Source organism: Colossoma macropomum, unplaced genomic scaffold (assembly GCF_904425465.1).
Source record: "Colossoma macropomum unplaced genomic scaffold, Colossoma_macropomum, whole genome shotgun sequence".
Lineage (NCBI taxonomy): Eukaryota > Metazoa > Chordata > Actinopteri > Characiformes > Serrasalmidae > Colossoma > Colossoma macropomum.
The window spans coordinates 1,647,953-1,775,587 of NW_023494790.1; the positions used below are offsets into that span (position 1 = coordinate 1,647,953).

The window sequence follows — 127,635 nt, forward strand, 5'->3', positions numbered from 1 at the left end:
GACTGTATTGAGTGTATGGAATGTATGGACTGTATGGAGTGTATGGACTGTATGGAGTGTATGGAATGTATGGAATGTATGGACTGTATTGAGTGTATGGAATGTATGGACTGTATGGAGTGTATGGACTGTATGGAATGTATGGATTGTATTGAGCGTATGGAATGTATGGACTGTATGGAGTGTATGGAATGTATGGACTGTATTGAGTGTATGGAATGTATGGACTGTATGGAGTGTATGGAATGTATGGACTGTATGGAGCGTATGGAATGTATGGACTGTATTGAGTGTATGGATGTATGGAATGTATGGAGTGTATGGAATGTATGGACTGTATGGAGCGTATGGAATGTATGGACTGTATTGAGTGTATGGAATGTATGGAGTGTATGGAATGTATGGACTGTATTGAGTGTATGGAATGTATGGACTGTATTGAGTGGGGAGTGAATGGAAGGTTTTTGCAACTTTAACAGTGTCTACATCAAACTCTTTTATAAAAGTGATCAAACTGAAAGGTTTTCCATGAGTTGAGCCTTTAAAATGTGGCTTTATTCATTCAGTAGACAAGCCAATAGTACAATACTGTGCCCGAGTGAATCTGCGGTCAGGGCTGGGCGTTTAATCGAATTTTATTTTCAGATACAATTTTGGCTTCCAACGATTATGAAAACAAGATTACCGAGATAAAACGATTATTGCACCATATTCCACGTCACAATGATAGTCTGGATTTGTCCTGTTTTAAATCCAGCGAATTCCTTTCCTTTATATTTTCATTTGTTGAAGAAAATCTACTGTTAGAAAGACACGTTTTCTTAAACGTTCAATAAATGCGTAATGTTTCCAAAGTCAATGAGTGATCTTGTTAAATAATCGTGATGTAAATACTGACCAAAATAATCATGATTATGATTTTTGCAATAATCGAGCAGCCCTGTCTACAGTACAAAGTCTCTTATAGTCCATGTGGTAAATAAAGTGAATGAATGAACAGATAAAGCAGACCGATTTGTGTGAACATGTCCACGCTGTGCTCATCCTGCGCTACTGAAACAGATGATTCAGACTCACATTATCTCAGGAACAGATTATCAGTGTGGTTCCCTTTTTCACAGCAAAACTTCCTCTTCTGTGACACGTTATTGTTTACACTGATACTCTTACTGTTAGTTAGTTAGTTTGTGTTTTTGGTAAGTGGCTTAACAATGCAAATATCTAGCATAATAGTCAGCATTGTTTAGTGAAAACCTATGAAAGACATGAATTAATAATATCAGAAGAAGCAAAGGAGGGGCGAAAGAAAGAAACATAACAATAATAATAATAATAATAATAATAATAATAATAATTTATTGTAGGTTATGTTCTGCAAGTAGGTATTTAAGTCAGTCTTTCTCAGTGCCGTTCTCATTAAACTGTAGCAAGCAGCCACTTAAATTTGTGTCCCCTGCCACAGAGACGACTGTCCCCAGATGAGATTTTGAGTGCTGTGTCAAAATCTTACTCGGTTAAAAGTGAAAATCAAGAAGTTTTGATAAGTAAGTAAATAATTAAAAACATAAATTTGAATAGTTGTGTGCAGTTTCATTTTACAGCAATGTAAATGTGAAAAAATTAAGTGTATATAAAATCAACTGGAAAAGGAGAAAGCTGGAGACAGATAGAGAGAGAGAGAGAGAGAGAGATTAGACCTTTGAAGGTCTAATTGAAAATGTGAGGAATATAAACTATGTTTAAATATGTTAAAATATGTTTTGTAATTAGTGAGTAAAAGTACAAGAATTCAGTTTCAACAATACCATCATATCCAATTTTAATAATTTTGGATTTCAAAAGACAACTTCATCAAGTTGTTATTTCTTTAAAAAGTTGTTATTTCTTTAAAAAAAGGTGCAATTGTGAGAGGTTCACTGCCGATAACATATAAAATAAATAATAAAAAAAAAGATTATTCAAGAAAATGTTTTGAATTTCATCAAATATTCCAAAACAGTACTAAAGTATAGTAGTAACTAGGGGTGGGCAATATGATGATACTTTATCATTATCGTGAAAGTGTGCTACATCACAATACTCTTTTCTGCGCGTATTGTGGACATCATTACTTAAAGAAACTGACCAACATCATCTTTCATTACATACATACATACATCATCTAAACCGCTTATCCTTCTGGGTCACGGTGGGGTGCTGGAGCCTATCCCAGCTGTCATGGGGTTTTCATTACAAAGAGAAAATAATTAGGCCTGTTTAAGTGAATTCAGTGCAGTTTGTAAAATACGAAATAAAAATCATTATAGTAAGTTAATAATAATAATAATAATAATAATAATAATAATAATAATGATAATAATAATAATAATAATAATAATAATAATAATAATAATAATAGCATGTGGCTCTGTAGGTTCTATTTTGTATGTTCCAACTTCCAACAAGATGAAATCTAAGAAAAACAAAATATATTAATGAATCTCATGTATCGTAAAAATGTCTTTAATCTTTTCAACTCCTTGAGACCACCGGTGGTTCCAAAACGCACTTTGTCATGTTCTTCATAACGTTCATATTTCATAAGCTACATTCTAAAGGTGGGGGTCGTATGAGAGCTGTAACTGTCTTCTTTCCAGTCAAATAGATGGGTGATGTAATTTTAAACCCTTATAATAAAAGAAGCTGAACTCAGTTGTGTTTTTCTACTGAAAGTCGACCCATTTTTCACAAATCTGGGCTATAAATTATAAACAGATGGCGTCTCTTCAGTGATCTGCTCTGTAAAAATTATTTTATAAAATAATACAATTTCTCAGATTTTTGGCTTTCAGCAGTAAATTGTAAGCATATAGCAATATGTGTGATCATAAAACACATGTTCTGTTAATTTGAGGGGAACTTTTACAAAAAAATAAATAAATAAAATAAAAATTTACATTTATTTCATGCAGTTACTGAATAATTTGCCTTACGATTTGGTCAGTTAAATTCAGATGGACAAACCAAAATATACCCTGGAGAATAAGAGGTTAAGTATTGAAATATATTAAAATATAATATTATTAATATTATTATAATATATTTTCCATATTACGTAAAAATACTGTACACCCCTACTGTACTGGCTTTTATTGTGACACGCCAAGGCCGGATGTGATGTCGGCAGGCGGTGTGTGTAGCTGTGTGTGTCCGCCATGCTGAGGCTGGTGAGTTTGGCTCTGTCTCTGTTTTTCGTCTTTTTTCGGCTCTAAATTCATCACAGACATATCGATAATCGATTACAGTAGAGAAACTGATTAATGAACTGATATTCTGTGGCACTTCGAGGACCGTAAACGGCTTTATTAACTCTGTTAACTGGACATCATCCCGAGTTAGCCGCTGTTTCTGTTGATCTCCAGATTCTTTAGTTTTAGATTCAGATCGAGGGTCAGATCGAGGGTCAGATCGAGGGTCAGATTGAGGGTCAGATGGAGGGTCGGATCGAGGGTCAGATTGAGGGTCAGCAGAGCTGAGAATGAAGAGTTTGGAGATGAAATAAATAATAAGTGAACTGATAAATTACTCACTCATCACTAATTTACTGTTCTGCTCTGTGACGTGTCTAATTTCAGTGCTCTAAGGTCTGATTAGTGACAGTGAGAGATTTGTTTACAGTGAAGTCGTAGATCATTAAAAGTCGGATATTTAATGGAAAGAATATGAGAATGTTATAAAACAGATTTCACCAAAATTACTTTACATTATAACAGCTTTCTGCAGCTACTAATAGAGAAATTCTGAAGCTCACTGTAGGAAATATATATGTATATGTGTGTGTGTGTATATATATATATATATATATATATATATATATATATATATATATATATGTATATATATGTATATGTATATATATGTATATATATGTATATGTATATGTATATATATGTATATATATGTATATATATATGTATATATATGTATATATATATGTATATATATGTATATATATATGTATATATATATATATGTATATATATATATGTATATGTGTATATATATATATATATATATATATATATATATATATGTATATGTAATATAGAGCTGTAACTGTCACCATGTCAGGAAATGTATAATAAAACACTAAAGCTGCAGTTGTGGCAGTTTTTTAGTACATTACAAGGTAAAAGTTCGTTTTAAAATACTCCACCATTTTTATCCTTTTATTGTCTTGCCTAATAACTTTAAAATTGAGTTTCATCACAGTATTCTTTCTTTTGGCCGTTTGGCTTTGGAGATGATCACTCTGTTATTTTTTTTTGTACCTGCATTTTCTCGAAGGAATTTTGGGAGGGGATTTTGATTAATGCTGTTCGTGTCTGTGCACAAATGAATTTCTATAAGTGAGACGATGGTCTTGTTCCTGAACTATCAGACTAATTCAAGTAGAATACATGAGATTATGAAACTTTTAACCTTATTGAGTCACGGCATCGGGTCCTAACTTTAGGCTATTCTGACCTGAATTTTTTGTGATTCCTTAACTTCTGTTAAATGAAGTTATTAAAGTACTTCATTGAGTAACAGATCAATGTATGACTTTATATACCAGTAAAATGTATTATTATTATTATTATTATTACTATTATTATGTTTGGTTGGTCCAGCAGTGACACTGAGGTGTTTAAAAACTCCAGCAGCACTGCTGTGTCTGATCCACTCAGACCAGCACAACACACACTAACACACCACCACCACGTCAGTGTTACTGCAGTGCTGAGAATGATCCACCACCCAAATAGTACCTGCTCTGTGAGGGTCCATGGGGGCCTTGCCCACTGAAGAACAGGGTAAAAGGGGGCTAACAAAGTATCAGAGAAACAGATGGACTACAGTCTGTAACTGTAGAACTACAAAGTGCACCTATATAGTAAGTGGAGCTGATAAAATGGACAATGAGCGTAGAAACAAGGAGGTGGTCATATTACATAGGTTTTACATAGAACCTTTTTGAAAAGGGTTCTCCCGTTCTCCTATTAGTTGAGTTAGTAGAACTCTGTCGTGACCCCCAGCATGAACATCTGCTAACCTTTCTCTCCTTTTTCTGCAGGATTCAAACGATGATGACGTGTCATTATTTGATGCGGAAGAAGATTCAGCCAGAAATTCTCGAAAATCAAAAATCAAGTAAGTGTGTTTGTGTTTATGCAGCCGTCTGCAAACGTTTGGGCCAAATTTCATGTTGATGTTGATTTTCTAAGTGAAAATAAGTAACGCATCCTCTACAGAGACACACTACCGCACATTTTATTGATTTAATTACTGTTTATTTGCTGCATTTTTTTTTTTACATTTTGGGAAAAAAAATATATATTTAATTATTTAGTTATTTTTGGCAAGACCTTTTAGTCATTTTATGTTTGTGCAATGAGGCTTGTAATGAGAACGTAGCCTTTATGCCACTGCAGACAGGCCAGAATCTAAAGTTACCTTCAAGCTTACCATCAAGAATGAAGAAGAGTCAGTCGTACTGAATACAAATATAAAATATACAAAAAATATTTATTTATTTAGTTATTTTTTTTCAAAGTCTTTTTGTCATCTTACGTTTGTGCTGGTAGCCTTGAGACATTTGTTGTAAGTTTTTCTAAGTTGATTGCCTGTGACCATCGTTGTCGAGGGTGGGGCTGAAAGATTAATCGTTTTTATATCAAAATCACAATTTCAGACAGTGCAAGTTTCAAATCGCAAGAGCTGAAAATTTTTTTAAATTATAGCCTACATTCTCAAAAATATCCTAAGTTTGAAGTGACAATAATAACAGAGATTTGTAAACTGCATGTAGAGTTAGACCAATCAGAGGCAGCCAAACCTCCATGTGTTGTGACATCAAACCACAACTTACTGATGGTCTGGCGCGCCACATTAAAGGGTCGAGTATAGAGCTGAACGATTTTGGCAAAATATCTAATTGCGATTTTTCTGACCAACACTGCGATTACGATTTAAACTGCAGTTGATTATAATTGAGACGGGGCATTTTTTGACTAAGAAGATCTGCATATATTTTTTCTGGCTTGAGACTTGAACTGTTAGCACAGTTAACCAGCCTGCCAGGTATTTATGGTTGTGATGTCACAGCAGTTCACAAGCTCCATGTTATTAGGTCAGATTTCCCTATTTAAAACTAATGTCGTATAAACACTGTTGATAATAGTCTCACAGTCTATAATAAAAAAAGGTTTGCAGCTCTTGTGACTTTAAAATTGCGCTCTTTTAACTCTTATTCTCCAGGGTATATTTTGGTTTGTGGAATCTGAATTTACATGACCAAATCATAAGGCAAATTATTCAGTAACTGCATGAAATAAATGTACATTTTATTTTATTTATTTATTTTTTTGTAAAATCTCCCCTCAAATTAACAGAACATGTGTTTTATGATCACACATATTGCTATATGCTTACAATTTACTGCTGAAAGCCAAAAATCTTAGACGCTCTCTGTATTATTTTATAAAAATAATTTTTACAGAGCAGATCACTGAAGAGACGCCATCTGTTTATAGTTTATAGCCCAGATTTGTGGAAAAATGGGTCGACTTTCAGTAGAAAAAAACAACTGAGTTCAGCTTCTTTTATTATAAGGGTTTAAAATTACATCACCCATCTATTTGACTGGAAAGAAGACAGTTACAGCTCTCATACGACCCCCACCTTTAGAATGTAGCTTATGAAATATGAAAGTTATGAAGAATATGACGAAGTGCGTTTTGGAACCACCGGTGGTCTCAAGGAGTTGAAGAGGTTAAGATTTCAATATAAAAACGATTAATCTTTCAGCCGTAGTCGAGCATCAAGCCAAAAAAGGGTTGATATTCTGGCTTTCATGGCTGAAAAATGGGCCTGAACCTTAATTTATAGAATATATTCGCGATTTAAACCACAGCCGCTATTTTAGTCTGAAAAATCACGATTAAATATCCCCGAATGGTTCAGCCCTAATAGAGGGTCTGTATGAGCTTGTGTGTTGTGTAGCTGTAGTTTGTGTGTGTTGTGTAGCTGTACTGTGTGTGTGTGTGTGTGTGTGTGTGTTGTGTATCCACGGTGTGTTTGTGTCTCTGCAGGCACCCCGTGGCCTCGTTCTTCCACCTGTTTTTCCGGGTGAGTGCGATCCTGGTCTATCTGCTGTGTGAGCTGCTCAGCAGCAGCTTCATCGCCTGCATGGTCACCATCATCCTCCTCCTGTCCTGTGACTTCTGGACGGTGAAGGTTAGTGGTGGTGCTTGCAACCAGGCCAAACCATCAAGCTCATCATCAAGAATGAGGTCATCAGTCATACCTAAAACAATGATGCACGATAATCCAGAGATTAGAAGATTTTGATTATTTATTTATTATTTTTTATGCGTTTTCCTTTTTTACAATACATTTTAATTAATGTTATCTGGTTTGAACACACTTAAAAAAGATGGTTCGTCAAGGGTTCTTCAAGAACCCTTTTTGATGCTAAACACAAGTCTCTTCAGAAAAGTTCTATATAGAACCATATACAGCATAATCTCTGTCAGTCTGAAGAACCTTTCATGGTGCAAAGAACCCTTTAATCATGCAAAGGGCTCTTTGAGTTCATGGTTCTATATAGAACCATTTTCTTCATTCAAGAACCATCTTTTTTAAGTATAACAATGGAAGAACCCTTTTAGGTGCCACATAGAACTCTTTTTCAAAAAGGTTCTATATATAACCATCTACAGCACATTCTCCATCAATCTGAAGAACCCTTTCTGAATGCAAAGAATCCTTTTTGGAAAGGTTCTTCAGTAAATAAAATGGTTCTTTAAAGAACTTTGAATACTCAAAGAACCCTTTGTGTGATTGAAGGGTTCCTTGCATCATGAAAGGGTTCTTCAGATTGATGGAGAATGTGCTATAATATATATATTCTATATAGAACCTGTTTGAAAAGGGTTCTATATAGCACCCAAAAGGGCTTTCCTGTTGTTACAAGATTGACGTCATCACAATAGAAGAACCCTTTTGGGTGCTATATAGAACGCTTTTCAAAAAGGTTCTGTATAGAACTATGTACAGCACATTCGTATGAACCCTTTCATGACGCAAAGTATCCTTTAATCTTGCCAAGGGTTCTTTGAGTGTTCATGGTTCTTTATAGAACCATTTTCTTTACAGCATTATGTATCAGATACAGTAAATTGAGCTGTCTATAGTGTCTTGGTTCCTGTATGTAATAATAAAAGCAAGCTTTAGTCGTTTGTGAGCCACACTAATTGTTCTAATTTGTTTTAGAACATCACAGGCCGTCTGCTGGTGGGTCTGCGCTGGTGGAACCAGGTGGATGAGGATGGGAACAGCCGCTGGGTGTTTGAGTCCAGAAAGGTGGGTCTGTGTGTTTGTATATGAGAGAGCGAGAGAGAGCGAGAGACATACACAGAGACATACAAGCCACAGTGCGCTGCTTTATATTTGCATCGATATTTGCTTTGTATTTGCACAGGAATACCTCCTTCCTGACTCTGCAGCCATGAACTAGCGAGGGCGGGGCTTATGCTGTTGACACACCCAAGCTCAATGACAGTGACTGGGCTTGAACAGACAAAATGCAATCAGAACTTCACCTTGTAATCAAAAAATGCGTCAAACCTAAGAAAAATTGTATCACTACACTGTTAAAATCAACTGCAGCCTGTAGTTAAACTCCTTGGAATAAATGGTTCTCTTAAGCCCCATTCAGAGCGGATTAGTTCATCTGTAATAAAGCATCTGTAATAAAGTCTTTACACTTCTTCTCAGTGATAAAACTGTCACACCTGGACGGCAATAAAAATATTCACTGTCCAAAGAAAAACTAGTATCTCCGAAATAGTAACTTGATTAGTTATAGAGGTTAAAACGTTCTTTGCTTTTAATGTTAATGAAAAGAGGTTTTATTGAAGGTGATTTTGGAGCGTTTCTATTGGTCCGTTCATCGTTAATTTTCACAGTGTAAAGTACTGCTGAGCTCAAATGATGTAGAAAAATAACAACTGACAAAATGGAGATACATGTTTTTCTCTGGGCACTGAATGTGTTTACGTGCATTTAATAATCCGATAACTGCAGATTTTGTCAGTGATCTGATCAACGCGTTTACATGCACTCGTAATCAGATAATGGAGAAACTCCAGATCTACATGAATCAGACAGTAATCAGATTTCTGCTTAACAACCAGCCAATAAACTCACAGAAGAAGACGTGACCTAAACGCAACGTAAAACTCAAACTTTTTTCAAAACATTGCGAACAATATTTAAATAAAGAATATTTAAATCCTTCATTTCATCAAGCATGTATTTGGTTTCAGTGTCGCTCCAAAAGTGTTTTGCTGCGTCTCGCAGCGATGCTGCTCGCTCATTTCCGGTACCGCCGTCTGTTTTCGCACATGCTCAGACTGAGAAATCCGAAAGAAATCAGAGTAAGAGTTTACAGCACTGAGAAATCTGATTACTGAGCTAAAATCCAGCCTCTTTATCAGATTTCTTAATCAGATTTCTAGACCTTACTCCGATCTAAGAAATCAGAGTGTGCTGTTTACATGACCATTTGAGTAATCAGATAACTGCAGAAATCCGATTATGATCGGATTGTTGAGTGCATGTAAACACACTCAGTGATGCGCTGTTTTAACAAGATGTTAGTGTCTAATGAGCAGCATTATTGCTCCATTTTGCCTGCTGTATTTGATATTATAATTCTGGAGCTTCATCTTAAAAATAACAACATTTAATCACACAGAAGTGAAATGTTTTGGTAGTTTTTTATTTGTTGTTTGGTCGAAACTTTTCTTCAACCTCTGCTAGTCTTATTTCTGTCTTACAGTCATGGAATGTAAACGGGGTGCGCAAACGTCATCAAGCCGACTGATCAATAACATGATTCATTGCAGACAGTTTTTCATTATCAGCATTATTGATCATGTTGATTAGTTGTTCCAGCCCTAGAGTCTTTCTTTCTCTTCCTGCTCTTCTTCTCCCAGTGTGGAGAGGATGCTGGTTCTACCAACAAAACCAGTTAAATATCTGAGAGACTCTGCCAAAACGTTTAATGTTGATAGATGTGCTAGAAGACTAAATACGCTGAGTAGCTGGATGTGTTTTCAGATTAAACTAAAATGATGTGAAGTTTCCCAGAAGCATCTTGGTGTTAAGGTCATCTTAACTGGTAGAGAGAGTGTTCAGGGTGATGCTCGCTCTACCATTTGGGAGTTATCTTTGTGCTAAGGTACTTTTGGGGAAATCCCGCCAGAGCAGCAGGTAATTATCTCAGGGGAGGAAAGAACCCAGCACTGGTTATGAATGTAATCCTGTCTGAATGGGGTTGTATTGATACTCTTCACAGTGCAGCCAGAGTTTAGTGTCAGTCCTTTGAGAGTAACTGTGCTGTGTGTGGTGTTTTTAGGGCCACGCCCAGCAGCTCCCAGCGTCTCTCCCGTCTGATTCTGAGGCTCGGATCTTCTGGCTGGGGCTGATCATCTGCCCTGTGCTGTGGGTCATCTTCACCTTCACCGCCCTCTTCTCCTTCAAGATCAAATGGCTGGTGAGCTCTCAGAGAATCCTGAATAATAATAATAATAATAATCATAATAATAATCTTTATTTATCTTTTTTTATGTAGCACCTTTCATGCAATAAAAATGCATCTCAACATGCTTCACAATACAAAGTGAAAACAACAGAGGAAGAAGAGAAAAAAGATAAAAATAAAATAAACAATAAAAATGCAACACAAAGCTAATAGCAGAAAAGGGGATATATTAATAATAATTAAAATTAAAATGCACAAGATAATAGTATAGTACAAATATAAGTATGTGTATATAATAAAAATATAACTAACAAGAAAGCAAAAGTAACGTTCCAGTAAAAACAAGGGAAACAATAAAAAACTAGTTAAATGCTAAAGTAAAGAAACATGTTTTTAACTGTTTTTTAAAAAAACATTGACCGAAGGAGCCCAACGAATGTTTATAGGTCACGTGTTATAGATTTATGGTGCGTAAAAACAAAACACTTTATTTATGCAGCACTTTTCATACGTTAAAAATGCAGCTGAAAGTGCTTCACAATACAATGTAAAAACAGCTGAGGAAGAGTAAAAAGATAATCAAAAATAAAATAAATAATAAAAATGCAACAAATGAAAGTAACAAAAGGGGGATATATTAATTATTTAAAATTAAAATGCACAAGATAAAAGTATAATATAAATGTGTGTATTTATTTTATATATATATATATAATAAAAAATACAAATAAAAATATAACTAACAAGAAAGCAGAAGTAGCATTCCAGTAAAAACAAGGAAACAATAAAAACGAGTTAAACGCTAAAGTAAAAACGTGTTTTTAGCTGTTTTTTTAAAACATTGACCGAAGGAGCCTGACGGATGTTTATAGGTCACGTGTTCCACATCTTTGGTGTGTGAAAACAAAACACTGCCTGTCTGCTCTCTGTAAGTTTCTTACATGGATATGGAGAAGCAGCACTGGATGATATTTGGAACATGATCTGTGTCAGCTGTGATTGTTGTTGAGATTGTGATGTTTTAGAGTCGGAGCAAAACTCATTACATCATCTGATTTTTGAAAACATCACTGTGCACCAGTGGACACCGCAAGTAGTCAATTTTTTGTTTTTGGTCACCTAATGTTGAACATATTACAGCTGTCAGCCCTTTGGCTTAAACAAAACCAGGCTTAATACAGAGTTCAGTTGATGTGCGCACTCATAAGGGTGTGTATATCAAGTACAGGGTGAAGATTAATCCGATTTCAAAGCGCCATATTTTTACAACCGTGAGGCGCCGAGGAACCAATCACAATCCAACTGAAAGAGGGGGTCATAGAGTTTCTGACTGTCAGTGGAAGATGGCTCCTTCAGTCTGAGAGGAGATGAGACCCCTGAGCAGAAAGCGTTCTGCGTTCTCCACTTCAATAAGAGTGAATCTGTCATAACTGTGCAGTGTGATTTTCGTGAGCAGTGAAGCTCCAACAGCTCAGAGCGTTCGTCGTTGGTTCCACAACACTGGATGATCTCCGAAATCGCACTGAAAGAGCCGTGAGTGCAGCAACACCCGACACGCTCAATCCAGTATGGGATGAATCTGACTATGGTGTTGATGTTGTCTGTACAGCTGGAGGAGGTTCAGACTGAGACCTTGAACAATTACATAATAAACTTTATGCTCATTAAACCATTTACAGTTTACTGCACTGATCTGTAACGATTTACAAGAGAAATAAATCATTTTGAAATCAGATGAATCTTTTTGAACCACCCTGTATTTTACAGCGGCTCTGAACATGGCTCAGCCAATCAGAGTTCAGAATCGAAACTGTCTGTTTAACAATAGATAATTTGACGGGTCGCATCCATGGCTTTAGGCTCGCTGGTAGAGCTGAATGTTTTGGGAAAAATATCTCATTGGGATTTTTTGGACTAATTTTGCAGTTTCAGTTGCTTGTTTTCTATAAATTAAAGTTCAGACCTGTTTTTTGGCCAATAAAAATATATCCACTTTTTCTGGCTTGAGGCTTGAATGCAGTGTGTCAGGCTGCCAGTAAGCTGTGGTTGTGATGTCACAACACATGGAGGTGTGGTTGCCTCTGATTGGTCTAACTCATCAACAGGCAGTTCACAAGCTCTGTGTTATTAGGTTACGTTTCCCCACTTAAAACTTAAGACAATGTTGACAACGTTGTTGATAATGTAAATTATGATATATAAAAAATTGCTGCTCTTGTGATTTAAAAATTGCACTCTCAAAATTGTGATTTTGATATAGAAATGATTAATTGTTCAGCCCTACTTGCTGGTTAATGACTTTAATCTCTGACTAATGATGATTGATTATCAGTCAAAATAAAATAGGCATCCCGTTGTTTACGTATCTTCAGTATAATAATCACTGATTGCATTGATAATAGTGAAAGCTGATGGACTGGATTTCTAGAGTTTTGAGGTTGTTGAGGTTGAGTTGATGGATTAATTATGCACTTCTGTGTCTGTTTGCTGTGTGCAGGCGGTGGTGATTATGGGCGTGGTCCTACAGGGAGCTAACCTCTATGGGTACGTTCGCTGTAAAGTGGGCACCAGGACTAATCTGAAGAACATGGCCACCAGCTACTTCGGAAAGCAGTTTCTCAAACAGGTGCGTTTCTGATGTTTGTGTATGTAGTTAGTTCATGAAGTCTAAGAAACAGATTTCTTTCTTTTTCTTTAGGCACTGTTTTTCCTCTCCACCTTCAGAATGTTTAAAAAATATATATTTTTAGGACAAAATCTTCCTAAAACAGTGTCTCAGTCATCAGGCAGTGAATTCATAACCATTTACTGTAGTAACTTTCTGTGAGGAGCTTTTAGAGGTGGACGTCTGGTTCCTATCACCACCACTGTGAACAGTTCTGACTCTGTAAGTTTCTCTAGAACAGAGCGTTTCACACCAAACCACTCTGAATGACTTTGTTTTAGAGCTGGGCAATATGGCCAAAAATGTTATCACAATAAAAAATTTCATATCGTTCGATATGGAAACATATCACGATAAATGTAAAATCATTATTTCTTTCAAGTTTGAAAGCTGATTTCCGCTCATGAGTGGTCAGTCACTGTTTTAAACTTCCTTTATGGTCGGAAAATGACAAACACTCACCAACCAGTGGAACAATTCACCAGTCTGTCATGGGAGAGTGGGAGAAAGTTTCTGGTCAGCTGTTTTGACCAGCTGGAAAAGCACGGCATTATGTAATAGTCAGAATTTAATAAAGAAAACAGATAGAATAGAATTCAGAACCATTGGCCAACTGCGTTTGCACACAGAGGAATTAGACCTCCGCATTTAACCCATCCGTGCAGTCAAACACCCACATACATACACACTAGTGAACACACACAGTAGGGGCCAGTGAGCACACTTGCCCGGAGCGGTGGGCAGCCCTATCCATGGCTCATGGGGAGCAGTTGGGGGTTGGGTGTCTTGCTCAAAGACATTTTAATCACATACTTTCGGCTCAGGGGATCAAACAGACGACCTTCCGGTCACAAGGCTGGTTCCCTGACCTCCAGCCCACAGTGTAGCTCGCATGAACCCACTTCTTTCTTTCACTTTCGTTGTTTGTGAATGCACTAATACTAAAATCTGCCTGAGCGCTGTAACAGTGCTGTAGTTGTGAGGAGCAGACGTGATTTAACGCTGCTAAAGCTGTTAGGATGTTAGGAAAGAGGAGAGTTCACTGTAGGACAGTTACAGCACTGACCTCATCACTCAGGAGAGCAGATCGCCGGTCGCTCCACTCAAACAGGGAACATATAACTCCACGTTTCAGACGTTGCCAAAGTATATTTGGCGACTCATTTTACTCCTTGCCCCCCCCAGTATCATGTCGTAAAACTCAGAAGTGCGCCCTCTCGTGGTGACAACAGAGTAGTATCGCTTTCCTTGCAATAGAAAACGCCACCAGGGCTTTCACTAGAACGTGGAAGTGTGAGAATGGTGTATTATATGGAACATTTATAGAACATTTCTTATATTTCTATCAGAAAAGTTATATTGTGATAATTATCGTTATCGTTTTACCGCCCAGCCCTACTTTGTTTACATCTTAATTAATTAATTATGCAGAAATTCTGAATCTTTTTAACCCCAAAGGTAGATTATGAAGTTGTCATTACCATTTCTCCTGTTGGACTGACTTTGGTTTGGGCTTAAGTGAGAAACCCTGTGAAAAGTAAAAAAAAAGGTAAAAGAAGAAGAAATTACTCTTCAGATGTTAAAAACACGCTCAAATTTCATCATATATTCTCTCAGCACCACACTGATCTTACATTACACTACACTCTGTACAAAAAGCATCTGCAGCCTCATTTAATAGGTGTATTGGTGCCATGGAGTTCAGCTGGCAGGCCTTTAAATCAAATCAAAACATGTTTATTGTCACGTCACATTTACACAGGTGTGAAGGTGAGTGAAAATCTTTGGTGTGTAGCCCCCTTGTAGTACTTAAATATATATATATATATATATATATATATATATTGTGTGTATAGTGTGTGTGTGTGTGTGTATATGTGTGTGTGTGTGTATATATATATATATATATATATATATATATATACACATTAGTATACACCAGTGCTGCACCATTCCCAATGCACAGTTTTGTACATTAACATAAGTTATGAAATAAAAGCTATAATATGTACATTTGTACACTTGTACATATATGCAATATGTGAGTCTGAGGTGTGTGTGTGTGTATATATATATATATATATATATATATATATATATATATATATATTCTAGGTTATACAAGATATGGTAGAATATGTATAAGATGTCATTCTATATGTGCAGGTATATATTTGCTAGATTAAAGTTACGTTAGCTGAAAAGTGTGGGGGGCTCTGAGGTTTAATTGTCTTGTGTGCACTAATGTTTCCTCTCCTGTTTGTTTCTGAATGCAGGCTCTGAGCAAACAGGAGGAGTCCTGAAGAGGAGCTGCTGAAAGTATTCCAGCATTTTTGTAATATTCCTCTAATTTTATAAACAGTGTTTTGAGTTATTGGACATTTCTGAAGCTAACAGAAGCACGTCACCGTCTCTGCTCCACAAGGCAGATGCTGAGCTACAGTATTTCAAACAGACACTTTACGCTTATTACGTTATGTATTTTTTACGAAATATTTGTGAGTTGAATTTTCTCTAATTTATTTACTATGAATTCATGCTCTCAGACTGTGTGAAGATTTTGGACTTTTATGTTCATCTTGCTCTTGTAAACTATGAGGGATTGTAGAATGAAGTCTCTGTGAAAACCCCAAACGCTGATCAGGGAATACAGGACGTAGGGCAGAGCGCGGCCCAAGGTAACGCTGTAAAATGCAGCACGTGTATCTCATGTAGTTAAACAGGTTCTAGTAGAACAAGATTTTGGTCATCCTGTCGTGTTCCCATAGCAACATCATCTGGGAATTTTGACAGTGGTCAGACAGATGTTTCTCCAGATTCACCCTGAAGTTTTTGTACCATAAAAGTAAAATTTTCATTGTAAGTGTTTTCATTACTGTGTCCTCCCAGAATCACAGAATTCGCTTCAATGTTACTCTCATCTCCCCCTGGTGGCTGTAATAGGTCACTGCAGATAAAGAGCTCACAGTGAGATCCAGCCAGGCTAAAGTGAAGCCTCCACCCGGCAGGGTTAGTTTAACACACTGATCCAGCTAAGACCCCCAGAGTAAACAATCAGAGAACTTCATATCCCCCCACATACATTCAAAACATTTTTTGAACATGTTATGCACAGATAAATCAGAAACATACTAAAGATTAATATAGTTTTAAATATTTTAGTTTGGAAAGCTTGTATGGTTTAAACAACACAGAGTTGTATTCAGTTAATTGTACGACGATGTTTTAGGGCCACTGTTAAAATGATAGACTTTGAGAACAAAGTCATAAAGTTACAAAAATAAACACACAATATTTGGAGGAGAAAGTGGGCTAACTGTAGGGGGCTAACTGTAGGGGGGCTGCCATAACGCGTTGGGGTCTCGGTTGCTGTACTGGCGCCGGAGCTCCACTCACTCCTGTCTCTCTGCGGATCATTTTGATCATCGTTCTCACTGTCTGTGAAACTTCATGCCCTCTTTGAATGGGGGGAGATGTAGCCCCCGATAGCCGTGTAGACGACCCTGCCTGAGGTTCTCCTTCAACAACAGACAGACAGTTTCCTCTGAGTCCGTCTGGCTCTTTATTCTAGATAAACACAGTTTCCTGCTCAGCCGTTTCAGCCGGTTCTTATCCTAATAACAGGCTGGTGCTGATGTGCAGGAGAGACAGGGAGACTGAGTGTTTCTTTATGGGTGAATCGATATGAAAGAAACTCCACCGACTCACTGCCCCTCATTTATCACGAGGAGGTGCTGCTTCCCTTCGCAAAGCCTTTGGACACAATATTGTGACCTTTCCCGGTATTAATGCCACTTTATTCTCGCGATTCTACAAACTTTATTCTCGAAATATTATTAATTTCAAAATATTATGATTTTATTCTCAAAATGTTGCGACTTTTTTCTTGAAATATTACAACTTTTTTTATATTATGATCTTATTCTAGAAATATTGCAACTTTTCGAAATATGACTTCTTTTTCCAAAATATGATTTTTTTTTAGAAATATTACAATTGTATTCTTGAAATACGACTTTATTCTCAAAGTACATTATTATTTTAATTTTTTTTAAAGTGGCCCTAAAACGCCATTGTATAATTGTGTTTTGTGTTCATCAGACTTTAGGAAGGTTTTACCATCTGCAGTCAGTCTGCTTTTGGCGTAATTGTTCGTATTTATTCATAGGTCATTTTCTGGAATTAGGCACAGATTAATCAGAGACGTGCTGAAGATATTGTGTAAAAAAAATATACACTCTTAAAAAGATGGTTCTTTAAGGGTTCTTTAGTAAAGACAACGGGCCTCATTCACAAACTGTTCTTAAGAAGAAGTTTCTTCTTGAAACCCACTTTACGCAGTTTCCATGAAGATTCTGACTCACCGATGTTCTCTTATGTGGGATTTGTTTCTTAAATAAGAACAGAATCTACTCACACTCAAGAGCACAAAGCTGAGAACAGTTCTGCGTTTTAGGAACACGTCATGAATCTGACGTTGACTTTTTCCTAGGATCTTTCTCAAGAACACACTTAAGAACAAACTTAGAAAGATACTGGAGAATGAGGCCCAATGGTTCTATATAGAACCAAAAACACTCAGAGAGCTGTTTGCATGATTAAATGGTTCTGTGTTTGGTGAAATGGTTCTTCAGACTGATGGAGAATGTGTTGTATATAAATATATAGTTCTATATGTTTTGTTATGAATATATAGAAACAGCCTTTTCACAGGACTCTTCATTCAGCAATCCTTCTTGGTTTATTATGGTCATATAGACACATCTTAAAGGGGAATTCCACCAATTTTTCAAAATTTTCATTTCTGCATCATTGAGTGAGATGTAAACAGAGTGACTCAGAGTGGTTTGGTGTGAAATGGTTCAGATGTCTTTACAGTGGTGGTGATAGGAACCAGGGGTCGCCATGACTACAACACAAATATAGACATTTTATTTACTATCCAGAACCACCAGTGAACCTGCACGAGTCTTCTGAGTTTATATGGAATGTTGATGATGGGAAAAACAGGTTTTCTTTGGGGACTATTTTGCCTCACAGTGTCCTGCATGTGTCCCTCCACCACGAATGGATTTTTAAGACAGACATCAGGCAGTGAATTCATAACCATTTCATGTAGTAACTTTCTGTGAGGGAGCTTTTAGAGGTGGACGTCTGGTTCCTATCACCACCACTGTGAACAGCTCTGACTCGGTAAGTTTCTCTAGAACAGACCGTTTCACCCCAAACCACTCTGAACGACTCTGTTTACATCTCAACCATTTAATTATGTAGAAATTCTGGAAAATCTGTGAAATTATCCTTTAAGTACTCCAGATATTTATCTTATGTTTTGCTTTAGACTAAAGACGATGTAACTGGCTTGTGTGTCTTTGCACTGATGTCTTGTTTCTGACATTTGCAGATGTGTAAACATGTACATACCTGTGTAAATGAAACCATGTAAAATATTTTTTGTGGAACTATGAATAGAAAGTTTCTCAGAACGTTGATGTAGAAGCTGTTGTGGTGTTTAAAATAAACAAACTTTTGAAGATTTTTTTTTTTTCCTTTCTTACCAAATTTAGTTCAACTTATTTAAATTTATTTGTTCCTATTAGATAGCATGTTATTTTTTTTACATATATATATATATATCCATCCATCATCTAAACTGCTTATCCTTCTGGGTCGCGGTGGGGTGCTGGAGCCTATCCCAGCTGTCATTGGGCGGAAGGCAGGATACACCCTGGACAGGTTGCCAGTCCACCGCAGGGCAGACAGACAGACAGACACACTCACACCTAGGGGCAATTTAGCACGTCGTGTCTTTGTGGGTTTCTAGATAGATAGATAGATAGACAGACAGACAGACAGATAGATATAGATATACACCAATCAGCCATAACATTCTGACCACCGCCTTGTTTCTACCCTCATTGTCCATTTTATCAGCTCCACTTACTATATAGGTGCACTTTGTAGTTCTACAGTTACAGACTGTAGTCCATCTGTTTCTCTGATACTTTGTTAGCCCCCTTTTACCCTGTTCTTCGGTGGTCAGGACCCCCATGGACCCTCACAGAGCAGGTACTATTTGGGTGGTGGATCATTCTCAGCACTGCAGTAACACTGACGTGGTGGTGGTGTGTTAGTGTGTGTTGTGCTGGTCTGAGTGGATCAGACACAGCAGTGGTGCTGGAGTTTTTAAACACCTCAGTGTCACTGCTGGACTGAGAATAGTCCACCAACCAAAAATATCCAGCCAACAGCGTCCTGTGGGCAGCGTCCTGTGACCACTGATGAAGGACTAGAGGATGACCAACACAAACTGTGCAGCAGCAGATGAGCTATCGTCTCTGACTTTACACCTACAAGGTGGACTGACAAGGTAGGAGTGTCTAATAGAGTGGACAGTGAGTGGACACAGTGTTTAAAAACTCCAGCAGCACTGCTGTGTCTGATCCACTCAGACCAGCACAACACACACTAACACACCACCACCACGTCAGTGTTACTGCAGTGCTGAGAATGATCCACCACCCAAATAGTACCTGCTCTGTGAGGGTCCATGGGGGTCCTGACCACTGAAGAACAGGGTAAAAGGGGGCTAACAAAGTATCAGAGAAACAGATGGACTACAGTCTGTAACTGTAGAACTACAAAGTGCACCTATATAGTAAGTGGAGCTGATAAAATGGACAATGAGCGTAGAAACAAGGAGGTGGTCAGAATGTTATGCCTGATCAGTGTATATATATACATGTAACTGGTAAAGCTGCATATTCAGTCTGGGATGTAAACAGCTGGTTACTTTGCAGATGAAAGTAGACATGAAGTTTGATGAACATCAGCCTAGATATTATTAGTTCTGCTTATCCTTTTCTCTGACATGCATGTTTGATTCAGCTTGATCTAAACACGCTTTACTAAAATTGGTGCTCAGATTTCTATTTAAAATTATCTGTTAAAATATGATCCACTTTCTTACAGATGAAACATCTGATCTAAATGTTTTTTTATGCAAAAACAGTGCAGTGATGACTGGACAAAAGAGCACCTGAACCCAAGCAGTTTGTTAGTTGACTGTGCATTAGTTTTAAGCGAGTGTGTTTATGTTTATTCACTGCATAATTCACATTTACAATTTCTTTAAAAATAACACACACTGTGGAATAATCAGAAAATATATAATTTTGTATTTGTATGAATATGATCAGAGAATACATTCACACAAAATGATATATTTTCTGATTATTCCACAACACAAAAAATACAAAGTGCATCACAGAAAAAACACAACACAGATTAAAATACAAAATAAAAATAATGACATTTTAAAAATCATGAATGATCATGAATAAAGCATGTAAATGACTGAGAACTGGAAAATATCTGTGCACGTATTAATGTTATTGTGCTCGAATATACCTGATTCCACTCACTGAATGCTACATCAGTAACTAACAGAGAAACTGTGTATATTTATATACACGCTGTCCCAAAAAATTGACATTGACATCATTTGAGATGTGATTATCTGAGTAACTGCATGTCCTGGCAAACGATGTAGATTTTATACCCGATTTCACAAAACTTCACAAATGTAATACCTTCCGATACTGGTCGTCGTCCAGACCCCTTTGTCCTGCACAGACAGCCTTCCTCTTTGAGTTTTTGTGCCGTGTCCAAATCTGCTTTCCAGTTGGTACATTTTTAGTGAATTTTCTAAAAAATGCTGCTGCACTCTCGTTTGACTGTGTTCGGGCATATTCTAACACACTAAATGCCTTTTCATTTCTAGTGAACGCCATTCTTCAAGTCAAGTAAAGTCAAGTCAGCTTTATTGTCAATACTACAATATGTACAGGACATACAGAGCATTGAAACTGCATTACTCTCAGACCTCATGGTGTAGCAAGAACATTAAATAGACAGTAAACAGGAAAAGTGTGAATTAAATAGACACTAAAAAAATACTGAACACTAACCGTAAAAAATGAACACCAATTGTAGCAAAGTAGAACAATAAAAAATAATATAAATATATGAAGGTCCTGAAATTAACACTGAAGTGACATAAGGCACATACAGATTAAGGTCTGTGGGTATAAATAGAGCAAATATAAACAGTAGTGCAACCTGAAAAAAAAACAAAAAAAAAAAACAGTCAACATTAAACTAGGTTAGTTTTTACACATTTTGTTTAAAATCTGAGATCATTTAAGGGACAATTGGCTGTTATTAGACTACCAAATGATGTCAAGTTGTTGGGGGGCACCCTGTATTATTTGCAAATACTTCTCTTCAGCCACAAAAAAAGTTTTAGTTTTAATTTTTTGATAATACTACATACATTTTTTTTACTTTTAATTTGTTGTGGTACATTGAACTTTTGGGATTTTTTTTTAATATATATTATTATTATTGTATAATTTTATTTGTATTTTGTCCGTGTACGTCGTGCAGTGCTGGGCTTTTATCTTGAAGTGAAGTGAGATCCGGTTTGCTGCCTTCGCTTCACTGGGTTTAAACTGGGCGTGTTTGGAATCAGCTGACATATTTAGACCGGATATTTGCGAACAGGGTTTTTTTTGGTCCATGTACTGCAGAATTTCGCCCCGTCTTATTTACTTATTTATCCACGGGAGACTCGGATCTGATAAAAAAGCCGAACTGTTACTTTATGTGTTCAGTTAACCACCATATCGTAACAAAGAGACTTTTATTTTGTAATATTCTGCCCATAGGCGTATCGGTGGATCCGCGCGTCTCCACTGTTGTTATTCCGGCTGATCGCCAGTCGGTGTTTATTAATCTGTTTAACCGAGATTATTTAATAATAGTCTGTGTTAAATTAAAAGCTGTAAACGTTTCTCAGGATGATCCCGACCGAGGACGCGTCCGCCAGGAAGAGGGAGATAGAGGAGAAGCTCAAACAGGTCTGTGAACTGAAGGGCAGGGCGGGGAAATTTCTCAATTTTAATTTAAACTATAGATCAATACGCAGGGATATACAAGCATTCTGAAAATACACGTGATTGCTTATGGAAATATAAGCATTTTGTGGTCCACTGTTTCTTCATTACAGTACAGGACCGTTATAGTTGTCTACGGGCCATATGTTCTGCAATAAAGGGCCTATATTCCACCTTTTTGTTGCGCTGGTACGAGTGGATCAGACACAGCAGTGCTGCTGGAGTTTTTAAACACTGTGTCCACTCACTGTCCACTCTATTAGACACTCCTACCTTGTCGGTCCACCTTGTAGATGTAAAGTCAGAGACGATAGCTCATCTGCTGCTGCACAGTTTGTGTTGGTCATCCTCTAGTCCTTCATCAGTGGTCACAGGGCGCTGCCCACAGGACGCTGTTGGCTGGATATTTTTGGTTGGTGGACTATTCTCAGTCCAGCAGCGACACTGAGGTGTTTAAAAACTCCAGCACCACTGCTGTGTCTGATCCGCTCAGACCAGCGCAACACACACTAACAGACCACCACCACGTCAGTGTTACTGCAGTGCTGAGAATGATCCACCACCCAAATAGTACCTGCTCTGTGAGGGTCCATGGGGGTCCTGACCACTGAAGAACAGGGTAAAAGGGGGCTAACAAAGTATCAGAGAAACAGATGGACTACAGTCTGTAACTGTAGAACTACAAAGTGCACCTGTATAGTAAGTGGAGCTGATAAAATGGACAATGAGTGTAGAAACAAGGAGGTGGTCAGATTGTTACGCCGGTGTATATATGCATATATGTATGTATGTATGTATGTGTGTGTGTGTCTATATTCTGTATATATACAGAGGATGGCATGTTTTCAGACTTTACTGTTTAAATTCTATGAAGTCTCATTCCAATAAAACAAAGGAAATTAAGTTATGTGCATATTTATTTGGGCCTTTTAAAGCATAAAGGCAAAATGATGAGATCATTAAACTTACATGCCATTTTGCTTGACATCTTCAGGTTAAGCATTGGATGTTCAGTGTTTTGTTTGTGTGAAATAAGGTAAATGATAATTGTGCTTTAATGTTTTTTGTTTGTTTGTTTTCTTTTTTGTTTTGTTTTTGTTTTTCTAAAAACAACTGAACCTCAGGAACAAGAAACACTGTCCTTTATTCGAGAGAATCTGGAAAAGAGTGACCAGCTGACTAAAGGAATGGTAAGAGATCATGAAATCGTGTGTGTATTACTTACTTTGTGGGGACATGTGTGTCTTCTCCATGATGAAAAAAGCATAATTTCCACCAAAAACTGCAGCTTTTATTAGGAAAAGAAACACAAGCAGATCTGATCTTTTGCATGCTGAGGTTAAAGGGCCAGTTGGGCCTAAAACTAGTATTTATTATGTTATTTGTCACGTTATGTATTATTCTGCATCATTGCACTGCTCAGCTTGTTCAGTTTGACAGAATTTATTTTTTTTTCTGTCCTCTTTGCATTCATCAGTGTTCTGTTACTACAATACCCAGCATGCATTATGCAATTACATCATCCAACCATTTGGAATGTCTCTCATAGTGATCAGCCCTTGTAGTGGCTAAAATCAGACCACTCTGAACAATATAGTTTACATGATTGAACTAGGAGGAAATTTTGGAAAAATTGGTGGATTTTCCCTTTAAAACAATGTTGTTCTTGTCTTTTGAAATGCCTATACACTAACGCTTAGTTTATATGTTTATGTAAGTTAAGGGTTATAATAATAATAATAATAATAATAATAATAATGTTAATAATAATAATATTATTATTGTAATTAATAATAATAATATTCAACTCTATATGTATCTAAAACAATAAATGTTCAAAATGTGTATGTAAATGTAAAACTGTATGACCAATACGTCTCACTCACTGTCAGTCAACCAAACTAGACATCTGGATACAGCCTATCAGAGTGAAGTGGGGGGGGGGTTGGAATGAAGGAGCTTTTTTCATAAACGTTTCTAGAGGTTTTAATATTTGGAGCTAGTTTTGTTACTGAAAACTGGATTAAATTTTGACCTCAGTATCAAAAAATTTTGTGTCAAGCTTGAAAATAAGAGTATGTTTGTATACTTACTGAAAATGGAAAGTCTGAAGCATCACAGGCACTTTTTCATGAGGAGTTGGGACGCTCTGAGCTCACACTGTACAGGGTGATTCGGAAAGATTCCAATTTCAAAAAACCATATATTTACAACGTGAGGCGTCTAGGAACCAATCACAATCCAATTGAAAGAGGGGGTCGTAGAGTTTCTGACTGTCAGTGGAAGATGGCTCCCTTCAGTCTGAGAGGAGATGAGACCCCTGAGCAGAAAGCGTTCTGCGTTCTCCACTTCAATAAGACTGAATCCGTCATAACTGTGCAGCGTCAGGTTGGATTTTAAAGATCAGATTTGCGTGTCCACACAGCTCTAAAAACATCATATCTGTATATGTGTCATTCAACCTAATGTGACTCAGATCTGATGTTTTCAGGGCTGTGTGGACACGCAAATCTGATCTTTTCAAATCCGACCTGAGCCACTTTCGTATGTGGTCCAAGATCGGATACATGTCCGATTTGTGGCCATACGACCTTAATGTGACGCTCAGATCTGACTTCATGTGCTTTTTTTCCACTGTGCCATCATTCAGCGTTACCATGGCAGCAGCGCCGAACAGAAGTTAAAGCCTGTAAACGGTGGAAAAGCAGCTCATCTCACCTTTTTCTCCTTCGTCTCGCTCTAATAATGAAGCTGAGAGCTGATCAGAGTTAATGATCTTCTCAGCGAAGCTCGTTCTGCTCGTTGGTTTGTGCTGATGATGCACGTGATTCATTCACGTGACGTTACTGAGTAGGATGTGATCATGGGGTCATTTCAGGACGCCGGTTCGTCACATTAATGACAGATTTGAGTCACTTACCTAAACGAGTGTGAACCATCGAGTCAGAGAGATCGGATTTGAGGAAAATAATCAGATTTGAGCAACGAGGCTTGTAATGTGAACGTAGCCTAATTCTGCTGCAGCTGGTCAGTGTTCTTTAAGTACACCTATAATAGGTTCAGATAACCAAATTGTGATGTAACGTAACATATTTTCACTATAATAATAAATATCATATCACCTGCCTTTATCAGGTACAGCAATTAAATGTGCACCTAAAAAAATCCTTTACTTAGTGAACATAAACTGAGTGGGTTAAATTGATGAACAGTCTCAGTTTCACTGTCCGTTTGGGTATTTTTTCTCTCCGAGGTGTCCATCCTGTCCTCGTTTGAAAGCCGCCTCATGGCGCTGGAGAACTCCATCATTCCGGTGCATAAGCAGACGGAGAACCTGCAGCGTCTGCAGGAGAACGTGGAGAAAACGCTCTTCTGCCTCGACCACGTCATCAGCTACTACCACGTCGCCAAGGATACAGACAAGATCATCAAAGAGGGGTGAGTGTTGCGGACTTAACGGGATCGTATAGATAAAAACAGCATCGTGACGTCCGAATTGTGTCCATACGACTGTCTGTTTTTATTTTAGTGGGTGATGTCATTATGAAACATGTCAGTTTTCACAGCTATGCTGACGGCACACAGTTATACAGTTCTATTGTATCTGATAACCAAGACTCTGTTGACAGGCTGACCAGCTGTGTGTCCGATGTTTCTCAGTGGACGTCACAAAACCTTCTACAACCAAATCACAAAAAACTGAAATGCTGGTCGTTGGTACTAAAACTCTGAGAAAGCTGCTTTATGAGAAGCTCAGCTTCATATCCCAAACCTGCAGTGTGAACCTGGGTGAGATCTTAGACTCTGAGCTCTGTTTAACCTGCATGTAAACTCTAAAGCAGCTTTTCATCATGTGAGAAAATCACTGAAGTTCAGCCTTTTCTCTCTCAGAGCGACGCAGAGAAACTCATTCACGCATTTGTTCCAGCAGAGTTGATCACTGTAATGATCTTCTTACTGGAGAAAGCAGTCCGTCCTCTAGAACCCGTACAGAACGCAGCAGCACGGATCCTCACAGCACCAACACAGAGAGCTCATATCCCCCCGTTACACACTGCACTGACCGCCTGGATCTGTTAGAGAGAGTTTAAAGCTCTGCTGCTGGTTTTTAAAGCTCTAAATGACCTTAAAGCTCCTGAACGTCTGTTTATGATCTCAGATCTGCAGATTCTGACCTTCTGAACTCCTTCAGTAAAACACAGAAAACGTGGAGAGACTCTTTCAGTTATTCTGCTTCTAAACTGTGGAGCTCAGTTCAGCTTTTATTAGACAGTCGAGCTCAGAGCTCACTTTTAATAACCATCTGAAAACGCAGCTCTTTAACTCAGAGCTTCAGTAAACTCTACGGCTCTTCTTTGTTTATCTTTTAATTTGATCTGTTATTTTTTATTTGAACTTACTGTTAAGCTTTATCACCTACCGGCATCAAAAGTGCTCCATAAATAAAGATTATTATTATTTATTTATTGTTTTAATAGGTAACAGTATGAAAGTGTCATAAACCACATACACTACCATTCAGAAGTTTGAAGTCAAAGTTTTCAGTAGTTTAAAACCAATTTGGTTGCAGATAAATGCATAAAATGATTCTAATCTGGTCCTGTGCAACATCACAGGTCTCAGATCAATATTAGGATAATAGGAACAAAGTCTGATGTTTCCAGAATGATGAACAGAGCTGTAGGTTCTAAAAAGGGTTAGAAAACCAAATAACATTGATCATTTAAATGAGGATCAAATTTCAAGGTAAATAACTTTAATGTAAATAGATAATTGCAGTATATTGTTTATTCACTTGTTTAAAAAGTTGTTGAAAAGACCTTTTGGACAAATTGTTTGTAATAATTAAGTCCACACTGTTTAAGATTATTTGTTTATATTATTTGTTTATTTTTAGGATCCCCATTAGCGGCTATTGTGATAGCCGCCATTCTTCCTGGGGTCCAGTACCTTGTCAGTCTACCTTGTAGATGTAAAGTCAGAGACGATAGCTCATCTGCTGCTGCACAGTTTGTGTTGGTCATCCTCTAGTCCTTCATCAGTGGTCACAGGACGCTGTTGGCTGGATATTTTTGGTTGGTGGACTATTCTCAGTCCAGCAGTGACACTGAGGTGTTTAAAACTCTAGCAGCACTGCTCGCCCATTCAGCCTCGGTGTGGAGCGCAAGCGGTCTCCACGGCTCCACCAGTCAGCCTCGGTTTTGGTCATAAAATAGCAAAAACTGTTTAAACACTCTCAGAACTTCCCCTCTTCTCACTGGGGTGGAACCCTCAAGGGTCCATCTCAGTACCTTTAGTCAGGGAACATAACTGAACCATAATCCACTGAATGATATGTTCTAAGCTGTACTGACTCCACACACCCCGTCTCGTCTCCAGGCTTTTATTTTACTGTTCTGTTTAAAACATTCGGTTATGAAAAGGTACAAATACGAACTTTTCACCTGGAAAAACTTACTTAAGGTTCACAATCAGACCTTAAAACCACTGTTGGAGCTTTGAGGGAACATTTACACTGTTTGTACCTTGATGAACGAAAAATGTACCTGAACAGAACCTTTATTTCTGACAGTCCACAGCGAGTGATTTTAAACTTTTGAACAGCAGGCGAGTCTATTTGAGATTAACTGACCCAGTTTGAGGCTGCTGTGTGATGATGTAGACACCGTGCTAAATGATGGGGTGTGAACTTCCATTACCTGTTATTCTTATAGCTTCAGCTTCTAATATGAAGGAAGCTACAGACACCAAACATCTCCTGGCTGATTTATGTGGTGTAAAAGAAAAACTGCTTTTTATTTTTTATGAAAAACGACCCCTTTAATCAGTAATGCTGTGTGTCTTTCAGGCCCACCGGACGGCTGGATGAGTATCTCGCTTGCATCGCAAAGATCCAGAAAGCTGTGGAATATTTTCAGGACAACAACCCGGACAGTCCTGAGCTCAACACAGTGGTACAGCATCTCTCTCTCTCTCTCTCTCTCTCTCTCTCTCTCTCTCTCTCTCTCTCTCTCTGTGTTCATATACACTATAGGCCAAAAGTAGTCATTTTTAAAAAGGTTTCAAATATATCTTTCAGTTTAAGGCTGCACTGTGTAAGATTGTTTTATTATACAACAGTTAGTTCCGGCCACGTAAGCTGATTGGTTGAGAAGCGTTCTAACTGTGCTGTTATTTCACCATAACATCACAGGTTTTTCACAAACACTGTATCACTCCGCTGAGACGCCGTTGCTAAGCAACGACTGTGACAGCTGTAGGAGACGCTCAAGACATTTGAACATTTTTACTTCTAACTTTGCCACAAACAGAAAATGGACACTTTTAAGATCACATTTGACCGACAGCCGATTTGGTCAGACTCTGAAGATGAGACGACACTAAATTCCCAAACTGTCATCACCACTGAGCAGCTTTTCAGTCGGCAGCTGAGACAGAAGAACAGCTGAACAACCTGGAATCAGCCAGAAATGAACCCAACACCATTCGCCAAACTAAATGGGCTGTAAGATGCTTTACAGACTGGCTGGAACAAAACAACATTAATACTGATCCGGCAAAAACTGACAAAACTGAGCTAAACTTGATATTGCGGCAGTTTTATGGCTCAGTCTGATTTGGTCAGACTCTGAAGATCAGACTACATGTTTGGCGAATGATATTGGGTTCATTTCTGGCTGATTGACCATTTTGGAGATGCCAGGTTTTCTTCTGAAAGCAGCGATATGTTCAGTGTAACTCTTGTTGCCAAGCAGTGCGTGTTTCGCTGTTTTCCCTCATAAAACTGAAAAAAACACTGTCGTGGCAGAGCAGCACTGACTTCATTAATAGGCTGGCAGTGCATGTCAGGCTGAGAGTGCAGGTCTGCAGCCAGACCCTTTTCCAAATCTGACCCTACAGAGAGATTTTTCTCTGTGCGTTTTGCAAAAGTCACATGCAAAAGTTTGAACACCTCAGTCAAATTATGTTTTGTCAATTTTTCTTGAAAATGAAAATTATTTAACACATTAACATAGGACAACCTTAAATATAAATTTAAATATACATTTCAGTGCACAGATTCCATTTATTTGATGAGATTAACATCTTGGGGAAAAAACTAAAGCATAAAATATAAATTGTGCTGCAGTTTTTGCAAAGGCCACATTTTGTTTATGTTTTTTTGCAATGTGTTAAATTCAGCAAATAAACAGTAATTGTGTATTAAATTGTGCATAAGAGGATTATTTTCACTAAGAAAATCAACAGAAACTGACTAATTTGACCAGTGGTGCCCAGACTGTATATGAAAGGACAGAATCAGCTTGTGTGTAAATACGTTGACGTGCATCTTCTCAGCAGTTTAAATCAGCCTGAAGTCCCAGCTCGTCCTGCCTGTGTCTTTCAGAAAGTGCGTTTTGAGAAGGGTAAAGAGCAGCTGGAGGCGGAGTTTCGGGCCCTGCTGACACGCTATAGTAAGCCGGTTCCGCCCATCCTGATCCTGGACGCGATTGGTGGAGACGAGGAGCTGGAGGGCGAGGTGACGCTGGAGCACCTGCCCGAGGCCGTGCTGCAGGACGTCATCTGCATCTCCGCGTGGCTGGTGGAGTACGGCCGAAACCAGGGTACACACACACACACACACACCCAGAAACGCATGCCACACACACTTTACACTCTTTTTTTTTATCATTTTTAAATTTTTTTTTATTCAAACTAACTTTTATTTTTATTTTAAGTTGTATTTTTTTATTTTATCTATTTTTCTGTTTTATGTGCTTATTATCCTTGTTGTTTTTATTGTTTTTTTAATTGTTATTTGCTTTTTATTATAATTTTTCTATCACTTTTATTTTTGTCTTTATTTTTTTTTTATTTATTAGATTAAATTCTCTTTTCAATCTCTGTAAATGAGGGTCAACCTCAATGTATTTCCAAGCGAAAATAAGAGTGATTGATTTTATTGATTGATTGATCGATCTCTAAGTTCCAGCTAAGCAACATGACAATATTTATCGTTATCTGAGCATTCTTAAAGAACACTGAACCACTGCAGGTTTCATTACAAATACAGCATTTACAAATACAAACCAGAAGTTTCTCAAAATGATAATGAAACAAAAGACTTTTAAAAAAGTTTTTAAGAATTAAAAAATTGAATGTAAACATCGAAATTCTGTCTTTGTACATCTTTGGCACCACCCATGTGCTGGAATGGAGTGTGCTTGGAATCTCATACTGCAGCTCGAGCTCATTTAGCAGCGATTGGAATCCCTCATTCTCTACAGCTTGAAATAGGTGCATTTAAATAAAACTGAAAGGCACTTTATAAGTAGAGCGTATTGTTTATTATCTAATGCCATGAGTCCACCTATTGTCTGTGTTATTGGGTGACCGCGGTCAGCGGTCAGTTAGAGTTTGGCACATTGCAGCAAGCGCTGGCTGTGTCTTAAGTAGCCTGTCTGTTCTGTAATCAAACACTAAGCAGGGCACTCTCTCAGCAAGACAGAAAAATATGGCCTTGCATCACGTGAGCCGAACCGTAGACAGTTGATTTTCAGTTTTGGTTCAGAACCGTTACACCGCTCTGTGCTGCATATAGGCTGTGTCCCAGTTCAAGGGCTGCGTCCTTGTAGACTGCGTCCCTCAAAGGCTGCATGAACCCACAAAGGCTGAACTGAAATGAGACGGTCTGCTCTACGGCGGATTTCCTGTTTGAGTCACTGTTGTTCCCACCCTTACTGGTGCGTCACGAAACGCCACTCCTGTCAAGTTCTTTTAAAGTTCTTTAAAAGACCGAGCCAGAAACTCTGATTTTAGGTTGTTTTTTTTGTTTTTTTTTATTTAACAGAGCTGGAGATGCTTCTCTCTGTCTGACATTTGTGACATTCGCTATTCGACTCAGTTTAAAACCAATACTTACATTTAAAGTGTCTCCTCAGCTGCCGTTTGCTCCTCTGCTGACGCTGCCATGTTCTCGAATCCTCACCGGTATGCAGTGAAGCTCGGGATATGTTGGCTGGTGAAGGATCCACCCGTTGGATCCTTCTTTGCCATGGAAAAGAAGGACTCATTTCTTGGCCACATATGAAGGAGCCTTCGAAATGCAACAGCCTAGTCGTGCCGCTGTGACGCAATCAGCCTTCAAACGCCTCCGAAGGACGCAGCCCCTGAATTGGGACACAGCTGTAGTGTGTTGTGAAAATGTTTTGACGTGTTATGTTATATTTTTTGCCATATCGCCCACCTCTTAGATCTGACTGTGTCTGGGTGTGCTTTTCTCTCTGCAGACTTCATGAACGTGTATTTCCAGATCCGCTCCAGTCAGCTGGATCGCTCCGTTAAGGGTTTGAAGGAGCATTTCCGGAAGAGCAGCGCATCCTCAGCCCTGCTCTACTCTCCCGCAGTCCAGGCCAAACGCAAGGACACACCCACCAAGAAGGCCCCCAAACGACCAGGTCGGTCACCTTTAAAGCTGGACAGGCCTGGACAGGTCTGGTCCCTGGGTGCTCTAGGTTAGGGGACAGCATTCACTGGGGTCAGTGTTGGTTATCACTAGTTTATAGGGGTGTAAAATGCATCGGTGCGTCGATCTGATCACAGATCAACTGCATCAGTTTTGGAACTGATTATAATGCTTTTTTTTATGCTCAGTTTTTTTGGCCAAAACAAAATGTTTTGGATTTTTTTTAATGTAAATTATCTGTATTTGTGCATTCAGTGACTTTTTAAAAGTAATCCCGAATCATGCTGCATTGAAAAAGAATCCAATCTAAACAAATCATTGTGAGGGCTGAGATTTACACCCCTACTAGTGTTGCATTGTATGGGTTTCACTCAGGTCCTCCTTTCCGATCCTGCTGTACCTCCTCTTGGAGCGTGTCCTGCTCTGTGACTCTGATTAACATCCTCTCCTCTCTTCTCCTTTTGCCTTTCACTTGTTTTGTTCAAATGACTGCAGTCTACATCCCAGGTAACGTGTCCGCTTTAGTGTGTGCCGTTGCTTGCTTTGTCAAAGCCACTTTTGAACAGACAGAATGCTGAAGTTAGACCAGCAGATCTCTTCTCTAGAACCAGGTAGAACCAGGTTTCCACCAGTAGAAATACACAGCAGAGCCAGGCTGAATGGTAAGGTTCCACCTGCGGAACACTACTGCAGAACTCCACAGACAAACAAGGTTTCCCTGCAGATCTCCACAGCAGAATGAGGCCAAAGTGTAGACCTAAACAGCAAAAGCAGGCCAAAGAGTAGACCTCCACAACAGAAGCAGGCCAAAGAGTAGACCTCCACAGCAGAAGCAGGCCAAAGAGTAGACCTCCACAACAGAAGCAGGCCAAAGAGTAGACCTCCACAGCAGAAGCAGGTCAAAGAGTAGACCTCCACAGCAGAAGCAGGCCAAAGAGTAGACCTCCACAGCAGAAGCAGGCCAAAGAGTAGACCTCCACAACAGAAGCAGGCCAAAGAGTAGACCTCCACAGCAGAAGCAGGTCAAAGAGTAGACCTCCACAGCAGAAGCAGGCCAAAGAGTAGACCTCCACAACAGAACCAGGCCAAAGAGAGTGGTTCTTTAGAAAAGCAAAAATGGTTCTTTTATGACACCGCTCAAAACCCTTTGTGGAGTGTACAGCCCCATAGGCATCCACCAGTCCAAATCCACATCAGAACAAGGCAGAACCATTGGGTTCTACTAGCAATAGAACATGGCAGAACCAGACCAAATAAAAGAAGAAGTAGAAGTCTGGTTTCCATCAACAGACCTCCGCACCAGACCCAGGCAGAATGGTAGACCTCCACCAGCAGAAGTGAGCAGAAACTGAACCAGGCAGAACAGTTGACCTCCACAACAGAACCAGGCCTTTTGGAGGGTTCTGCCAGCAGTAATATATAGCAGAATGAGCTGAATGCAGTAAAACACGGCAGAACTCCATAGCAAAACATAGTCTGCGCCAGCAAAATTACACAAAATCTCCAGCAATAGTACACACCTTTAAAAAACCCTCTTCAAGGGTTCTTTAGTAAATAAAATGGTTCTATATAGAACTATGAACAATCAAAGAACTCTTTAAATGATTAAAGGGTTCTTTGCATTGTGAAATGGTTCTTCAGATGGATGGAGAATGTGCTGAGGATGTCAAGTTTGTAACAATAGAAGAACACTTTTCGGTGCTATATAGGATCATTTTCAAAAAGGTTCTATATAAAACCATATACAACACATTCCCCATGAAGCTGAAGAACCATTTCACCATGCAAAGAACCCTTCAACATGTAGAGTGCTTTGAGTGTTCAGGGTTCTGTATAGAACCCCTTTCTTTACTAAAGAGTGTACATGGAACCAGACAGAACGGTAGGCTTCCAACATCAGACACAGGCAGAACTAAGGGTTTTCTAGCAGTAATATATAGCAGAGTAAGACTGAATGCAGAACAGTACAACCGAGCTCAGTAGAACCACACTTCCACCAACAGAAACCCTCAGAAGAAGCAATAGGCTCATATCCGCAACAGCAGAACCCAATAGAACAATTAGGCAGCAGTGTTTCCTCAGTTTTTCAGCTGTGTAGTTCAGGGCGCATTGTGCTCGTGTTGTTGACTGCTCATGTGCGTATACAGCAATGTTCCTGCTGCTTCAGGGTTCTGTAGAAGTGAATGTGTTTGGGTGAGCGTGTGGCTTGTCTGCTGCAGTGGGTGGTAGTAGCAGGGCTTGGTTATCTCTGACCTTCATCTCATTCTCCCATAGTGACCCTGTGGGATCCACTACTCATAACACTGCAAATGCACATTACAGCACTCATGCACATCTCCCACCACATGGAGGCGCTGTTCACTGTACTAACCTGTGTCAGAGCCATTTTAAGGGGATCCTGGCCACTTTCTTTATACCAAAAGCATCACTACAAAATAACTGCGTTCCAAAGTCGAGGCTGGAGCCGAGGTAGGCCGTCATACATCATAACAGGCCTTTCCAAAGTGAAGGATCCTTCGTAAACAGCCTAGAAATGTAGCCTACGTTCAGAGTGATTTTGAGGATGCAACGTCCTTCCAGGCCTTCGGTTACCCACAGTTAAGAGTGGATCAGACACAGCAGTGCTGCCGGAGTTTTTAAACACTGTGTCCACTCACTGTCCACTCTATTAGGCACTCCTACCTTGTCAGTCCGTCTTGTAGATGTAAAGTCAGAGACGATAGCTCATCTGCTGCTGCACAGTTTGTGTTGGTCATCCTCTAATCCTTCATCAGTGGTCACAGGATGCTGCCCACAGGACGCTGTTGGCTGGATGTTTTTGGCTGGTGGACCAAAATAGTACCTGCTCTGTGAGGGTCCATGGGGGTCCTGACCACTGAAGAACAGGGTAAAAGGGGGCTAACAAAGTATCAGAGAAACAGATGGACTACAGTCTGTAACTGTAGAACTACAAAGTGCACCTGTATAGTAAGTGGAGCTGATAAAATGGACAGTGGATGTGGTCATAATGTTATGCCTGATTGGTGTATATAGGTCATCGTACTACACAAGCTTGTTGGCTTATTAGCTACCATAGCAACAAACACAATGCAACGAGCTCCATTTTCTCTCACCAGTTCCCTCACGCCTATATTTTAAGAGGTGGGACCTTTCTGATGGCGTCACAGCACAGCCTCGTCAGGACTGCTCCATTTCTGTGACCAATAGGCTCTTAAGGAGGAGTCTTCATAGGACAGTCCTACAGAGGACCCGCCCTACCTCGGATGCAGCCTAGGCTTTGGAATGCAGCTAATTCTACAGGGTGCCAGCGAGTGAATCCTCAATGAATGGGGGTGAAAGAAGCTAAACCACTAAAAACCAAAAATAAATGCATTTCTGGGCATTATTGTGGGACCTTCCTCGAATTTTGAAACATAGAAGAAAGTATTCCATTAAAAAATCAAAGAAAACTTACCTGTCTTTCCATTTTTCCTCAGCAAATGGGTTTTGGGTAAGACGTTTACATTATTGCTACATCAGTGCCGGTTGGTTGGTGTTACTGCTGCTGAGTGCTGATTGGCTGGTGAGCTGATCCGCTCACTAGCTGAGTAAAGCAGTTCACACTCATGTACGCCACTGTTAGAAAGTCCTATAACTGATTACACATTTACAAACTACAAAGCTCTTTAGGAACCCATTCATTTTGGACTTGCTTGTGAGCGCCCTCTAGTGGACCAACCCAAAAGACGTTACCGAGTGGCTCTTCTCCTCACTACACATTCTTTGCCTGTGTTTGCAGTGGGGTGGCTCAGACTGTCTGCGTCTTCACTGTTAATTCAGTGCAGTGTTTGTCCAGTCCTGAAGGTCCCTGCGTTGTCCAGTTTCATGGTTTCCATGTTCTAACACACCTGATGAGGCTCAGGTGGCTTGGGATGGGGAAAATGTGAGACTGGGCGTCACCAGGAGTTGGAAAACGCTGCTTTAGTGCATGAGGAACCAGTACAACTCACCTGGTCAGACTTCATTACCAGCTAAGCCGCCTGTCTGTGTGCTTTAGCCCAGCATTGTTGCATAACCGTGCATGCGTTCTGTTCTTAGATCTGAATTAAATGTGACCAATGCTGCGTCCGAAATCAAGTACACAAAACGGTACACATTGATATTTGTGTCAAATGTGTTGCCGTTTTTCCATTGAAAATACAGACTTTCTCCGTAATTCTGTTAAAAAAGGGTTTGTATGCTTAGTATGTCATGAATAAGCTTCAGCCTGTCACAGTCCAGTGTGCTAAAACGTGCTAATGAGAGGATTAAGCTTACAGCTACAGAACAGGCCTGTGCTAACATAGCTAACTTCAGGATTGAGGTTTTTAGAGTGTGCGTTTAGCAGATACTGGTATTTAAAATTAATGCTGTGATAGATTTATGTTCTAAATCTATCTAATGAACTGTTAAACATGAACCTGGGTAAACTGGGTCTACTGTTTTTGTGTGTAGCCGTTAGCTAAGCTACCCTTATTCCGCTATATGGTCCTCATTATCTTTAGATCCCGGCATTAGTTTTAGCTAGCAGGCTAAAACAGCCTCACACACCACAACACAGGTTCAGTTGTGGCTCAGACTCAATTATAAAGTGCTTAAAATTCACCTCTCCAGTTTATCAAGTGGGGCGTAGAAGTCCTGTGATTTAGCTCTCTAGCTTAAAATGCTATTTTGTTGTATAACCTCTTATTCTCCAGGGTATATTTTGGTTTTTCCATCTGAATTTAAATGACCAAATCGTAAGGCAAATTATTCAGTAACTGCATGAAATACATGTACATTTTTATTTTATTTTATTTATTTTTTGTAAGAGCTCCCCTCAAATTAACAGAAAATGTGGTTTATGATCATACACATATTGCTATATGCTTACAATTTACTGCTGAAAGCCAAAAATCTTATGTTTATAGTTTATAGCCCAGATTTGTGGAAAAATGGGTCGACTTTCAGTAGAAAAAAAATTGTGAGTTCAGCTTCTTTTATTATAAGGGTTTAAAATTACATCACCCATCTATTTGACTGGAAAGAAGACAGTTACAGCTCTCATACGACCCCCACCTTTAGAATGTAGCTTATGAAATATGAAAGTTATGAAGAATATGACGAAGTGCGTTTTGGAACCACCGGTGGTCTCAAGGAGTTGAAGAGGTTAACTACACTGAATCTGACATTTTGCATTAAAAGAGAATTCAAAGAGAGCTCAGTCAGTGTGGGTAGATTCTCTACTGTTATCATCATATTTTCATAAATTTAATGTCGATTGTGAATCATTGATTGATTCCAAACGTTTGAACCTGTATTGGACACGCTGATTGTTACAGACGTACTTCTTGGGCATTTATTTAGAATAGAAGTATGTGATTTCGGACGCAGCCTAGGAGTTCATTAAGGTGAAATTTAACTAATTTTCCAAACATTCTGCATATAAAAAATTTTTAGGAGTGGTTCAGAGTGGTTTGGTGTGAAACGCTCTGTTCTAGAGAAACTTACAGAGTCAGAATTGTTCACAGTGGTGGTGATAGGAACCAGACGTCCACCTCTAAAAGCTCCCTCACAGAAAGTTACTACATGAAATGGCTATGAATTCACTGCCTGATGACTGAGACACTGTTTTATGATAGTTTTGAGAAGATTTTTTTTTATTGAAATATATCTTTTTAAATGTGTTCTTGCCGTCCAAAAAAGCCCTATATTTCCAAAATGTTAACTTTACAAGAGAATGCAGAAACCATCTTAGCTTTTAATGTAAGTCAATGTAAAAAAGCTTTCATTCCAAATGATTTTGGAGCATTTCTATTGCTCCAGTCCATTCATCATGAAATTGCCGGGTTCAAATCATAAGCCTCACCTTTTGAAGTACAGACTGAGCCACAATATCAAGTTCAGCTCAGTCTTGGCAGTTTTTGCCAGATCAGTATTAATGTTGTTTTGTTCCAGCCAGTCTGTAAAGCATCTTACAGCCCATTTAGTTTGGCGAATGGTGTTGGGTTCATTTCTGGCTGATTCCAGGTTGTTCAGCTGCTCTTCTGTCACAGCTGCCGACTGAAAAGCTGCTCAGTGGTGATGACAGTTTGGGAATTTAGTGTCGTCTCATCTTCAGAGTCTGACCAAATCGGCTGTCGGTCAAATGTGATCTTAAAAGTGTCCATTTTCTGTTTGTGGCAAAGTTAGAAGTAAAAACGTTCAAATGGCTTGAGCGTCTCCTACAGCTGTCAAAGTCGTTGCTTAGCAACGGCGCCTCAGCGAAGTGATACAATGTTTGTGAAAAAACCATAACAGCACAGATAGAACGCTTCTCAACCAATCAGCTTGTGTGGCTGGAACTAACTGTTGTACAAAGTGGAGATTCCTGGTTTTGTTTAGACAGTGATGATGTATTCATGGTGGAGGGGTACATGCAGGGTGTTATGAAGCCCTAAAAAAAAACTTATTATTTCAGATTTTCCACTATTTTCCATCATCAACATTCCATATAAACTCAGAAGACTCGTGTAGGTTCACTGGTGGTTCTGGATAGTACATAAAATGTCTATATTTGTGTTGTAGTCATGGCGACCCCTGGTTCCTATCACCACCACTGTAAAGACGTCTGAACCATTTCACACCAAACCACTCTGAATCTCTCTGTTTACAGCTCAAAGATGAAATAATGCAGCAAATTTTAAAAGTCTGCAGAGTTCCCCTGTAATAGTGACAGCTGTGATGTGAACAGTGAACAGTGTGGTCTGTGAGACGACCTGTGCTGTGATGACTTAACCAGTTTGTTCTCTCCTCATGTTGTGTGTACAGTTGACTGTAGCTTTCAGTGATGTGAAATGATGTGATGTGTGTGTGTAGCGGAACTGGCTTGTGTGTGTGATGGTGGTAGTAGTGTTATGGTGATGCGGGTTTTGGTTTCAGAGGCACTTCTCTCACTCTGTACCGAGGTGGTCGGCTGGTTTTTGGGAAAACTCACACTCTAGCCTTCCCTCTTCCACTACACGGAGCGCTCTTCCTGTCTTTCATTCCTTCTCTCCTCCCTTCCCCTCTTTCTCTCTCTCTTTTCTCCTGCTGCTGCTCTATGGGGTGCAGGGACAATCCGTAAAGCTCAGAACCTGCTGAAACAGTACTCTCAGCACGGCCTGGACGGGAAAAAGGCCTCTAACCTCACTCCTCTAGAAGGTAATCACTTCTTCCGGTGTTTTTCATTCTATTTCTCTCCTTTTCTTCCTGTGTTTTCTTTTGTTGTTTAGTTTTGTATGTTTTGGGAAAACAACAGCCACACAAAGCAGAGACTTGAGGACTCATAACAGCTTTATGTGACAGTCTGACTCCATGTTGAATAAATGGGGTTTAAATAAAAGGGTCATTCTACAGAAACGTCCACTTTTCTATCTGTCCATAGGAGTCACTGGTGTTACTGATCCTCATTGGTGTTCCACATAATAAAGGAACACCAGAGACATTTTTAATGAAAAATGCATTTTACAAAACGGCTGCTACAGAACATCAAACCACATGCTGTCAATCATGGAATATCCACTAAAATATGGAATTTAATCCATTTGTATCCTATTTTTTCACAGTTACCTCAGAATAAAGTCGGTCACACCAGTGACTTCAGCTAAAAGCTTCATATGAAACCATGAGCTAAATGAGAAAATCTCTGATAACTGAAAGACTCAGTGGACTCACCATGAGCTTTTCTTCATAGATCCTCAGAAAACAGGTAAAAGGAAGTCGAGTGATGTCATCACTGTGACTTTTATTTCAAAATAAGAGATTTTTTGTTACATGGTGACAGCAGTGACACGACTCCTGGGGACAACAACTTTCATTATATATTTAAGTACATAAGGACACGCTTTACCCCAAACGTGTGAGGTAATTTGATCCATTATGTCATCGCAGCCCTCCACTATGTGTTTATCTTAGAAACTCATATCATGATAACAGTAAGAATATTATTTATCATTACAGTCTTACAAAGTCATCAGTCTGGTCAGCATCAGTGAGACAAACATGCTTGCCCGAACATCAGGACTGCTGATTGGCTGTAAGCGTATTACTAAGGCCCAGTCCCATTTCTTATTTTCACCCCTACCCCTTGTTTTCGAGTGCTGCCCCTTGGAACTGAGTTACAGGGTAGTGGTTGAAATCGTCCCTCTGAAATGGGACCCTCAAATAAAAAGAGCATCACTTCATTAACAGCTACCAGCGCTGCTCTGTAGGCGACCCTGCCAGTCTGCAGTGACAGCAGAGGAGGGTAAAGTTCAGCTCCTCACTGCTGGGCTTTAGTTACATTTAGGGCATCATATGATCTTCAAAGAGGGGGCAATTATTTATTATCACCCACCCCTAATTCTTCAGTGATATGAAGCTGAAGTCAGATATTCACCAGCTTCTTGTTCGAATTTTCCTGTTCCACCTTAAATGGAGCAGCAGTTACATTCTGGATCTTCAGGTATCAGAACTGCTAGACTATTTAAGGTGGAGTGGGAAAGTTAGCTAGCAAGCTACCGAGACATTAGTATACTATTAGAGATAATACAGTGGTTACTGTAATTTTTTAACAGAGAAAATTCTCACATTTGTGTGTTTCTCTGGTCTCTTGTTCTCCATCTTACCGTTTTTTTCTTTTTTTCTCATAACTCTCTGTTTGGAGCCTCTGAAAAACCTCCGTTTGGATGCATGTAGCTCTTCACCCCACCCCTCTATCTCAACAAGAACCAGGACACCCTACCCCTAGACGTGCACACACAAAACAGAGGGGTGGGGCTAAGTGGTAGGGGCGAGGGATGGAATGCGACTGGGCCTAAAGCTCAATTAGTCTATAATCTGTTGCAGAAAGTGAGTATTTTCTGTTCCAGATCAGTTCGAGGTGAAGTGTTTGGTGTATTTGGGTGGATCTGCTCTCTCAGTGAAGCTGTTGTGAGTCTCTCTGTCTGTTAGTCTCTGTGCTGGATCCTCTAACACAGCAGCACCTTACTAACCTCCAGCACATACAGACAAACCCGCACTGCCCCCTGGGGCTCGGTGGATATGTGCGCTTCCCTGGTTGAGGGCTTGGTGGGTGGGGCTTTTTCACCGCTGCCATGGTGACGGTAAATGGTCACCCAGGTCATGTGACTTTACCCCCCAATCAATCAGGTCACGATCACGAGCCGCGTGGGGTTAAGCACCTGTCGGAAGCGCTGAGCGACAAGCACGGGGCGTCTCCAGGTGAGTCTCCAAAGCCCCGCCCAGGCCAGGCTCCACCTCCACAGGCCACGCCCCCTGTACTCGGTTTACTGGTTCTCTCGTTTATTAGAGCCATAAAGGTCTAACTCTCTCTCACTCTCTTTCTGTCTTTCACTCTCTTTCTGTTTCTCTCACTCTCTCAGCTTACTGTTTCTTTCATTTAACTGAAGATCTACCTCTCTCTACCTCTTTCTTTCTTTGTCCCCCTCTGTCTCTCTCTTTCTCACCACCTCTCCTCTCTTTTCCTTTCTCTCTTTCTTTCTCTCTCTCTCTTCTGTCTCTCACTGTCCCTTTCTTTTTTGTCCCCTCTTTCTCATGCTTTTTCTTTTTTTCTTCCTTCTCTCTCTTTCTATCTCTCTCTTCCTTTATCTCTTCCTCTCTTTCCTCCTTTCTCTCTCCCTCTCTCTTGCTCTACCTCTCTCCCTCTGCCTCTCGCCTCCTCTCTCTCTCCCTATCTCCTCCTTTCTCTCTCCTCCTCTCTCTATCCATCTCCCTCTACCTTTATCTCCTCCTCTCTCGCCTCCTCTCTCTCCCTCCCTTTCTCTCTCCTCCTTTCTCGCTCTCTCTCTTTCTCTCTCCTCCTTTCTCTCTCCTCCTCTCTCTCCCCTCTCCCTCTTCCTTTATCTCTTCCTCTCTTTCCTCTCTTTTCCTTCCTGTCTCTCTTTGTTCTCTCTTCCTGTTCCTCTCTCTCCTCCTCCTCCTCCTTCTCTTTCTCTCCTCTCACTCTTTTTTCTGTTTGCCCCCCTTTTCTCATGTTTTTCTTTTTTATCTATCTCTCCTTCCTCATCTCTCTGTCTCCCTCTTCCTTGATCTGTTCCTCTTTCATCCCCCCTCTCTCTCTTTCTCTCTCTTCCTTTCTCTTTCTCTTCCTATCTCCTCCTTTCTCTCTCCTCCTCTCTCTCTAACTCCCTCTTTCTTTATCTCCTCCTTTCTTTCCTCCTCTCTCTCTCTCTCTCTCTCTCTCTCTCTCTCTCTCTCTCTCTCTCTCTCTCTCTCTCTCTCTCTCTCTCTCTCTCCCCCCCCCTCTCTTTCTCTGTCTCTGTCTCCTCTCTCTCTCTTCCTTTCTCTTCCTCTCTTTCCCTTTTCCCCCAATCTATATCTTCACCAGTGTCCACGTCATGCTGATAAATGGTCTCCCAGTGGACATTAGACTTCATTGTAGTTAAATGGTTTAAAACTGCAGAGGAAACATTTCACAAACATTTCACTGATTATTTTCATCTTTAATAAATTCCCATCTGTTCTGTTTTTTTCAGGTAACAACAGAAAACAAACCTCCATTTAATAACTGAGAGTTTATTTACTATTGTTTTTTTGCTCTCTGTTGAATATACATTACATAATGAATTACAATTATTTATGTTAACTCATTACATTCTGTATTGACAGGTCTGATTCTGCACTGTCAGAAATGACAATCATAGCATAATAAAACATCTCTTGTGCTTACAAAAACACACATGGTACAGATTGATAGTTTAGAATCTGCATTTCTACACAATTACCCCACTCATTTCAATGATCTATGAGTCTGAAATGATCCATATATATTTACAGCATGTTTTTGGCTGGTATTATCTGTGACGTCTGATTGATAACAATCAGTAAACATCTGTTCTCAGTGCAGAGTAATCCCAAAGCAATCATTTACTCTGATCAGGAATATGAAGAGCTGTTGTATTGGTAGTCTTCTTAAACAGGCAGCAGGGGGCGCAGTTCACATTGTGTGACTTTGACACAGAGGGTTTGATATTGTAATGTTTATAATAACCTTTTTTTATCAGGTTGAGTTGCATTGCTGTAACTGTGACAGCAGAACTCTGCTTCATCTCTGCAGCTGTGATCAGATAACACCACCTCTCCTCTCTGATCGCTGTGTGTGTGTGTGTGTGTGTCTCAGGGAAGGATGATGTCCTGGACGTTGAGATCGACTCGTATATCCACTGCATCAGCGCGTTTGTGAAGCTGGCGCAGAGCGAGTACGCTTTACTGACCGAGATCATTCCAGAGCACCACCAGAAAAAGACCTTCGACTCGCTCATACAGGTCAGTCACACACAGCCCAGACACGTCCATCATTGTGTAGTGCTGGATTCACCTAATCAACTGGGATACAGTTCAGTAAAGCACTCAATGGGCCTAATATACTCAATAATAAGTCTTTTCTTAAAAGTTCTTAAAGAAATTATCTTACAGAAAAACACTTATGTTAATTGTATAATATCATACAGCACAGTTATGGAATAACTAATATAGAATAATCAAAGCTCATTGTGATCTCATTGTTCGAGAAGCGTCTGGCTGCAGACCTGCACTCTCAGCCTGACATGCACTGCCAGCCTAGTGATGGAGTCAGTGCTGCTCTGCCACCACAGTGTTTTTGTCAGTTTTATGAGGGAAAACGATGAAACATGAACTGCTGGGCAACAAGAGCTACACTGAACGTATATTAACGTTGCCATACCGATAATAAGGTTTGACCGAGAGTGCGTCTGTCTCAGAGCGCGTCTGACCGAGAGCGCGTCTGTCTCAGAGCGCGTCTGACCGAGAGTGCGTCTGTCTGAGAGCGCGTCTGTCTGAGAGCGCGTCTATCTGAGAGCGCGTCTGTCTCAGAGTGCGTCTGACCGAGAGTGCGTCTGACCGAGAGTGCGTCTGACCGAGAGTGCGTCTGTCTCAGAGTGCATCTGTCTCAGAGCGCGTCTGACCGAGAGCGCGTCTGTCTCAGAGTGCGTCTGTCTGAGAGTGCGTCTGACCGAGAGTGCGTCTGTCTCAGAGTGCATCTGTCTCAGAGTGCGTCTGACCAAGAGTGCGTCTGTCTCAGAGCGCGTCTGTCTCAGAGCGCGTCTGTCTCAGAGCGCGTCTGTCCGAGAGCGCGTCTGTCTCAGAGCGCGTCTGACCGAGAGCGCGTCTGTTCGAGAGCGCGTCTGACCGAGAGCGCTTCTGTCTGAGAGCGCGTCTATCTCAGAGTGCGTCTGTCTGAGAGGGCATGTCTGCAGCCAGACTCTTTTGCATTGTCCTGACACTCTGTGGTCTCTCCCTGCAGGAGGCGTTGGATAACCTGATGCTGGACGGGGACAGTATCGTCACAGCCGCTCGCAGAGCCATCATGAGACACGATTACTCAGCCGTTCTCACCATCTTCCCCATCCTCCGCCACCTCAAACAGACCAAACCGGACTTCGACTCCACACTGCAGGTGAGAGAGAGAGAGAGAGAGTAAAGCAGGGGTCATCAGATCGACGTACATGAACATGAAGTAGAGTGGATTCTCTAGCAGTCCTGTTATGCCTGAGGGCGCAACTTGGTGGCTGGTCAATAGATCAGAAAGTGAATATTTGTAGATTTTTTTAGGTTTGTTTACTGTTTCTGGTCTGAGTAGTGAGGTGACAGCATGGCTATTAAAGGGAAATTGGCCACGAAACAGAGAAAAATATGGATTTTTTTCCAGTTGAAACACTGTCACTGTGAAACAACTTAATCAGCCCCATAGTTCTTTTCTAAAGATGAATAAATTAAACCCAAAACTCATTAAAAGATCCACGAGAATGTTTATTTCCTGAAGGGAAAGGGGAACTCCACCAATTTTTCAGACATTCTGCATAATTAAATGGCTGAGATGTAAACAGAGTCGTTCAGAGTGGTTTGGTGTGAAACGCTCTGTTCTAGAGAAACTTACCGACTATCACCACCACTGTAAAGAAATCCGAGTCTGTGAGTTTCTCTAGAATAAACCATTTCACGTCCAACCACTCTGAACGTTTACATCGCAAGAACTAAATTATTCCGAAATATTGAAAAATTTGGTGGAATTCCCCTTTAAGAATAGACTTTACTGTTTAGTTTCATTTTATTTTTTATTTATGTAATTTGTATGTTATGAAAGATTTTCTTTGTAAAAATATTTTAAGATATTTTAAGTTTTTAAGACTTTTATCCCTTTTAAAATGATTTTCTATTGATTTTTCAGCTTTTTTAACAGACAGTAGCCAATGGCCATACAGTTTTAAAAGTGCTCATTAGATTATAAAAGCATGTTCAAGAGTTCAAATCATTTGGTGTGTCTTTGTTTTTGTCGTTATCTGGACTGATTAAAGCAATTAAATGATTAAAGAAATTAAATGATCAAGGCAATTAACGGTAGCCGTTGGCACCATTTACCGTTTATGTTGTTTCGTTTTTCCAGATATTTATAAGCAAGAAATTTAATATGACTGGACCTTGGCAAGCTTTAGCTGAATATCCCTGAGGGATGAAGAGACGTGCTTTCTTATCTACTGTTATTTACAAAAGAGTGAACAAGTGTGCTGCCGAATTCGGCCCTCAGTACGGCTGCCGCTGCTGTTTTGTGTAAATTCGATTTTTCACCAAACTGTTCCTTCAGAAAACCTTCAATGAGGTCTAAGAATAAAACCGCATCCAGTTTAGAGAGCAGTGCTCTGGATTGGCTGTGTTGTATGATGTCAGATCCTGTGGTCAATGGCTTTGTGTGACCACGTCTCGTCCTGTTGTGGTGTTGTGTAGGGCACAGCGGCCAGCACTAAGAACAAGCTGCCCACTCTGATCACCTCCATGGAGACGACAGGAGCTAAAGCGCTCGAGGAATTCGCCGACAGCATCAAGGTTCCCCACACTCACACGACGAGAGCAGGGCGGGCAGATATTAAAGCGCTGTAATAAACCAATAACCATAAATCTGCTTTTTCCTTTAGAACGATCCGGATAAGGAATACAACATGCCTAAAGACGGAACTGTCCATGAGCTCACCAGCAACGTGAGTCTGCTCCTCTTTCGCTGCTGGTCTGTTTTATTTCTGTAAGACTCTTAACTTTTTGTTTGTTATCCTGGATGATTTAATTTTCTTTTTTTAATTAATGAGTTAGATTAGTATTGCTAAACACTGCTAGGGTTTCAGAGCGTACACTGCTCTTCAGTCTACATATGGAAACTAAGCTGCAAAAACAGCTTATTTTGTGTTGATTTAGTGACCAAAAAGTACTTACAAAGTGAAGGTTTTGCCTTAAACAGTGCTGTTATCATATGGTCATTATTATATGACCAATGGTTAAAAAGTTAATGAAATGACCACAGTAAACAGCGATGGGTGACCAAACGTTCTTCTCTTCATTCAGCCTTCCATGTACTCTAAAGGAACTACATTTCTTGGCGGAATACTTGCTCATGTTGATTATTATTAAGTATTATTATTATTATTGTAAAAATAAAAATTCTCTGAAATGTTTGTATTTTATTATATTTCATACAGCAGTTATAATGGGCTGTAAGATGCTTTACAGACTGGCTGGAACAGAACAACGTTAATATTGATCTGGCAAAAACTGACAAAACTGAGCTAAACTTGATATTGTGGCAGTTTTAATGGCTCAGTCTGATTTGGTCAGACTCTGAAGATCAGACTACACGTTTGGCGAATGGTGTTGGGTTCATTTCTGGCTGATTCCAGGTTGTTTAGCTGCTCTTCTGTCACAGCTGCCGACTGAAAAGCTGCTCAGTGGTGATGACAGTTTGGGAATTTAGTGTAAGGAGCTGGAGAACGAACTGCCGGCTGTGCAGCGAGTGGGCGGAGCTCGTTACTCTGCTTGTTAAGGAACTCTAATTTGGTGAAGGAACTGCGAACATTAAAACATATTAAACGCCGCGTTCACGGCCCAGTTTATTAATTTATTACTGTATTTATTTAACTGTTGTATTAAAGCAGTAGAACACTCGAGGAGTGTGTTATCGCCAATATTTCGCAATAACACACTCCCTCTCGCCTTTTTTTCAAAGCAGTGAGCCACTTGAGGCCGTGCATTACAGTGATTTTATCATGGGAAAGGGAGTTTCAGGCACTCCGCTATGGCCTTAAGTGTCTTAATGCTGTAGTATATTAATTATGGCTGCTTTTAGTGCACAAATCCATGCTAACATTATAAATGGAACTGGGGGGTTAAATGAAAGAACAATATACTATATGGGCCCTTTAAGTGGCCTGAAATCTAACTTATTCCTTTTTTATTTATCCCTCTTGATTTCTCTCGTTTTCCTAGGCGATCCTGTTCCTGCAGCAGCTGCTGGATTTCCAGGAGACAGCAGGAGCCATGCTGGCCTCTCAGGGTAAAAACATCATCCCTTCATTCTCAAACTGATGGTCAGTCAGGCTGTGTAGGTGTCGTTATGTATCCAGTATAATTGTTTCAGTAGAAAATATTAGACTGGATACTTAATGCAGCGATGAGTTACATATCATGATTTGAACCATATTCATACAGCCGTGCAGCCGTTTCCATGGTCACCCATCCACAACTCCCATAACTGGCATTTTTACCTTCCTGTGAATCTCAAATGTCTCCCTACACCTTATGTAGTGCACTGTGTGGGTCACGAAATAATGATGTCTACACTGATTAGATGTCTGATTAATAATAATGACAATAATAATAATTAATTAATTAATAAGGAGAAGAAACCTTAGTATAATTATAAGTTAAATATAATATATGATTACTATATATGTTTATAGTAATATGTTAAAATTATAAATACAAATTACACATATATATTGTATTATAAAATAATTAATAAATATAGATATATATTTAATTTCATTAAGTAATTATTAACTATGTAATGATTATTTATATGGGGTGTTCATTATATTCTACACTGATTGTATGTCTAATTATTAATTACTTTGTATTAATGTTATATTAATTATTGATATAATAATTCAAATAAGTATAATGATAATGGGATAGGCTCCAGCACCCCACTGCGACCCAGAAGGATAAGCGGTTTAGATGATGTATGTATGTATGTATGTATGTATGTATGTATGTATAATGATAATTAATCATTTATGTCTTAGGCAGGACTTGGAGTGCCTAAAACACACAGCCTCAAGGGGCTAATTGCTTTAATTTATATATAAATTCTATTTCATATAATTATATATATTGTAACATTAGTATAATTAGTTAAATAATTATACATTATTGTATAATGTAACAATTATTTCATATAATAACTTGATTTTATATCTAAATTATAGTTAGATATGTAAATAATCGCCCATCACTGTAATTACATCACTGAATTTGGGATTTTATAGGGTGGACGACGTTTTTAACCTTTAGTGCACTATTTGGGTGTGGAGGCCACAGTTTCGTGACTTATATGGATGATTTTGCTGAACTGGTTCAAAGTCAGAGCTGAAACACATTTGGGGCTTTTAACTGATCTTAGAGTTTTGCTGTGAGTGACCCTAAACCTTAATTATGTTTATTTTATTAAAACTAATGATTGAACACTCTTTTCTGTCACTACCACAACAATCATAACTCTACCCAAACTTTACCAAATGTTTCAGTAGTGACCGTTTTAGCTCATTTTGAGCAGAACTCAAAAATAGTCAGTACATGACCAGCAAACACAGCTTTGAACAGCTGTACAAACACAAACTCATCATATTTTGATTAAAACACAAAAAAAACTTACTTAAATCCAGAAAAAGTGTGTTACGGTAGAGACAATTTTTAATGTTCCACACTGACTTTTAGATTAACAGATTAACTGCTCACCATGTGGCCATGAGGGACGGGGCTGCAGCCTCACTTCCTGCTCTAAAGTGCAGGGCGTGGCTAAAATAAGGCTCCGCTGTAATCAGACTTTCGATTATCTCGTCCAGCCCTCTGTTTCTCATTCTGCCATGAATCCTGACTGAATAGGACATGAAGGCAGTCCTTCATTTTGGTCCATCTTTTTCCTCGCTCTTTCTCCTCCGTGTCACTTCCTCCTGCATTCCTTTCTCCGTTTCACTGCCTGTGGTCCGGATGAAGCTGCTCCGCTCCAGAGGGAACGCAAAAACTGACTAGAATTCCCAGAAACACTTGGAATATCTGTTCCTAAAGTGCAGCACGAGCAGCTTCAGCCTCCAGACCTTTGCCTGTCGTCTTGCATGTGCTTTTGCCAGACCTTTATCGCACCCCTCCGTCCTGCAGAGGGAGCCGCTGCTCAGTTTTTTCAACGGACTCTCGTTTAATTACATTGTTCTTTAGCAAACCTTCTTATCTGTAAGGACATAGACGTATTTACAAGGAACACAAGGGCTGTACAACTTCACCACCTTTTGAAATCGTTTTGGATGTTAGTGTAAATAGATGTTTATCCTCGCAAATTCATTTAAAGCAGATGGTCAGTTACAGACTTGGGCACTCCTGGTCAAATTCTCTACAGAGAACACTTCTGCACATTTTAATGCACAATTACTGTTTATTTACTGATTTTAACATAGTAGAAAAAATGAAATAAAATGTGGTCTATGCAGAAGTTTGTTTTATTTCTATATGTTAAATTTAGTAAATAAATAGAAATTATGCACCAAAATTGGCAGAAAAATGTCATATTTAAGATGCAGTAACTTATTTGCAATTAGATCAGGGTTCCCATACTTTTGCATATGGCCATGTAATGTGACTTGTTGAGGTAATGTATTTAATCTGAGCCAGTGTTGTCTTACAGTCACAGAAGGTATTCTTATAATCTGGTATTTGGATGTTACTTGAGTGTTTCACCAGTTTACACAGCTCCTTATTTGCATATTTAACATAACTAGACACATTTCTCTATGTACTTTGGCACTGAGGAAGCATGAAAAACTGGACATGAAATACAGAAATTAAAATTAAAAAGTACATTATAATTAAATATTGAATGTTATTAATGGGGGGGGGCACTGAATAAGTAAGTATTTAGGGCCCTTAGAAAGATTGAAAATGAAGTTTCCTCCCAAAGTGCTGTATTTCCATCTGTGACTACAAAACTACATTTTTATTTCTCTAATTAAGGGGGTATTAATAATAATATGTCATTGATATTACTTATATGTTGAAAGCCACTTATGATGGTGGAAAAAAAAAGAAAATTCTTGAAAGTCTGTAATGCATTTTGGATCAAAACTTGGATCAGAATATTGCATGATATTCAGCCTGGTCTGTATATCTCAGACTGGGCTGCCCGAAGTGAGGTTGTTTGATTTGGCCCACCAGAAAGTTAATCTAACCCCACCCCCTCTTACAAATGTACTATTTAAGTGTTATAAAATACATAAAAACTTGATTTGGGTCATTCTACAGAAACGTCCACTTCTCTGTCTCTCTATAGGAGTCACTGGTGTTACTGATCCTCATTGGTGTTACACATAATAAAGGAACACCAGAGACATTTTTAATGAACAATGCATTTTACAGAATAACTGCTACAGAGCGTCAAACCACATGTTGTCAATCATGGAAGATCCACTAAAATATGGAATTTAATCCATTTGTGTTCTATTTTTTCACAACTACCTCAGAATAAAGTCGGTCACACCAGTGACTTCAGCTAAAAGCTTCGTATGAAATCATGAGCTAAATGAGAAAATCTCTGATAACTGAAAGACACAGTGGACTCACCATGTGCTTTTCTTCATAGATCCTCAGAAAACAGGTAAAAGGAAGTCGAGTGATGTCATCAGTGTGACTTTTATTTCAAAATAAGAGATTTTTTGTTACGCGGTAACACCAGTGACACGACTCCTGGGGACTTTCATTATATATTTTATAATGTTTATTTGGCATTTGTTTCCTTTATGTTATTTAATGTATATATTTCAGAGTCATGTATAGATTATTGTAGTTAAAATTGCAAAAAAAATGTTTTATTCTCCAAAATACGGCCTCAGCCTTCACACATGACTGTGAGGACGAGCTCTTCTGTGGTGCTTGGAATTCTAGATAATTGATTTAAAAACCAATATTGCCAAATCCATGGCTGAAGGAGGTGTAATTGTTAAAATAACTTATTGTTTTATTTGGAAATGTAAATAAATTGTAACCCTGACATGTTTTTAAGTGTAATATCTGTATCTTGGCCCTCTGCCCATCACAGACATTGCGCTTTCTGACCCATAATGAGTTGGTGTGGGTTTGTTAGAGCAGGAAAAGCACTGAACTGCAGTACTGTGTTGTCCATCACTGCTGTACAGAACCCCCCCACCTCATTTCTCTGTTTTTTCCATCCCCCACTCACGCTGCCTGGCTCTGACTGGTTATGCTTACTCTGCACTAACAAGACTTTTCTAACCTCTTGCACTTTTGCTTCTTTCTCTCTTTCTCTTCTCTTTTCTGCTTCGCCTCTGCTTTGTAGTACTCGGGGACACTTACAATATTCCTTTAGACCCCCGAGGTAAGCACAAGAACAGGGTGGGGTGGGGTGGGGTGGGGTGGGTGCGGGGTGCAGAACCAACTGCCCTCTCTCCTCTCTTTCTGAACTGGTTTCAGTCTCTTTAAACTGGTTACTCTCTGTCTCAATCTCATGACTAATGGCTGGATTGTATGGTCATCTCAAGTTCTGCCTGTACCTGTTTCTCTCTCTCTCTCTCTCTCTCTCTCTCTCTCTCTCTCTCTCTCTCTCTCTGATTCTTATACACACATCCACATCACACTGCTGTTCACTTTTAGAGGGAGTTAAACTAATAATAACTGCTATTATCCTGGTTTCTTATGGAGAGCGACTCTTAGCCCTGATCACAGCTGTATAAACTCACTCATGTTCAGATACCACTTTACATCGAAACTAGTGCACAGAGGCTGCACTGAACTCATAAGCAGCCAGCATTCTGAAGCAGCATCTACATTACAGATCTAAGAGCAGTTGAATCACTGCACTTACAGTTAACCCAATTCTAGCCCGACAAAATTCTGAACAAAATTCTGAAAAAGTCTGAACCGACTGTAGCCCACGGAATTCTGTCTGAACCGACTGTAGCCCACAAAATTCTGTCTGAACTCGACTGTAGCCCCACAAAATTCTGTCTGAACTCGACTGTAGCCCACGGAATTCTGTCTGAACTCGACTGTAGCCCCACAAAATTCTGTCTGAACTCGACTGTAGCCCCACAAAATTCTGTCTGAACTCGACTGTAGCCCCACAAAATTCTGTTTGAACTCGACTGTAGCCCACAAAATTCTGTCTGAACCGACTGTAGCCCACAAAATTCTGTCTGAACTCGACTGTAGCCCACAAAATTCTGTCTGAACCGACTGTAGCCCACAAAATTCAGTCTGAACTCGACTGTAGCCCACAAAATTCTGTCTGAACTCGACTGTAGCCCACAAAATTCAGTCTGAACTGACTGTAGCCCACAAAATTCTGTCTGAACCGACTGTAGCCCCACAAAATTCAGTCTGAACTGACTGTAGCCCACAAAATTCTGTCTGAACTCGACTGTAGCCCCACAAAATTCTGTCTGAACCGACTGTCGCCCACAAAATTCTGTCTGAACTCGACTGTAGCCCCACAAAATTCTGTCTGAACCGACTGTCGCCCACAAAATTCTGTCTGAACCGACTGTAGCCCACGGAATTCTGTCTGAACCGACTGTAGCCCACAAAATTCTGTCTGAACCGACTGTAGCCCCACAAAATTCTGTCTGAACTCGACTGTAGCCCACAAAATTCTGTCTGAACTGACTGTAGCCCACAAAATTCTGTCTGAACTTGACTGTCGCCCACAGAAGTCTGTCTGAAGTGTGACTAGGATCAGTGGCCAGTTGCACCAGCTGTGCGTAAGTTCAAACTTAGGCTAGTTGTAATGCAAGTATTTACTAAGTTCAGGTTTATGTATTACTAAATCAGAACAGGTTGCACCACAAACTAGTTTTAACGTTGAGCTAGTGAGCAGGTGTAAGTGTTGGGGAAACCACATAGAGAGCACAAAAAAGACTAAAAACAACTTTTTTTGGTGAACTAAGCTATAAATCCTCAACGTGATACGCTGTGATTTTACTTACAGCACTAATCACCAGCCTGGTTTAACTCTGAGCATAAAGATAAACATCCACAGCTCCAGCTCAGTGAGACTCAGCAGCTGCACAAACGGCTAAACTGAGGCTGCTGTTGTGTCGGTTGTCCAGAAACTGGCGTTTAAAAAGCTGCATATTTGGTTTCTTAGTGAAATATTAAAGAATAAACCGACGGCGGCTGTAGATGATCAGCTTTATTCAGTTTAACCTGCACACACTGTTCTCTTCCATGCTGGATGTTTTTTCCATTGAAAAAGCTGCCTTTGTGTTTCCATGGCAGCAGGTTTAATGATCATGTTATCTCCATGTTAAAGTGACGTATGCGTTAGTTAGTTGTTACTAGTTAATACATGACTTACGGATTTGTGGTGCAACCAAATTTACTAAAAGGATAGTTTGAAACTAACTAGTGAAACTGAGGACTCAGTAAAGACTTTACACACAAACTTAAGTATAAACTTACACACTTGGTGCAGCCCAGTCCAGGTCTGTGACTGAGGGGTCAAAGTTTAATTAATTCGAACATTCAGTGCAGCCCAACACTTCCAGCCAGCAGTATAACAGTCTCACTTAATGTAAATGCTGAATTGGAGTGAATTTGAGTGCAGAACTCCTACATCACTGCCGCACCCCAACACACACTGATCTCATCTGCTAAATGATGGACTACTCTGACCATAATGCACACTCTGCCCAAACCTTCTACTGTCTCTCCCTTTACTTGTACACATATTCCATTTTCTCTTTGTAGTGGGATTGAAGAGAAGTGCAGCTATTTCTGAAATAATTTCTATTGTCACTGTAATGGTATCCCAGATGGTTGAGGCTGTAATTATCTGGAAGGACAGAATGGAGGAATATAGAGCAGCAGGCACTCAGATACACCTTAAAAACACTTAGACGTTACTGTAAGGAATCAACAGTCTAGCCTTTCACATGCAGAAGAAAAACATACTTTGAAATTAATGCACTCTAAATTGATTTTGGTGGATTTTCAGTTTTTATGTGATTGATTGATTCTCATTAGGTGGAATAGGAAGAAAAAGTGCTGCTTGTGCTGCTTGTGTCCAGACGTTGGGCCTGTAGCGTACCTGACGTCACAGCCCTCAGTAGCCACATTTACATGCAGCCTGATAATCCGTTAATAATCCGACTAATAGCTCATTTGGAATAGAATACGTCCATGTAAACACCTCAGTCGGAATGGTCTAGTCTGACTGAGGCCATTTAGAATACAGTTTCTATCCGATTGATCGAGGTGGGTAATCCTGTAAATAATCCATTAAATAGAAGAATAATATCCGTGTAAACGCCTGTATCTGATTACATTCCCTATCAGAAAGTTTAAGTCCGTTCTGATCATGTTCGTCGCGTCATAGTGAAAGTTTATACCGTTCAACATGGCGGAGCAGAAACTGGTCTGCAGAGGAGACGAAGTTTATGCTCTGATCTTTAAAAGACGGCGGTGGGACGGACGTCCAGCTTATGTGTCTCAGAACACGACGTCTTCCTCTTGGCCTTCTCTAATAAGAACATGTGAAGGACGTTTTCCTGAGTCTGACATCATTTTAAAGCAATTAAAAACACAAGCGCTGCTCACTGCTGCTCATCTCACTCCGACTGGACTCACGTGATGCTAGTTGTCATGGGAATGTCTACACTAAGCGGTTCTCTACGCATGCGTATAATTTTGGATCTGATTACTTGTAGTGAGCATGTAAATGGAGATTTTTATTTTTGTTGAGTAGAGTGAGAATAAACACCTCAGTCTTCATCTATAATCAGAATGTTTTCAATCAGATTGGAGAAAATCTTTGCATGTAAACACAGCCATACATAGTGTTGAGGGCCTGATCTCTTTAGACTGAAGTAGAAGTGTGCAGCGTGCCAGAGAGGTGGAGTGCATGTGTTTTTTAATGTATGTTCTTGTTTAATTTGGCTGAGTTGCTCCTTTTCTTTCCAGAGACCAGCTCATCTGCCAGCAGCTACAGCTCCGAGTTCAGCCGCCGACTCCTCAGCACCTACATCTGTAAGAGACACAGATTCTGTAAATGCTGTCTTGTCGTAGGAGTTAAAGAAGCACAAAGTGAAAATGTTACGTAGTATGTGTGCAATATTGTGTAGCATAGCTTTAAATCCCTCATCATTTTAACAGAATTCACAATTTAATATCAGTTTCATGTGTTTATTCATCAGTGATCTACTACAATACCCAGTATGCATCATACAAATACATAATACAGCCATTGGGAATCCCTGGGGTGTCAACTAATTGTTGAGTGTTCATATTCTGTAATGCACCAGTTCGCGATTTTATATCTTTTTCATTAGTGAGGCACTGTAAGTAAAAACAGGTCAAACTGAAAGAAAGTGTTATTTATGTATAATTTGCCGTCTTATGCTTTTTAATTAACGCAATAATGCTGACAGTGCATCAAAGGTTATAATCAGCATGTTGGGGAAGAGAACTGAGAGAACCGGGAGCCATTTTACAGAAACTTCCTATGTTTTGCCTTAACTGAAGATCTGACGGGTCAAGAGATTTTTCACAGATTTGTAGTACAGAAGCGAATCTGATCTTGATTTAGAATCTTATCTTACAGCATCTTATCTCCAATTAGGAAATCTTAACCTGCTCGATCACAGTCGACAATCAACTGTCATGTCTGTTACCTAGCAACCGACCTTACGTGCACAGCTGAAACGTAAACACGTAATCAAAATAGTGAAGCTAGTTAGACAGCTAGGCAGTCAGGCAGTCAACCAAAACTAAAGTGTGATGAACTGTAAGTTGTGAATACTGTGAGAGCGCCCCCTGCTGTTTATCAGAGCATCACCGCTCCTCAGTTTCAGTCTCCATTTCCCAAACGCTTTAGCCGAGCGCGCTAACGTTACTCCTCCTAATAAACAGACACACGTTCAGCTCCGTCTCCTCATTATTCACTACCATCACTGTAATATTTCATCATCAACATTAACACACGAGGGTGATCAGAGGGGCGGTGGAGATCGAGTCTGCAGCGTCTGAGATCTTTAAAACGCAGAGTTAGAAAAGAAAATCATCTCACAGTGAAAGCAGCGTTTTACAGTAGGAATAAATGGAGCTCATTATGCTGGTAGTGAACTATGCTGCTGACACAGCTGCCTAAAAACCATAGAAACGGACCTTAAACAGAAGTGAGGACCCTGTTGGGGTTCATCCTAAAGTTAGCGCCTTTTATCTCATCTTTATCAAGATAAGCTCTGAACTCTTTGACACCCTGTTCATACTACGCCCAACAGTCGCACATGCTTATGTAAATGTTTGCTGTTTTTAGGTAAAGTGCTGGGAAATCTGCAGCTGAATCTGCTGAGTAAGTCAAAAGTCTACGAGGATCAGGCTCTGAGCGCCATCTTCCTCCACAACAACTACAACTACATCCTCAAATCTCTGGAAAAGTGAGTAACCGTCTATACCGTCCGTTTATCTCACATAAACTTCATATAGATGACATAAAGAGATCAACAACAAAATCCTGACTAGCTGCCATGACTGTTGCTGGCTTTCTCACCAGGTTGTGTAGCTCTATATGAAGAGGAGGAGACGCCTGTACACAACATTAACCGAATCAAGGGATTTCAGTCAGCCTGTCAAAGAGTTATTGAAACTAGATTGATTGATTTGTTTATAGGCCTAGATTGTATAGCGTCACAATTACAGCCTGTAGTCCATCTCTTTCTCTGCATACTTTGTTAGCCCCCTTTTACCCTGTTCTCCAGTGGTCAGGACCCCCATGGACCCTCACAGAGCAGGTACTATTTGTGTGGTGGATCATTCTCAGCACTGCAGTGACACTGACATGGTGGTGGTGTGTTAGTGTGTGCTGTGCTGGTCTGAGTGGATCAGACACAGCAGTGCTGCTGGAGTTTTTAAACACTGTGTCCACTCACTGTCCACTCTATTAGACACTCCTACCTTGTCGGTCCACCTTGTAGATGTAAAGTCAGAGACGATAGCTCATCTGCTGCTGCACAGTTTGTGTTGGTCATCCTCTAGTCCTTCATCAGTGGTCACAGGATGCTGCCCACAGTACACTGTTGGCTGGATATTTTTGGTTGGTGGACTATTCTCAGTCCAGCAGCGACACTGAGGTGTTCAAAAACTCCAGCAGCACTGCTGTGTCTGATCCACTCAGACCAGCGCAACACACACTAACACACCACCACCACGTCAGTGTTACTGCAGTGCTGAGAATGATCCACCACCCAAATAGTACCTGCTCGTGTGGGTCCATGGGGGTCCTGAGCACTGAAGAACAGGGTAAAAGGGGGCTAACAAAGTATCAGAGAAACAGATGGACTACAGTCTGTAACTGTAGAACTACAAAGTGCACCTATATAGTAAGTAGAGCTGATAAAATGGACAATGAGCGTAGAAACAAGGAGGTGGTCAGAATGTTATGGCTGATCGGTGTACAATCTGTACCAGCTATAAAAATCAATAAATTTAGTTTGAACTCTTTGACAGGTTGACTGAAATCCCTTGACTGTGTTACTGTTGTGAACAGGCATCTCCTCCTCTAGAGCTACATCACCTGGTGAGCAAGCCAGCAACAGTCACAGCAGCTAGTTAGGATTTTATTACAGGCGTTTATATTGCGTGAAAATGCAACACGGTGCGGTTCTGGATTAACACGCCCACCGCGTCACATCTGGTGTGAGACAAGTGTAACTGGAGATGATAATAGTTTTTTCAAAATTAATTATAAGACATGCAAAAGTCACCTCAGCACATTATTTAAACCCACTTATCTTGGCATTAAATATGTTTGTGCTTGTAAAAAGTCACAAGACTTTGTGGTTTTTAGTAGTTGTACTTGATTTCTCCAGATTTCTCCTCGACACCTCCAGGCGTCACATGGCTTCATCGTATTCCATTAGCAGCACATTAGATTCAACATAATGAAGTATTAATTAGACAGAGCAGGTGTTGGATGACAACTGCTTCCATAAAAAAGAGGTTTGAAAAGGACCGAAATGAACACAGTGAACTATGTAAAATCAGCACTTATTGTATTAATGTTATTTGTATTTATTCCAAACAAACAACTGATTACTGGCCAAATAAATAGCTTATTTTGTCTAATTGTCTAAGGTATCTGAAACTTTTGAACAGTTCTCTAAATAGACCCAATGAAGACATGATACACATATTTAAAAGAAATCAAATGAATTTAATGGAAGAGATATTAGAGATCAAAGGAAAAAATAAAGGATGAATCCGTATTAAAGCATCAGCTGAGCTAAAGGAATGTTTTCCGCTGCTGTTTAAAACAGTGAGTGACTGATGAATATTTAGGGACAGAGAGTTTTGTGTCTCAGGTGGGTAATTTTGGGAATGTCTTAATAAAGCTGTACAAACTGCGTAGTTACAGTCTCTGTCGTACATTTATATATATATATGAGTGTTTTCAGTACGTGTTTTTGTTCCGTTCAGGTCAGAGCTGATCCAGCTTGTGGCCGTCACTCAGAAGAAGGCAGAGAGCTCCTATAGAGAACTAATTGAGCAGCAGATTCTGATTTACCAGCGCAGGTAACACACCTGCACTGTGTCACACCTGTATTGCACCATACAGATCACACCTGTAATACACCTGCATTGTATCACCCTTGTATCAAACATGCAGCGCATCACACTTCTATTCCACCTGCCACCTACATTGTAACTGTATTCTACTTGCAGTATATCACACCTGTGTTCCACCTGCAGTATATCATACCTGTGTTCCACCTGCAGCACGTCACATCTGTATACCACCTGCAGTATATCACACCTGTGTTCCACCTGCAGTATATCACACCTGTGTTCCACCTGCAGCATATCACACCTGTGTTCCACCTGCAGTATATCACACCTGTGTTCCACCTGCAGCATATCACACCTGTGTTCCACCTGCAGCACATCACATCTGTATACCACCTGCAGTATATCACACCTGTGTTCCACCTGCAGCATATCACACCTGTGTTCCACCTGCAGTATATCATACCTGTGTTCCACCTGCAGCACGTCACATCTGTATACCACCTGCAGTATATCACACCTGTGTTCCACCTGCAGTATATCATACCTGTGTTCCACCTGCAGCACGTCACATCTGTATACCACCTGCAGTATATCACACCTGTGTTCCACCTGCAGTATATCTCACCTGTGTTCCACCTGCAGTATATCACACCTGTGTTCCACCTGCAGCATATCACACCTGTGTTCCACCTGCAGTATATCACACCTGTGTTCCACCTGCAGCACGTCACATCTGTATACCACCTGCAGTATATCACACCTGTGTTCCACCTGCAGTATATCACACCTGTGTTCCACCTGCAGTATATCACACCTGTGTTCCACCTGCAGTATATCACACCTGTGTTCCACCTGCAGCATATCACACCTGTGTTCCACCTGCAGTATATCACTCCTGTGTTCCACCTACAGTATATCACACCTGTGTTCCACCTGCAGTATATCACTCCTGTGTTCCACCTACAGTATATCACACCTGTGTTATACCTGCAGAGCATCGATCCTCCTTCTTAACTTTATTATGACCTGGAAGAGTAAAGAAATTGTGAAATTGAGTCTGTAGGTCTAATAGATTCTCACTAACATTCATAACAGCTCAATCCTGAGCAAACAGAACTCACCACTGCTCTTTAAAGATGTCAGTGCACCTGTTTTGAAGATAAACATTTTATCATGTTAAGATTCATGATGTGTTGCAGTGAATGCAGTTTGCTGCTTTCCTTATATGTGCCCGTCATAAAACATCAGCAGCTGTCACTGCAGCACTTTACGTACAGAAACCTGTTTCAGAAAGATCTGCAGAAATGATTGCTTTACGGAGAGCTCTGTGTGATATGACCTCTGATCTCTGATGTGTTTACAGCTGGTTGAAGGTAACAGACCACCTGACTGAGCGCAACATGCCAGCACTTCAGCCTGGAAACAAGGTGAGACCACAGAACCACCTCATAACCTGCATTTCATACATGAGATGTTCAGCGATATTCTGACACCTCTGATGAATGGATTTACCTACTTTTCAGTGTCAGCTAGAAAGAAATGTAATAAAGTCTCAGTAGAAAAGCTTTGGCCAATAGAATGAGACGTGGTATAAAGCCCCCCAGCCTTGGGCTGTGGAGCAGGGGAACTGTGTTCTCTGGAGTGATGGAGCTCCTTCTAGTACCTTTGGGATGAGTTGGAGTGATCCAGAACTGACCAGCCTACATAAGTATCTGACCTCACTAATGCTCAATCAAATTCTCACAGCAATGTTCCGACATCTAGTGTAAAGCCTTCCCAGAACTATTAATCCCCTTGAGCAGGTGTCTGCAAACTTTTTTCTCATTGTGTGTCTTTTACTTAAAAACAAAGCCAATGATTTCTGAATAGTGTTTTTTGTACTGATATAGAATAAAACCCCATTTCCAAAAAAGTTGGGACGCTGTGCAGAATGTAAATAAAAATAGAATGCAATGATGTGCAAATCATGTAAACCATATTTTTAAGGAAAGTACTACAAAGACAACATATCAAATATTGAAACTGAGAAATTTTATTGTTTCTTGAAAAATATTTGCCCATTTTGAATTTGATGCCAGAAACACGTTCTAAAAAAGTTGGGACGGGGGCCTGTTTACCACTGAGTTTCATCACCCCTTCTTTTAACAACACTCTGTAAGCGTTTGGGAACTGAGGAGACACTGCTGTAGTTTAGAAAGTGAAATGTTTTCCTCTTCTTGTTTGATACAGGATTTCAGCTGCTCATCAGTTCAGGGGCTCATTTGTCGTATTTTTCATTTCATAATGAGCCAAATGTTTTCAGTGGTGACAGGTCTGGACTGCAGGCAGGTCAGTTTAGCACCTGGACTTTTTTAATACAGAGCAATGCTGCTGTAATACATGCAGAATGTGGTGTAACATTGTCTTGCTGAAATAATCAAGGCCTTCCCTGAAAAAGACGTCGTCTGGATGGCAGCATATGTTGCCAAAACATGTATGTATTATTCAGCATTAATGGTGCCTTCACAGATGTGCACGTCACCCATGCCATGTGCACTAATGCCCCCTATACCATCATGAATACTGGCTGTTGAACTGTGCACTGGTAACAGGCTGAGTGGTCTTTAGCCCAGAAGACACAGTGTCCATGATTTCCAAAAAGAATTTAAAATGTTGATTTGTTTGACCACATGACACTTTTCCACTTCCCCTCAGTCCATTTTAAATGAGCTCTGGCCCAGAGAAGGCAGCAGCGTTTCTGGATCCGGTTTATATATGTTTATATATAAAAAAAAAATTCTCAGTTTCAGCATTTGATTTGTTGTCTTTGTGCCATTTTCAATGAAATATCGGGTTTAATTTGCAATGATTTGCACATCATTGCGTTTTCTTTTTATTTACAGTTTGAACAGCGTCCAAACTTTTTCGGGAATGGGGTTGTAATATAGAAGCTGTAAATTGTTTGTTCTTGACTGTGAACTGTAATTATAAAGCTTCCAAAATGTTTGGAGTTCACAATGAAGTTAATAGAAACCAAATGAGTGTACAATCTTCTGATCGTGACTTTAGGATTTCCGCTGACTGATTTGTAAACACACAGTGTGTGACCTGAATTCGTTGTATTTCCAGCTTAAGGACAAGGAGCGGCAGGTGATCAAAGACAAATTTAAGGTAAGTGAAAACATTCTCACGTGTTTAACTGTGTAGTAGTGATGGGAGAAAACAGTTTTAGAAGCAGTTTAATATTAGGAATGTTCATCCTGTCTGATTTAGTTAATGAACAAATATCCGTTTAACCTCAGGTGAGGAGGGTTGGAGGGCTGGAGGCTTAGTCTTTTAGGCGATAGCTCTGGTGTTAAGAATCTTAAAAAATCAGTAGCACAAAAATGTTGTAGCAAGAATAGGAATACATTTGAAAACATGGCTTATTTGTTAAAAACCTGAGGAAAATCTATGGTTCCCATGCTGGATGAGTAACAGAGGCTGCCTCTTCAGATGAGCTGAAACTACAGCTAACTGGTTGCTAACCCTGGATGCTGATGAGGGTTTTTCCTCTGTGTCTGTATGGTAACTTGTTAATTTGTCAGAGAAATGTATTTCCGCTGTTTCTGGACCCGGATAACATCAGCTAGAGTAGATAGACTAGTTAGCAACAAAGCCGAGGCATCTCAACCGTCTTAGTTACGTTCAGACACTCGTGTTTTAGAGTGGCACACTGTAATACACACACTTACTCACTAATACGAGCAAAAACAGAACATTTTACAGTGACATTCCGTTGACTTATTGTGGTTAAATGTAACAAATATCTCAACTGAGATTTCAGTATTCAAATACTGGCACCTCAGTCGATTCACTGGGTGCAATAGTTTGGGTAAAAATACTGTTAATACACGGCGGCCAAAATATTGCTATTTTATGATTTATTTTTGAATATTTGAAGCCCTTTGTAAGTCTAATAGATTACACATTTATGTGTTATTCCACATGATGACATTGTTTCTTTGTAGTGAGAACAAAGCTTCTGTCAGTGACGTTATAGTGAACAGTTAGATGCCCTGCATGTGGTTCGATCCTATCATTCAGACTGGCATATTGCAACATCTTACCACAATAACTTTTTAGTTTTAACTGTGTTTATGTGCAGCATTTGAGTCCCACCCATGTTTTACATGTGTACTGCTGTATCAGGACCGTTTTAATGTTATAAATTTATGGTAACAATATAATACAGAGCATATTTCCAAATGAATAAATGCAAATGTGTAACATAAATAGACCAAATGAACCAAAAGAGCATCACAAAGGAGCTTAATTATATATAATATAATTGTATATAATTTTTTATATTTTTATTTATGAAAGATGGGACGTAATATCATTTGTTTAACACATTGGACACAAGGCAGAGTTCTGGACAAAAACATATGCAGTATGTGGTGTTTATGGAGAACAATGAATAGGATTGCAAATCTGGATTGCCATCACAAAAATACAACAAAAACATGCAACTATTGAAACATATAATATAATGCAGTATAATATAATAAAGTATAATATTAATATATATGTTGGTACATAAATAACCCAGAAGTCGTTAAGGGTGCCCACTGGTGGCCGTGTGGCCCTAAGCAGCTGCTTATGTCTCTTATTAGGTAGAGCCAGTCTGCACTGTTTGTATTTTTGCCTTACCTGCTGTGTTTTTGTGGGGTGCAGGGCTTTAACGATGGTCTGGAGGAGCTGTGTAAGATCCAGAAAGTTTGGGCCATTCCTGATAAGGAGCAGCGGGACGCTATCAGACAGGCTCAGAAGAGACTGGTGTCAGAGGCCTATAGGGCGTTCCTCCAGAGGTCAGAGAGCTCTCTTCGTTTCTTTCATGTTCTCTGCATGTGTACATATACAAGTACTATTTGTTTTTATATTGCAGTTGCTATTGGAGCTACAATTTTAATTGAAGCCTGTTTTAATGAAAGCCTCATCAAGGATGTTGTAAGTTTTAACTGGGGAAATTTTAACAAGATTTTTAATTTTAATAAGATTTTAACATTAGTATGAAATATTAAAATACAGAACAGGGGGAAAACAGGAGAAGCCATGGATCTGATTAACTAGATTGAGTCTCTGCAGCATCAGGAGGGTCAGTTTTTGCAGGTGAGGTTTGCACAGCATTGTACAGCGTGAAGCTTCATGGTGGTCAAACTGGTCCAGAAGGCTGGCGAGCAGTGGCATTCAATCAAGGCAGATGAAGCAACAGCGTCAGACGCAAAAGATGGGCAGCTGTTCAAAGAAACACACAGTTAGTTCTGTAAAGAGTGACTGATCACAGATTACAGTGTTAACAGAGCAGCGGAGACTCCGGCAGGTCTAGATATTACAGCCTAACTAAAACGGAGAAACCAGAAAGGTAACAGAGTCATGAGGCTCCCTGAGATGTCGGCGCCCCTCCACTCCACCGTCAGCAAACCTGAGTGAGTGAGTGAGGCAGCGGGGCGACAGCACCAACACTCCCAGTTTACCATAATACTCTATGACCATGAACCCCAAATCTGCACCTTTTATCTAACAGGGAAAACTAATTACCAAAGGCTCCACTAAACAAGTGGGTTTTTAGCCTAGACTTAAAGACTGAAGCTGTGTCTGAGTCCCAAACACTGACCAGAAGATTATTCCAAAGCTGGGGGGCTTTGTATTAGAAGGCTCTCCCCCCCCCGATGTAACTATGAATCCTAGGTACTAATAGTGAGCAGCACCTTGTGATCTAAGTAGGCGTGATGGTTCATAGTAGGAGAGAAGCTCACTCAGGTACTGAGGGACGAGGCCATTAAAATCTATTATATTCAGATGCGTATGTGCTGTTTCTGACAGGTGTGCAAATATTCCATTCACCAAAAACCCTGAGAAGTACCACAAATACTCAGCTGAGCAGGTGGAGGAGATGATCGAGAAGCTCTTCGACACGTCTGCCTGAGCCACGCCCACAACGCACCCAAACATCCTGCTGCACCTGCTCGGATTTCCTGCTTCTTCCTGCACTACACTTTTCTTCTTTTTGTATAAAATAATTCTGTAAATATCTCTAATGGAGTTCAACTTCAGAGTAAAATAAAGGGAATTATGTCGGACGTTCTTTGGAATGATGGGTTATTTTTTCTGCAAAAAAGCCTTAAAATATACTAAAATATACGGATCTGGTCGTTACAGGATGGTCACTTTACTCTGTTATGCTTTGCAGCATAACAGTTTTGACAGTCAGTCTCTACAAACCGGGTTTTTTTTTTTATTTATTCATTATTCACACCTGAGCAAGACATCAGAGTGACTTGTGGATTATTTGATGGTAAAAAAAATCAAAATTTGTGATTAATATGAGTGAAATTTGATCATTTCATTTCTTTTCTGACTGTAGGCTAGCAGAAGTGCCGAATTATCTGATTCCTGATCAGTCAAGCAGTTTTTAAATCATTCACAGTACTGTACAAAAGTCAGTACTGTCATTTCATTTATTTCATTTTCAGACAAAACTTTTTTCAGCATCAGGAAATAAACAGATATTTTACACAGAAGCCTCAACAGCTAAATCTAATCTCAGCTGTTCAGTGTTCAGTGAGTCACTCTTTCCCTTTATTCCAGCTTCCATTCTGTTCAGGAGACTCACTTTCAGTTCCTCAAAGAATCTGCAGACACACCTCCAAAGTTCAGTCTTAGAAGCTGGTTGATGATTTTCTGAAGTAATCAAACACATTCAGTGGTGTTGAGGTCTGGACTCTGGGGTGGTCAGTCCATCGTTCAGCTTCTTTGTTTGATGTGTCCGTCTCCTTTTCTCAGTGAGGTTCTTCTTGACAGCTACACATCCTTTCAGACCCACAGCGCTGAGTCGTCTTCTCACAGTGGAAGGATGGACAGAAACACCTGTGGATGTTTTCAGATCTGATCAGCTTGATTTTCTCCTCTCTCTCAGAGATGAAAGCTTTAAGTGCTGTTTATCTGATGGGGGCAGTTTTGGGGTCGACCAGCTCTTCCAGGTGGTTGTTAGGAGCCACATTTTCCTTTTACTTTCTCTTTCCTTATGCAAGTGGATTATCTTATCTGATCTTATCAGAAAGGTCTCCTGAAAAATGAATCACTTGTACATAATGGCTGTTTTTACTGGAATGTAAAGAAATGAAGGGCTGGCTGACTGCACAGTACTGTAATAGAATACAGTATAAAACATCATACTGTAAATAAAATGCTATTACAGTTACAGAATTGTAGCTGTTACATTGTGCTTTAGTGACTGTAATTCTGTTGCTACAACTGCAAAGTTGTCTGATACATCATAGATTGGGTCAGGAGTCGCAACCCAAATGTTAAGAAGAGCCATTTTGTTCTTTCAACAAAAATCAAACCACCTTGGGAGCCACAACATTTATGTCCATTTTACCATCTTGGCTGTAAACATGCCTCAGTATGTGTAAATGTACAAGTATAGACCCAAATGATAATATAAACAAAAACACAGACTTACTTTGCTCTGCTTTAATCTTTAGCTCAGCTATAGCTGCTTTTCTCACATCTCCAGCAGGAAACTCTTCCTCAAAAGTAGAACAGTTTCTTGTAAAATGTCTCTCAACGTTAAATTTTTTATGAGGCTGAAGTCGCTTCTCATTCACCAGCTTCTTGTTCAGATTTTCCTCTTCCACCTTAAATGGCTCCTGAGGCACCAGAATGTAACTCCTGCACCATTTAAGGTGGAACGAGAAAATTCGAACATGAAGCTGCGAATGAGAAACTGACTTCAGCCTCATGTCTATTTAGTGTTTGAGTTTCTCATTGCAGATTAAACGTATCAGGAAACCAGCTGAAGTGATTATAAACACTAATAAGTCCATTCGTCTCCAGATTATCGATGTTCATCTTAAATCTTTCTCTTTTCGTTTCGTTAGCTACTAGCTAGGCGAGACTGTTGTCTGTGTTGCTATGGTGACCAGCAGTCTGCACTGATCTTCAGGGTTAAAGGGTGAATCAGCAGTTCTACATTAACTCCAGAGTTTAAGACCATTTATTGTTAAACTGTGTTGAACGATCAGCAGAGCTTTATTTTACTGTAAAGGAGGATTATTTTATTTTTATTTACTAATCTAATTCAGCTGTGGAGCCACAACAGGGCAGTAAAGAGCCGCATGTGGTTCCGGAGCTGCATGTTGCCGAACCCTGGTTTAGGTAATAGGGAAGATTTCAAAATATTTTTTTTGTATTAAAGGACAAAATAAGGGAGATTACAGAGGTGGGAATTACATGCTGTAGATATTAGAAATATAAAAATGCTACACACTAGATAGATAGATAGACCGGCATTACGCACTGTCGTCAAGGGAAAAGGAGATCATTCTGGAATGTGGAGCACCAAATCTCAGTCACCAGAAGAAGAATAACCACTGTAGATATGGCTCTACAACTTTGCCCAGGCATGACTGTCTATCGCTGCAGCATCAGATATACGAGCCCTTTCAGACAAACCCCCCACCCCCAAAAAAACATTCATGCAGGTAAGTTTTAACCCCTTAAACACTTAAAGAAAGATTCTTCAAAGGTTCTTTAGTAAGGAAAATGGTTCTATATAGAGCCATGAACACTCAAATAACCCTTTGGGTTCTTTGCATCAGGGTTCTTAAGATGGAGAATGTGCTGTAGATGGTTCTATATAGAACCTTTTTGAGAAGGGTTCTATATAGCACCAAAAAACGTTCTTCTATTTTTACGATGTCAAGCTTATTATTCAGTAATTACATGGAATACAATGCAATCTGAGGTATTTCCAGGTTATAGATGTTAGTAGTGAAACATGGTGGTGGTCCTGGCCATTTAAGGGGCTCAAATCCAGCCTGCTGTTTAACTCTTACAAACCTAAAATTTGGGGATTGGTATTTTTTTGGGTCAATTACAGTTGCAATTATAAAGTGTTTACATGTGACAGTCACACAGGCCATGTGTTGTTATTTTCAGGAGACCCTGGGCTACTCAGATATGCCATTGTTTGACATGTAAATGCTGACAGAAATTTGATATCTTTATGAATTTGGGCCATATCTGATCAAAAATGTACCTAGTGCCTGCTAAATTTAGTATAAACAAGTGCAGTCATAGTTATCTTTTCAGAAACTGTTAGTCTGGAGTGTCTGTGAGCTGAAAGTGCAATAATTGTGATGGTGATTCATTCTATTGGTTATTATGAGTAAAAATACACTATTAGCATAAGGCGCACGTGTTTTATTGATTTTCTGTGCTCTTGGATTCATACTGAGGGCTAAAACTCTGATACGCAGCAAGACTGGCTTTATTTTTATTTACAAATTGAGTTGCATATTTAATATCAGATGTTTTTAATACTCAAAATCAATGTAAACTGAAAGCCCTTTGTTTATAATATGAAGGCTAAAAGCAGAGATGTAATATAACAGTACTGAGTGGGTTTGGGTGATTTTGGAGCTGATCTCTGGCTGATGGACGGTCACACGTGGATGAAATCACCGGGCCGAGTCTGATGATGATCTGATGTGTGAATCGTGTCGCTGTTTTAACTCTTTGTTGGAATATGAAGACCAAACAGCAGAACAATAATATCAGGATTTTAGGTGATTTTCCGAGCTGAATTACTCACTGATGCTGACGTCACAGCTCGACGTCATGCTTGCTCGTTAGGGGCTGGTCTGCTGAATGTCTGTAGCTTAAGCCGTTCTGAAGTTACGAAGGCTTAATGATGTAATGATGCTGAAGGGTTAATGATGTTTCGTCCATTGTGCTGTGCCATTCGAGTAGCTTGGACTTGTAGCTGTCATTTGTTTGGTCTTTGAGTTTGAGCCACACACAGTTCACCACTGGAGAAGAGAATCAAACATTTGTTCATACAGAAGTTCTGTTACATCTAAATAATTTTTGGCTAAATTTCATCCCGTTGATGCTTGCGGTCACTAAATGTACTCCAAGGCACACATTTGAACTTAGCTAGCCAGCTAATAGTGTTGGGTTAGTGATGGGGGAGGGGCCAGCCATGTCTTTATGCAGGTCTGCATAGGAACAAGTGCTCCCAGCATGTCATCAGCACTACTAAGAAAACAGTACATCCTCTACAACTCGTACAAAATGCATCAGCATCCTAACCAAAACAACACAGAGAGATCAGATCACTTCTGTCTTAAAAGACCTGCACTGACTGCCTGTATCGTTCAGGATAGAGTTTAAAGCTTTGCTGCTGGTTTTTAAAGCTCTGAATGACCTTAAAGCTCCTGAACGTCTGTTTATGATCTCAGATCTGCAGATTCTGACCTTCTGAACACCTTCAGTAAACACAGAAAACGTGGAGAGACTCTTTCAGTTATTCTGCTTCTAAACTGTGGAGCTCAGTCCACCTTTTATTAGCCAGTCAAGCTCAGAGCTCACTTTTAATGAACATCTGAAAACGCAGCTCTTTAACTCAGAGCTTCATTAAAACTCGGCATCTCGTGGTGTTTATCTTTTAATCTGATCTGTTTCATTTTCTTATATGAGTCTAAATTAATACAAGGAACCTACAGCGGCATGTTTATCATAGTCCAGGTTTGCAGTCCATTTAAAGTCTCTGTCAACCTTGTTGATGGTCGTCCTCCTCATTTACCTTCAAACAGAACATCTTTGGCTCAGATCTCCTTAAAATGCTGACCAATCTCTCTGAATTTTGGTGGGAGGCCGTGTCTAGGAAATGTGGTGATGTGGCCAGAAGCTCACGCTGCTTTACCCTCTTTAACAGCGTAAAAAGTCCATGTTAAAATGTGCCCTGCAATAGGTTGTTCCCTGCACTCCCCTATTTTGATCTCCTCCTGGTGGCTCTAATAGAGCACTGCAGATAAACAGCTCACAGTGAGATCCAGCCAGGCTGAAGTGCAGCCTCCACACGGCAGGGTTAGTTTAACACACTGACAGCTAAGACCCCCAGAGTAAACAATCAGAGACTCCATATCCACAAATATACATTCAAAACACGTCTTTTTTGGATGTTTTTACGCACAGATAAACGTACGTCTACCTATTATAGATGATTTAATTCTGATGAAAATATTTTTATGTATTTTAGGTGGGAAAGCTCATCTGGTTCCAACAGCACTGTATTATCTTGTGTTTTCATACTTGTTTTACTACACTTTTAGCAGCTATTACGACTCGCCCCTCAGTCTGTTACAGTTAACCTGCCCTGTGGGGTAAGTTATAACATGTTCGCTGCTGTAGGAACAAAACCTCGTATCTCCATTTTTGTCGTTTTTCAGTTTTTGGCATTATTTTTAAAATGCCTGTTGCTCTTTACATTGTATGTAAATTTTATGATAAAGGGACCAAAGGAAATGACCCAAAATTACTTGGACAAAACGTCTGGTTCCATTGACTTACATTAAAAGTAAAGTACGTTTCCGTTTTGGAGATACGAGGTTTTGTTCCAACAGCAGCGACATGCAGTGCTGGAAACAAAGTCGATGATTTAGTCTGTAGCAGAGACGTGTACGCTGCCTGTATGACAACATTATTAATCTAGCTCAAATACTTTTACAGCTATTAAGCAAAAGCCGTTCAGCTGTGCTGCTCTCTCCAGCTTCAAATGCAGATATTTCTGCTCTTTGCTGTAATAATATCTACTACAGAGTTTTTTGAGCCACTGTTAATAAAAATAAAAATAGTAGACTTCGAGAAAAAAAGTCGGACCATTTCGAGAAAAAGGTCATAGAATTATGACATTAAAGTGACATTAACACCAGGAAAGGTCAATATTGTGTCCAAAGGCTTTGCAAGTGAAGCAGCCCCTCCTCGTGTTAAATGAGGGGCGGTGAGTTGGTGGAGTTCTACTTTCATATCGATTCACCCATAAAGAAACACTCAGTCTCCCTGTCTCTCCTGCACATCAGCACCAGCCTGTTATTAGGATAAGAACCGGCTGAAACGGCTGAGCAGGAAACTGTGTTCATCTAGAATAAAGAGCCAGACGGACTCGGAGGAAACTGTCTGTCTGTGTTGTTGAAGGAGAATCTCAGGCAGGGTCGTCTACACGGCTATCAGGGGCTCCATCTCCCCCCATTCAAAGAGGGCATGAAGTTTCACAGACAGTGAGAATGATGATCAAAATGATCCACAGAGAGACAGGAGTGAGTGGAGCTCCGGCGCCAGTACAGCAACCGAGACCCCAACGCGTTATGGCGGCCCCCCTACAGTACAGCAACCGAGACCCCAACGCGTTATGGCCGCCCCCCTACAGTACAGCAACCGAGACCCCAACGCGTTATGGCAGCCCCCCTACAGTACAGCAACCGAGACCCCAACGCGTTATGGCAGCCCCCCTACAGTACAGCAACCGAGACCCCAACGCGTTATGGCAGCCCCCCTACAGTACAGCAACGAGACCCCAACGCGTTATGGCAGCCCCCCTACAGTACAGCAACCGAGACCCCAACGCGTTATGGCAGCCCCCCCTACAGTACAGCAACCGAGACCCCAACACGTTATGGCAGCCCCCCCTACAGTACAGCAACCGAGACCCCAACGCGTTATGGCAGCCCCCCTACAGTACAGCAACCGAGACCCCAAAGCGTTATGGCAGCCCCCCTACAGTACAGCAACCGAGACCCCAACGCGTTATGGCAGCCCCCCTACAGTACAGCAACCGAGACCCCAACGCGTTATGGCAGCCCCCCTACAGTACAGCAACGAGACCCCAACGCGTTATGGCAGCCCCCCCTACAGTACAGCAACCGAGACCCCAACACGTTATGGCAGCCCCCCCCTACAGTACAGCAACCGAGACCCCAACACGTTATGGCAGCCCCCCCTACAGTTAGCCCACTTTATCCTCCAAATATTGCAACTTTTTTTCTCGAAATATTACGACTTTATTCTCGAAGTCCACTATTTTCATTTTAATCAACAGTGGCCCTAAAACGCCGTCGTACATATCCCAGAAACAGAAGCCGTGAGGTTGTTTAATGTGCTTCTCTCTGACGGATTATCAACTGACACACCTGTAAAATGACTCGAATACATTGAGCCTAAGCTGAAACTGTCACTGCCTGTTTCTACCTGCTAAGAATTTATGCTCCATTAGTTGACTCATATTATCAACATTCATCTTCCGCTGTTCTCACTCAGAGCGAGAGTCACATAAACTCAGCTAATCTTTTTCCAAATCATAAACTGAGACTGAAACACCATTTAACACTGAACTTTTACATATTTAAGAGAAAATGAAAGTGTCAGAGAACCTGTAGACCTGCGTACAGCCACTCATACAGAAAAAGTGACCCATAAATGACCCCTCAATTGTTCTGTCCTCCTCTAAACATTGCCTGATGTCAAAATCAGTCCGGTGGATGTGTCAGTTCACTCTGTTTGCTCTTAATCTGGACCAGATCCGGTACAGAAACCTCAATTTTGTCTGAATCACAGTACCAACTAAATCATGACACAGTTTTTCGATGCGTCTGTTTGATTCAGCTCTGATCTGAATCAGAGAAGAAACTAGGACAGAGAAATTGGGTGTTAACTGTAAAGTATGGTAGTGATGATGACCAAAATTGGCCCAGTTAGTCTGTAGATGCTCACGTTGGCTTGAATCATCATTCAAACCAAACCCCGGTCAGTTTACTGTAACTTCAAACATAATGAAATGGTTAAGATGTAAACAGAGCGGTTCAGAGTGGTTTGGTGTGAAACGCTCTGTTATAGAGAAACTTACTGAGTCAGAACTGTTCACAGTGGTGGTGATAGGAACCAGACGTCCACCTCTAAAAGCTCCCTCACAGAAAGTTACTACATGAACTGGTTATGAATTCACTGCCTGATGACTGAGACACTGTTTTATGATAGTTTTGAAAAGATTCTTGCCATATTTTAAAACTCCATTCACAGTAGAGGAGTACATGCAGGGCGCTGTGAGGCAAAATAGTCCCCAAAGAAAACTTATTATGTCAGATTTTCCACTATTTTCCATCATCAACATTCCATATAAACTCAGAAGACTCATGTAGGTTCACTGCTGGTTCTGGATAGTAAATAAAATGTCTTTATTTGTGTTGTAGTCATGGCGACCCCTAGTTCCTATCACCACCACTGTAAAGACATCTGAACCATTTCACACCAAACCCACTCTGAATCACTCTGTTTTGGTGGAATTCCCCTTTGACCTCAACCCTAAACCCGAAATCTTAATCCTAAACCCTAAATTTAACCCTCATGTGGTGTTGATGTGTGTGTTACTCAGTTGTCTGGTGACCCACCGCATTATTGTTTATTTATATCAATACAGTCATAACAATTAATGTAAAAATACCAGATGTTTAAAATATCACAGGTGTCCAGTGTAGGGTTCTCCTTTAGCAGCTGTAGCCAGTCAGCAGCCTGTCCATGTTGTCCACCCTCACATACACACACACACACACACACACACACACACACACACACACACACACACACTAACAGCAGGCCATGTAGGAGGAGAACAGAGTGAAGGACCCAGCACCTCCACACTTTTGCTTCCCGCAGGTTCACCCAACACCACATGTGTAATATAAACATGTGGGGGGTGAACAGAGTGAAGACACTGAAAATGGGTTATTTTATATGTTCTTCACAGAAAATGAGCAAAGACCAAGAATCTGAGGCTGAAATAATAATAAATCGCATCATTTATTTATTTTGGTAAAGACTGAAAATGGGTCCCACAGACCCCAACTCTAACCTTAATCTCAACCCCGAGCCTGAACCTAATCCCAACCCCAACACTAACCCCAGCACTGTTTATAATCCAGAGGAACACCAGATAAGCTGACTCTTTGGGCATTTTGGTGAGCATCAAAATAAATGTGAAATTTCCTGAGCAGGAATGTTGAATCACTGGTTCTCTGGTCCGGTTTTCTTTCTGAGAGAAAAAAAAACGTTGTGTATCACGCAGCTAGCAGGCCACATGCGCCCGCCACTCTCCCTCAGCACTCCACCAACCACAGCACCGCCTGGAAATATAAGGAGGGGCTACTTAAGCGGGTAGAAAAACACAGCTCACTTTCACATCCACAGAGGAAGCCTAACCCAGCGGGAGCTCTGATCAGGCGCAGAGGTGAGATGATCTTTCGTTGTATTATTATTATTATTATTATTATTATTATTATTATTATATTATCTTAATCTCTGAGTTTACTGAGGGGGATCTCTCCTGAACGGTTCTGCACAAAGAGCAGCAGCTCTAACTGCTCGACTCACGGTGGTTTGATGTGCTGTATTTAAAGTGGTTTCATGCTTGGTGTTCTGTGCTGCCTGTTAAAGGTTTGTGGGCATCCTGAGCTTCTCAATGCTGCAAAAGCTGTTCATAAATTTTACAAATTTACATATTTCAAGATTTCTTGAAATGTGTAATAGTCTCTAGTTATTTACATCACCCTAATATCTTGAAACTAGTCAGAAAATATGTACCTACAGCCTTTTAAAAGTGATATATCGCTGCTGTCAGAAGAAAACCTTGTATCTCCATTTTTGTCATTTTTCAGTTTTTGACATAATTCGAAAATGCCTGTTGTTCTTTACATTGCTTGTAAATTGGACTAAAAGAAATGGCCCAAAATGACTTGGAAAAAATTCTGGTTCCATTGACTTACATTAAAAGTGAAGTGTGTTTTTTCCTTCTCCTGTAAAGTTACCATTTTGGAGATATGAGGTTTTGGTCCGACAGCAGCGATAAGCACAATAATAATACACTGTGTTAGTTTAAGCCTTTCTCTCATTGAAGTTTCGCTGTATTGCTGGTAATCAGAGACTCGAAATTTGTGCTTCACACCCAAATGAAGTCATCTTGAATTGAGTCTGCTCACCATACAGAAAATCTTCTGTAATTTCTGTAAACACCACAGATACAACAAGCCATTTGCAAAAATGCAGCTTCTGAGAATTTTGGCACTACAAAGACTTTCCAATAACATCACACAGCATCTCATAACCCTTGAAGTTAAGCGTGGAGTGTAAGAAGAAGCTACATCCAAAAAACAAGTGAAAAGCCCTGATTTAATATCGTCTACTGACCCATCAACCCGATCAGAGAGCCTTTATGTTTGTTTTGTGCATAAATACGGTCTCATTTCTAAGAGAGACTGATAAAGGAACCTGTTGTTAAAGTAAACAATAATCTCATTCGCAGTGTTTGGTAAGAGGATTTATTGCTTTGATAGTTTGATGGTTTCACTTGCTAAGATTTTTGCTGTGAAACTATTTTTAACACAAATTAGCATTTTTTGCTTGTGGGTTTGCAATAACTTATAACTTAAACCGTATTAAAGTCAAGCAGGTTATTTAGACTAAAACAATATCATGAGTTAATATTATTGATCATATTAGTGACTTTGGTGGGAAAAAGAAGCCAAAGCCCACACAATGTGTCTCCTTGTTATGACGTCAGCGCTCATCAACACTCCAACCTCTCAGGTGTTCAAACCACCTTTGGGCCAAAAGAGTTTAATATTTTAACAATAGATCAGAAAAGAAAACTGTCAAATCATTATAAATATACATAAATTACAAAACTATATTTTTTCCATGTTAGCTTGTGGCTAGTGTGTTAGCTTCTTGGGGCATATCTGCTTGTGTGGTACCACTTTAGAATAAGACTATCCTTATGATGGGTTTATACAACACTTTCAAATTAATTTACTAATGTTTATTACACGTCATGGGTATTAATTGGGTCATAAACACCTTAAAAACCATCAATAAGCACTTATAAGATAAAAGAAAGGACATAATCTGATAAATATGAATATGTGATGAAGCTGACAGTCCTAAAACTCAATTTCTGCCTGTTTCTGAGCTACTTTAGTGTTTTGCCAGAAACTGAATTGTTGTCTTTGTAGGCGAGCAAGCAGGTCAACATTATAAGAGTGTATTTATTGTGTTAAATAAAAAAAAGACTGTTTGTTTTTTTGTGTGAAGAAAGCTAAAGTCTGTTTTATCTTGGCACGGTCGTCTTTGTGGAGAGGTGTGAATAGTTTTTCACAGCAGGGGGTTCTAACCCCTCCATTTCACCCCTCATTGCTCACTAGCAGCTCAACACAGAGTCACAACATTTCACAGAGAGACGACAGAGTCCTAGTTAATCTGATAACAGAGATACGGGAAAAATATTGAATTTGACAACATTATTTTAATGAATGCCACTAGGGGCACCTTTATTTGGTGTCAGAGCTTGCGTTTGACTGACTCACTGCACCGTCCACTCTGTGCGTCCTCTCTTTTTACAGGCTGTCCACTTCAGCTGTGAGATAAGAGGTCACTGTATCGTGGGTCAGGATGAGTGCTGTGCTGCCGTTCATCTGTATGTTTCTGGTGCTACAGATGGTCACACACTGCACAGCGGTGAGCAGGACCTGTACAGTCCTACTGCAGCTCCTCTGATGACCATACACATGGCCGAATTTAAACCACAAAATCTCTGCTTCTTTCTACAGAATGGACCCGGGAGAGGGAGGCAGCTGTTCTCCAGAATATTGGAAAACTCAAAAGGTGCAGAAACTTTTTCACAAACTCTGTCTGGCTGTTTGTTTTTCTGCTGTAAAGAAAAAGTTTGGCGAAAAAATCAAATGTACTCAAAAATATTCTCCCCTCACCCCGAATGTCTGTGTTGATCAGCCAAGACATGTTTGCCTCTTTAGTTTTAGCACCGGAGCTACGAGGCTAATGTAGCTAACAAGTAAAAGTAGCCTATTAGCAATTAGCATGGTGCTAACTGCATGTCTCAGACCGTGTGGAGTTGCTCAGTAAACTCTAATATACTTGATTTTGTGGTTTCTGACACTATGAGTGTGTTTACATGCTCTCAATAATCCGATCATAATCGGATTTCTGCAGTTATCTGATTATTCAAATGATCATGTAAACAGCACATGCTGATTTCTTAGATCGGAGTAAGGTCTAGAAATCTGATTAAGAGGTAATCAGATTTCTCAGTGCATGTGAACTCTTACTCTGATTTCTTTCGGATTTCTCAGTCAGAGCATGTGTGAAATCAGACTGCATTACCGGAAACGTCGTCTTCTGTGAGTTTATTAGCTGGCTGTAAAGCAAAAATCGGATTACTGTCTGATTAATGTAGACCTGGAGTTTCACCATTATCTGATTACTCAGATTACTGACAAAATCTAATTTTCTGCAGTTATCAGATTATTAAGTACATGTGAACACACATGTTGGACACTGTGATCTGTAAACATGGACTAAAGTCCATCACATAGCTAAAAATATAAGTCGCTACATTGGAGCTTAAATTGTGTACATTTGTATGTTATGGCCAGTCCAGACCACTTTGCTCAGCTACGGCAGGCTTAGTATCTCCTACAGCTCATTAGGTGGAAGGTCATTTTCTTAAATAGCTCCTAAACTTTGGAATAGCGTTCCAGAGAATATTAGCAGTGCACACTTCATAGGTGTTTCAAATCCAAATTTAAGTATATTTGTTCAGGCTGGCACATGCCAAACAGTACAGGGTGGTTCAAAAAGATTCGTCTGATTTCAAAATGATTTATTTCTCTTGTAAATCATTACAGATCAATGCAGTAAACTGTAAATGGTTTAAATGAGCATAAAGTTTATTATGTAATTGTTCAAGGTCTCAGTCTGAACCTCCTCCAGCTGTACAGACAACATCAACGCCACAGTCAAACTCATCCCATACTGGATTGAGCATGTCGGGTGTCGGTGCACTCACGGCTCTTTCAGTGCGATTTCGGAGATCATCCAGTGTTGTGGAACCAACGCCGAACGCTCTGAGCTGCTGGAGCTTCACTGCCCACGAAAATCACACTGCACAGTTATGACGGATTCACTCTTATTGAAGTGGAGAACGCAGAACGCTTTCTGCTCAGGGGTCTCATCTCCTCTCAGACTGAAGGAAGCCATCTTCCACCGACAGTCAGAAACTCTATGACCCCCTCTTTCAATTGGATTGTGATTGGTTCCTCGGCGCCTCACAGTTGTAAAAATATGGCACTTTGAATTCAGACTAATCTTTTTGAATCACCTTGGATTGTGGCTCATTTCCCCTGTTTGTTGCTATTATTATTAGCATTAATTTCAGCTTGTTTTAGTGATAACATGCCTAACAGTACTTGTCAGCGCAGATGCGCCAGTCATGCCTTTTTACAGCCAATTCTGATTCTGATTGGCTGTTTTTTAGCACACTTTATTGATTTACCTGCTAAAACACACAAGATTACACCTATCTGGTAATTGCTTGGGTTAGTGGGTGTGTTTGAGAGGGAAAACCACCAAACTGCCCTGGACACTGCCCTTCTGGGACCAGAGCTGGGCACCCCTTGGCCAAAGGAACAAATAAAACCCATTTAAGCCTTTTTTCTGTTAGCCAAAATTGCAATATAAATAACATGGTCTGGTATTTAGGCATGAATGAAAAATCTTATTTAAGTAACATGAAACAAATGAAGTGCTACATTTAAAGCAAGAGGTGTCCGACTATTTAGCACAGAGCATAATGTATGATTATGCTACATCACAAAGCCAATTAAATAAATACATGAATATTGCAAATTGCTTGTTTGGCCAAATCTAGTGTTGCATCTTCTTGTCAGACACATGAGCCTCGTAGAGCCGGTGCAAAACTAAAGAAGCAAACTTGAGACACCAAATGTGTCTTTGCAGATTGACTACGTTTGGGTAAATATACATTTTTATTTGTTATCGAACTATCACTTTAAATTTTCCCCATCTGGTGAAATATGGGTCATATGGATGGAGGAGCTGGTAATGATTATGTATGATCTGTTTTGTCTCTGTTTATGCGTCTGGATATGTAGGCGTGATTGTGTTTATGAAGTTCTGGTTGTGTATATCTGATTGTGGCTTTGTTTACATGTTTTGTGTGTGTGTGTGTGTGTGTGTGTGTGTGTGTGTGTGTGTGTGTGTGCACGTAGTTACGCATTGTCTGAACGGGGGCACATCGGTCTCCGCTCTCTTCACAGGACAGCACATGTGTTGTTTGTGTCCTGATGGCTTCAGTGGCTCCAGCTGTGAGATCGGTACTCAACTCATTTATACTCTCTCATCATGTTCATTAAAGCAAAAGTTTGTCGGAAAATCAAGAAAATAGTTTCACTGGAGTTATGAGGCTGATGTAGCTTCATAGCAATTAGCATGGTGCTAACTGCAGGCCTAAATCATCACACACTCACCTCAAACCAACTGGAGATGTTCAGTATCTCTGAGTCTTGATGATGTGGATTCTGACGCTGTATGACTCACTGTTACCTATAAACATGGACTAAAGCACTTAACATAGCTACAAACATTAGCAGCCCCCTAAATTTCTCTCTGTTCTCATTGTGTGTTGTATTTGTTCTGTTGTGTATGTCTGTAGATGACACTGAGTCCTGTATCGTTGGTATGGGTCTGCGGTACCGAGGCCCTGTGGCTCAGACGGTGAGTGGGCGAGAATGTATGGAATGGGATCCGGAAAGCAGCTGGAGTGTGTTTGGTTCAGACAGCAGGACTTTGGGTCTGGGACGACACAACCGCTGCAGGCAAGTCGCTCACACTGTGTGAGCTGCACTGTAACAGACTGGTTTCTCTCAGTAACAGACCTCTGTAGTCAGTGTCATGCCATGTTAGGAGTCCTCAGTATAAGCCCTTTTCATCTACACACTGTGGACAAAAGTATTGGGACACACCTCTTAATCATTGAATTCAGGTGTTTCATTCAGTCTCATTGCCACAGATGTATAAAATCAAGCAGCTAGCCATGCAGCCTGCCTTTACACACATTAGTGAACGAATGGGTCTGAGGAGCTCACTGAAGCGTGGTGCTGTAATAGGATGCCACTGACGCAACAAGTCAGTTCGTGAAATTTCTTTCCTCCTAGATTTTCCACGATCAACTGTGAGTGGTATTGTTGAAAAGTGGAAGCGTTTAGGAATGACAGCAACTCAGCCACGAAGTGTCAGACCATGTAAAGTTACAGACCAGGTCGCCGAGTGCTGAGGAGCACAGAGCATAAAGTTCCAAACCTCCTCAGGCATCAACATCAGCCCAAAAACTGAGCCTCGGGAGCTTCATGGCAGGGTTTCCATGGCCGAGCAAGCCTTACATCACCAACCACAATACCAAGCGTCGGATGGAGTGGAGTAAAGCGACTGGACTCAGCAGTGGAAACGTATTCTGTGGAGTGATGAATCAGCTTCTCTATCGGTCAGTCTGATGGACGAGTCTGGGTTTGGCGAATGCCAGGAGAACGTTACCTGCCTGACTGCACTGTGCCAGCTGTAAAGTTTGGTGGAGGAGGGATGATGATATGGGGCTGTTTTTCAGGGGTTGGTCTAGAACCCTTAGTTCCAGTGAAGGGAAATCTTAATGCTTCAGTAGAACCAAGACATTCTGGACAACTGTACACTTCCAACTTTGTGTGAACAGCTTGGGGAAGAACCTTTCCTGTTCCAGCATTACTGAGCCCCACTGACCAAAGCAGCTCCATAAAGGCCTGACTGGGTGAGTCTGGTGTGGAAGAACTTGACTGGCTCTCACAGAGCCCTGACCTGAACCCCATCCAACACCTTTGGGATGAACTAGAACGTAGATTGTGAGCCAGACCCTCTCGGGATCATAAAAGCAAGTGTTGGTGTGATGTGTAGGCGTCCCAATACTTTTGTCTATATAGTGTATGAGAGAAGTGAATGAATCACCTCCATCGCACCCTGCTGTAAACAAAAGTGATTTAAACCCGAAACAGTTTGTCCTGCACACATTTTCCCTCCGAGTGTCGCTGGATCTTCTGGACTATGAGGTCGTTTAGCACCTCATACAAAAATATGAATAATGCTACATACATGCTACAAGTGAGTTATAAGGTCCATATCCTACATTTTTGGGCTTATGACATTATGTTTTTGTTTATGTACCTTTAAGACTTACATTATATGGCCAAAAGTATGTGGACAACTGACCATTACACCTACATGAGCTTGTTGGACATGAGCTGCATACTACCCTTTCACCCTGTTCTTAAGTGGTCAGGACCCCCATGGACCCTCACAGAGCAGGTACTATTTGGGTGGTGGATCATTCTCAGCACTGCAGTAACACTGACGTGGTGGTGGTGTGTTAGTGTGTGTTGTGCTGGTACGACTGGATCAGACACAGCAGTGCTGCTGGAGTTTTTAAACACTGTGTCCACTCACTGTCCACTCTATTAGACACTCCTACCTTGTCAGTCCACCTTGTAGATGTGCACAGTTTGTGTTGGTCATCCTCTAGTCCTTCATCAGTGGTCACAGGACGCTGCCCACAGGACGCTGTTGGCTGGATATTTTTGGTTGGTGGACTATTCTCAGTCCAGCAGTGACACTGAGGTGTTTAAAAACTCCAGCAGCACTGCTGTGTCTGATCCACTCAGACCAGCACAACACACACTAACACACCACCACCACGTCAGTGTTACTGCAGTGCTGAGAATGATCCACCACCCAAGTAGTACCTGTTCTGTGAGGGTCCATGGGGGTCCTGACCACTGAGGAACAGGGTAAAAGGGGGCTAACAAAGTATCAGAGAAACAGATGGACTACAGTCTGTAACTGTAGAACTACAAAGTGCACCTATACAGTAAGTGGAGCTGATAAAATGGACAATGAGCGTAGAAACAAGGAGGTGGTCAGAATGTTATGCCTGATCAGTGTTTATATATGATATATATATATATATATATATATATATATATATATATATATATAAGCAGGTGTTTTTATTTCCACAGAAACCCAAACTACAGCAGGAAGCCCTGGTGCTTCGTACAGGGGAATTACGGTAGAGTTAAAGAGTACTGCAATATTCCACACTGCAGCAGAGGGCCTGGTGAGAATCCCTCCATCCCTCCATTCTTTCCTTTTTCTCCTCCATCCCTCTATTTTCTACCTCTGTTCCTGCATTCTCTCCAGTATCTACCTCCATATCCCTCGATCCCATTATCTCCACATCCTTCCGTTCTCTCTATCCCTCCATTCTGTCCATCCCTCCTCCCCTTCAGTCTCTCTATCTTCTCAATCCCTCTGTCCCTCCATCCACTTATTCCTCCATTCTCTACCTCCATCCCTGCATTCTCTCCTTCCATCCATCCATTCTTTATCTCATCCCTGCATTATCTACTTCTGTCACTGCCTCCTCTCCATTCTCTACCTCCATCCCTCCATCCTCTACCTCTATTCCTCCATTCTGTCCATTCTTTACAGCTATCCCTTTATTCTCTACCTCCATCCATGCATTCCCTCCATTCTCTGCCTCCATCCCTGCATTCTCTCCATTCTTTACCTCCATGTCCCTCCATCCCACAGTCCCTCCTTTTCTCTATTCTTTTTCTCTATTCCATCCCTCCATATATTACATCAACCTGTCTTGTCTGTCTGTTTCAGCACTAATAACTCTCTCTCTCTCTCTCTCTCTCTCTCTCTCTCTCTCTCTCTCTCTCTCTCTCTCTCTCTCTCTCTCTTTTTCTCTCCATCCCTTCACACCCACCAACTCTCAAACCACTGTCTCCCACCAGCAGCCCAGACTCAGGTGAGTTTAGCAGACAAGTGATATCACTTGAGTGAGATGCTCAGTCCAATGTAGTTTAGACTCAAGTTAGATTAAGGTCCAGTCCCATTTCTTATTTTCACCCCTACCCCTTGTTTTCGAGTGCTGCCCCTTGTTACTGAGTTACAGGGTAGTGGTTGAAATCTTCCCTCTGAAATGGGACCCTCAAATAAAAAGAGCATCACTTCATTAACAGCTACCAGCGCTGCTCTGTAGGCGACCCTGCCAGTCTGCAGTGACAGCAGAGGAGGGTAAAGTTCAGCTCCTCACTGCTGGGCTTTAGTTACATTTAGGGCATCATATGATCTTCATATGGGGGGCAATTATTTATTATCACCCACCCCTAATTCTTCAGTGATATGAAGATGAAGATGATATTCTCCAGATTCTTGTTCAAATTTTCCCGTTCCACCTTAAATGGAGCAGCAGTTACATTGCGGTGCTTCAGGCGTCAGAACTGCTGGACTATTACCCTGATAGCAAAGGATAGTGGACCATGGCCCACTGATGGCAAAGCTGGCGTTTTTGCTCAGCGTTTTCTGGGTTTTCCACTCACAGTCTAATTTACTGGTTTTTCCTTCCTTCCTTTTTTAGATATCCTTTGTAAATTAGTTAGGTAAATAATTTTAATCCAGCACAGAGTCAGCAACAACATTTTACATTAAATCATTTTGCATTAGGCCGTCATTATTTTTTTTCTCTCATTTGTTTGTAATATTTGTCCAAGTTTATTTTCTAAAATAAAAGTCTCTGTGTGTTTAAAATCTGTTTGAGGAGATTAAAAACTAGTTCGAGCGTTGTATGCAGGACAGTAATCTGGGTGGTCCGAGGGTGGACCAGCAGTGGCTGATTAAAACACTGGATGTTGACCTTATTAAGCCAGTGGACCAATATATACTTGCTATCTGGGTTAAGGTGGAACAGGAAATTTAGCTAGCTACCGAGACGTCAGCACTACTAGTGATTTTTTTTATGCTTATTATGAAGAAAAGGAGCAAAATACACTGAAACGACATTAAACTCAGATAATATGATGGTTATCTTAATTTTTAACAGAGAAAATTCTCACATTTGTTTGTTTCTTTAAGACTCAGGTGACATTATCTCTCTAAAGAGGTTTAGATTTAGGTCAAATTAGATCTTGGGTGAGATTATCACGTCAATAAAGTTTAGTCTTTGGGTGAGATTAAGACTCAACTGAGATTATCAGACCAATTGTTTTTAGATTTAGGTGGGATTAAGATTTAGGTGAGATTATCACTCCCATCAAGACACATTAAGACTCTGTTGAGATAATCACTCCAGTGTAGTTTAGACTCAAGTGAGATTATCGCTCCAGTGAAATTTAGGCTGTGGTGAGATTAGCAGATGCTCGTGAATTTAGCTGGTGAGATTAAGGCTGAAGTGAGAGGCTCAAGTGAGATTATCGCTCTAGTGAGGTTGAGGCTGTGGTGAGATTAAGGCTGAAGTGAGATTATCGCTCCAGTGAGGTTTAGGCTGTGGTGGGATTAAGGCTCAAGTAAGATTATTACTCCAATAAATTTTAAACTCAGGTGAGATTAAGGGTCAAGTGAGATTATCATTCCAATTGGTTTTAGCCTCCAAGTGAGATTAAGAGGTTCAGGTTTAAGAGGTTTAGATTCTTGTGAGATTAAGACTTTAGTGAGATTATCACTAAAGTCTCAGTCTCACTAAAATCTTAATCTCACTTGAGTCTACACCTCATTGGAGCGATAATCTCAGTAAAATCCTAATCTAATGCCTTAAACTAAAGTCCTAAAGACTAGTGAGGTTTAGACTGCAGGGCAGATTAAGACTCCAGTCAGATTATCACTCCAATAAAGTTTAGACTCAGGTGACACTAAGACTCATTAAGACTCAGGTGAATTCATTGCTCCAATGAGGTTTTGATTTAGGCGAGATTAAGACTTCTTCTATAGGATTTAGCCGCAGGTGAGATTAAGTCTCAGTCTCTGTATTTGTGGTGTAAGTGTGTTGTTGCTGTTGAAGGCTGGCGTTGTGGTGCGCGTCCTGCACTGAGGTTCAAGATCGTGGGCGGCTCTCTGAGCGCAGTGGAGTCTCACCCCTGGATGGCCACAGTGTTCTGGAGGTCATCGAGTCAGCACAGAGTGTTCCGCTGTGCTGGGAGCCTCATCGCCCCCTGCTGGGTTCTCACTGCAGCGCACTGCTTTCCTGACGGGTAGGAGCCAAACTTCATGTTTTAATATGCATCAAAATACAACAGCGTGTATAATTTTATGTGTTTTTCTGATGTTATTTACATTGTTAATGTTCGCCAATTTGCTGACCTGTTATATTTTTGGTATCTTCAGAAAATTTTCCTGAGTTGTACATAATATGTGTACATAAATGTATATTCTGCAACAGTTACAGATGGTCTTTTTGATGACAGCGTAATGGTAAACAAGTCAGAATTTCGGGAATAGAAATAGTTTCCGGCTGTGAGTTCACTTTAGGTCGTGAGCTTCTACAGTTGGATACAGAAGTGTGAATACTTCCAATCAAATTACACGTTTTAATGATTTTTCTGCACATTTTTTATTAGAACAAACAAAAAATTGTAAAATATAAAATCTGACGCAACTTTCCGAAATGGATATATAAGTATATTTTTGCAATGTATTAAAATGGCCAAAAAAATTATTTACTAAGCATATTTTTAAAATGCATTTATTTGTTTTTGTAATTTTTTTCAATTGTTTGTAGTTTTAATAAAGGTTACAGAAATGACTAAATATGAATGGACTGAACTGACTTTACATTAACCATGTACGTCTGCAGTGAGACTCTCACACACAGTGTATTTCATATAAATAAGATAAATCATAACTGCATTTTCACAGAGTATCAATACCCACAACACTCGCTTCTGTCATGTTAAAGGATCATTTGATCATATTTAAAATGAAGATACTGGAACACAAATTCATTTCTAAAGGTATCAGACAGTGAAGTGTATCTGATGTACCTGATAAACATATTTACGTACAGTTATTTTTGTATGGTACATTTCGATGTGTAAAATTTGTCTATATGTTTAAAAAATAAATGTATTTTAAAATATATTTGGTTAACATGGCAATATATTCTGAAATACATATTTTAGTGTTTGGAATGTATTTCAAATATATTAAAGTATATGTCCATATATGGTTTTTACATATGGGTTTACACAGACCACATGTTATTCTTTACTAAGAATACAGGGTGATTCAAAAAGATTCATCCAATTTCAAAATGATTGATTTCTCTTGTAAATCATTACAGATCAATGCAGTGAACTGTAAATGGTTTAAATGATCATAAAGTTTATTATGTAATTGTAGAAGGTCTCAGTCTGAACCTCCTCCAGCTGTACAGACAACATCAACACCATAGTCAAACTCATCCCATACTGGATTGAGCGTGTCGGGTGTCGCCGCACTCACGGCTCTTTCAGTGCGGTTTCGGAGATCATCCAGTGTTGTGGAACCAACGCCGAACGCTCTGAGCTGTTGGAGCTTCACTGCCCACGGAAAATCACACTGCACAGTTATGACGGATTCACTCTTATTGAAGTGGAGAACGCAGAACGCTTTCTGCTCAGGGGTCTCATCTCCTCTCAGACTGAAGGAGCCATCTTCCACTGACAGTCAGAAACTCTATCACCCCCTCTTACAATTGGATTGTGATTGGCTCCTAGACGCCTCACGGTTGTAAAAATATGGCGCTTTGAAATCGGATGAATCTTTTCAAATCACCCTGTATATTAAATTCAGCAAATACACAGTAACTGTGCATTAAAATGTACAGAACCTTTGCATATGACTGTATTTATGGTTATTTCTGTAGCTCCTGAAGGCAGCATAAGTATCACTGAGATTACTGCATCGATGGGCTCCTGTGTGCTGTTCAGAGGATTATGGTGCTAATTCTGTTTTTATTTGTATTCTGCAGTGCTGACACTGATGTCTGTAGGCTGTGGGTGGTCCTGGGGAAGACCGCCCTGAATGAAACGGACAAGAGGAAAGAGCAGGAGTTTAGAGTGGTGGAGCTCCACATGCATGAAAACTTCGACAACACTGACGGCAGCTTCAACAACGACATCGGTAACCTCGCCTACACCTCCTCAAGGGTAGAGCAAACCACAGCTGGGGTCATCCATACGTTGACACGGTCCTTTAGTCGCCCACTGAAATTCCTAGGAAACTGCCCCAGCCTTGTGTATGTAAGGGGGGGCACAACCTTATACATTCTGTTTTTTGTTGAATAGTTTTAAAAATATTTAAGTTGGAATAATCATGTTTTCATACAAGCAAACATCAACATTTCTGCTACAAACAGAAACTTGAACTTTGTTTCCAGCTCCTACCGCTCAGTACAATTCCACCCAAAATGAGGGAAGTGCAGTTTTACAGTTTAGCCCATGGGTGGGTTCACTGTAACAGACAGAGGGTCAGTTTAACACCTGCTAGAAAAGTCTAATGAATCAGTGCAAACAAAGTTTATTCAATATATTTCTATGTTATAAGAAACCAATATATTTTCCAACCAAACTGCATTATATATTATCATCTATAAGACAGACAGATCAATTGATAGATACACACATCAGATTATATATGAACACTGATATGAGTCTGTGGGTCAAACAATGACAGATTTATCTTTGTCCAGTGAAGGACAGCAAATAAAAACACCAACATCAGTAAAATATGAACATTCTTTACCAGCTGATAATGACAATTTCAATGTCAATTTGTGTTGGTCATCCTCTAGTCCTTCATCAGTGGTCACAGGACGCTGCCCACAGGACGCTGTTGGCTGGATATTTTTGGTTGGTGGACTATTCTCAGTCCAGCAGTGACACTGAGGTGTTTAAAAACTCCAGCAGCACTGCTGTGTCTGATCCACTCAGACCAGCACAACACACACTAACACACCACCACCACGTCAGAGTTACTGCAGTACTGAGAATGATCCACCACCCAAATAGTACCTGCTCTGTGAGGGTCCATGGGGGTCCTGACCACTGAAGAACAGGGTGAAAGGGGGCTAACAAAGTATCAGAGAAACAGATGGACTACAGTCTGTAACTGTAGAACTACAAAGTGCACCTATATAGTAAGTGGAGCTGATAAAATGGACAATGAGCGTAGAAACAAGGAGGTGGTCAGAATGTTATGCCTGATTGGTGTACTTATAACTATGAACCAAAAAGCATGTGTTCATAAACATAAACAAATAAATGTTTAAGAAATTAAATTGGTAGGGAAGAAAGTACTCATACACTATATTAAAAATATAGGGTATATTTAAAGGTTTAAAATGGAAATAAATCAGGTTTTCACATTAATGATACAAAAATATCAATGTTCTTGTGCAAATTTGACCTTTTGTCATTATAAAAGATGTTTCCATAGTTTGGAAAGATTTTTGGCAGCAAGTAGCGATGATGGTGAAGATGAAGAACCTTCCTAAAGTTCTTAAGAAGAACATTATTGAACAACACTCAAATGAAAATAGCTACAAATGCCTTAAATACCCATCAGCATTAATTATGCAGTAATATGTCACTGTATTACTCACTGTTATGTATAAACATGGAGTACAATATTTTAGCATAGCTAAATACATCTTTAAAGGCAACAATTTGTCATTCACTGTTAGAAATAAAGGTTCTGTTCAGGTACATTTTTCGTTCATCAAGGTACAGACAGTGTAAATGTTCCCTCAAAGCTCCAACAGTGGTTTTAAGGTTTCTCCAGGTGAAAAGTTCGTATTTGTACCTTTTCATAACCGAATGTTTTAAACAGAACAGTAAAATAAAAGCCTGGAGACGAGACGGGGTGTGTGGAGTCAGTACAGCTTAGAACATATCATTTCAGTGGATTATGGTTCAGTTATGTTCCCTGACTAAAGGTACTGAGATGGAGCCTTGAGGGTTCCACCCCAGAGACAAGAGGGGAACTGACCCAGTGACAGTTTAGTACCTTTATTTCTGAGAGTAAAAGAACATGGAAACACCCTAAAACATAGAAATGTGTGTGTGTGCTTAGCATTGCTGAGGATCAGTGGTCCGGATGGTGCCTGTGCGGTGGAGTCCAACTCGGTGAGGACAGTGTGTGTCGCTGCTCCTGATTCCACACTTCCAGATGGAACTTCCTGCGAGATTGCTGGATACGGGAAAGAGCAGCAAGGTACGATCAGAGAACTTGTAGAGAGGAGAATTCCCACTCTGTAATGTATTCCGGGTTTCTCAAACACTAGAGGGCGCTCTTGAGTGAGTCCAAAATGAATGGGTTAAGATAAAATCATCATAGTTTACGAATGCTGAAACATTTTTAATGTAAAATAATACATTCATTTCCTGAACACAGAGCAGCATAAAACATTTTAGCACTGCTGTTATATTTTTAAGAGCTTTTAAACTCGAGTTATAGGAGTTTAAAACGGCGCCTCATGTACGTTCATGATGTCTGTGAGCGCGAACAGCCAATGAGCTGCTCCGCTCGCCAACCAATCAGCACTCAGTAGCAGTAATGTTAGCGTCCTGCTGCCCAAAACCCGTTTGCTGTAGAAAAAGGAAACATACAGGTGAGATTTCTTTGCTTTTTTAGTGAAATCCATCCTTCTACTTTCTAAAATTAAAGGAAAGTTCTGGTTCAGTGATTAGAAACTATTTTAACTTTAGCCATTTAGCTCCATTTACTCCCATTCATTGAGGACTCACTCGTGGGCGCCCTCTGCTGTTTAGCAGTCCTGTTTTTGATGTAACGGGGGAAATAGGAAGAGGCCAGACTCCTTATAAACCGGCTCTGGTACGATCATCTCATTTCCAGCTGCAGGTCATCCAGTCATTTCAATTCAAGGCCTTCAATTCAAGTCATAAGTGTCAAAACTCAGTCTAAACCCACCTCTAAGACAAGGCTAACTTCTGCTAGCATCCCTATAGGTCTCTAGTAGTTTGTGAGCGTTTTTTGTCCATTCTAGATTAAACACAGACATTTGAAGCCTCTAAAAGTCATGCCATGTTTTACTTGAAATTTGTGACAGACTTTTTAGCACATTTGACCTTGTCGCGGTTTCACAGCGGCTCTTTCAGTATTGAGATCTGCAGTGCAAAATATGGTATCTTGTCAAGTGAAATGATCTTAAATCTAGTATATATATCTAATATTTCCCATTTCCAGATTATCTAGCTTATTTCTAGACATTTTTACTTGTTATAGGTAATTTTATCAAGTAAAATTCTCTCACTATACTGCTAGATCATTTTGCTGGTTTCAAGCTCATTTCTTACAACAAGCAAAATTATCTGCCAACATAGTGAGATAATTTTACTTAATAAAATCGCTTAAAACAAGTGAAAAATGCTAGAAATAAGTTAAATAATTTTAAATTAAACTTACATTAGTCTCTACAGGAGAAATATTAGATTATTTGACTGTATCTAAGATAATTTTACATACCAAGATACCATTTTTGCATGTGTGCGTTGCTGCCACTTAGCTGTAGAACCATGAACACTCAAAAACCCTTTGCATGATAAAAGGGTTCTTTGCATCATGAAAGGGTTCTTTAAATTGATGGAGAATGTGCTGTAGGTGGTTCTATAGAGAATCTTTTTGAAAAGGGTTCTATGTAGCCCTAGAATGGTTCTTCTATTGCTACATGCTTGACATCGATATATGACAAGAAACCTTTTGGTGCTATATAGAACCCTTTTCAAAAAGGTTCTATATAGAGCCATCTATAGCACGTTCTCCATCAACCAGAAGAATACGTTCACAGTGCAGAGAACCCTTTAATCATGCAAAGGGTCCTTTGAGTGTTCATGGTTCTACATAGAACTGTTTTCTTTACTGAAAACCCTCGAGGAACCATCATTTTTAAGAGTGTACCTAGATACCACTGAGATAACCAATTCTGGATTGGTCAGTTTTACACTGGGTGTTCCAAGAATTTGACCCGTTTCCATCCTATACTTAACAATGAAACGTGAGCAGGGCTGTGATACTTGCAGAGATTAAATAAATGATTATTTACTTACATTATTTTAATTTTAGTCTTTATTTGTTTATTTTTTATTTTTTGACATTTTCTTTCCCTGCAGTTAACCAGATATCTGTTCATGAACTCTTATGTATGCTCGGACATGCCTACTGCGTATGTTTATTAAGGGTTATAATAAGCTCCCCGGACAAAAAATGAGTCACCTTGCGTGCTTAAGGTGGTAGTAACTTCAGGATCCTGCAGATGGCATTGCACGAGGATGATCAGGCCATAAATACCTGCGGCGTGTGCAGCTGGATGTATAGATTGAGAAAAGGTGGTACAGTACAGTGAATGTTTCACGCGATGTGTGGAAAATGGGTCAAAAAGCAGATGTTAATGATTGGCAAAAAGGAGTGAGTGGATTTGGACAGCAAAGGCCACAGTGTGAAGGAAGTAGCTGAATTTGCAGGTGTACCGAAGCGTATGCTCATACGGGTCGACCAGCAGTGGCAGAAATCCCAGCCTGCAGGAAATCCTTGTCAGAATTGTGGCTGTAAGACGAAACTGACGGACAGAGACCGCCAGCATGTTTCACAGCTTGTGAATAAAAATCGCTTCCAGGCAAGAATCGCTTCTAGAAGTCAATGTAGGTCCTTAACAACCAATTTCTGAAAGAACCTCCACAGGGAACCGCATACCATGTACATCTGGAGCAGAGCAGCACGCAAGAGGCCTTTGCCCACTTCTGCTCACAGAGTTGCCCGGTGAAGGTGGACGAAGAGACACGAACACTGGACTGTTCAGGACTGGAAACGTGTTATCTGGTCAGATGAATCTGGTTTCTGCCTGTATGTGAATGATGCCTTTTGCTCATCATCTCACTGAGGAACATAACATTCCTATCCCTGTATTCCAACATTCTCGCGTTCACAGGGCTGCAAATGGGACTGATTGTCTTGATTCACACATCTGGACCGGCCCGCAAAATCCCCAGATTTGAATCCTCTTGAAAATCTGTGGGACGACCTGGAACAACAAGTAAGACTCCAGGGAAGGATCCATGAAATCTGGCCGACCTGCGCAGTTCTTTGATTCAAGAGTAAAGAAAATAGTTCTACATAGAACCATGAACACTCAAAAACCCTTAAAGGGTTCTTTGCATCATGAAAGTGTTTTTCAGATAGATGTACAATGTGCTGTAGGTGGTTCTATAGAGAATTCTTTTGAAAAGGGTTCTATGTAGCCCCAGAATGGTTCTTCTATTGCTACAGGCTTGACATCAATATATGACAAGAACGCTTTTGGTGCTATATAGACCCCTTTGCAAAAAGGTTCTATATAGAGCCATCTACAGCACGTTCTCCATCAACCAGAAGAATACGTTGTACCCTTGACATTGATGTCACCTACATCTAGAAACTTGTCCAGTCCAGGCTAAATCGATTCACAGCTGTTATTCGTGCTCGTGGAGGTTTTACACGCTATTTTACGTTTCAGTCACAGGTGGCTAATATTTTGTCCGGTGAGCTTATCACTGTAAAGTTATGTGCCTTTACATGTACATGAGCTGTAATTTACAATAATACTCCATACGCATTTCAGGGTTGTGGTATAACTCTCAGTATCTCAGAGAGGGGAAAGTTAACCTGCTGCCACAGGATGTATGTTCCAGCAAGAGTTACTATGGCAACGAGATCACCGAAAACATGCTGTGTGCTGGAGCACCAGACTGGAGTGTGGACGCCTGTAAGGTCAGTCTGTCGAGTCATTTCTACCAGCATCTGTGACCCGTATCATACAGACCTGTAACGGTATCAGAAACCCCTCTCCTGCTGGTGTACAGTTAGAGACTGAAGCTCATCTGATGATGCACAGATTGTGTTAGTCATCCTCTCGTCCACTGGTGTCCAATCTTATCTGCAGAGGGCCGGTATGGCTGCAGGTTTTCATTCCAAACAAGCAGGAGCGCAGCTGATTACACTTGTTTAATCAGTTGGCCAGTCTTCAGAGAACTGACCATGTAAGCTTCTGCTTTATTGAAATGAAAACCTGCCTCCCATAAGATCGGACCCCTCTGGTCTAGTCCTTCATCACTGCTCTGCTGCAGTCCTGTGGTCAGAAACTGACCAATGATGAGTGGGGTCGAAGGGTTGATAAACTGTTTAGGAACCAATGGACTACAGTTGGTAACTGTACACCTACATAGTGGAGCTATAAGGGGGTATTTCCAATAAATGGGCCAGTGAGTGGTAGCACAAGGTAGATGTTTCTAACAAAGTGGCCAGTGAGTGGAACCACAAGATAGGTGTTTCTAACAAAGTGGCCACTGAGTGGAGCCACAAGATAGGTGTTTCTAATAAAGTGGCCACTGAGTGAAAGCACAAGGTGTTCATAATTAAGTGACCAAAGAGTGGAAGGGACAGCAGAAAGATCCTTGAACAATATGCAGAGAAATGCAGAAAACTATCTGATTTGTTTGGATATGAGAGTTCGGAGCATGTGGGACCTTTTCTTAGTCAGCTATGTAGCTAAATTAGCCTGTTCTTTCAACCTACTTGTAAACTAAGACTACACATTGCTATGTAAATGGACTATCCCACTTTTAGGCCCAGTCCCATTTCTTATTTCTACCCCTACCCCTTGTTTTCGAGTGTTGCCCCTTGGAACTGAGTTACAGGGTAGTGGTTGAGATCTTCCCTCTGAAATGGGACCCTCAAATAAAAAGAGCATCACTTCATTAACAGCTACCAGCGCTGCTCTGTAGGCGACCCTGCCAGTCTGCAGTGACAGCAGAGGAGGGTAAAGTTCAGCTCCTCACTGCTGGGCTTTAGTTACATTTAGGGAATCATATGCCTTCAAAGAGGGGGGGCTGTAATGAATGTAACTACTGCACCCTTTAAGGTGGAACGGCAAATTTAGCTAGCTACAGAGACATCAGCATAATAGTAGAGATCACTCTGTTTGGAGTCTCTGAAAATCCTCCGTTTGGAGGGTCATGTAGCCCTAACACTTTGCCCTACCCCTCTATCTCAACAAGAATAGGGACACCCTACCCCTAGACGTGACAGAGGGGTAGGGCTAAGTGGGCCCAAGTCTGGTTAATTAACTTATTAATCTTATAACTAACAGGGGTGTTTGTGGTGGAGTCATTGCAGTTGTAGTGGGCTGGTCTAGATGAAAGTTCATGGCTAGTTTAGTTCCCAGTCCAGCCCTCTGTACACCTATATAGTGGACCTTCAGCATTAAGCTATAGCCAAGGAAATGGAGACACCTCAGAGGTACAGGAAGTTGACTGATGAACTCTTTGTTTGATGCAGGGGGACTCTGGTGGTCCGTTGGTGTGCAGTGTGAATGATAGCCTGTTCCTGTACGGAGTGGTGAGTTGGGGTGAAGGATGTTCCAGAGAGTTCCGACCTGGAGTTTATACAAGAGTCTCTAAATACCACCACTGGATCCTGCAGAAAACGGGCAAGCTCCCAAACACCGCCACATCTCATCACCTGCAGGAGTGACCCGCACCTCCACACGCTCCACTTCCCACTCTCCTCTATACACTCTGAAAGAGAATGTACATCAATTTAAACAATATCCCCCTTTACTTTCTCCACCAATTGTAATTGATTAGCCAAGACATGTTTAGTGTCTGCAGTTTGTTTCTTTAGTTCTGCACTGGAGCTACGAGTGGGCTTGAGCTGATTGGCGATAGTGTCGTCAATCGCCGATAGTTTCCAACTGTCTTGATTGTCAATCGTGTCAATGATTTAAGTGTCTGAAAACGCAGCATCTGCGGCATTAAGATTCCCAAAAATAATCACATTTGTCTTGCGACCTTTTTTTATTTAATGTAATGATATTTGTCCATGTCCTGAATCAGCCCTGACTTGTCCTCTGGCTCTAGAACATTCTCTAGCATTGTCCTTACCTGTGGTCACACTTGTTTAACTGATAAAGCCGTGCTGCAGCCTTCCACACATGGAATGGCTTCTCTCACCAAAAATGAAAGGGGGCTTAGAAGGTTTTTAGGATTTGATTACATCAGTTATTAAAAACAAGAAAGACGTGGAGCAACCGTCTAAGCGTCAGCCCTGTCATCAGGAAATCGCGAGTTTGAATCCTGGTGATGCTACAGCCGTCCGTGGCCGGGAGTCCAAGAGAGCACAATTGTCCTCGCTCTCTCTGGGTGGGTAGGATGGCCCCCCATCTCCCCCATCACTCAGCGCAATGCTGGTCAGCGCAGGTGTCTGTTAGCTGGCGTAACAGATCTGGCGGTTAGTGTTCTCCTCCAAGCGTGTTCAGCTGTCCAGTGACACTGCGTTAGCGGCAGTTCAAAAAGATGCGGTGGTGCTTTACAGGACTCGGAGGAAGCCTGTGCTAGCATTCACCCTCCTAGCGCTGGTAGTATTGTGTGATTGGGAGAGTCCTAACTAGTGAGTGGAATTGGATACGTCTAAATTAGGGAAAAAATTGGAAAAAAACAAGAAAGACAACAAATAGCTACAGCTACCTTTAGGCTACTTCACAGACAAACTTTAACCATTTTACTATTCTAACAAGGCGATTTATAGACTGCAAACACGCAATTTATTAAACCTATAATTAAAACTGCGAAACCATATCGAAAACTACTAAACCACCCCAGAACATCGTCACTGCTCACTGCTGGGATATAAGCTTCCATTGCTTGTTAGCTACGTTAGCCTCGTAGCTCCAGTGCAAAACTAAAGCAACTAACTTCAGATACCAAGCAAGATATCAGCAACTGATCAGCTTATTCAGGATAAGGATGGGGGGTGTGAATTTAACGGGCCCACGTCCTACATTTGTATGTTATCCTTTCTGTTGAAATCTAATTGGAACGGTTGTGCAGTTTTATGCACCAAAAATTAGTCATACTTTTTTTTTTTAACATGGCCATTTTCCAAACTCTCTTTATCCCTTAAAATTCAATTTTTGTTTCTGTGCCTTTAAGACCAACATATGTAAATGAGCTCATTCAAAAATCTCCATGTAACATCAGTTTGAGTGTAAATGTGTTGGTTTCCATGACATCACAAAAACAGGCTGTTTGCGGCTTAGTAATCATATAAGGACTCTCGACTGAATGGTACATTTAGAAACATTTTCTAAGCCGCTTATCCTCCTGGGCCATGGAGGCGGCTGGAGCCTATCCCAGTGCTCATTGGGCGGAAGACGGGAAACACCCTGGACAGGTCACCAGTCCATCACAGGGCAGACACACAGACATACACATTCACACCTAGGAGCAAATTAATATCTCCAGTTCGCCTGGCTGCATGTCCACGCAGACATGGGGAGACATAGAAAGGACGCCGGTTGCTCGTCTGGGGAATCGAACCCAGGCCCTTCAGTTTTGCATGATACAGTCTCTTTAATATTCCCCCAAACTCCTGATTCTACCTATAGAGTCACACAAGTGCTGCGCTAACTCACTGATATACTTGAATTATGTTGTGTGCAGCTACACATTTCCACCAGACTGACCTCCAGAACTAGGAGTCTTACGATTACATGCTTGACATTTGCATATCGCTGTTGTTGGAAGAAAACCTAGTATCTCCAAAATGCTAACTTTACAGGAGAAGGAAAAAACCTCCTTTACTTTTAATGTAAGTCAATGGAACCAGAATTTTTTCCAAGTAATTTTGGGCCGTTTCTTTTGGTCCATTCTTCATGAAATTTGCACACGATGTAAAGTGCTACAGTTTTTTTGAAATTATGTCAAAAACTGAAAAACAAAATAAAGATACCAGGTTTTCTTCCGACATTTGTATATGCAAAGATGTTTTTAATTGTTAGGTCATTTTAAGCTGCCAACAAGCTCTCAAAATATCACTGCTGTCGGAAGAAAACCTCGTATCTCCAAAATGCTAACTTTACAGGAGAAGGAAAAAACCTACTTTACTTTTAATGTAAGTCAATGGAAGCAGAATTTTTTACAAGACGTTTTGGGTCATTACTTTTAGTCCATTCAGCATGAAATTTATATACAGTGTAAAGGGCAGCAGGCATTTTCAAATTATGTCAAAAACTGAAAAACAACAAAAATGGAAATACAAGGTTTTCTTCCGACAACAGCGATATGTGGATGTTCTTTGTCCTGTTGAAAAGGCATCTCAGGTGACTTCACAGAACGCCAAGCGTGTGTAAACAAATCTTAAATAGATTTGTTTTAACACTTTTTGGACGCCACAAAAGTCCATATGTTACATTACACAGTCTTCACTGTAATTCACTGCATTCTAAAATGTGAAAAATAGTGAACATAAAGAGAAACAGTTCTGTGTGTAGGTGAGTCCACTGTTGACCGTTACTGTATATATGTTGAGTAAAAGAGTAAAAGTGTATGTAAACTGACTGTATTTAAGTCTTATTAATGCTGTATTAGCGTTTCTGTGTACTTGATGTGTCTATAATGTGTAATAAATTGTATATTAAAGTGTGTGTGTGAGTTACACTCTGCTGTTGTTGCTGCTGTGAGGAGTTTTATACAGACTCTCCAGTTACAGATGCTTTCAGGAACACGCCTCAACACGCAGCTACGCACCCTGGACCCACAGAGTGAGGTGTGTGTTGTTTGTAGTCAGTAATGAATCCACACTTCACACTAAACCTGGCTGATTACACATCTGCCTGAAATTCTCCCTGGAGTGTGTGGATCATGAACAGCTCATTAAACTTTGTTTTATTTTTGTTTTGCTGCTTTGTAGCGTCTGGTGCTACAGCCTCTGTTATCTAGGATAACACGTTTCCTATTGGTTCCTCTTCCTGTTCGTATTGGTGCATATTATGTTGGTTAATCTGGGCTTGTCTGATTATCTTTTATACAAATCAGCTTGGGAATTTATCTATCCATGGTGTCTGTCTGTCTGTCTATCTGTCTCTCTGCCTGCCTCTCTGCCGGCCTGTCTCTCTCTTTCTCTCCCCGCCCCCCTCTTTCTCTCTCTCTCTATTCTGTCTGTCTTCCTGTCTGTCTCTCTGTCTCTCTTTCTTTCTTTCTTTCTTTCTCTCTCTTAGTTCACTTATTTATTTTCAGTTTTAAATAGCTTTGAATGCAATTAACAACTGTTGCCAAGGCGATGAGGAAGAGATTATTTAAAAAGTGGTAATAATAATTAAAATAATACACATATACATACATGCACACATACGCTTACATATATATATATATATATAACATTCTGACCACCTCCTTGTTTCTACGCTCATTGTCCATTTTATCAGCTCCACTTACTATATAGGTGCACTTTGTAGTTCTACAGTTACAGACTGTAGTCCATCTGTTTCTCTGATACTTTGTTAGCCCCCTTTTACCCTGTTCTTCAGTGGTCAGGACCCCCATGGACCCTCACAGAGCAGGTACTATTTGGGTGGTGGATCATTCTCAGCACTGCAGTAACACTAACGTGGTGGTGGTGTGTTACTGTGTGTTGTGCTGGTCTGAGTGGATCAGACACAGCAGTGTATGTTTGTGTGTATGTATGTATGTATGTGTGTGTGTATGTATATATATATATATATATATATATATATACTGTATGTAGATGTGTATGTAGATGTTTATGTATGCGTGTGTATATACATATATATATATATATATATGCCTGTCTGTCTGTCTGTCTCTCTCTCTTAGCGTGCGTCTGTCTGTCTGTGTCTCTGGCTTGACTGGAATAATATACCTAAAAATAAAGGTATACCTTAAAAAACCGCATTGAAACCACTCAGCTGAAAGGTGTAAAGAAACAAAACATGGTTCTTGTACAGAATCACTCAAAAGAACCCTGTTTGTCACGTTTATATTTAAGATGTTCCCAGTTTTTGTTTCCTCAGGTGGTCTGAAACTGCGCTGAAGTGTCTGAATACCTCCGACACTAACGGTTCCTCTGTCCTCTGTTTCTCTGTTCACGGTTCTCTAGAGAGAGATGAAGTGTTTATTGCTGCTGAAGTAAAGATGTGTTTCCAGCTCAGATGCGGTGTGTCTGTAATCTCTGATCTCTGAATGTGTCTCAGAGACAGAGCGGATTTCTGCTGATGCTGCTGAGACCCACTAACCCACTTTCCCTCTGACTGAGTGACATCATGATGGAAAATCCAGAACTAGCAGCAGACTGGAGGCCATGAATCACCTCCATACCTCCTCTTTCCCTCGATCCCAAATGCAGTCAGTCAGGAAAGATGTTCAATGACTGAACACGAAAGACTTTATCATGTGGTTTCTGACACTGTTTTAAACACCGTCATCTATAAACATGGACTCAATGTTACATTGCTGAAACAGGAGCAGCCGTCTAGAAGTTCGCCTGAACTTTAGCCAATATGCATAGAAAACAGTGTCATACAGTGTCAGAAACGACATAATCAAGTCTGTTAGAGACACTGAACACCTCCACACAGTGTCATTGCTATGGTATCCCAGGTGGTTGCTAAGGTGTTGCTTGACCATTGCTATGGAATCCCAGGCGGTTGCTAAGGTGTTGCTTTACCATTGCTATGGAATCCCAGGTGGTTGCTAAGGTGTTACCAGGCCATTGCTATGGTATCCCAGACTGTTGCTAAGGTGTTGCTTGACCATTGCTATGGTATCCCAGGTGGTTGCTAAGGTGTTGCTAGACCATTGCTATGGAATCCCAGGTGGTTGCTAAGGTGTTGCTTGACCATTGCTATGGTATCCCAGGTGGTTGCTAAGGTGTTGCTTGGCCATTGATATGGTATCCCAGGTGATTGCTAAGGTGTTGCTAGACCATTGCTATGGTATCCCAGGTGATTGCTAAGGTGTTGCTTGACCATTGCTATGGTATCCCAGGCGGTTGCTAAGGTGTTGCTTGACCATTGCTATGGTATCCCAGGTGATTGCTAAGGTGTTGCTTGACCATTGTTATGGAATCCCAGGTGGTTGCTAAGGTGTTGCTTGACCATTGCTATGGTATCCCAGGCGGTTGCTAAGGTGTTGCTTGACCATTGCTATGGAATCCCAGGTGGTTGCTAAGGTGTTGCTTGACCATTGCTATGGAATCCCAGGTGGTTGGTAATGGTGTTACCAGGCCATTGCTATGTTAGGTTGTTGCTAAGGTGTTGCTAGACCATTGCTATGGTATCCCAGGTGGTTGCTAAGGTGTTTCAAGGCTGTTGCTGTTATCTTTGTTGGTTTCTTGATGTGCAGGTTCTGCATTGACTGTTCCCAGAGCATACATGTTTTTGGTCATACTTGTTTATTAAAAAAAAAAACTCAACTGGCAATTAGAGAAATATCTTAAGTATTAAATATAATGCATAAAACATCTGAAGTATTTATCTTAAATTCATTACAATTATGTACAATTTTGCAAATGTCTGAAAAGAAAAAGAAACTGAAGTGCTGAATGTTTATTAATTAATTAATTTATTTATTTTTACACTTAGAATATAAGGAAAACATATGGCCAAAATTCAGTTAAGATATTTTATGCAAGCAGCCACTGGTCTTTAAGGTTTGTATTGAGTGCTTTGAAAAACTAAATGAAAATATAAAAAGTAAAAAATGTCTTGGGAGCGTAATTGAATAAAAGAACAAGTATTGAGTTTGAATAATACTCGAGTAAAGTACAGATTGTTCAAAATAAAACTTAAGAACAGTAAAGAAGTGCATCTACTCTAGTATTTTCCACCCCTGGCTATTTTTCACAATGCACCTAAAATCATATCTCTCAGTAACACTGCATGTTGAGCCGCTGTTCAGCCACTAGGTGGCACTGCATGTCTCAGAACAGAGTTAAAGAGCCGGCTTGTCCTGTATCTTCGCTCTGGCTTTGGTGGAATATCCAAACTTCACTCATCAGCTTCCAGGATTCTCCACAACCAGGAAAGCTGAAAATCCCAGGCAGCAGCAGAGCCGCCTCTGATTGGGCTGCAGCTGTTTCTGGAGGAAATCACGGTTCAGTCAAACACGCAGGATTTATCTGTTTGCATAAAGCAGAGGGATGATCAGATTGAACAGCTTAGAGCGAAGAATCACTGTTGGGTTTGATATGATAGGAACAATGTCTGTACTGTCGATTTCTTAAGTTTTTTTAGTATAAACACATTAAAATGGTGTTGACTAGAATGATATACTAGACTTATATATATATAAGGTTCACTATAATTTCCTTAGAATATAATTTTACTTAAAAGTGTAAAAAAAGTCAACTTAAAAGTTTACTTAAGTAAAATCATATGGAAATTATATTAAACCTTATATATATAACCTATATATATATATAAGACCCCGACCTCTGTTCGGGACTCAGACACACTCTCTACATTTAAAACTAGACTCAAATCTATTCTGTTTGCACAAGCATTCTGCTAATATCAATTGTAGCACTATCAACTCACTAATATCTCTCCATAAATGGACCTGTCCTGTTAATCAATCTCTCTCTCTCTCTCTCTCTCTCTCTCTCTCTCTCCCTTTATTTGAGTCTGCCTGAGTCGCCACATGGGAGCCACCAGAGCTGCTAGAGTCACCAGAGCTCCATCTCTGTTGGCTGATCTGCACCGTTTTGACCACCATTGAACTTCACGCTGTACAAAGCTGTGCAAACCTCACCCTCATGAACTGACCCTTCTGCTGCTGCTGCTGCTGCATAAACTCAGTCTATCTAATTAACCATTGCTCCGCCTGTTTTTCCCCATTTTTGTACTATAATACTTTATATTAATGCTGTTTGCTATCCAGAGGAGGATGTGTTCCCCTTCTGAGTCTTGGTTCCTCTCAGTATTTCTTCCTCTTGCTCTTAGGGAGTTTTTCCTTGCCACCGTCTCCATTGGCGACGCTCATGGGGACTCGGATCCATTTTTCTGTAAAGCTGTTTTGTGACAACACCTGTTGTAAAAAGCGCTATATAAATACACTTAGACTTGACTTGACCTAAAGCATGTAAATAATGTCTAGGAATAAGCTAGATGATCTTATAATAAGTGCACAGCCATATCAAATTGGGAAATATTAGATAAATCAACTAGATTTGAGATGATTTCATCTGACAATATATCATTTTTTGCAGTGTGTTCAGCAGATGGTGGTTGCTGCTGCACCAGCAGCTCAACTTCCTCTCTGTAGGCAGACTCGTCCTTGTTGGCCATGAGGCCCAAGACAGTGCTGTCATCTGCAAACTTCAGGATCTTCACAGCTGGTTCCTTAGAGACACAGTCATTGGTGTAGAGACTGAAGAGGAGGGGTGAGAGTGTGCAGCCTTGTGTTACTCCAGTGCTGAGGGTCCGGGGGTCTGATGTGTGTTTTTCCAGCCGCACCTGCCATCTCCCGTTTGTCAGGAAATCCATGATTCACCAGCAGATGGAATCTGGCACAGACAGCTGGGACAGTTTGGTCTGCAGCAGCTCTGGCACTGTGGTGCTGAAAGCCGAGCCGAAGTCCATAAACAGAACTCTTGCGTGGGTTCCAGGACTGTCTAGATGCTGTAGTGTGAAGTGAAGGCCAAGTTGACCACATCATCAACAGAGATGTTAGCGCTGCATGTGAACTGCAGGAGATCCAGCAGAGGGAGGGTTGGAAAGGTGGGCTAGGACCGGGCCTTACGAAATCCATGCCACCTCAGCTGTACTGCCCCCTCGCCAGGTTGAGCAGAGCCAGCGCACCCCTTGCGAGGATTTCCAAAAACTCTGAATGAGCTCTGGAATAATATCGACTGAAAAGCTGTTCCTGACGGTCAGTGACTGCTCCCTGCTTCGACTGACTGAGTTTGGCGCACTATTAGATGACATTAACAAACAAAAACAAAGACAAGGCTCAAAACCAAGGCTGCCATCAGTGGCGCCACCCTGGATCTCGTTTTAGAGGTGGACGTCTGGTTCCTATCACCACCACTGTGAACAGTTCTGACTCGGTAAGTTTATCTAGAACAGAGCGTTTCACACCAAACCACTCTGAACGACTCTGTTTACTTTTTAGCCATTTAATTATGCAGAAAATTTTGCAAAATTGGTGGAGTTCCCCTTCAACATTGCACAGACAGGCCTGAGGTCTATTCATCTCACTATATTGTATTCTAATGGAGCTCATCCACAGTCACTGTTGTCAGACTGATCCTTCACAACCTGCAGCATGATATACTCGGATCAGGCAAACCATTATGACCACCTCCTTGTTTCTACGCTCATTGTCCATTTTATCAGACACAGCAGTGCTGCTGGAGTTTTTAAACACCTCAGTGTCACTGCTGGACTGAGAATAGTCCACCAACCAAAAATATCCAGCCAACAGCGTCCTGTGGGCAGTGTCCTGTGACCACTGATGAAGGACTGGAGGATGACCAATACAAACTATGCAGCAGCAGATGAGCTATCGTCTCTGACTCTGACTATCGTCTCTGACAAGGTGGACTGACAAGGTAGGAGTGTCTAATAGAGTGGACAGTGAGTGGACACAGTGTTTAAAAACTCCAGCAGCACTGCTGTGTCTGATCCACTCGCACCAGCACAACACACACTAACACACCACCACCACGTCAGTGTTACTGCAGTGCTGAGAATGATCCACCACCCAAATAGTACCTGCTCTGTGAGGGTCCATGGGGGTCCTGACCACTGAAGAACAGGGTAAAAGGGGGCTAACAAAGTATCAGAGAAACAGATGGACTACAGTCTGTAACTGTAGAACTACATAGTGCACCTATATAGTAAGTGGAGCTGATAAAATGGACAATGAGCGTAGAAACAAGGAGGTGGTCAGAATGTTATGCCTGATCAGTGTATTTATTGATCATGACTGTAAAATCATAGACAGATAGTCTAATATAAAAATTTAGGCTGTCTTTACATGCTGGTCGGTGTATAAACAAGCAGATTACATTAGAAGTTTTTATTCATCGTATGTGTATTTGTTTTGGGAGGCCCATTCTTTTTTTTGTACTGGGTCGCTTTAGCCGTTACATTACTGTATATTTCAGTCATTTACCTATTCACAGATTTAGTAAAATCAGTGGAATTCCCCTTTTAATCAGAGGTCAGTCATGTTGCAGTGAGATCAGGTTGAGGGCGTATTAAATAGCGCCCTTAAACACAAAGTCACATTCAACAGAAATTCATTAGAAATGTGCAGATTGAGGAAGCAGATGTTTTGTAAGCGCGATGCGTAAACGCACTGGTGTCGAACCACTTCCTCCTGGACGGAGTGAGAGAGCGATGTGGCAGTGCTGCAACACCTCTTCATGTGAGTGTAACGGAACTGTATGTCACTGAGATCGTCGCTCTGGGCAGCGTGAGTGCTGGGCCTGAAAAACTTGGGTCCAGTGATATAATGACAGAAGTCTTTATTAGGCCCCTCATAAAGACACTGGGACAACAGTACAACCATAACTCAAAGAAAGATCCAGCTTCTTAAAGGGGAATCACACTGATTTTTTTACATTTCTGCGAAATTCAGTGGTTGACCTGAAAACCACCAGAGTGTTTTGGTGTGAGATAGTTCAGATTTCCTTGCAGTGGTGGTGATAAGAACCAGGAATTGCCGTGACAACAAACATAGCCATTTCATTTACTATCCATGACCACCAGTGAACCTACACGAGTCTTCTGAGTTTATATGGAATGTTGATGATGGAAAATAGTGGAAAATCTGAAATAGTAAGTTCTTTGAAGACCATTTTGCTTATTACTCCACTATGAATGGAGGTTTAGGCCTAAATCATGTCTCAAAACTACTGAAAAACAGTGTCTCAGACATCAGGCATATTCATGTTTAATGTAATAACTCTCTTTGAGGGAGCTTTTAGAGGTGGACGTCTGGTTCCTATCACCACCACTGTGAACAGTTCTGATTCGGTAAGTTTCTCTAGAACAGAGCGTTTCACACCAAACCACTCTGAATGACTCTGTTTACATCTTAACCATTTAATTATGCAGAAATTTTGCAAAATTGGTGGAGTTCCCCTTTAACATTACACAAACAGGCCTGACGTCTATTCATCTCTCTGTTATATTCATAATGGAGCTCATCCACAGTCACTGTTGTCAAACTGATCCTTCATAACCTGCAACATGACATATTTATGAATCATAACTGTAAATTCATAAATACGTAGTGTAATATAAACATTTAGGTTAGCGGTAGATGCTGCAGAGCATCAGCTTGGTTGAGCTATAATAATAGCGAACAAACAAGCAAATCAGATTAGAAGTTTTCATTCATTGTGAGTGAGTTTGTACTGGGAGGCGATTTCATTTATGGTCCTGGGTTCCTTCAGCTCCCAGACTCTCCACTGCCTGAGATGGAGCTGAGCAGTGCAGGGCAGTAGTGATGGACGAGCAGAGAGGTGGTAGATGATGGGAGCTGTGCATCAGTCTATCTGTCTGTTTACTCCGCTGCTCAACTACAGCCACTTCCTCAATTCCTGTGTTTTGCACTCTTCCATATTAGGCCATGCGGTGCCGTCTGAGGGCCTCTCTGGGGAAACGGTGGGAATTCCTGAGCTGGTTGGGCTGGCAGAGACTTTGAAACACTCTGATATTGTTATTGCACTTTGTCAGTACAGGCTGGAATGTGTGGTATTTTCTGAGCTGCTGCAGACTCTTATTTTGGGCCTACTTACTCTAAAACATCCACAACATCACAGCAGCGCTCTCACACTCCGACAGTGGGCCTGCACGACTGCACGGGCCGGGTTATTACGCATGCTAAATTGTTTAGATAAGGGTTTTAGTAACTGCAGTCATATATCATCACTGTCATCTCTGAAACAATAACTCTACACACACACACATCATCTAAACCGCTTATCCTTCTGGGTAGTAACTCTACAGTAGAAGGAAAAAATCTTTAATTTAGTTTATTGTAAAATTACATTTTCTAAGTGAAATTAAGTTACACATCCTCTACAGAGAACACACTTCTTCCATGTTTTAATCCACAATCACTGTTTATTAACTGAATTTAACATGTTGGAAAAAAAAAAATAAGCATAAAATGTGGCCTCTGCCAAAGCAATGGTCTAGAATAGTATTTTACATATTCTATGTATTACATATATATATATATATATATATATATATATATATATATATATATATATATATATATATATATATACACCACTCAATCCCGTCCCAGGGGATCTGATGCGGCCAGTGCACTGCACAGTGGTGTTAAACTGTATCCACTTATACTGTTTTGTGTCTGTGCTGTTATCCGGTGTCGACCAGAGGAGGATGGGTTCCCCTTTTGAGTCTGGTTCCTCTCGAGGTTTCTTCCTCCTGTTGAGGGAGTTTTTCCTTGCCACTGTCGCCAAGGCTTGCTCACTGGGGGCGCGGACCCGGATTCTCTGTAAAGCTGCTTTGTGACAACATCTGTTGTAAAAGGCGCTATATAAATAAATTTGACTTGACTTGACTTGACTATATGTATGTATATATATATATATGTATGTGTGTGTGTGTCTGTCTGTGTGTATATATTTATATATGTATATGTAAATTTGTGTATATACTACTTATCTCCAAAAGGGTAACTTTACAGAAGAAGGAAAAAACCTGCTTTACTTATAATGTAAGTCAATGGAACCAGACGTCTTTCCAAGTCATTTTGGTCTGTTTCTTTTGGCCCATTCATCACAAAATTTGCATAAAAAAGTAAAGACTAACGGGTATTTTCAAAATATGTCAAAAACTGAAAAATAACAAAAACTGAGATACAAGGTTTTCTTCTGACAGCAGCGATAAACATTTAGGCTGGCATTGATGCTGGTTGGTGTAGTGGCGTGGCTGGAGGGCATCAGCTTATTTGAGATATATCAGTAGTGAACAAACAAGCAAATTGCATTAGTTTTTATTCATTGTGTGTGATTTTGTTTTGGGAGGCCCATTCATTTATTTGCACTGGGTATATATATATATATATATATACATAACAAAGTTAGGAATGTTACAAATGTTTTCGTTCCTTATTTGGAGGAGATCTGGAGATATGGCTGTATTTGCATTTATTTGTGTTTATTCTATCTTTCATAATGTGTTTACTGGTAAAAACCCACTTACACACAGTTAAGAACGTTTTTCTGGCTTGCACGGTGCTACATATGTGTATAATGCCATTTATCGATATACTGTATTTTTCACTGACAGCTACAGTCCTGCTGTGCTTGCTGTTGTTCTGTTGTTGTTGTTGTTATGAAACTGGAATTTCCTGTCAGTGCTAATTATATGTCCAGTCTTTTTTTCCTCCGCTGACCAGGCTTGTACAAGTACTGTAATCACTTCCACCAGTTTCCAGCTCACTGGCATCCAAACCGGGCAGGCAGTCGGATGTAGGAAGTGTAGAGAAGTCTCCAATTAGGAACAACTATGTAAATTAACAAATGAATAAATAAGTTATAAATAAATTAGTGAATTAATGCTGGACGGAGGGTCCAGGCTCTTTAGGATGGGCCATCCAGGTTGAGCAGCCCATGCTGGGTTCCTTCACCCCTGAAAGGCGAGAGGCAGTTTTCCTTTTTAGGGCAAGAGAAGGTGTTACGTCATCTGGGAAGAACTCGAGTCTCTAGCAAAGTCGACTGAAGCAGATGGGGCGGGGCCAAACAACAAGGGGAGGCGGAGAGGAGGGGCTTTGAGCAGCCAATCCTGCCGAGTCATCCGCTTTGTAGTCCGTTTGTGATTGGCTGTGAGGCCGTGAGGGGCAGGAAGGAGGGCGCTTCCCACGGTGAGTCTGTGTAGAGGGGGCTGGAAGGTTGTGGGGGGGGTGAGGGGTGCTGTTTGCTCTCCAAGTGAAACCTCCAGGAACTGGAGCCACACAGAGCGCGCGCAGAGGGATCTCAGAGGGCGCAGGGTTTGTTTCTGTCCACCGAACGGCTCGTCTAGGTTGTCCAACATGCCGGTTTTCCACACGAAGACGATAGAGAGCATTCTGGAGCCCGTGGCCCAGCAGATCTCGCACTTGGTCATCATGCATGAAGAAGGGGAGGTGGATGGGAAGGCGATCCCAGACCTGTGCGCTCCCGTAGCCGCCGTGCAAGCAGCGGTCAGCAACCTGGTCAGGGTGAGTAAGTCCGCGCGCTCCTCCTCCGTTCAGAGCCCCTCAGCAGCTCAGCTGTGTGGCCGGGAAGCGAGGAGGCGCCTCCAGCCCTCCCGCAACTTTTCCATCGACTTTGATCCGAGTTGCCTGAGTTTGATCCTCCGCCCTTTTTCCTTTCTTTTCCTGCCCGGGTTGGGCTCCATCTAGCGAGCCTTTTGTCCCGCTCTTTGTCCCGGTCAGTTCACTAAACAGAGTCCAGTGTTTCCAAAGCGAAGCGTAATCGCGGCTGGTCCACTTTTACGCGCTGCTGCAGTTTAATTTTGTTGGTTATGTTTGTAAAGCATATTAAAACTGGCTACTGAAGCACGCGGGTGACTCATTGTGTCTGACTAAGCTGGACAGAGTCACAGTGTTTCCACTCCTCAGGGAGGCCAGTAGGCTGCTGTGGTTGTTCTGCTGAGTTTACTGAATTTAGGGTGCAGTTTCACTGGTGACACGTTACCGTTTACTGAGCTGCTGTTTTTCCACATTGTGCCCCACATACTGCCCCACTGTTCCCCTAATAGAGCCCGAGACCCAGCCCTCCTATTGTCCCAGACCAGCCTTTCTTTTGCCCCCTTTACTGCCCCACTACTGCCCCAGATTCAGCTTAGCTGTTGCCCAATTATTATCCCAAACTTTTCTAGGCTGCTGCCCCTTTGTTGCCTCCGAGTCAGCCTCGCTGTTGCCCCAGTATTGCCACAGATTCAGCTTGGCTTTTACTCCAGACTCACTGTTGCTTCATTATTGCCCAAAACACAGACTCACGGTTGCCCCACTATTGCCTCAAACTCATGTTGTGATGTTGCTTCGTTATTACCCCAACGCAAGCCCCCTGTTGCCCCATTATTGCCCCAAAGCCAGCCCCACTTTTGCCTCAACCACAGCCTCACTGTTTCTTCATGATTGCCTCAAACTGAGCCTCACTGTTGCCCCACTTTGCCCCAAACTCCTCTTGCTATTGCCCTATAACTGTCCCAATGCCAGCCTCACTGCTGCCCTACTATTGCCCCAAATCCAGTCTCACTGTTGCCCCATTACTGTCCCAAATCCAGCCTCACTGTTGCCCCCCATCAAGCTTCTCTGTTGCTTCATTTTTGCCCCCGTCCCAGCATTGCTGTTGCCTCACTATGGCCCTAAACAGTAGCTTGGCTGCTGCCCCAAACCTCACCATTGCCCTGGACTCAGCCTCACTTTTGCTTCACTAAACCCAGCTTTGTTGTTGCCCCAGACCCAGCCTGGTCTATTGTCCCACACACCCTGCCACTGTGGCTACCACCACCATCACCTCTGCCTCTCTGATCTCACTAACACAGAGGGGAAACATGTGACGTGTGATATGATATCAGGATTACTGCAGCGACTCTCCCTCAGGCTCTGTCTGACAGACGGAAATGAAACGGCGCAAAAAGGCTGGAAATAGCGTCTGAATGACAGGCCGCCGGCCCCGGCTATTCCTGTCCTGCTCTGGCAATTGTGGCGTCCGCAACAGTTGTTCACGGGTAAATTTAGAGGGTCAGAGCAACATTGTGATTCCTGCCCTGAAGCCTCACCTCGTCTGACACAACTGTCACTCCGTACGTGACGGCCGCCTCATCCATGTAGGCGGTTTTAAAGTGATTGATCAGCGGAAAGTTTCAGTTTTTCTTTCACCTTGAATGTAGTCAGTCAGCCAGTCAGCCAGGATGTGTTCTGAAGTTCGCTTCTTTGGTTTTGCACTGGAGCTATGAGGTTAATGTCGCTGACAGGCGATGACATTTTACAGCTCATTAATTACCATCAATCTTCTCACTCGTCTCAAAGTGTGTGGAGTTGTTCAGTGATCTTTAATAGAGTTGATTATGTGGTTTCTCACTGAATGACTCACTGTTATCTATAAACATTCAGACATCGAGAGGCTGCTTCTGTTTTTAGCCACACATTGGGCCCCATTCACCAACCCTTCTCCATCTCCATTTTCAGTTTTTGACATAATTTGGAAATACCTGTTGCTCTTTACACCAATCAGGCATAACATTATGTCCTTGTTTCTACGCTCATTGTCCATTTTATCAGCTCCACTTACTATATAGGTGCACTTTGTGGTTCTACAGTTACAGACTGTAGTCCATCTGTTTCTCTGATACTTTGTTAGCCCCCTTTTACCCTGTTCTTCAGTGGTCAGGTTCAGTGTTAGTGTGTGTTGTGCTGGTACAAGTGGATCAGACACAGCAGTGCTGCTGGAGTTTTTAAACACTGTGTCCACTCACTGTCCACTCTATTAGACACTCCTACCTTGTCGGTTCACCTTGTAGATGTAAAGTCAGAGACGATAGCTCATCTGCTGCTGCACAGTTTGTGTTGGTCATCCTCCAGTCCTTCATCAGTGGTCACAGGACGCTGCCCACAGGACGCTGTTGGCTGGATATTTTTGGTTGGTGGACTATTCTCAGTCCAGCAGTGACACTGAGGTGCTTAAAAACTCCAGCAGCACTGCTGTGTCTGATCCAATCAGACCAGCACAACACACACTAACACACCACCACCACATCAGAGTTACTGCAGTGCTGAGAATGATCCACCACCCAAATAGTACCTGCTCTGTGAGGGTCCATGGGGGTCCTGACCACTGAAGAACAGGGTAAAAGGGGGCTAACAAAGTATCAGAGAAACAGATGGACTACAGTCTGTAACTGTAGAACTACAAAGTGCACCTATATAGTAAGGTGTAAATCTCATGATGAATGGACCAAAAGAAACGGCCCAAAATGACTTGGAGAAAAAGTCTGGTTCCATTGACTTACATTAAAATTGAAATATGTCTTTTCCTTCTCCTGTAAAGTTTCCATTTTAGAGATACCAGATTTTGTTCTGACAGCAGCTACTTGGTGACGTACAAACCTGCATTGCTTGTTCGCTTCAAAAAATTGTGTGAATTTGATTATTGATTGCTATCAAACTGTTGCTTCAGACCACCCTAACATTCACTTTATCATAAAAATCTGTCTGCAGGGCAAATTCACTGATATGAGGAATGCAGCGTGGTCAGGGCTGGTGCGCTGCGCTTTTCTCGGTGTGGCGTCCACACCCATCATCACACTTCCTGTTTGTAGATTCATCAAGCTGGTTCACTCACTCCTTTGCCAGTGTGCTTCCGCTAAAGCAGCACCTCGCACTTGTAGTGCCCCACCTTCACGCTTCATCTGCACAACTCAGTTTCAGTTTTCACCCCCTGCTGTAGCTCAGCAGAGATTATTCAATAAATCTGTACTAAAAGTGATGATTTCCCATCTGCTGACCACAAGCTACTTAAGTCTCAAATGGCTTTAACATTAAATCACAGGAACACTTTGGTGAATCAGAGTTACAGTTTCCTCTCTGACCCTGAGTGTAAGTTCTCAGCCAGGTTTGCTACTTTAGATTTCCACTGGAGCTATGAGGCTAATGTAGCTAACAAGTTATGGAACCATAAAGGAGCACTTTGTAGTTCTACAGTTACAGACTGTAGTCCATCTGTTTCTCTGATACTTTGTTAGCCCCCTTTTACCCTGTTCTTCAGTGGTCAGGACCCCCATGGACCCTCACAGAGCAGGTACTATTTGGGTGGTGGATCATTCTCAGCACTGCAGTAACTCTGATGTGGTGGTGGTGTGTTAGTGTGTGTTGTGCTGGTCTGATTGGATCAGACACAGCAGTGCTGCTGGAGTTTTTAAGCACCTCAGTGTCACTGCTGGACTGAGAATAGTCCACCAACCAAAAATATCCAGCCAACAGCGTCCTGTGGGCAGCGTCCTGTGACCACTGATGAAGGACTGGAGGATGACCAACACAAACTGTGCAGCAGCAGATGAGCTATCGTCTCTGACTTTACATCTACAAGGTGAACCGACAAGGTAGGAGTGTCTAATAGAGTGGACAGTGAGTGGATACAGTGTTTAAAAACTCCAGCAGCACTGCTGTGTCTGATCCACTTGTACCAGCACAACACACACTAACACTGAACCTGACCACTGAAGAACAGGGTAAAAGGGGGCTAACAAAGTATCAGAGAAACAGATGGACTACAGTCTGTAACTGTAGAACTACAAAGTGCACCTATATAGTAAGGTGTAAATCTCATGATGAATGGACCAAAAGAAACAGCCCAAAATGACTTGGAGAAGAAGTCTGGTTCCATTGACTTACATTAAAATTGAAATATGTCTCTTCCTTCTCCTGTAAAGTTTCCATTTTAGAGATACCAGATTTTGTTCTGACAGCAGCTACTTGGTGACGTACAAACCTGCATTGCTTGTTCGCTTCAAAAAATTGTGTGAATTTGATTATTGATTGCTATCAAACTGTTGCTTCAGACCACCCTAACATTCACTTTATCATAAAAATCTGTCTGCAGGGCAAATTCACTGATATGAGGAATGCAGCGTGGTCAGGGCTGGTGCGCTGCGCTTTTCTCGGTGTGGCGTCCACACCCATCATCACACTTCCTGTTTGTAGATTCATCAAGCTGGTTCACTCACTCCTTTGCCAGTGTGCTTCCGCTAAAGCAGCACCTCGCACTTGTAGTGCCCCACCTTCACGCTTCATCTGCACAACTCAGTTTCAGTTTTCACCCCCTGCTGTAGCTCAGCAGAGATTATTCAATAAATCTGTACTAAAAGTGATGATTTCCCATCTGCTGACCACAAGCTACTTAAGTCTCAAATGGCTTTAACATTAAATCACAGGAACACTTTGGTGAATCAGAGTTACAGTTTCCTCTCTGACCCTGAGTGTAAGTTCTCAGCCAGGTTTGCTACTTTAGATTTCCACTGGAGCTATGAGGCTAATGTAGCTAACAAGTTATGGAACCATAAAGGAGCACTTTGTAGTTCTACAGTTACAGACTGTAGTCCATCTGTTTCTCTGCATACTTTGTTACCCTGTTCTTCAGTGGTCAGGACCCCCATGGACCCTCACAGAGCAGGTACTATTTGGGTGGTGGATCATTCTCAGCACTGCAGTAACACTGACGTGGTGGTGGTGTGTTAGTGTGTGTTGTGCTGGTCTGAGTGGATCAGACACAGCAGTGCTGCTGGAGTTTTTAAACACTGTGTCCACTCACTGTCCACTCTATTAGACACTGCTGGAGTTTTTAAAGCACTGATCCACTCAGACCAGCGCAGCACACACTAACACACCACCACCACGTTAGTGTTACTGCAGTGCTGAGAATGATCCACCACCCAAATAGTACCTGCTCTGTGGGGGTCCAGGGGGTCCTGACCACTGAAGAACAGGGTAACAAAGTATGCAGAGAAACAGATGGACTACAGTCTGTAACTGTAGAACTACAGAGTGAAACTATACGGTCAGTGGAGCTGATCAAATGGACAGTGAGTGTAGAAACGAGGAGGTGGACTTAATGTTATGGCTGATCTGTGCATTCATAATAATCATACGTGTCTAATATCTGGTTTAATACGTCCCTGTACAGCTATAACTGTTACTATCTTATACATCTACTTTAAAATATTAAATTATTTAAATGTGTCAAATTTTCAAATATATTTCAAATAATTTGGTATGTACGTCCCATATTTGTCCATATGTGATGAATTTAAGTTGGGTATAAGAAGGGAACTCTATATATGGTAATATATGTCATGTGTTTGAAATCAATATATTGCCATATATAAGATAAGAAATTTGTTGAGTACGATGCAGAATCTGAAGTCATCTGCTCTCTCACTGAGTTTTAGCAAGTGCTTATTGTTCTGTTCTGTAATATCGGCCTGATGATCGCGTGTTTCCGACGTTGGAGCTGCTCTCCGTCTGGAATTGTTTCCTGCTTCCTTGGAAACGGAGGGACAGAGCTGGAGTTGAGTGGAAAGCTCTCTGTGTCAGAGCGGAGATGAGGGTCTTCTGCCCTCTGTCATAAATTCTGACTGGGCTTCATTGTGACTGCTGAAGGAGACAGAGAGACACTGAGGGAGACCAAAAGTGAGAAAGTTGTCCTCAGATGTGTCGCTCACTCCTGCTAACAGTGTCTTTGTTGATCTGCTGTTTGACACGCGCAAAGAAGCTTTTTCAAAGGTTTAGTCTAAACGCTGTTGCAGTCTGTCTTCTCGCTCAAGGCTAATAAACAGGCTTAATGTTCAGGGTTAGTGTACAGAGTTGACATGCAGAGGGTTTAGGGTTAGTGCACAGGGTTAACATGCAGAGGGTTTAGGGTTAGTGCACAGGGTTAACATGTGAGGATTAGGGTTAGTGTGCAGCGTTAACATGCAGAGGATTAGGATTAGAGCACAGGTTTAACATGCGGAGGATTAGGATTAGAGCACAGGGTTAACATGCAGAGGGTTAGGATTAGTGCACAGGGTTAACATGCAGAGGTTTAGGTTAGTGCACAGGGTTAACATGCAGAGGTTTAGGATTAGTGCACAGGGTTAACATGCAGAGGTTTAGGATTAGTGCACAGGGTTAACATACAGAGGGTAAGGGTTAGAGCACAGGGTTAACATGCAGAGGGTTAGGGTTAGTGCACAGGGTTAACATGCAGAGGTTTAGGATTAGTGCACAGGGTTAACATGCAGAGGTTTAGGTTAGTGCACAGGGTTAACATGCAGAGGTTTAGGATTAGTGCACAGGGTTAACATGCAGAGGTTTAGGTTAGTGCACAGGGTTAGCATGCAGAGGTTTAGGGTTAGTGCACAGAGTTAACATGCAGAGGTTTAGGATTAGTGCACAGGGTTAACATGCAGAGGTTTAGGTTAGTGCACAGGGTTAACATGCAGAGGTTTAGGATTAGTGCACAGGGTTAACATGCAGAGGTTTAGGTTAGTGCACAAGGTTAGCATGCAGGGGGTTAGGATTGGCACACAAGCTTAAAATGCAGAGTGTTAGAATTAGTGCACAGGGTTAGGGTTAGAGCACAGGACTAACATGCACAGGGTTAGTATTAGCACACAGGACTAAAATGCAGAAGGTTAGGGTTAGTGCACAGGGTTAACATGCAGGATGTTATTGATGCACAGGTTTGACATATAGAAGGTTGTTGGTGCACAGCTGAGAATGTAGCTGGGACATTACTGCACAGGTGAGAAAAGAGGCTAAGCGGATGTCGGGTGTGGCCGCTTTGCTCCAAGAACGGATGGAGCATTTTTACTCTCTCTTGTCTGCTGTAACTTCCCCTTACTGCAGAGCTCAGAAGGCAGCTTAGTGGCATTATGAATTACATTATGGCATTTTTTTTAGAGCGCAACAATGTCCGATGTTGATTTTACGTGGTTTAACACGGTTGCATTTGCATACTTGCGTGTGGTGTTTCTGTGCTCAGGGTTGGTGTGTGGATCGCATGAAGCTGCAGCTGCTGCCGGCTCTTACTCGGTGCTGAGGAATTCCTGCTTTTACATTTGTTTTATTTTCCATCAAGCAGCTCAGCAGCTCCCTGCACAACCACGCAAACATCAGATCCACCCATCAGGATGTTCTCTGTGTGTGTCTATACAGAGTGATGTTATACAGATCTGGTATGCAGCCTGCGTTCTGTGGTGTTTCTGTGCTGGAGTTGAACGTCCTGACTGCGACGAGACAAGTGCTGGTGTCTCAGCAGGACTCCGTCCGGGGAATGAGCGCGTGGAATGCCGGGAATTCTCCGAGAGCACAGTGTGACCGGGTTTGGACGAGGCTGTTCCTTTGCTACATGGACACACACGTTAAGAATTCAGTGGTGATGGAAAATGGCTGTGTCATGGATTTCTATTTTAAAAAAAGGTTCAAAGCTGTGCTGCACTCAGTTTTTGAGTACTTTTTTTCCTCGTTAGGCTCTAAATGGCTTCTTGAATATTGCGTTTACCTGCTTAAGGACAGGTAAGCATACTGATAAATGTCTATAAACGGTTCTTTTGTTTGGAGGATTTTGGGATTGTGCAACATTTCATCAATGAAACTGAATTGTTGAAGTATTTTTGCAAAAATGTAAGTTTTGTGTTCCTGCATTTCAATCTAATCCATGAAATATTTTTGGCATGCAATATTTGGTACTACACCAATACCTAAAATCCATATTTGAGGCCTTTTTGACTATATTTTCTCAAAAATCCTATATCTTTCAGACGTTTTTGTTATATTATGTCCTTTATTTGTCCTACAAGGGTAAAATTTGTCAATTTGTCTAACTGTGCCCAATCTGGGAGCAGCACAGCGTCGCCAGCAGAGCAGCGCCACCTGGGGCAGTGGGGGGTTAGGTGCCTTGCCCAGGGGCACAACCAGGTTTACCTAGTTAGTCATGCGATATGAACCCACAGCCTCCCAGTTGATGGCTTACTTTTCCTACTGCTAGGTTACCGGCCACCCCCTGAATATGAACAGTTATATATGTTCAGCATGTAACAACACTTTCAGGAAATAATGTCATTTGGCTCGGTAGACAGTGCACAGCATTTTAGGCTTGCGTCTTCATTAGTTTCAGAGATATACAGGCTTTAAAAAGTGGGCATAGTCTTGATTTTAACTTTTGCTATGGAAAAAGGTGGAACATTTGATAAAGCATATCTCATGAGCTATTGATGTTGGATGCGTGATATTTTCAGGGGTTGTTCTGTAGTTTAAAGAGTGTTTACCTACCAAAGTAGAAGACACAAACGTATGTAGTTGCCAAGTTATTGCTTGACAAAAATCCAGAAAATGTCATTTTCTTATGCATTGGTGTACATTTAGCCCTCCATATTTCCACACTGAAGCACATCAGATCTTTCAGACTTTGATATTTATTCCACGCATCTCTGTTCTCTTTTACCAACTAGGTATTAGTCTTGACGTAATACAGGTTTTGAATATATGAGCCGCATTTCAGGCCTACGAATGCGTGTGCGGGAGGTGGGAAGTCCAGGTTCAGTGAGTCACATCTTGTATGTGAGCTTCTAGTAACACAGGACAGTTCAAAGCGTTTGATGTGATGTGTGAAGCTGTGAGATGTTAAATGCTAGGTACAGTGTGGTCAGTGCTGAGGTTTGTGATCCTCCTCAGTTTGAGTTCAGAGAACGGCAAACCACAGAGCATCTGAAACCATGCTGAGGAGAGCTGCTCTGCGTGTGGGCTGAGAAAGAGCTGTGTGTGGTCTGGAGATCCACCTCAGCAGGTTTCTCTTTCTCTCCTCTTTCTTTAGTTCTACTTGAAAGCGATCGTTTTACGAAAAGACAAGTGTGCACGTAGACTTGCTTCTGTTTGTGAATGACACAGCGCTCATGACAGAAAAACTCCTTATAAGGCGCTTAAATTGAAACTAAAAGAACAGAGTAAAACTTAAAGGGGAAAATTTGTGAACGAGCTCTAAGTTGGCTTCAAAGGCGACTAATCACGTTTGAAAAGTTGCAGATAACTGTTGATTATTTTGATCGTTGAAATGGGTTTATGTATTTTATTTGGTTGTTGTCATGGTATCCTAGGTGAGGTGGTTGTTAAAGTGTTGCTAGGCCATTGCTTTACTATCCCAGGTGGTTGCTAAGATGTTGCTAGGATGTTGTTATGGTGTCACAGGAGTTTGCTAAGTTGTTGCTAGGCCTATGTTATGGTATCCCAGGTGGTTGCTGAGGAGTTGCTAGGCACTTGTTATGGTATCCCAGGTGGTTGCTGAGGAGTTGCTAGGCACTTGTTATGGTATCCCAGGTGGTTGCTAGGGAGTTGCTAGGCCCTTGTTATGGTGTCCCAGGTGGTTGCTAAGGTGTTGCTAGGCTATTGCTATACTATCCCGGGTGGTTGCTAAGGTGTTGCTAGGATGTTGTTATGGTGTCACAGGAGTTTGCTAAGGTGTTGCTAGGCCTATGTTATGGTATACCAGGTGGTTGCTAAGGAGTTGCTAGGCACTTGTTATGGTATCCCAGGTGGTTGCTAAGGTGTTGCTAGGCTATAGCTATACTATCCCAGGTGGTTGCTAAGGTGTCGCTAGGCCCTTGTTATGGCATCCCAGGTGGTTGCTAAGATTTTTCTAGGCCATTGCCATTCAATTCCAGGTGGTTGCCAAGGTGTTGCTAGGATGTTGTTATGGTATTCCAGGTAGTTGCTAGTGTTGCTAGGATGTAATGGTATCCCAGGTGGTTGCTAAAGTGTTGCTAGGATGTTGTTATGGTACTCCAGGTGGTTGCTAGGGTGTTGCTAGGCCTTTTCTGTTCTTTGTAGTTGCTAAAGTGTTACTACGCTGTTTAGGCTTTATGATCTTGCTAAGTTTCATGGTTGTAGCTTGAAAAAAGTGAGAGGAGTAACGTTGCAAATGTTTAGAGTAATACAAAGAACAGGAAAAGCACAATTAACCTACTAAACCTAAAGAAGACACGGATTTAGCTTCTCTGTGGCTTTCAGTGTTGCCAGATTGGGCCGGTTCACGCCGGTTCATGTGTTTTTTGGCTGGAAACTATAAAAGGAATCTGGCAACCCTGGCGGCTGTAAGCTCCACAGCTGATATTATCGATGCCAAAGCAGCACCATTCCATCTCGCTCTCGCATCCTGTTTACAGAAACCTTAAGAGGAAATACTTCCATTAATGTGGTGATAATTTCCTGTACTGGCTCTTTTAATGATGAACCAGGCAGTAGCTTGTGTTCCAGTAGCGTGTGGGGAGTCAGTCAGCAATCAGCCGATTTAGAAATTTTGATTTAGTTTGCTTTGTGTTGTAGTTCTGTGAGGTGAATAAGGTGAGGCAGGTAAGTTAATTTAAGCTGCATTTGAGCAAATAAAGCATAATTATACACGACTCATTGTGTGAAAGTTACCCTACAAAAGTAAAAAAACATTAGGTACAAGATATTTATTTCTGAGCACCAGGAAGAAACTGAATCTACTCTCAGCTGTGTGAGTCAGTGAGTCACTCTCTCGCTTTATTCCAGCTTCCATTCTTTTCAGGAGCCTCACTTTCAGTTCCTCAAAGAATCTGCAGACACACCTCCAAAGTTCAGTCTTAGAAGCTGGTTGATCATTTTCTGAAGTAATCAAACACATTCAGTGGTGTTGAGGTCTGGACTCTGGGGTGGTCAGTCCATCGTTCAGCTTCTTTGTTTGATGTGTCCGTCTCCTTTTCTCAGTGAGGTTCTTCTTGATCAGCTACACATCCTTTCAGACCCACAGCGCTGAGTCGTCTTCTCACAGTGGAAGGATGGACAGAAACACCTGTGGATGTTTTCAGATCTGAAGCAGCTTGATTTTCTCCTCTCTCTCAGAGATGAAAGCTTTAAGTGCTGTTTATCTGATGGGGGCAGTTTTGGGGTCGACCAGCTCTTCCAGGTGGTTGTTAGGAGACACATTTTCTCTGTAGCTTTTAAACTTTTTATGTATTAATTTTCATTCTGTTTTATTCTTCCTTATGCCAGTGTATTATCTTTAAAGAAATCTGAATCGGCCATAAAAATTCATAATCAGATCTGCGAATGCAGAAGCAAACCAGTGAAAAAAGAAGTCAGGAAATCCTGATTGTGCAAAGAGGATTAAAGTCTGATGTGGCTGATCTTGTGGGGTCATCACTGAGTGCGTAATGTAATACTGCTGGATAACTAATGCTGAATGGTAGAATAACAGCTCCCAGGCCTGTGAGTCTCCCTCATCATTTCATTCATTACGGACTAAAGTACTGCACTTCCTGCTGTTATTAGATTGTCCTCAACACAAAGAGACTGGCTTCTTTCAGGCCGCTGTGAATGTGTGCCACTCCTGCAGTTTGTCTGGAGTGCACTGAGGGCTCTGTGTGTGGAGACAAAGCTCCGTCTGTTAGCCAGACTCTGCCTTTGGCATCTACAGCTTCGTTCCAGCCGGGCTTGGAAAGCTTGCAGCTGCATGCAAGCTTGAACGCTCTGTAACCACTTCTGCTTTATGGACCTGTATAAGTGCTTTATGGCCAGTTATAACTGGTGCTGTTCTGTAACAGGGTTTAACTAATCTATACTAGGAAATAACATCTGCATACCACAGTATAACTGCTCTCTAACAGGATATTGCCTCTCCAAAACTGGATACCACCTCGCCATAGAATGTTATAACACCTTTCAAACAGGACATGACCTCTCCAAAGAAGGATATAACTGCTATGTAACAGGAAATCACCTATCCATAGGTTATAACTGCACTGTATGACCTCTTCATAGGTTATAACTGCTCAATAACAGGATATTGCCGCTCCATAGAAGGTTATAACTGCTCTATAACAGGATACCACCTCTCCATAGAAGGTTATAACTGCTCTATAACAGGATATTACCTCTCCCTAGAAGGTTATAACTGCTCTATAACAGGATATCATCTCTCTCTAGCAGGTTATAACTGCTCCGTAACCTGGTTTAATTGCTCTATGGCAGGATATAATGTAACTACTCTATAGCAGAATATAACTGCTCTATGACAGATATCACATCATCATGGAAGAATATAACTGCTCTATGACAGGGGATCACCTCACGATAGAAGGTTATAACTACTCTATAACAGGATATCACCTGTCCACAGAAGGTTATAACTGCTCTGTGACAGGATATCACCTCTCCATAGAAGGTTATAACTGCTCTGTGACAGGATATCACCTCTCTATAGAAGGTTATAACTGCTCTATGACAGGATATTACCTCTCTATAGAAGGTTCTAACTTCTCTATGACAGGATATCAACTCTCCATGGAAGGTTGTAACTGCTCTATGACAGGATATCTATGTATCACAATATAACTGCTCCATAACCTGGTATAACTTCTCTATAGTGGGATATAATGATAAACTGCTCTGTAGCAAGATAGAACTGCTCTATTACAAGATAATAGTTCTCCATAGCAGGATAAAAAAGCACCATAACCTGGTATAGCTTCTGTTTAATGTCAGGTAACTTCCCTATAGCAGGCTATAGCTGCTCTATAACAAGATATCATTTCTCTGCTGCAGGAAAGAATTGCTCTATAACATGATGATCACCGCATATAACTGCTCCATACCCTAGTATAACTGCTCTACAGCAGGACATAATGTAACTTCTCCGTAGCAGTATATAATTGCTCTATAACAAGATGTCACTTCTCAGTGGCAGGATATAAATGCTCCATGATCTGGTATATCTGCTCTATAGCGAGATATAATGTAACTGCTCTACGACATAATATCATAGTAGATTTTTTCCGTAGTAGAATAGAACTGCTCCATTAGTTAGTATAACTGCCCTACGGTGGAACTTCTCCATAGCCGAAGCTATGCTCTATAACAGCTCTATAACAGGATATCAGTTCTCCATTGCAGTATATAATTGTTCCATAAACTGAACTGCTCTATAAAAAATCACTTCTTTATAGCAGGCTATAACCTCTCTGTAACCTGGTATGATGGCTCTGTATAAGGATATAATATTGCTGCTCTACAGCAGAATAAAACTGCTGCGTAATACGAGATTAACTTAAAGTAATAACAGCTTCATAATGCAATTTTAGCAGAGTTTAACAGCTTCATGCCAAGATGCAGTAGCTTCATAACAAGATATAACCAGTCTGAATGAATGACTGAATGCTGGTCAGACAGTTCAGCAAGAGCTGCACAATGACTGGAAATGCCTTTACTTCCCCGCTGTGTGTGTGTGTGTGTGTGTGTCTGTGTGTGTGTGTGGTGTGTGTGTGTGTGTGTGTGGGGGGGCTAATGTGTAGTTCCATTGTAGCAGCACCTTAGGAACACTGCACTGTGGTGAATCAGTGAAAGGTGTGTGTGTAAGAGAACGCAGAGTCCAGATGGAACAGTCCAGACCTCACACTGAGGTGGAAAAGTATTTTGAACCAAGTAAACAATGTTGTGCTCAACCCTGAAATGCTTTCCTCAGCAGGCTTGGGCGATAATGTTAATTTAGACAAACGATTATCGTCTCCAGAATTATCGTGATAAACGATATTATCGTGTTAAAAATTAATTTACGAAGAAAACCCAAGCGAGCGGGCCTTTCAGTCACGTGATCATTTTATTGCGGCCTATGTCAGTGAACTGCTGCATCTCAGTGGAACAGCAAAGGAGAATTATAGCAGTGAATCTTAATTCTGGAAAAAACAGTTATGTTAGAAAAAATAATAATAATAAGTATTAGTATTATTATGATTATAGTCTTTAACATCATACACAAGTAACATTATTATACATCTCAGGCGCCGCTGTCGTGCTGAAGTACTTACGGCTTGGCAGCTCGTACTGTGGTTCAATGTCTGTATTGCCGCCTTTGGTGATGATCGGTTTTCTGCATAGACGGCATGTAGCACTTAACATCTAACGGTTCTCCATGTTCGTCTGGTTGGAAACCAAAATATTGCCAAACGGGCGTGGTAACACCCTTCTTCAGTACGAGCTCATCCATTTTCACCGTCTAGGGAGAAGCTCACATGTAACGCTACATTCTAATCTTTTCAAGCGGCGTTTTAAAAACTTACATTTGTATACTAATTATTTAACTAATTGAAATTGGCCAAGATCAGAATCGTCAGGTTATTATTTTGATTTTGTCATATGTCAAAACATAATTAACAATTAAACCTTAGCAACCAGCTGGGATGGCATAGCAACAGCCTATCAAAACGTTAGCAACCACCTGGGATGGCATAGCAACAGCCTAGCAAAACCTTAGCGACCACCTGGGATGGCATGGCAACTGCATAGCAACAGCCTAGCAAAACCTTAGCAACTACCTGGGATGGCATAGCAACAGCCTAGCAAAACCTTAGCAACTACCTGGGATGGCATAGCAACAGCCTAGCAAAACCTTAGCGACCACCTGGGATGGCATGGCAACTGCATAGCAACAGCCTAGCAAAACCTTAGCAACCTGGGATGGCATAGCAACAGCCTAGCAAAACCTTAGCAACCACCTGGGATGGCAAAGCAACAGCCTAGCAAAACCTTAGCAACCACCTGGGATGGCAAAGCAACAGCCTAGCAAAACCTTAGCAACCACCTGGGATGGCATAGCAACAGCCTAGCAAAACCTTAGCAACCACCTGGTATAGCATAGCTGTGGCCAGCCACCTAACAACAGGCTGGAATACCATAGCAAACCTCTAAGCAACACCATAGCAACTACCTGGAAGTGCTACATAATGCAGGAGGGCGATATGGCAAACATATACATTCTAATCTTTTCAAGCGGCATTTTAAAAACTTACATTTGTAGTTAATTAGTTACGTTTGCGTGGTCTGTACTTAAATGCCGTCTTTTCTGTTATAGCTTAGGTCTACCATAGATTAGAATGCTTGTACAAAGTCAATGGTTAAATACAAAGAACGACAAAAAAAAAGAAAAAAGTCACATGGCAAGGGTACATGATAAAAAATAAAACAATAATTTACTTAATATCGACACTGGTTAAATTATCGCAATATTCGATAGTACCATTTATCGCCCCAAGGCTATTCCTCAGGTCACTAGTGACGTGGTCCCGCTTCTCCCTGTGTTTCCTCCAGTGACTAATGTAATTAGTGCATCCCTACTGCTCTGTAGCCAGATAAAATGTCTAGATCAGTATATAACAGCTCTATAACAGAGTATAAATGCTCTATAGCAAGGCATTAATTACTAGATATTAAGCTATAACTATTCTGTAACTGATAACTGCTCTATAATGGAATACAACTTCTCTATAACAGGATAAAACTGCTCTATATTAGGTTATATCTGCTCTCCAGCGGTTATAACTGCCCTATAACAGGGTGTACCTGATAGAAGTGCTCTATGGCTGCATATAATAGTTGTATTGAGATTGACTCTATAACTGTTAGAGGTGCTCTATAACAAATGAAAACATCTTTATAGCAGGATAATTGTTCTGTAGCAGGTTATATCTGCTCTACATTCTTAAAAAGGATGGTTCTTTGAGAGTTCTTTAGTAAAGGGAATGGTTCTGTTTAGAACCATGAGTTCTGTATAGAGACATTTGCGTGCTTGAATGGTCCTTTACGTGGTGGAACGGTTCTTCAGACTGATGGAGAATGTGTTGTATGGAAGCTTTTTGAAAATGGTTCAGTGTAGCACCGAAAAGGGTTCTTCTACTGTTACAAGCTTTACATTATAACTATAGCTGAACCCGTTTTGATGCTCGATAGAACCATTTTCAGAAGCAAAGCTTCTATACAACATTCTCCATGAGTCTGAAGAACCATTTCACCATGCAAAGAACCATTTAAGCATGAAACGTTTCTATATAGAACTCATGGTTCTAAATAGAACCATTCACTTTACTAAAGAACCCTTGAAGAACCATTTTAGGAGTATATAACAGGGTATAATGGCTCTATAACAGGATATAACAGCATATAATGTAGAAATGGTTGGAGAAACATCCCTGCATTTAAGGCCTGAGTTTCTTGATTGAATGACCTACTTAACATAAAGCTTGTCCAGCATGTTCTTCTTCCAACATAGGTGTATTTCAGTGTTTGTGCTGAGTCAGCGGTGAAGAGATTGGGTTGTGTGTAATGTGTGTGTGTGTGTGTGTGTGTGTGTGTGTGTGTGTGTGTGTGTGTGTGTGTGTGTGTCTTTGCACTGAACAGCTGGTGCATCCCATAACAAAAAACACTGTGATTAAAGAGATTGATGTGGATTAATAACTGAATTTAATCCAGTGCTGGAGGGAGGGGTACTGAGTTTGGATTCATTTAAGTAACTAAAAATAGCATCTTTTCTTTTTTTTAATCAAATCTATACGAGTCTATACAATGCACTGTGTAAATTTAAATATTATAAACTAGAAGGGATTTTTTTGAATGTGTTGTATCCAATGAATTAAGTATTTTGGGTGGAGATGCATAACTGAAATCGGCCAAGATCAGAATCGGCAGGTTATTATTTTGATTTTGTCATATGTCATAACATAATTAACAATTAAAACCTTAGCATCCACCTGGGATGGCATAGCAACAGCCTATCAAAACGTTAGCAACCACCTGGGATGGCATAGCAACAGCCTAGCAAAATCTTAGCGACCACCTGGGATGGCATGGCAACTGCATAGCAACAGCCTAGCAAAACCTTAGCAACCACCTGGGATGGCATAGCAACAGCCTAGCAAAACCTTAGCGACCACCTGGGATGGCATAGCAACAGCCTAGCAAAACCTTAGCGACCACCTGGTATAGCATAGCTGTGGCCTAACAGCCACCTAACAACAGGCTGGAATACCATAGCAAACCTCTAAGCAACACCATAGCAACTACCTGGAAGTGCTACATAATGGAGGAGGGCGATATGGCAAACATATAATATTGCAATACTTCAAGAAATTTTGCGATACATGATATTTCACAATATTTCTTCAGACATCTGATCAAAAAGAACCAGTAGAGCTACATTTTAAAAAATACTTTTTATTCAATATTTGACGTACTTTGGACTATTTCGAGTTAAATGGGACTGAATGGATGGATGGATGGATGGATGGATGGATGGATAGATTTAGCAGCCAGTATCAGTCATACAACACAGCACAGTTATAATAATAAGGGTGGTACAATATGAAAAACAGACTCAGCAAAATGGTCAAATACAAATAATATTGTCAACTTTAAATAAATTTATCTCACTTATTACAAAGAGGCAGGAATATATACAAAAAAACATCTACAGGCATATATATAACTAGAAATATACAAAAATATGCACGAAGATCTATCCTGAGATAAAAAGGCAGTGCAATAATGACAGTACGAGGAGGTGCAGGTAACTGCATATAATGACAATACTGAATAAATATGTGCAGATATTGGTACTGTAAATAAAGTGTCCAGGTGTGGAGTGTCCAGATGTGCCATAAGGTGTCCGTATGTGCAGATAGATAAAATACACCTATGATTTAGCATAATAATTTTGCTCTCTTTGTAATGAATCATGTAGTTGGTCAGTGTTCAAGTACTAATGATACACATAATATGCTCAGAAAAGCTTATTGTATCGTATAGTGACGTGATTTATCACAGTAACAATATATATTGTCACCCCGCCCAGCCCTGCTATATAAACCCAATTATGTTATTAAAAACAATAAGCTGTGTTCTACAACTGCTGTAACTTTTGAAGCGTTATCTGCTGGCTTTGCCAACTCATTCACAAACTTTCCCTTTCTAATTAACAGTAAAGCCTTGGCAAATAGAAAGTATTGAGAATGTTCAGGTGTGTTTCATGTGTTCATTTAGGCCACATGGTGTGAAAAAACACTTATAAAAGCAGCCAATATGTGAGTAAAGAGTAATAATTGGCCGAAGAAATCATGAATAGTGAGTCTCCAATTTTGGGAACAATAATAGGCTGTTAAATGATTATCAGTAATGTTCTATAATTCATATATTTATCTATTTTCATAACATTTTCGTCTTAAGGTTTAATCACTACAAGACATTCTGGATATTTTCTTCTAACTTCACCCTGGAGGTTTAAAGTCTATCTCAGTCTCTGTAGTTGTACTAACTGCACTAAAGCAGTGCTTCATATCAGAATCCTTTATACGTGTATTGGCAGGTAAACTGGTTTTGTATGACTGAAGACAGCAGTTCCAGATGTTTGAGCTGCAGTGTAGGTGTGCTGGAGGAGCAGAGAGGGTATTAAAGTGTAAATATGAGCTCAGTGTGAGAGTCGTGTCAGAACTCGCCTCCTTCAGACGTCGACAGCAGCAGCAGCCCTGTTTAACTCAGGTGTGTGTGTTTCGGGGGGGGGGCGGGACCGACCTGCATTGAGGCCTGTTCAGACTGGAGTAGTTTATTGGAGGGGGGTGTAAACATTTCATACTCATCCCCTTATGCTAACCGTACACTAGAAGACTTTAAAAAGACTTTTAAAAGACTAAAGTCCGACACCCTCTCACTTCTACAGACAATGTCACAGAGTTTTAGTCCCAGACTAAGACTGTGGATCTTGTAGGGTCACTATGTGCAAGACTGCAGCTAGATTTTTGAGATTATTTCCCATCATGCACCTAGTGGAAAGTTACAAGCAGAGAAATGCTTTTCCTTCTCCACTCTGTAGTGGCACAGATGGGAGGACACGTTGGCTGGGCATGTAAAGATCTGGGGCTCAGCCCAGTTCACTGTAGAGCTGTGTACTCTGGCAGATCATCACCCAGAATCTTGTAATTAACCTGTAAAATGTGCAGCTACTTTACTTACACATCAACACAACATGCAGCGATTCAGCATCGGGCGTTATGAACTAAACCATAAAAAACAGCCAAACAAAATAGAAAACACAAACAGAAAGTCTTAAAAAATGGAAGAGAAAACACTGAAGATTCTTCAGTGATGCCAGTTTAAAGTCCTCGGCACATTTCCTTACATGACTCCAGTAAGACTCTCATGATTTTATTCTGACACTGGAACTTTGTCTGCGATGGTGAAATCGCTTGGTGTAAAGATGGCATTAGTGATAAAACTTGCACCCACCCTGCTGTGGAGAATTTCTAGTGAGTTTTAATCTATTTTGTCAGAATTCAGCATTAGATCTTTATAATGATGATGAAATTACATTATGATACGCTTTTCTTGAACCCAGTGGAAAAAACTTATAGAGCAATATGGAACACAATAAAAAAAAGGTGAAATATATCTATACACACATTAAAACCACCTCCTTGTTTCTGCGCTCATTGTCCATTTTATCAGCTCCACATACTATATAGGTGCACTTTGTAGTTCTACAGTTACAGACTGTAGTCCATCTGTTTCTCTGATACTTTGTTAGCCCCCTTTTACCCTGTTCTTCAGTGGTCAGGACCCCCATGGACCCTCACAGAGCAGGTACTATTTGGGTGGTGGATCATTCTCAGCACTGCAGTAACACTGACGTGGTGGTGGTGTGTTGCGCTGGTCTGATTGGAGCCAACAGCGTCCTGTGGGCAGCGTTCTGTGACCACTGATGAAGGACTGGAGGATGGCCAACACAAACTGCTTTGAACTGTCCGTGAACTGCTTCGTACGTTAGAGTAATTTTATATAATTTAAAAAAACACATATAGAGTTTATATATAGCACATTTCATACACTGAAGCTGATCTGTGTGCTTTACGTACAAAAGCAGAAGGAAAAATATGGACAAATAGCTTAAGAGTAAAACACAATGTTGCTATTAAAAATAACAGTAATAAAACAGACATTTAAAGGGAAGCACAAGGTGGGCAATGTGGCGATATTTATGATTATCGTGATGAATTAAGTATATCGTGAATATCATCAGTACTGAAACACTTCACAGCTGCATGAAGAGAGCAAAATTAGTCCTGTTGCACTACTTTGTCTTCTCCAACTTATTAGATGTCAAAAGATACTGTATTTATAACCTATTTTATGGTTAAGATGTCTTTAAGTACTTTTTTGCCATGATGCCTACCTGATGAATAAAAAGGAATTTAAAGGCTATGCATTAAAAATACAGTATCCATATTCATATTTAATGCAGTTTGCAGGTCCAGGTGTTTTGGGTGGGCACAAAGAGAAAATAAGCATATTTAATTTAATGTATACTGCAGTCGCTCTGACCGCACAGTTATGTTTGAGATAAAACTAAATGTAGTGTAGTCAAAAGTCAGTAAACTCAGTACACTATTTAATTACAACATGGTAAAAACCTTTGAGGGCTGTTTACGAGCTCCTCAGAGTCTCCTGTAACTCCCTGTTTTTGTCTTTTGTACAATAATGAAAGTAGCTGGAGGTCGAAGACTGAATGCAGCACTCAGGTTCTGTCTGTGCAGGAGATCTGGCTGTTTGTCTACCTGCAGACGGAGGCTGGTGTGTGTTAATGACGGGCGTGTGGT

At 40.8% G+C, this 127,635-nt stretch overlaps 4 protein-coding genes across 14 annotated transcripts in view; all 4 read left to right on the top strand.

Annotated features, from left to right (window-relative positions):
- Positions 1 to 3,149: 3,149 nt before the first annotated feature.
- Positions 3,150 to 18,774, top strand: tvp23b (trans-golgi network vesicle protein 23 homolog B (S. cerevisiae)). Its single transcript, XM_036571885.1, has 7 exons — positions 3,150 to 3,206; positions 5,096 to 5,172; positions 7,113 to 7,257; positions 8,296 to 8,385; positions 10,445 to 10,582; positions 13,068 to 13,196; positions 15,512 to 18,774. Exons 1-7 carry the CDS (start codon positions 3,195 to 3,197, stop codon positions 15,536 to 15,538), a joined length of 618 nt encoding a protein of 205 aa, XP_036427778.1. The 5' UTR covers positions 3,150 to 3,194; the 3' UTR covers positions 15,539 to 18,774.
- A 2,964-nt stretch (positions 18,775 to 21,738) lies between these two features.
- On the top strand, positions 21,739 to 64,385 carry exoc7 (exocyst complex component 7). 11 transcript variants are annotated; one of them, XM_036571895.1, is made up of 22 exons: positions 21,739 to 22,156; positions 23,317 to 23,382; positions 25,446 to 25,630; positions 28,041 to 28,146; positions 29,580 to 29,796; positions 31,462 to 31,629; positions 32,133 to 32,144; positions 38,727 to 38,816; positions 40,785 to 40,856; positions 42,775 to 42,920; positions 43,918 to 44,070; positions 45,396 to 45,494; positions 45,584 to 45,646; positions 46,923 to 46,989; positions 51,058 to 51,096; positions 54,678 to 54,743; positions 56,032 to 56,152; positions 58,191 to 58,286; positions 59,644 to 59,707; positions 61,389 to 61,430; positions 62,976 to 63,109; positions 64,125 to 64,385. In XM_036571895.1, exons 1-22 carry the CDS (start codon positions 22,097 to 22,099, stop codon positions 64,225 to 64,227), a joined length of 2,169 nt encoding a protein of 722 aa, XP_036427788.1. In that variant the 5' UTR covers positions 21,739 to 22,096; the 3' UTR covers positions 64,228 to 64,385. The 11 variants fall into 11 exon arrangements, with proteins under 11 accessions (XP_036427788.1, XP_036427779.1, XP_036427789.1 ...); XM_036571886.1 differs by lacking the exon at positions 40,785 to 40,856; XM_036571896.1 differs by lacking the exon at positions 32,133 to 32,144.
- An 8,929-nt stretch (positions 64,386 to 73,314) lies between these two features.
- plaub (plasminogen activator, urokinase b) lies at positions 73,315 to 93,371 on the top strand. The gene is made up of 11 exons (XM_036571667.1): positions 73,315 to 73,365; positions 75,533 to 75,647; positions 75,740 to 75,794; positions 78,218 to 78,322; positions 78,661 to 78,823; positions 81,047 to 81,144; positions 83,872 to 84,061; positions 85,819 to 85,970; positions 87,921 to 88,061; positions 91,462 to 91,610; positions 93,177 to 93,371. The coding sequence occupies exons 2-11, from the start codon at positions 75,582 to 75,584 to the stop codon at positions 93,369 to 93,371; spliced, it is 1,314 nt and encodes a 437-aa protein (XP_036427560.1). The 5' UTR covers positions 73,315 to 73,365; positions 75,533 to 75,581.
- Positions 93,372 to 106,622: 13,251 nt separating this feature from the next.
- Positions 106,623 to 127,635, top strand: part of vclb (vinculin b) — a 67,483-nt gene continuing 46,470 nt past the window's right edge. Inside the window, 1 exon segment of the mRNA XM_036571898.1 lies at positions 106,623 to 106,882. Within this exon segment, the coding sequence (XP_036427791.1) occupies positions 106,715 to 106,882 (168 nt within the window). The 5' untranslated portion in view covers positions 106,623 to 106,714.

Coding starts and splice junctions, on each gene's coding strand:
- plaub (XM_036571667.1), top strand. CDS start 75,582: ATGAGTGCTGTGCTGCCGTTCATCTGTATGTTTCTGGTGCTACAGATG. Junction 75,648..75,739: donor TGGTCACACACTGCACAGCG/GTGAGCAGGACC, acceptor TTCTTTCTACAG/AATGGACCCGGGAGAGGGAG. Junction 84,062..85,818: donor GCGCACTGCTTTCCTGACGG/GTAGGAGCCAAA, acceptor TGTATTCTGCAG/TGCTGACACTGATGTCTGTA.
- tvp23b (XM_036571885.1), top strand. Junction 5,173..7,112: donor TCTCGAAAATCAAAAATCAA/GTAAGTGTGTTT, acceptor GTGTCTCTGCAG/GCACCCCGTGGCCTCGTTCT. Junction 13,197..15,511: donor GAAAGCAGTTTCTCAAACAG/GTGCGTTTCTGA, acceptor TTCTGAATGCAG/GCTCTGAGCAAACAGGAGGA.
- exoc7 (XM_036571895.1), top strand. CDS start 22,097: ATGATCCCGACCGAGGACGCGTCCGCCAGGAAGAGGGAGATAGAGGAG. Junction 56,153..58,190: donor ATCCTCAAATCTCTGGAAAA/GTGAGTAACCGT, acceptor TGTTCCGTTCAG/GTCAGAGCTGATCCAGCTTG. Junction 58,287..59,643: donor ATTCTGATTTACCAGCGCAG/GTAACACACCTG, acceptor ATGTGTTTACAG/CTGGTTGAAGGTAACAGACC.